Genomic DNA, 144179 nt, shown 5'->3' on the forward strand with positions numbered 1-144179 from the left:
TGTTTATAAAGAGCTGGGATCAGACTTTATCTCAGGTCTGTCTGACCCCGAATCTCATGCCGAAGAGTCCATATTGCTTCTCAAAATATACTCTTCTGCAAAATACCTGTATGCAAATGTACATTAGTAATTTAATCTCCACACTGTTGTAAAGTAGGACTGCTGTCATTCTAAAAACAGTCCTAATAAGTTGTAATACTGGCATTCTAACAAGAGTTCCTTGCTTGAAACTATCTACATTTTAATCTCAAAGGGTAGGGACAAGACGCAAGAAGCTACAGCTTAAGCTCTCTGGCAGGGGAAATTTGTGTTCTTGGAATTAGGGAGCCACTGATATCATATCCATCTGTCATGTGTCCAGTTCCCAATACTAGTTTAAAATATAATATTATCTAATCTTTTTTTAATATATCCTTCAATCTTTACAACAGCCCTATCTAGTAGTTACAATTATTATTCTTGTTTTACAAGGTTTAACATAACTCAGTAACTTGTTAAAGGTTTTCCAACAGCTGTAAGCACTGAGGTCAAACTTGAATCCTTGTCGTCAGCATGAAGGCCCAGTGCTTCTACGCTTTGACTACCCTCCAATCCTGGCCACCTGCCAGTTCAAAGATATTGCTCCTCATGGTTCTTCAACATGAAAGAATTTGCTGTTCAAATGGAACAATTCACAAATATACTCTATTTTGAAATCCAATTAGTGCGTGTATTTCAGTGGTCACACTGTATTCTTTGACGATTTGCCCTTAGTTTTTCTTGTGCATGTCTGTGACTAGCACAGAAAACTCAGATTTCTGTTACTGCAAGCAATGTGGAATAACAAAGATGTCTTGCCAGTGCCATCATTCAGCAGACCAGAATGTGAATTTAACTGACCAGCCTCTGGAGAATTAGGGCAGTCCATCTATTCATCCATTCAACAATTATTATTCATGCTTACTCTGGCAGATACTGTTTCAAGCACTGGCATCAAGCAGTGAACAAAACAAGTCATAGAACATGCCCTTCTTGTGTTCACATGCTAGTGGGAGAAGACAGAAAATAAAATAATAGATCATATGGTAACCCAGGTTGTAAGTTCTCTGGAGAATAAAGCAAGGTAGGGGATAGAAAGTGCTATGGTAGTGAATAGGGTTCAATTTTGAAGAGGGTGATCAGGTAAGACCTTTCTGAGAAGGTGATATATTTTGAACAACTAGAGGAGATAAAAGAATATTCTAAGCAGAATGAGTAACAAGGGCTAATACCTCACAAGTAAACACTCTTTGGGCTATAAATGAAGTGAGTGTGTGTATGTGTGTGTGCAGATTTCATGTGGGGACATGTAGGCATCCCTAGCCAAAAGGTGCCCTGCAGGAAAAATATCCCACTGCACTGTAAAGCTCTCCCTTTTCCACCTATGATGCCTCTGCTTGGGTACCAACCATCTTTACGGGTGGGTGGACTAGGTATGACAGGGAATGAGGTTCAGGAAGTCAAGAGTCTTTTGCCCCTTCTTTACAAGATATGACTAACAGCAAAAATGCCTAAAAAGATGGAGGAGTTTTGTCACGGAGGGAGAATGATTAGAACAAACTTGTCATGGCAGAAAGAACACAGAATATAGAGCCAGAGGCACTAACTTTAGACTTAATCATGCCCACTGTTTTGTTTTTTAAGCCCCATTCATGACTTCCATCTTTAGATGGCTTGCCCTCTCATTTTTCTGAGTTTCAATTATAAGTGAAGTGTCTAGGTATTCATTATTTAGACATGGGGCACATATTAATTAAGGCAGTGCTAATCACCTCCCTAACACCTCCAGAATTTTTGCCATAGTCCCTGACATTTCAACCATTTTCTTAAATTATTTGTTTATTTTAGAATAAATAAATTCTACACACACACACACACACACACACACACACACACACACACACACACGAGAGTAGTGGGAGGGGCAAGGGGAGAAAAAGAGAATCTAAGCAGACTCCACAGGGAGCACAGAGCTGACTTTGGGCTCAATCTCGTTACCTTGAGATAATGACTAAACTGAAACCAAGAGTCAGGCACTTAACCAACTATGCCACCCAGGCACCCTTCCAGCACTTTAATATTGGTCTAGGTTAAGCCATTAACTTTGAAAATATTCCAACTCTGGCTTCAAATGTCCTGCATGATCTCATGTACCATCATTCCAATGAAGACACACTATATTCCACACAGATCTGACAGACTTCAGATGGATTTTCTACCACCCATTTCTTCTCTTGCCTCTATGCCTTGTTTGTTATAGTTTTGTTGTTGTTGTTGTATTTTTCTTTGCCAGAAATTACTTCCTCACATGTAGTAACTCTCTGTGCCTCTTCATGCAGGATATCTATTTCTCCCTTCTGTGTAAAACCTCCCAAAACACACACACAACCCTTCCCTCATTGCCCCTAGCAAGCTCTCCACTCGCCTTCCCCCCACCATTAGGGATGGCAGATAATTCTTTTACAACCTGTGGTGCTCATTTGTTTATAAATATTTGGTTTCTCCCAATAAACTATACCTTTTTTGGATTCAGGTCCCATGCCTTAGTTCTCTTTCTTGTCCATAGTGCCTGGAAGAGCCTTAAGAACATAGTAAACGCTAAGAGATGTGTAGGTGTGGGGACAGATGATACACAATGGGAGAACTGGTTTTGAATTCTGGCTCTATAAACCTCAAATTCAGTGACTTCTCACAATTTACAAATGTACAGTTATTTCTCTATCTCAAATTGCTCATCTGTAAAATGAGAGTAATAATCACTTTTACTTTACAAAATTGTCTTGAAGGCTAAAATGAAATTATTCTTTTAAGGCACTCAGCAAAGTACCTGAGAAATATCTAGTATAAGTACTCATTATTCCGTATATATTATTATGATAATAATGGAGAAACTACACAGGTTACTTTTTTAAAATTTTTTTTAGTTATGTTCAGTTAGCCTACATATAGTACATCCTTAATTTTTGATGTAGTGTTCAATGATTCATTAGTTGCTTATAAACCTCTCTGGTCAACTAATCTTTAACAAATCGGGAAAAAATATCCAGTGGAAAAAAGACAGTCTCTTCCTAAAATGGTGCTGGTAAAACTTGACAGCCACATGCAGAAGAATGAAACTGGACCAGCTTCTACAACATACACAAGGATAAACTCAAAATAGATGAAATACCTCCATGTGAGACAGGAATTCATCAAAACCCTAGAGGAGAACATAAGCAGTAACCTCTTCGACATCAGCCTCAATAACTTCTTTCAAGGCAAGTCTCCTAAGTCAAGGGAAACAAAAGCAAAAATGAACTTTTGAAAGGTAAAAAGTTTCTATACATTAAAGGGAACAGTCTACAAAACAAAGAGGCAACCCACAGAATGGGAGAAGATACTTGCAAATGACACTACAGATAAATGGCTGGTGTCCAAGATCTATAAAGAACTTCTCAAACTCAACACCCAAAATAAACAAATAATCCAGTTACTAAAATGGGTAGAAGACATGAACAGACAATTCTTCAAAGAAGACACAAAATGGCTAATGGAAGCTTGAAAAAAATGTTCAACATCACTAGCTATCAGGGAAATACAAATCAAAACAATGATGAAATACAATCGTACAGCAGTTAGAATGGCAAAAATTAACAAGGCAGGTAACAAGAAATGTTGGTGAGGATGAGGAGGAGGGCGAAACCTCTTACACTGTTGGTAGACAGGTCACTTTTAGAGACAGTAGCCAAGATGACACCTTTCTTATCATTTAAAAAATGGGTGATAAGATGATGAAATAAGGGGACGCCTGGGTGGCTCAGTTGGTTGGACGACTGCCTTCGGCTCAGGTCATGATCCTGGAGTCCCGGGATCGAGTCCCGCATCGGACTCCCAGCTCCATGGGGAGTCTGCTTCTCTCTCTGACCTTCGCCTCGTTCATGCTCTCTCTCACTGTCTCTCTCTCAAGTAAATAAATAAAATCTTTAAAAAAAAAAAAAGATGATGAAATAGGAGACAAAATAAATTTGTTGCAAAATCTACTGTATTGACACTCAGGAGCAGGAAGTCCTCTTCTAAAAATTTATGGTCACAGCTGAATAGATACTCAAAGATTATGTCTCTCTGACGTATGCATGGTATAGGGGAAAGACTGAATTTTATAATCAGGCTGCCTTGAGTTTAAATCCTGACTGCATTTACTTCTGAGTTTGCCTTGGGAAGGAAAGTTAATTAAATGCTTTGGATCTGTTTTCTCGTCTGTGATTGAAATTAAAATACCTACTCCATAGAGTACTTTTACAATCAAATACAGTTTCCAGGAAGCTGTTTTGCAAAGAGTAGTTTCTCAAAATATCACAATAATTATGAGTACTTTAAAAATCATCCTCTTCTTCTTCTTCTTTTTTTTTTTTTTTCCATTTAACCAGTAGAACCTTCTAAATAAAGTTAATGTGCTTTTTAGTTAATTGCTGTTCAGGCACTTGCAAAACTATGAACCTCTGGGGTGCTTAAGGAATCAAATACACTGGGGATCCTGAGCAAGTATAAGATATTTGGATTTTCAGTGTGGTCTTTGTTGGCTGAGTCTGTGAGTTTCAGGCACGTGTCTCAGTCCTGGGAGAGGTGAGTAAAGAGTTCCTGTCTTCATAATCGGGGTTGGCTATCCTGAGAGACACAGGACCCTGCCAGATGATTTTGGTACTTGGAAGCATTTATCTGACTCCACATGTACAAGGTCCTTACCTGTGACAGTGTCTGAATCTGTCTATATTATCCTATTGGTTTTGAGTTAAGGTGTTAGAACCAAAAAGGGAGACATTCATGTATGGAGCCTATAAGCAACTGTTAAGCCAGGATTGAATATGAAAGGACAGGACTGTCATTAAAACCCAGGCCTCTGGAGTTAGACAACACCACATACTAACTGTATACTTAAGCTACTTATTAACACTGAATTTGGTCATCTGTAAATTATTGCTATTAATCTTCCAACATACCTATGATGGATATTGTGACAAAGAATAAAATAATGCATGTGCAACACTAACAGCAATGTTTAACTCAGAGGAAAGTATTCAAAATTGTTCACTACTATTTTTATAAATAATCAAATTCTGGGATAATTATGACAATCAGAGGATAATCAAGTTAGAAGATATTAAATTAAAGATTGATGGGTGGCTGGGTGGCTCAGTGGGTTAAAGCCTCTGCCTTCAGCTCAGGTCATGATCTCAGGGACCTGGGATCCAGGCCCGCATTGGGCTCTCTGCTCGGCAGGGAGTCTGCTTCCCACTCTCTCTGTCTGCCTGCCTCTCTGCCTACTTGTGATCTCTCTCTCTGTGTCAAATAAATAAATAAAATCTTTTTAAAAATTAACTAATAATATTTTAAGAGTGAGGAGTACCTTAGCAAAAATATTATACTAACGGCAGAGCTGCTTCTCCCTCTCTGTCTTCCTGCCTCTCTGCCTACTTGTGATCTGTCTGTCAAATAAATAAACAAAATCTTTTTAAAAATAAAAAATTAATTAAAAAATAAAAATAAAAAATATTTAAATAAATAAATAAATTAAAGTTTGAGTCCAGGAGTTTTCAGTGTTTCCTATAGGAAAGCACTCGTAGTTCTCAGGATCTGTGTTTTCAACGATTTCACCCAGTTGCACAGTTCTTGTAACTTTGTGTTAATTGACTCCGTTAAAACAAATAGCCCACAAAATCTCATAATAACCTACACAGAAAGATAAAGTAGACATTGAACTGGTCTATTTTTTCCATCAAAAGCAAATGGGAGGGGCGCCTGGGTGGCTCAGTGGGTTAAGCTGCTGCCTTCGGCTCAGGTCATGATCTCAGGATCCTGAGATTGAGTCCTGCATGGGGCTCTCTGCTCCGCAGGGAGCCTGCTTCCCTCTCTCTCTCTCTCTGCCTGCCTCTCTGCCCACTTGTTAATTCTCTGTGTCATATAAATAAATAAAATCTTTAAAAAACAAAAAAAGCAGATGGGAAAAGGTACAGTGTTGAGAAACAAAATTTAATCCAGTAAAGTTGAAGATCTAATTGGCTTTCTAGGGTGATTCTTGAAGCAAGCATCAGCCCATCTGGCAAGTAGAGAGATTGGGAGCTGTATGGAATGGAACATTTGGTTAGGAAAAGAGTGAAGCAAGGAAATTAGCAAAAAAAAAAAAAAAATTCATTACATCTTTTTGGGGAAAACAGGATTTTTATCATACAGAAGACCTCCTTAGTGTTGACCAGGACATTATACATTGACTATTAAGAGCTCACATTCCTGGGACAGGTTGAGACTATAATTAAATTATTGTTAGTTGTCCCAGAGATCAAAGGACTCTTTTGGAGACATGTTTTTGTCTTTTCATTTCTATAAGAACATTTAGTGAAATGAAAAGAGAAGAAAAGAAAAGAAAAGAGAAAAGAAGAAAAGAAAAGCAGTAACATTAATGGGATGTATATAATATTAGATAATGAGCAGTGCTAGGGAGAATGATAAAGCAGAAAAAGGATATAAGAAATGCTAGGGAAAGAAATTCCAATATTGTGATCAGGAACACTTGAAAAGGCAATTGAGACTTGAAAATATAAGAGAGTTGGCTATAAAGATACTCAAGGAAGAGCATCCTAGCCTTAGAGAGAAGCAACTCCAAAGGCACAGAGCATCCCCTGTCTATTCTAAGAGTTGAAAGGAGGGTGGCATGGCTGGAATGGATAGTAGGAATCAGAAGCAGAGAGGCAATAAGCTTGTCCATCTTTGTAACAACTTTGGTTTTACTCTGAATAAGTTGAGAAGTCACTGGAGTGTTTGAAGCAAAAGAATAACATGATCTAACTGGTCTTTTAGCAGGATCACTCTGCCCAACTTGTTCAGAGACCCAACTGGGCTTGGGATATGAGGGAGGAAGCTGGGAGAGCCTTTGAAACTCTGTGATAGCACCCATGCGATATCACAGTGCTTTTAGTCTAGGGCAGAACCACTGGAGTTGGGAAACACTGGTCAGGTTCTGGATATATTGTGAAGGTATAATCAAGTTGTTGTTGATTAGTCAGTTACAATGTCAAAGTCAGAGAGGAGTCAAGAGAGTCAGCAATTTCCCCTAAACTGGAAAATTCCATTTACTGCAGTGAAGAAGCCTGAGGGAAAAGCAGGCTGAGGAAGAATGGTTGGAACTCAGTTTTTCTTGAAATGCCCAGTAGATCTCCTATAAGAGATGTTAAGTAGGGATTTGAATTTTGAGTCTGGAATCCAAGGAAGAAAAATTGTCAGGAGTTAAAAAATAAAAAATGAAATTCCAGTTCATATAATTGTTTTTATTTAGCATATTTTCTACTTATTCAGCATAATGATACAAGCCGAAATCTCATTTTCTCTCCTCTTAGGTGAGCCATGGAGAGAAGCAACCATACAGTGACTGAGTTCATCCTGGTGGGCTTCACGACAGACCCGGTGATGCAGCTGGTCCTGTTTGTGGTATTCCTTAGCGTGTACTTTTTGACCCTGGTAGCAAATGCCACCCTCATGGTGTTGATCTGTAATGACTCCCGGCTTCACACACCCATGTATTTCTTCATTGGGAATCTGTCCTTTCTGGATCTTTGGTATTCCTCTGTCTACACCCCAAAGATTTTGGTGACCTGTATCTCTGAAGACAAAAGCATCTCCTTTGCTGGCTGTGTATGTCAGTTCTTCTTCTCTGCTGGGTTGGCATATAGTGAGTGTTACCTGTTGGCCGCCATGGCCTATGACCGCTATAGGGCCATCTCAAAACCACTGCTTTATTCTCAGGCTATGTCTTTAAAGCTATGTGCGTTTTTGGTAGCATCCTCATACCTTGGTGGCTTTATTAACTCTTCCATCATCACCAAAAGAACTTTTGCCTTGAACTTCTGTAGTGGCAATGTCATTGATGACTTTTTCTGTGATTTGCTTCCCCTGGTGAAGTTGGCGTGTGGCAGGAAAGATGGCTATCAGACTATACTATACTTCCTCCTGGCTTCCAATGTCATCACCCCAACAGTGCTCATCCTCTCTTCCTGCCTGTTCATCATTGCCACCATCATGAAAATCCGCTCCACCCAAGGCCGCCTCAAGGCCTTCTCCACATGTTCCTCCCACCTGGTCTCTGTCACCCTGTACTATGGCTCCATCCTCTACATCTACTCTCGTCCCAGATCTAGCTATTCTTTGGACAGGGACAAAATAGTTTCTACATTTTACACTGTGGTGTTCTCCATGTTGAATCCCATGATCTATAGTCTGAGGAATAAGGATGTGAAAGAGGCCCTGAATAAACTCATTAAATAAATCAAGATTCTCTCCTTCTAATCAAATGCAATGACAATTTTTGGTCAGGTTATTCTGTTTCAAAAAGAGCTGCCATTGTGTCCCATCATGATTAACAATTCTTTCAATGTCAGTTAAGGAAAATGCACTCTTGATACATGACAATTTAAGAGACCTAAGAAAGATTAGAGCAATTGAGCAGATAAAATTTAAATATAAAATTTAAGAATTTGTATTGAATTTCATGTTACTCTAGATTAAAAACAAATAAAAAGCCTAAAATCAAAAACTCTCCTGTACCTTCATAATGTGACAGATCAGTCCACTCCTCTAGCATGAGAATATTTATGGCTGATTGATATATACAGAATAGTATCTATATGGTTATTTCCTAAAAACTAGGAACAAATAGGCTGAATAAAGTTTTGGTATTTTCTTATGAAAAATAATTGGTTGAAATGACTTCTATTCTCTTAAAATGATTTCTTAAGCATTTGTATATGAAGTTTGCCCCTGGAAGCATTAGCATGAAGACCCAGCAGCACCCATAAAATAACTTGATACAATGTGGATCAGCAAGCATGATCTCTCTAGTCAATTTTTGTAGCATATCTCCTTCAATTAAGGAAAAATCAGTCAAGTTTACATAGATGTGATTTTTATAAATCTCTGTGTAACTACGAGAGTTCCTCTTTTATTTTATAAGGGTGAAGTTGCAGGGTCTTCTACAACCAAATTGGACAATCTGAGCATTAAAAACATGATTATTATGGTAATGAATAATAACCAAAATGAAATGAAACAATTTGAGAAAAAAAGTCTATGATTAACTACCCATTACTCAAAAGAAAATAATTTATAGAGGTGATACAACACACCGGTGGTGATAAAACAAAAGTATCAATATGATGAGTTGCATTTAATTTTGATTTTTAAAAGTGAGGCAATATAAATATAATCTATATCAATAAAACATAAATATGTTTTACTGATAAAAGCAATGGTAAACAAACAAGAAAGTGAAATTTAAGCAAGTAGTCCTCCAAAACATAGGAACTCCCTGCAGACCAGGAAAGACCCATCAGCACCAGCAAAAACATGATTAAATAAATCCAAGATAAAATAAATCCATAATAAAATAAATCCAAGATATAAAATCAGTACTCACTATAACACATAGTACACCAATAGAAACAGTGCACAACAGTGTAATTCCAAAATGTTTTATTTAGACAGTGTTCTAAAACGGTTCTATTTATGCCAACTCAGACTCTCATTTTCTAAAAGCTCTCTATTTCCCACTAATAATAGTAAAATTCTTATAAAATATATTCTTTGTAAGTAGTGTGAACAGATCTAATTGGTGTACCATAGCAGCAGAAAATCAGGTGTTTAATGTTCCTTAAGGAAAATACATTATTCCAGAGGGACACATCAGTTACAAAAAGTAGAACTGATATAATAACCCTTCTTGAAACATCCTAATGTCATAAAATCTGATTTTTACTCTAATAAAGATGTTCAAGCTTCTTATTGAGAACTCCTATTTTAATCCGTTTAGAAGAAACAATCAAGTCCTGTTTTCCAAATAAGTATTAACATCTACCCAGAGACTATAACTTTCACTGGCAAAAGTGGAGAGGCATACTATTTTAGGTATGGAAACGTGATCTCAACTCCAGAATCAAGTCGAAATAACTTACCAAGACCCTAGTGAGAAGACAAATTACAGCTAAGAATAATTTTAGAAGATGTAACATAACACAAATTTAATTAAATTTGTGGCACTGATGTTTTAGAAAATGTTTTAGCATATGTTTAAGTGTAAGCTTGGCAGTAAGTTTTTAAATTACAGTTGGTAATACTTCACCTGCAGCTGATGGTTGTGAAGCATGCAAAAGAATCTCCCATATTAACTTATAATTAATTACATTATAAATTTCTAAAGGAATTTACTCAAATCCCAAAAGAAGTTTGAAGTTTGAAAGTTTTTGCTAAATTACACTGTTTTGATGTACAAGTTTTACTAAATTAAACATTTTTTAAATGTCCCTGTCTACCTTCCGCTTGTATTACTCCAGTTTATTGACTCTTTCATAACACCTCAGATCAGAATTACCTGGAAAAATGTCCATATTTCCTTATTATTAGGTGTGAGTCTTAGATCATCATGTTTTATTTGGTTGCAATACTCTTCAAACAGAAAGCCAAAGAGATACTATGAAATACAGTGTTCAATCCCCTGGGTTCAAAACATAATTCTTGATATCATTTTGTAGCACTTAGTAATTCCTCGCTGGTGATTGAGGTCAATCACCCTGCCACTGGAGTGACCACTGTCAATTCATGATCAATTCATGAGAAGCCCAACATGGCCAATGTAGAGTCTCAGATTCCAATTAATCAGAGCATTGAGGGCATTTACTTGGGGAATTCCACCTTTGTGCACATAGATTCTAAATAAACGGAGTATAAGGTTATGGGTAAGGAAATTAAATTCTTATGGGCTATTTGATGTAATAGAACACTCTAAGATAAAATTAAAAGTTCAAGAATTTTATTAGGGGAAACTATTGTGTCTGTATAAGATAAAGTGGAGAGGGAGACAGAAGAAGCAAAAAGTGGCACTCAGTCATGAGGAAAGTCTGAGCATGAGTGAAGGGGAGAGGGAAGGAAGGATGGGCAAAAACATCCTAGGCCATTGTTCAGTTTATGGTAAGTTCAGCAAAGATAAGTACTTGAGCCAAAATTAGCCATCAATCCAGTGCCTAAGAGGGATAGTCCTGCCTTGGTATCCCTGTTGTTCTCAGTAATTAGCTGGGAGCAGTCTGTGGGAAGCATGACCTTGATACAAATGGGGAAATGTATTTCAGAGATCAGCAGTTAGGACCTTTGCACAATTATATTCCCTGTTCTTGAAAGGCTCATTTTCCTGGCCACCACAAGGGCCATGGCAACTCATCCCCTTGGTTCATAGACATGTATATTCTTGATAAAGCATGATGGAACCATATATTGGCTGCTGTTTTAAAGCATGCAGCAGACTCAGAGGACACCTCAACAACCATGAATGAGTTTTCATATAGCTCTTCCACGATTTGATCAGGCCAATCACACTTCAAATGTGTGTACAGACTACTATAGAATCACTTTAGAATGATAGAGCAAAAAGTAAAACTAATTATTTCTGTGAATTGGAGAAGATAGTTACTATTCCCTTGCCATCTAATATATTTCTTCTTAGAGGTAATGCTTGGTGGATACCATTTTCATGAAGAAGGCATTAGGTAAGTCTACATCTGCAAGAGCTGGCAAGATAAACTGGTAGGAAAATGAGCATGTAAACCAAACAAATCTCCCAAAATGTGATTATTCCTGGAAAGAAAGTCATTAGCTCTGTAATTTTAGATTAGGAAGAAGTAGTAAATTCTGGGTGCCTGAGTGGCTCGGTGAAGAAGTAGTGTAATCTAATCACCCTGCTATCCTACTGGTTCACCAATCTTCCCAGAAAATCATGGTATAGCAGAGGCACAGCTGTGATCGTTGTTGTTGGCATTTGAGATACCTAACAGTAGAAGTAGTGAAATTAGTCTTGGTGAAGAAAATCATGTTGTCAGGCCCATTCCAGTTACTCTAGCCATTTGTACAAGGGCCCGTTGAGCATGAACAAAAGAGGAGAAAGAGACTGTGTGTATACAGAGAAAGAGGCTGACTGACATTCACAGAGCATGTCCATCTATAAAAATGTGTTCTTTCATGATTTCCACCTTGTAGATCCTCAATCCCTTTCCCTCCAAAGAAATGAGTTAAATGATATGAATTGGGATTCCCACTCTTGTATCTTCAAGTCTTTGTTGGAAATACTAATCTCTGAATTTCCTCCAGGTGGAGATTTTGTTTACTGACTCAACAGAGCAATATCACCTTCTGCTTGAACCTAATAACCCTCATTCCATGGGTCATAGGTAGAATTAAAATGAGGATATTTTTTTTTTAATGAGGATATTGTTCCAGTCTGTGTATCTCTCAGTATATGTGTATCTACAGTATTATTTCTGGGTCTGGGTAATAATGATTGGCTATATAGCTGGTCCCACTGGACCTGCTGAAAGATGCATTCAGGCCAAAATAATCTTTTACATTGTTCCCATTCCTCACTGGCAATTATATACCTCTAGTGTTTTCCATCTCTGTGGATTAGTGTCAGTTCAGAACCAGTATCTAATAACCCACAGATGATCTGGGTACTTCCACTTTCCTAACATGGGTCACCCTCATGAATGGCAGCAAGCCATCCACAAGAAGGCTTGGAGGAAGATGTACAGTATATACTTTAGCTAAGTTTCAAGGTCCCTCCTCAAAGGGTATTGCCTCACCATAAGTCTATGTTTTCAATGGCTGTAACACTAGCTTTGTTCACATTATATAGAAAGCAGTAATATAATTATATAAGTAGGCAGAAAGCCCTACCAGGATATCCTGACCTAGTTTTTATCCAAGTAAAAATAAAATGTTTCTCTTTTCAAGAAAAATATCACCTTGGTTGGTTTCCCATCTACATCACTCCTTGAGAACCCCCTAATCCATGACACAGTGCCATTAACATCTGCACATAATATTTCGTTACCACCCAGTTATGGCATACTAGGTAATTCCTTCCATCTTCTCTTGACGAGTATCCACTGAAATATGGCTTTCTGACTGCCTGTTTGATTAAGTCAGATAGTCCGGGTTTAAATTTAGCAGAACCCAAATCACTACATGATATTTATTGCATACCTCTGTGTCAAGAAAAAAAAAGTGCTTTCCTGCCCACCTGTCCTTCATTCCATAAAGCCACTGGTGATCATTTAAGTAAGTTTAAGGCTAGTGGCTGCAATAACTTGTCATTGTCCCATTTCTCACCATGATGGATTTATATATCTAGCCTTTAAATATACGAACAGTCCAATCCCAGTTGGATTATCTCCTCATACTACTTCTGAGATCAGTCACTGGCATTTTCACCAGGGAATTGTAGTCTCAAAAAAAAGAATTCTCCATTATTAAACAATACCCCATTTGTCAACAAATGATTTTCTTTAATTGTCTGGTTAACTATTGCTCAAGTTTATGAAATCCTGAGGGGTAACAGGAATGTCCAACTCTAGGGATACAGAAGCTGTTATAAAAGTTTCCGAGGCAAGCAGATTTGAATTCTGTTGAGGTGATGGCATTGCTGAGAATTTTAGGTAAGTTGTCTGATCCAGATGTTAGTCATAGATGGAATTTTTTACTTGTTCCTCACAATCAGGACAAAGGTCATGTACATACTAAGCTATCATAAGTGTTAAAGAAAGGGCTCCTTTGAAACATCTTCACTATCTTCCTATTATAGTTTCTGGAAATGCCAAGTTCACAAGAAGAAAGAGCATATTTTACTATTAGAGATCAAAAAGGCAATTAATATTTTTTTAAAAAAAGACAAAGGAGAAAGAAACACCTCAGTGCACAAACAAACAGTTAATGTCAGGAACCAATTTAAAAAGCATTGTTAATATCTACAAAACAGCTGGGGCAACAAGATGAAGTAGCTGAGATTACTAGAGACTGTTTAGGGCTAAAGCCATCCCAGAAAGTTCACATTTCTTTCAGTTTGATATGCTTTAATTCAAAAGCATCACATCATATGATATTTCTGAGAAGAATACAAGACAAAAGGAACTATTGCTCACCACAAACCTTGATGCTCTGGTATTTAGGGATGGAAATGCTTTATTTAGTTTATCATACAAAAGTATAACTTCAGTTAGAAGAATCATATGTTCAGTGGTTAGCAAGCAAAGCTGGATTACTGCAGTTGGATTAACAAAACAGAACACAATTCTTCAAGCCGTCTCTTCCCAAGAAAATGTTTTTGTCCTAGCACTGGCAGTCAGAGTAGATCTGTTCATAGCTCATCTCTTTATGTATAACATTACGCAACACATCTTTAATTCCTCAATTCTTCACATTCTGCCATTATGATGGCAGACAGACTTCATGATAAAGAATAAGAATAATGTAACTGAGGGACATCTTATCTTGGTGTTTCAGTCGGTTAAGTGCCTGGATCCTGAACTCAGCCCAGGTTCTGATCTCAGGATCATGAGTTCAATCCCCTTGTTATATCCTAGTGAGATCTTATCTCTTCTTGGCTCCAGTGACCCAGTATGCCTATGAAAAATAGAAATTTACTACTCAGAGATATTCTTCAGATAGTTTCTATTTTTTTCACATAATTCCCAGAAGACCCTATAATAAGTCACAGAGTAAAATACAAAGCTGTGGAGTGTGGTTTCTTCACAGAGTGATAGCATCCTTTAAGGAACATTTCTGAAATGTCCAGTTGGATTTTTGACTGCCACAAAGATCAAAGGCCCATTTAATAAGCAATAGACAATGACGAACATGGTTTGCACCTAGGGGGCAATCCCATCGGGAGAAAAAAATGTCTATACCCTCTACGGTGTCTTGATGGACATTTGTGCATTAAAAAAGAGCTTTGTAATTTTGTGAGTTTGAAATCTACTCCATTTTACAAATAAACACTGTATTTGCAAGGTTATACTATCAATCTACTCAACTAGGAATTCAAAATTGAGGGACGAGTGTCATTTATTTTGTTGGAACTTTATCAAGAATGATTCACCTTGTCAGAAAAATCTTATCACTGATGGAAATGCCAGTTCTGATATTTGGATCACTAATACTTTTGTGATGATTCTAAATATATGTATAACCACTTCACCAAATGTTGCAGGATTTACATATTAAAATTCACACTATTTCAGAAAAAATCCTATAATTATTACCATGCAATAGTTGTATTATGAGCTACTTTTCTTTTATGTCACTTTTACCATTATAATTAGCTGTTTTATATACATATGTGCACATATGCACACAGGTAGGTTTATTAACCACAAATTTCATTATAGGACTATAAGGGAAGCATTTTAAATGTTTGTTATAGAGTGGAAGTTTTTCCATGTGATAAATTCAATTTTAATTTTAAAATTCAAATAGTTCAATTGAGAACTATTACTACAAATAATATCAAGGTGGGATAATTGTCTTTTTAAGCATTGTACGTGGCTAGTTATAAAACTATTCTCCATGGAGAATAATGTCAAGTCCCAGGCTTTTAGACCCAAAAGATTTACAATGACATCACTTATTTTGTTACCTGACATAACCAGATGGATTGATTTGCTGGTCTCCACTCTGAAATTTCTCTCTGATTCTCGATTTGTTTCTCTCCAAGTTACATATGATAAATGTGCCAAGGACTTCACAGTAAGCGAGGAGAGAGGTTGCTCCATGATCATGGAGGGAAACTGTGTAGGAGACACAAAATTTTACCTTAGGGTTTGGGGCTGGGCTTGAGAATTTAATTGGCAGGAGTGATAGGAGAAACACATACAAATGTATTTAACATAAATGTTACATGACATGGGAGCCCTCACAAGGAAATGAAGACCCTGAGAAGCAACAAAAACTAAATGTTTTTATACAAAGTTGAACCAAAAAAAGACAACTGTAGAAGAATAACTAAAATATATGGGTAAGGTTAAAGGAAGATAAGTATTTTAGCATTCGGGTGCACTTGCCCCCTCGGATCACTACATTTTTATCTTTAGGGTAAATACCCAGTAGTGCAATTGCTGGGTCATAGGGTAGCTCTATTTCCAAATTGAGGAAACCTCCACAGTGTTTTCCAGAGTGGTTGCACCAGCTCTCATTCCCACCAACAGTGTAGGAGGGTTCCCCTTTTTCCGCATCCTCTCCAACATCTGTCGTTTCCCGACTTGTTAATTTTAGCCATTCTACTGGTGTGAGGTGGTATCTCATTATGGTTTTCATTTGAATTTCCCTGATGCTGAGTGATATGGAGCACGTTTTCATGTGTCTGTTGACCATCTGGATGTCTTCTTTGCAGAAATGTCTGTTCACAAATGAATGGATAAAGATGTGATACACACACACACACACAGACACACACACACACACTGAAATACTATGCAGCCGTCATTGAAATGAAATCTTGCCATATGCAATGATGTGGATGGAACCAGAGGGTATTATGCTGAGCAAAACAAGTCAATCAGAGAAAGAAGCCAATTATCATATGATCTCCCTGATATGAGAAATTTTAGAGGCAGAGTAGGGGGGGCTGCTTAGGTGGTAGGGAAGGAAAAAATGAAACAAGATGGGATTGGGAGGGAGACAAACCATGAGTGACTCTTAATCTTACAAAACAAACTGAGGGTTGCTGGGGGGAGGGGGGTTGGGAGAAGGGGGTGGGATTATGGACATTGGGGAGGGTATGTGATTTGGTGAGTGCTGTGAAGTGTGTAAACCTGGCGATTCACAGACCTGTACCCCTGGGGATAAAAATACATGTTTATGAAAAATAAAAAATTTAAAAAAAAAGGACTCTTGGAGACATGTTGTTTCTTTTCTTTTCTTTTTTTATAAGCACATTTAGTGAAAAGAAAAGAAAATATGATAAACTAATAGGATATATATAATATTAGATAATGAGCAGTGCTAAAGAGAATGATAAAGCAGAAAAGGGATATAAGAAATGCCAGCGAGGAGTCAAGATGGCGGAGAAGTAGCAAGCTGAGACTGCTTCAGCTAGCCGGAGATCAGCTAGATAGCTTATCTAAAGATTGCAAACACCTGAAAATCCATCGGCAGATCGAAGAGAAGAAGAACAGCAATTCTGGAAACAGAAAAACAACCACTTTCTGAAAGGTAGGACCGGCGGAGAAGTGAATCCAAAGCGACGGGAAGATAGACCCCGGGGGGAGGGGCCGGCTCCCGGCAAGCGGCGGAGCAACCGCGCACAAAATCAGGACTTTTAAAAGTCTGTTCCGCTGAGGGACATCGCTCCAGAGGCTAAACCGGGGCGAAGCCCACGCGGGGTCAGCGTGGCCTCAGGTCCCGCAGGGTCACAGAAGGATCGGGGGTGTCTGAGTGTCGCAGAGCTTGCGGGTATTGGAACGGGAAAGCCGGCTACAGAGACAGAGCCGACAGTAAGCTCGCAGCTCGGTGTTACCTTGAACCGGTCGCAGGCTTGGTGAGCTCGGAGCGCGGCCGGAGGTCAGGCAGACGGGAGTAACTGGGCGCTGTTCTCTGAGGGCGCACTGAGGAGTGGGGCCCTGGGCTCTCGGCTCCTCCGGGCCGGAGACCAGGAGGCCGCCATTTGTATTCCCGTCCTCTGGAACTCTACGGAAAGCGCTCAGGGAACAAAAGCTCCTGAAAGCAAACCCGAGCGGATTACTCACCCCGGCCCCGGGTAAGGGCGGTGTAATTCCGCCTGGGGCAAAGACACTTGAGAATCACTACACCAGGCCCCTCCCCCAGAAGATCAACAAGAAATCCAGCCGAGACCAAGTTCACCTACCAAGGAGTGCGGTTTCAATACCAAGGAGAGCAGCAGAATTCCAGAGGAGGAGAAAGCCAAGCACGGAACTCATGGCTTTTTTCCTGTGATTTTTTTTAGTCTTGCAGTTAATTTAATTTTTTCTTTTTCATTTTTTTTTTTTCTCGCCTTCAGGTAAAATTTTTTTTTTTTTAACTGTTACCTTTTTCTTTTTTAACGATTTTTTAATAGTTTATCTAATATATATATATTTTTTTTTACATTTTTCTTAGGTGTTTTCTTTTTTAAAAAAAATTCTTTTCTTTTCTTTTCTTTTTTTTTTTTTTTTTCTTTTTTCTTTCTTCCTTTTTGAACCTCTTTTTATCCCCTTTCTCCCCACTCACGATTTTGGATCTCTTCTAATTTGGCTAAAGCATATTTTCCTGGGGTTGTTGCCACCCTTTTAGTATTTTACTTGCCCCTTCATTTACTCTTATCTGGACAAAATGACAAGACGTAAAAATTCACCACAAAAAAAAGAACAAGAGGCAGTACCGAAGGCTAGGGACCTAATCAATACAGACATCGGTAATATGTCAGATCTAGAGTTCAGAATGACAATTCTCAAGGTTCTAGCCGGGCTCGAAAAAGGCATGGAAGATATTAGAGAAACCCTCTCGAGAGATATAAAAGCCCTTTCTGGAGAAATAAAAGAACTAAAATCTAACCAAGTTGAAATCAAAAAAGCTATTAATGAGGTGCAATCAAAAATGGAGGCTCTCACTGCTAGGATAAATGAGGCAGAAGAAAGAATTAGTGATATAGAAGACCAAATGACAGAGAATAAAGAAGCTGATCAAAAGAGGGACAAACAGCTACTGGACCACGAGGGGAGAATTCGAGAAATAAGTGACACCATAAGACGAAACAACATTAGAATAATTGGGATTCCAGAAGAAGAAGAAAGTGAGAGGGGAGCAGAAGGTATACTGGAGAGAATTATTGGGGAGAATTTCCCCAATATGGCAAAGGGAACGAGCATCAAAATTCAGGAGGTTCAGAGAATGCCCCTCAAAATCAATAAGAATAGGCCCACACCCCGTCACCTAATAGTAAAATTTACAAGTCTCAATGACAAAGAGAAAATCCTGAAAGCAGCCCGGGAAAAGAAGTCTGTAACATACAATGGTAAAAATATTAGATTGGCAGCTGACTTATCCACAGAGACCTGGCAGGCCAGAAAGAGCTGGCATGATATTTTCAGAGCACTAAACGAGAAAAACATGCAGCCAAGAATACTATATCCAGCTAGGCTATCATTGAAAATAGAAGGAGAGATTAAAAGCTTCCAGGACAAACAACAACTGAAAGAATTTGCAAATACCAAACCAGCTCTACAGGAAATATTGAAAGGGGTCCTCTAAGCAAAGAGAGAGCCTACAAGTGGTAGATCAGAAAGGAACAGAGACCATATACAGTAACAGTCACCTTACAGGCAATACAATGGCACTAAATTCATATCTCTCAATAGTTACCCTGAATGTGAATGGGCTAAATGCCCCTGTCAAAAGACACAGGGTATCAGAATGGATAAAAAAACAAAACCCATCTATATGTTGCCTCCAAGAAACACATTTTAAGCCCGAAGACACCTCCAGATTTAAAGTGAGGGGGTGGAAAAGAATTTACCATGCTAATGGACATCAGAAGAAAGCAGGAGTGGCAATCCTTATATCAGATCAATTAGATTTTAAGCCAAAGACTGTAATAAGAGATGAGGAAGGACACTATATCATACTCAAAGGGTCTGTCCAACAAGAAGATTTAACAATTTTAAATATCTATGCCCCCAACGTGGGAGCAGCCAACTATATAAACCAATTAATAACAAAATCAAAGAAACACATCAACAACAATACAATAATAGTAGGGGACTTTAACACTCCCCTCACTGAAATGGACAGGTCATCCAAGCAAAAGATCAGCAAGGAAATAAAGGCCTTAAATGACACATTGGACCAGATGGACATCACAGATATATTCAGAATATTTCATCCCAAAGCAACAGAATACACATTCTTCTCTAGTGCACATGGAACATTCTCCAGAATAGATCACATCCTCGGTCCTAAATCAGGACTCAACCGGTATCAAAAGATTGGGATCATTCCCTGCATATTTTCAGACCACAATGCTCTAAAGCTAGAACTCAACCACAAAAGGAAGTTTGGAAAGAACCCAAATACATGGAGACTAAACAGTATCCTTCTAAAGAATGAATGGGTCAACCGGGAAATTAAAGAAGAATTGAAAAAAATCATGGAAACAAATGATAATGAAAATACAACGGTTCAAAATCTGTGGGACACAACAAAGGCAGTCCTGAGAGGAAAATATATAGCGGTACAAGCCTTTCTCAAGAAACAAGAAAGGTCTCAGGTACACAACCTAACCCTACACCTAAAGGAGCTGGAGAAAGAACAAGAAAGAAACCCTAAGCCCAGCAGGAGAAGAGAAATCATAAAGATCAGAGCAGAAATCAATGAAATAGAAACCAAAAAAACAATAGAACAAATCAACGAATCTAGGAGCTGGTTCTTTGAAAGAATTAATAAAATTGATAAACCCCTGGCCCGACTTATCAAAAAGAAAAGAGAAAGGACCCAAATAAATAAAATCATGAATGAAAGAGGAGAGATCACAACTAACACCAAGGAAATACAAACTATTATAAGAACATACTATGAGCAACTCTACGGCAATAAAATTGACAATCTGGAAGAAATGGATGCATTCCTAGAAACATATAAACTACCACAACTGAACCATGAAGAAATAGAAAGCCTGAACAGACCCATAACCAATAAGGAGATTGAAACAGTCATTAAAAATCTCCAAACAAACAAAAGCCCAGGGCCAGACGGCTTCCCGGGGGAATTCTACCAAACATTTAAAGAAGAACTAATTCCTATTCTCCTGAAACTGTTCCAAAAAATAGAAATGGAAGGAAAACTTCCAAACTCATTTTATGAGGCCAGCATCACCTTGATCCCAAAACCAGACAAGGATCCCACCAAAAAAGAGAGCTATAGACCGATATCCTTGATGAACACAGATGCGAAAATACTCAACAAAATACTAGCCAATCGGATTCAACAGTACATTAAAAAGATTATTCACCACGACCAAGTGGGATTTATTCCAGGGCTGCAAGGTTGGTTCAACATCCGCAAATCAGTCAATGTGATACAACACATCAATAAAAGTAAGAACAAGAACCATATGATACTCTCAATAGATGCTGAAAAAGCATTTGACAAAGTACAACATCCCTTCCTGATCAAAACTCTTCAAAGTGTAGGGATAGAGGGCACATACCTCAATATCATCAAAGCCATCTATGAAAAACCCACCGCAAATATCATTCTCAATGGAGAAAAACTGAAAGCTTTTCCGCTAAGGTCAGGAACACGGCAGGGATGTCCATTATCACCACTGCTATTCAACATCGTACTAGAGGTCCTAGCCTCAGCAATCAGACAACAAAAGGAAATTAAAGGCATCCAAATCGGCAAAGAAGAAGTCAAATTATCACTCTTCGCAGATGATATGATACTATATGTGGAAAACCCAAAAGACTCCACTCCAAAACTGCTAGAACTTATACAGGAATTCAGTAAAGTGTCAGGATATAAAATCAATGCACAGAAATCAGTTGCATTTCTCTACACCAACAGCAAGACAGAAGAAAGAGATATTAAGGAGTCAATCCCATTTACAATTGCATCCAAAACCATAAGATACCTAGGAATAAACCTAACCAAAGAGACACAGAATCTATACTCGGAAAACTATAAAGTACTCATGAAAGAAATTGAGGAAGACACAAAGAAATGGAAAAATGTTCCATGCTCCTGGATTGGAAGAATAAATATTGTGAAAATGTCTATGCTACCTAAAGCAATCTACACATTTAATGCAATTCCTATCAAAGTACCATCCATCTTTTTCAAAGAAATGGAACAAATAATTCTAAAATTTATATGGAACCAGAAAAGACCTCGAATAGCCAAAGGGATATTGAAAAAGAAAGCCAACGTTGGTGGCATCACAATTCCGGACTTCAAGCTCTATTACAAAGCTGTCATCATCAAGACAGCATGGTACTGGCACAAAAACAGACACATAGATCAATGGAACAGAATAGAGAGCCCAGAAATAGACCCTCAACTCTATGGTCAACTAATCTTCGACAAAGCAGGAAAGAATGTCCAATGGAAAAAAGACAGCCTTTTCAATAAATGGTGCTGGGAAAATTGGACAGCCACATGCAGAAAAATGAAATTGGACCATTTCCTTACACCACACACAAAAATAGACTCAAAATGGATGAAGGACCTCAATGTACGAAAGGAATCCATCAAAATCCTTGAGGAGAACACGGGCAGCAACCTCTTCGACCTCTGCCGCAGCAACATCTTCCTAGGAACAACGCAAAAGGCAAGGGAAGCAAGGGAAAAAATGAACTACTGGGATTTCATCAAGATCAAAAGCTTTTGCACAGCAAAGGAAACAGTTAACAAAATCAAAAGACAACTGACAGAATGGGAGAAGATATTTGCAAACGACATATCAGATAAAGGACTAGTGTCCAGAATCTATAAAGAACTTAGCAAACTCAACACCCAAAGAACAAATAATCCAATCAAGAAATGGGCAGAAGACATGAACAGACATTTCTGCAAAGAAGACATCCAGATGGCGAACAGACACATGAAAAAGTGCTCCATATCACTCGGCATCAGGGAAATACAAATCAAAACCACAATGAGATATCACCTCACACCAGTCAGAATGGCTAAAATCAACAAGTCAGGAAATGACAGATGCTGGCGAGGATGCGGAGAAAGGGGAACCCTCCTACACTGTTGGTGGGAATGCAAGCTAGTGCAGCCACTCTGGAAAACAGCATGGAGGTTCCTCAAAATGTTGAAAATAGAACTGCCCTATGACCCAGCAATTGCACTATTGGGTATTTACCCTAAAGATACAAATGTAGTGATCCAAAGGGACACATGCACCCGAATGTTTATAGCAGCAATGTCCACAATAGCCAAACTATGGAAAGAACCTAGATGTCCATCAACAGATGAATGGATCAAGAAGATGTGGTATATATACACAATGGAATACTATGCAGCCATCAAAAGAAATGAAATCTTGCCATTTGCAACAACGTGGATGGAACTAGAGCGTATCATGCTTAGCGAAATAAGTCAAGCAGAGAAAGACAACTATCATATGATCTCCCTGATATGAGGAAGTGGTGATGCAACATGGAGGCTTAAGTGGGTAGAAGAATAAATGAAACAAGATGGGATTGGGAGGGAGACAAACCATAAGTGACTCTTAATCTCACAAAACAAACTGAGGGTTGCCGGGGGGAAGGGGTTGAGGAGAAGGGGGTGGGATTATGGACATTGGGGAGGGTATGTGATTTGGTGAGTGCTGTGAAGTGTGTAAACCCGGTGATTCACAGACCTGGGGATAAAAATATATGTATATAAAAAATATATGTTTATAAAAAATAAAAAAAATAAAAAAAAAAAAAAAAGAAATGCCAGCGAAGCAGTTTTCAATATTGTGATCAGGAACACCTGAAAAGGCAATTGAGACTTGAAAATATAAGAGAATTTGCTATAAAGATACTCAGGAAGAGCATCCTGGCCTTAGAGAGAAGCAACTCCAAAGGCACAAAGCATCCCCTACTATTCTAAGAATTGAAAGGAGGGTGGCATGGCTGGAATGGATAGTAGGAATCAGAAGCAGAGAGGCAATAAGCTTGTCCATCTTTGTAACAACTTTGGTTTTACTCTGAATAAGTTGAGAAGTCACTGGAGTGTTTGAAGCAAAAGAATAACATGATCTAACTGGTCTTTTAGCAGGATCACTCTGCCCAACTTGTTCAGAGACCCAACTGGGCTTGGGATATGAGGGAGGAAGCTGGGAGAGCCTTTGAAACTCTGTGATAGCACCCATGCGATATCACAGTGCTTTTAGTCTAGGGCAGAACCACTGGAGCTGGGAAACACTGGTCAGGTTCTGGATATATTGTGAAGGTATAATCAAGTTGTTGTTGATTAGTCAGTTACAATGTCAAAGTCAGAGAGGAGTCAAGAGAGTCAGCAATTTCCCCTAAACTGGAAAACTCCATTTACTGCAGTGGAGAAACCTGAAAGAAAAGCAGGCTGAGGAAGAATGGTTGGAACTCAGTTTTTCTTGAAATGCCCAGTAGATCTCCTATAAGAGATGTTAAGTAGGGATTTGAATTTTGAGTCTGGAATCCAAGGAAGAAAAATTATCAGAGTTAACAAATAAAAAATGATGGGTTTATGGACATTGGGGAGGGTATGTGCTATGGTGAGTGCTATGAAATGTGTAAACCTGACGATTCACAGACCTGTAACCCTGGGGATAAAAATATATTATTTGTTTATAAAAATTTTAAAAAATTGATAAAAAAATGAAAAATGAAAAATGAAATTGGAATTCATATAATTCTTTTTATTTAGCATATTTTCTGTTTATTCAGCAAAATGATACAAGCGGAAATCTCACTGTTTCTCCTCTTAGGTGAGCTATGGAGAGAAGCAACCATACGGTGACTGAGTTCATCCTGGTGGGCTTCACGACAGACCCGGTGATGCAGCTGGTCCTGTTTGTGGTATTCCTTAGCGTGTACTCTTTGACCCTGGTAGCAAATGCCACCCTCATGGTGTTGATCTGTAATGACTCCCGGCTTCACACACCCATGTATTTCTTCATTGGGAATCTGTCCTTTCTGGATCTTTGGTATTCCTCTGTCTACACCCCAAAGATTCTGGTGACCTGTATCTCTGAAGACAAAAGCATCTCCTTTGCTGGCTGTGTATGTCAGTTCTTCTTCTCTGCTGGGTTGGCATATAGTGAGTGTTACCTGTTGGCCGCCATGGCCTATGACCGCTATATGGCCATCTCAAAACCACTGCTTTATTCTCAGGCTATGTCTTTAAAGCTATGTGCGTTTTTGGTAGCATCCTCATACCTTGGTGGCTTTATTAACTCTTCCATTATCACCCAAAGAACTTTTGCCTTGAACTTCTGTAGTGGCAATGTCATTGATGACTTTTTCTGTGATTTGCCTCCCTTGGTGAAGTTGGCGTGTGGCAGGAAAGATGGCTATCAGACTATCCTATATTTCATCCTGGCCTCCAATGTCATCATCCCCACAGTGCTCATCCTCTCTTCCTACCTGTTTATCATTGCCACCATCATGAAAATCCGCTCCACCCAAGGCCGCCTCAAGGCCTTCTCCACATGTTCCTCCCACCTGGTCTCTGTCACCCTGTACTATGGCTCCATCCTCTACATCTACTCTCGTCCCAGATCTAGCTATTCTTTGGACAGGGACAAAATAGTTTCTACATTTTACACTGTGGTGTTCCCCATGTTGAATCCCATGATCTATAGTCTGAGGAATAAGGATGTGAAAGAGGCCCTGAATAAACTCATTAAATAAATCAAGATTCTCTCCTTCTAATCAAATGCAATGACAATTTTTGGTCAGGTTATTCTGTTTCAAAAAGAGCTGCCATTGTGTCCCATCATGATTAACAATTCTTTCAATGTCAGTTAAAGAATCTGCACTCTTGATACATGACAATTTAAAAGACCTAAGAGAAGATTAGAACAATTGAGATAGAAATTAAATATAAATATAAAATTTAAGAATTTGTATTGAATTTCACGTTACTCTAGACTATAAACAAATAAAAAACTTAAAACCAAAAACTCTCCTGTACCTTCATAATGTGATAGATCAGTCCACTCCTCTAGCATGAGAATATTTATGGCTGATTGATATATACAGAATAGTATCTATCTATACTAGGCTGAATGAATAAAGTTTTGGTATTTTCTTATGAAAAATAATTGGTTGAAATGACTTCTATTCTCTTAAAAAGATTCTTAAACATTTGTATATGCAGTTTCCCCCAGAAGCATTAGCCTGAAGACCCAGCAGCACTCCTAAGACAACTTGATACAACTATGATCAGTAATCATGAACTCTCCAGTCTATTTTTCTAACATATGTCCTTCAGTTAAGAAAAAATCAGTCACGTTTACATAGATGTGATTTTTATAAATCCCTGTATAACTATGAGAGTTCCTCTTTTATTTTATAAGAGCAAAGTTGCAGGTCTTCTACAACCAAATTGGACAAACTGAGAATTAAAACATGATTATTATGGTAATGAATAATAACCAAAATGAAATGAAGCAATTTGAGAAAAAAAGTCTATGACTAACTACCCATTACTCAAAAGAGAAAAATTTATATAGGTGATACACACAGGTGGTGATAAAACAAAAGAATAAATATGATGAATTGCATTTAATTTTGATTTTTTAAAGTGAGGCAATATAAATATAATTTATATCAATAAAACATAAATATGTTTTACTGATGAAAACAATGATAAACAAACAAGAAAGTGAAATTCAAGCAAGTAGTCCTCCAAAATATAGGAACTCCGTGCAGACCAGGAAAGACCCATCAGCACCAGCAAAAACACATATTATCCCATAAAATAAATGCAAGGTATGAAATCAGTACTAGTTGTAACACATAGTACCCCAATAGAGACGGAGCACAACAGTGTAATTCCAAAATGTTTTATTTAGACTGTGTTCTAAAACGGTTCTATTTATGCCAACTCTGACTCTCATTTTCTAAAAGCTCTCTATTTCCCACTAATAATAGTAAAATTCCTATAAAATATATTCTTCATAAGTAGTGTGAACAGATCTAATTGGTGTACTATAGCAGCAGAAAATCAGGTGTTTAATGTTCCTTAAGGAAAATACATTATTCCAGAGGGACACATCAGTTACAAAAAGTAGAACTGATATAATAACCCTTCTTGAAACATCCTAATGTCATAAAATCTGATTTTTACTCTAATAAAGATGTTCAAGCTACTTATTAAGAACTCCTATTTTAATCCATTTAGAAGAAACAATCAAGTCCTGTTTTCCAAATAAGTATTAACATCTACCAGAGACTGTAACTTTCACTGGCCAAAGTGGAGAGGCACACTATTTTAGGTATGTAAAAGTGGTCTCAACTCCAGAATCAAGTCGAAATAACTTACCAAGACCCTAGTGAGAAGATAAAGTACAGTTAAGAATAATTTTAGAAGATGTAACATAACACAAATTTAACTAAATTTGTGGCACTGATGTTTTAGAAAATGTTTTAGCATATGTTTAAGTGTAAGCTTGGCAGTAAGTTTTCAAATTACAGTTGGTAATACTACACCTGCAGTTGATGGTTGTGAAGCATGCAAAAGAATCTCCCATATTAACTTATAATTAATTACACTATAAATTTCTAAGGGAATTTACTCAAATCCCAAGTGAAGTTTGAAGTTTGAAAGAAAGTGGTTTCTAAGTTGTACTGTTTTGATATACAAGTTTAACTAAATTAAAAATGTTTTAAAAGTCCCTATATACCTTCTTCTTGTATTACTCTGGCTTATTGACTTTTTCTCAACACCTCAGATCAGAATTACCTGGTAAACTGTCCATATTTCCTTATTATTAGGTGTGAGTCTTAGATCATCTTGTTTTATTTGGTTGCAATACTTTTCAAACAGAAAGCCAAGGAGATACTATGAAATACACTGTTTAGTCCCCTGGGTTCCAAACATAATTCTTGATATCATTTTGTAGCACTTAGTAATTCCTCATATGTTCAGTGGTTAGCAAGCACAGCTGGATTACTGCAGTTGGATTAACAAAACAGAACACAATTCTTCAAGCCGTCTCTTCCCAAGAAAATGTTTTTGTCCTAGCACTGGCAGTCAGAGTAGATCTGTTCATAGCTCATCTCTTTATGTATAACATTACGCAACACATCTTTAATTCCTCAATTCTTCACATTCTGCCATTATGATGGCAGACAGACTTCATGATAAAGAATAAGAATAATGTAACTGAGGGACATCTTATCTTGGTGTTTCAGTCGGTTAAGTGCCTGGATCCTGAACTCAGCCCAGGTTCTGATCTCAGGATCATGAGTTCAATCCCCTTGTTATATCCTAGTGAGATCTTATCTCTTCTTGGCTCCAGTGACCCAGTATGCCTATGAAAAATAGAAATTTACTACTCAGAGATATTCTTCAGATAGTTTCTATTTTTTTCACATAATTCCCAGAAGACCCTATAATAAGTCACAGAGTAAAATACAAAGCTGTGGAGTGTGGTTTCTTCACAGAGTGATAGCATCCTTTAAGGAACATTTCTGAAATGTCCAGTTGGATTTTTGACTGCCACAAAGATCAAAGGCCCATTTAATAAGCAATAGACAATGACGAACATGGTTTGCACCTAGGGGGCAATCCCATCGGGAGAAAAAAATGTCTATACCCTCTACAGTGTCTTGATGGACACTTGTGCATTGAAAAAAGAGCTTTGTAATTTTGTGAGTTTGAAATCTACTCCATTTTACAAATAAACACTGTATTTGCAAGGTTATACTATCAATCTACTCAACTAGGAATTCAAAATTGAGGGACGAGTGTCATTTATTTTGTTGGAACTTTATCAAGAATGATTCACCTTGTCAGAAAAATCTTATCACTGATGGAAATGCCAGTTCTGATATTTGGATCACTAATACTTTTGTGATGATTCTACATACATGTATAACCACTTCACCAAATGTTGCAGGATTTACATATTAAAATTCACACTATTTCAGAAAAAATCCTATAATTATTACCATGCAATAGTTGTATTATAAGCTACTTTTCTTTTATGTCACTTTTACCATTATAATTAGCTGTTTTATATACATATGTGCACATATGCACACAGGTAGGCTTATTAACCACAAATTTCATTATAGGACTATAAGGGAAGCATTTTAAATGTTTGTTATAGAGTGGAAGTTTTTCCATGTGATAAATTCAATTTTAATTTTAAAATTCAAATAGTTCAATTGAGAACTATTACTACAAATAATATCAAGGTGGGATAATTGTCTTTTTAAGCATTGTACGTGGCTAGTTATAAAACTATTCTCCATGGAGAATAATGTCAAGTCCCAGGCTTTTAGACCCAAAAGATTTACAATGACATCACTTATTTTGTTACCTGACATAACCAGATGGATTGATTTGCTGGTCTCCACTCTGAAATTTCTCTCTGATTCTCGATTTGTTTCTCTCCAAGTTACATATGATAAATGTGCCAAAGACTTCACAGTAAGCGAGGAGAGAGGTTGCTCCATGATCATGGAGGGAAACTGTGTAGGAGACACAAAATTTTACCTTAGGGTTTGGGGCTGGGCTTGAGAATTTAATTGGCAGGAGACAGAGTGATAGGAGAAACACATACAAATGTATTTAACATAAATGTTACATGACATGGGAGCCCTCACAAGGAAATGAAGACCCTGAGAAGCAACGAAAACTAAATGTTTTTATACAAAGTTGAACCAAAAAAAGACAACTGTAGAAGAATAACTAAAATATATGGGTGAGGTTAAAGGAAGATAAGTATTTTAGCATTCGGGTGCACTTGCCCCCTCGGATCACTACATTTTTATCTTTAGGGTAAATACCCAGTAGTGCAATTGCTGGGTCATAGGGTAGCTCTATTTCCAACTTGAGGAAACCTCCACAGTGTTTTCCAGAGTGGTTGCACCAGCTCTCATTCCCACCAACAGTGTAGGAGGGTTCCCCTTTTTCCGCATCCTCTCCAACATCTGTCGTTTCCTGACTTGTTAATTTTAGCCATTCTACTGGTGTGAGGTGGTATCTCATTATGGTTTTCATTTGAATTTCCCTGATGCTGAGTGATATGGAGCACGTTTTCATGTGTCTGTTGACCATCTGGATGTCTTCTTTGCAGAAATGTCTGTTCACAAATGAATGGATAAAGATGTGATACACACACACACACACACAGACACACACACACACACTGAAATACTATGCAGCCGTCATTGAAATGAAATCTTGCCATATGCAATGATGTGGATGGAACCAGAGGGTATTATGCTGAGCAAAACAAGTCAATCAGAGAAAGAAGCCAATTATCATATGATCTCCCTGATATGAGAAATTTTAGAGGCAGAGTAGGAGGGGCTGCTTAGGTGGTAGGGAAGGAAAAAATGAAACAAGATGGGATTGGGAGGGAGACAAACCATGAGTGACTCTTAATCTTACAAAACAAACTGAGGGTTGCTGGGGGGAGGGGGGTTGGGAGAAGGGGGGGTGGTGTTAAGGACATTGGGGAGGGTATGTGCTATGGTGAGTGCTGTGAAGTGTGTAAACCTGGCGATTCACAGACCTGTACCCCTGGGGATAAAAATACATGTTTATGAAAAATAAAAAAATTTTAAAAAAAAAGGACTCTTGGAGACATGTCAGGATCATGAGTTCAAGCCCCTTGTTGGGCTCCATCTGGGTGTGGAGCCTACTTAAAAAGAAAAGAAGAATATAAATGATATTTATTTCAGCATTTGTCAGACTTGATCTATGGACAATGTACAATATAAACCCTTGGGCTCCTTTACTGAAAGCAAGTTTCTGGGTCCCACCCACAGGTTGCTAAATTAGAAATTCTGGAGCTAGGCCAGGTGATTTTTACAGGCTCAGAATTTGAGAACCACTGGCTGCCTGAGTGGTTATGCTGTGCTAGGTAGTGTGCCTAGTCCTTACTTGAGTTACCTTCTTTACAACAACCCAAAGGAGAGATAAGTTATTCTCTATATATGAAGAAATGGAGGCTTTACAACATTGGCTAGTGGTGGAGAAATTGAACCTTTGTTAATCTCCTGAAAGTCACATGCTTTTTCCATGATATCCTGGGTATCTCTGGTTTAGACCACTCAACTCTCATTGTAAAATCAGGCTTCATGTTCATCACAATGGATAATCTGTTGATTATGTGAAAAAAAAAAAATCTGCACAGACTTACTCAATTGAGGCAAAGAAATATTTGGCAAAGCTGTTTGCAGGCAGATTCCTTTGTGTTTTCCTGTTTTTGTTTGCAAAGATGAAGGCAGGGATTACTCATGCTAGAAAATGCACATGGGATATCAAACAATTCTGCTGATGGTTTAAGAGGAAAATGACATAATTAGAAGCCACCCAGAAATTCATTTCTATTGGTTTGTTTCTTTTCCAACTCAGGGCTGCCCATTCATTCATTCATTCATTCAATATCTATTGTAGGTCTATTACATACCAGTTATTATTCTAGGCACAAGGCATATAATAATGAATGAAAGAGACAAAATTTCCTGCTCTCATGAAACTTACATCCTAGTGAGATCTTATCTCTGCTTGGCTCCAGTGACCCAGTATGCCTATGAAAAATAGAAATTTACTACTCAGAGATATTCTTCAGATAGTTTCTATTTTTTTCACATAATTCCCAGAAGACCCTATAATAAGTCACAGAGTAAAATACAAAGCTGTGGAGTGTGGTTTCTTCACAGAGTGATAGCATCCTTTAAGGAACATTTCTGAAATGTCCAGTTGGATTTTTGACTGCCACAAAGATCAAAGGCCCATTTAATAAGCAATAGACAATGACGAACATGGTTTGCACCTAGGGGGCAATCCCATCGGGAGAAAAAAATGTCTATACCCTCTACAGTGTCTTGATGGACACTTGTGCATTGAAAAAAGAGCTTTGTAATTTTGTGAGTTTGAAATCTACTCCATTTTACAAATAAACACTGTATTTGCAAGGTTATACTATCAATCTACTCAACTAGGAATCCAAAATTGAGGGACGAGTGTCATTTGTTTTGCTGGAACTTTATCAAGAATGATTCACCTTGTCAGAAAAATCTTATCACTGATGGAAATGCCAGTTCTGATATTTGGATCACTAATACTTTTGTGATGATTCTACATACATGTATAACCACTTCAAATGTTGCAGGATTTACATATTAAAATTCACACTATTTCAAAAAAAATCCTATAATTATTACCATGCAATAGTTGTATTATGAGCTACTTTTCTTTTATGTCACTTTTACCATTATAATTAGCTGTTTTATATACATATGTGCACATATGCACACAGGTAGGTTTATTAACCACAAATTTCATTATAGGACTATAAGGGAAGCATTTTAAATGTTTGTTAGAGAGTGGATGTTTTTCAATGTGATAAATTCAATTTTAATTTTAAAATTCAAATAGTTCAACTGAGAACTATTACTACAAATAATATCAAGGTGGGATAATTGTCTTTTTAAGCATTGTACGTGGCTAGTTATAAAACTATTCTCCATGGAGAATAATGTCAAGTCCCAGGCTTTTAGACCCAAAAGATTTACAATGACATCACTTATTTTGTTTCCTGAGATAACCAGATGGATTGATTTGCTGGTCTCCAAACTGAAATTTCTCTCTGATTCTCAATTTGTTTCTCTCCGAGGGATATATGATAAATGTGCCAAAGACTTCTTCACAGTAAGTAAGGAGAGAGGTTGCTCCATGATCATGGAGGGAAACTGTGTAGGAGACACAAAATTTTACCTTATGGTTTGGGACTGGGCTTGATAATTTAATTGGCAGGAGACAGAGTGATAGGGGAAACACATACAAATGTATTTAACATAAATATTACATGACATGGGAGCCTCACAAGGGAATGAAGACCCCGAGAAGCAACAAAATCTAAATGTTTTTATACAAAGTTGAACCAAAAAAAAGACAACTGTAGAAGAATAACTAAAATATATGGGTGAGGTTAAAGGAAGATAAGTATTTTAGCATTCAGGTGAACTTGCCCCCTCGGATCACTACATTTTTATCTTTAGGGTAAATACCCAGTAGTGCAATTGCTGGGTCATAGGATAGCTCTATTTTCAACTTGAGGAAACCTCCACAGTGTTTTCCAGAGTGGTTGCACCAGCTCTCATTCCCACCAACAGTGTAGGAGGGTTCCCCTTTTTCCGCATCCTCTCCAACATCTGTCGTTTCCTGACTTGTTAATTTTAGCCATTCTACTGGTGTGAGGTGGTATCTCATTGTGGTTTTCATTTGAATTTCCCTGATGCTGAGTGATATGGAGCACTTTTTCATGTGTCTGTTGACCATCTGGATGTCTTCTTTGCAGAAATGTCTGTTCACAAATGAATGGATAAAGATGTGATACACACACACACACACACTGAAATACTATGCAGCCGTCATTGAAATGAAATCTTGCCATATGCAATGATGTGGATGGAACCAGAGGGTATTATGCTGAGCAAAATAAGTCAATCAGAGAAAGAAGTCAATTATCATATGATCTCCCTGATATGAGAAATTTGAGAGGCAGAGTAGGGGGGCGCTTAGGTGGTGGGGAAGGAAAAAAATGAAACAAGATGGGATTGGGCGGGAGACAAACCATAAGAGACTCTTAAACTCACAAAACAAACTGAGAGTTGCTGGGGGCTTGGGGAGGTAGGGATAGGGTGGCTGGATTACAGACATTGGGGAGGGTATGAGCTATGGTGAGTGGTGTGAAGTGTGTAAGCCTAATGATTCACAGACCTATACTCTTTGAGCAAATAATACATTATATGTTCATAAAAATAATAATTTAATTTTTTAAAAAACAGATAAAAAACTTACTACAAGATTTACAGTAATTAAGAGAGTTAGCACACTGTTGTGCCTTGGGTTAGGCAGTGGTTTCTTAAATAAGATATCAAGAGCAAGCAAGAAGAAAAAAGATAAAGTGAACTTTATCAAATTTAAAAGTTCATGCATTCCAAAGGATATCATCACGAAAGTAAAAAAAAAAAATAACACAAAGAATGGGAAAATATATTTGCATATAATAAATTTTATAAAAGACTTGTATCCAGAATGTATAAGAAGTATTACGATTGAGCAATGAAAAGCCAAAATAAACTAAAAGATGAACAAAAGATTTTAATACATATTTCTCCAAAGAAGATACTTAATAAGTACATGAAAAGTCACTTAATATTATTAGTTATTAAGAAAATGTAAATCAAGGGGCGCCTGGTAGCTTGTCAATTAAACATCTGGCTTCTAATTTTGGTTTAGGTCATGATCTCAGACTTATAGGATCAAGCCCCCCACCCCAGCTCTGTGCGCAACAGGAAGTCTGCTTGAGATTCTCTCTCTCACTCTCCCTCTGCCCCTCCCTGCCCCCTCAAATAAATACATAAACCATTTATAAAAAAGAAAGTGTAAATCAAAACTACAATATCATACCACTACACACCCAATGGGGCTGCTAAAATCAAAAAGATACTAACTTGTATTGGGATGAGGAATTACTGGATCCCATATGCTTTACTGATATGATTGAAAAATGGCAGGATTCATTTGGAAGACAGTTGGGTAATGTCCCAGAATGTTAAATATAGATGACTAAACAATTCTACTCCAAGATATCTACTCAAGATAAATGAAAGCATATGTCGTTACAAAACTTGTATAAGGATTCCCATAACAGCATTGTTCATAACTGCCAAAAAATAGAAACAATAAAACATGTATCTATTGATGAATAGGTAAATGAAATATGGTGTATCCATACAAAGGGATATTATTCAGCAATAAAAACAAAGGAATGATACATGCTACAACATTAATGAAAAATAAAAATGTGCTAAAAAGGCATATTTGCAGGTGGTATACTCTGCCATCTCTCAAATGTCACCACTTCTAAACTACAGGGACATTCCCATCTCTCATGGGCTTTGAGAAACTTGTCCACATATAGCTGGGAAATAAGAAAAGACTGTTTCCTCTCGGGGTCTAAGTTTAATTAGTTCCTCTCCCAGTTCATTTTCACCACACCATCTGGTTTGCTTTTCCTAATATCTCTAACATTAACTGAAAATATTTCCACATTTATTTGTTTATTCATCATGTAGGACTCTAAACTAAGCCCTCCTAGAATAGGAGTCAGCCCTTTTGTCCTCACTGCTGTATCCCAACGCCAAGAAGGCACCTGGACCTCAAGAAATATTTTTCTTGAAAAATAAGTAAGCAACCAAGAGCACTCAAGCTTTCCTATTGTTAAATGCATTTCATTGAAATGAATATGTTAATGCTCCCATCACCTGCCCTCGTCAGGCAAAATTCCTGCTCTGATCTCACTTGCCCTAACAGCTTATAATCTTGACTGTATCTCACAGGCTTATCACAGAGATTGCATTCCTGTAGTATGGGTTGAGGGAATTAAACTTTTCACTCTTTAATTTGCAGGTGAGGTCTCCTTAAACCATGGAGAGAAGCAATCATACAGTAACTGAGTTCATCCTAGTGGGTTTCACAACGGACCCAGTGATGCAGTTGGTCCTGTTCGTGGTATTCCTTGGCGTGTACTCTCTGACCGTGGTAGGAAATGCCACCCTCATGGTATTGATCTGTAATGACTCCCAGCTGCACACAGCAATGTATTTCTTCATTGGGAATCTGTCCTTTCTGGATCTCTGGTATTCCTCTGTCTACACCCCAAAGATCCTGGTGACCTGTATCTCTGAAGACAAAAGCATCTCCTTTGCTGGCTGCCTTGCTCAGTTCTTCTTCTCTGCTGGCTTGGCATATAGTGAGTATTACCTTTTGGCCGCCATGGCTTATGACCGCTATGCAGCCATTTCCAACCCCCTGCTTTACGCTCAGGCCATGTCAAGGACATTGTGCATCTCTTTGGTTATATTTTCCTATACTGGAGGTTTTGTCAATGCAATAATTCTCACCAGCAACACATTCACCTTGGATTTTTGTGGTGATAATGTCATTGATGACTTTTTCTGTGATGTCCCACCCCTGGTGAAGTTGGCGTGTGATGTGAAAGAGAGCTACCAGGCCGTGCTGTACTTCCTCCTGACCTCCAACGTCATCGCCCCCACACTGCTCATCCTCGCCTCCTACCTGTTCATCATCGCTGCCATCTTGAGGATCCGCTCCACCCAGGGCCGCTACAAGGCCTTCTCCACCTGCTCCTCCCACCTGGTCTCCGTCACCTTGTACTACGGCTCCATTCTCTACATCTACTCTCGCCCAAGTTCCAGCTATTCCCTTGAGAGGGATAAAATGGTATCAACATTTTATACTGTCCTGTTCCCCATGTTGAACCCCATGATCTACAGTCTGAGGAATGAGGACGTGAAAGAAGCCCTGAGAAAACTGGTCTGGTTAACACAGTCGGAAATCTGAGTTGACCTGTATTTCTCAAATCAGTGCTCATGGAGAATGGGCTGCTTCAGAGGCAGCATGGGGAACTGGCTTTTTTAAAACAGCACAGCTTTTTTTTCCTAGTCAAAGAAATCCAGTGAAGAAAGTTTTATTTATATTAGTTTGACTTGCTTTAGTGATCAAACTATAATTTATATTATAAAATATTAGTTCAATTGAATATTAACATAGTTTTAAAAATCAGCCCCAGCGCTTAATAAAAAATAGAAGTATATATATTGCTTCTAAGAACCTAAAAGATTATATTTTCCTTCACTATCTCCTTAAGAGCAACCTATTTTTCCACCTACATACTGAGCTGTAAGGGAATGTGAGGAAATGCTGGAGATTTGTGTAATCCACCCCAAATCCTTCTCATCCAGTACTTACAGAACTTCTGTAATAGAAGAATTTTTTTAATTTTTATTTATTTATTTTTTAATGTTGGGGAGCCTAGGTGGCTCATTCAGTTAAGCATCTGACTCTTGGTTTCAATTCAGGTCATGATCTCAGGGTCATGGGATCCAGCACCAAGGTGGGTTCTGTTATCAGCAGGAAGTCTGCTTGAGATTCTCTCCTTCTCCCTCCGGCCCTTCCCCTGCTATTTCTCTCTCTCTCTTTCTTCATCTTGCTCTCTCACTCTCAAATAAAATAAATTAAAATCTTGATAAAAAATAATTTTAAAATGTTAAGAATATTGTGATGAAAGGAGAAGGCATTGAGGTGTTATTTGAAATCCTTATCAAAATACCAATGTCATTTTTCTCAGAAATATTAAAAAATGTTTTTTAATGCTTATGTAACCACCAAAGACCATGAATAACCAAAAAATATCTTGAGCAAGAAGAGCAAAGGTGGTGGCATCACATTTTCTGATTTTATAATATATTATAGAATATAGTAATTAAAGAGTACAGTACTGGAATAAAAACAGACATATACACTCATGGAGTAGAATACAGAGCCCAGAAATAAACCTACATATACATGGTCAACAGATCTCAACAAAGGCACAAAAAAACACAATGGGGAAAAGACAGTCTCTTTAATAGATGTTGAGAAAACAAGATGTCTTATGCAGAACGGTGAAACTGGACTTTTATCACACACCATATACAAATATCAACTCAGAATGGATTAAAAACTTAAATGTAAGACATGAAACTGTAAAGCTACTAGAAGAAAATATAGGGGAAGAGGCTCACCAACATTCTCAGTGCAAATTCTTTTCCGCCCTCAGTGCCCTCTGGTGGGCATTTGTGATGGAGTGCGAGTATCTTCACCTCCTTTTCAAGAGTTCCATCTGTATACCTCTCTCAGACTTCCTTGTCACTAACTTTCCAGTTTTATTCCCCCTGTTCAGAAAGTCAGTCCACTACTTACTGTTCATTAAACAGTATAGAGACAAAATTCATTCCACCACTCTTTCTATACTTTGAGAAGACACCTGATATTTTGCATGATTTTTGTACACTTTAGACCTAAATTTATATCCATAATACTACTGTCCACCTAAGAATCAGTATTTTTTTTGAGATTTTATTTATTGGAGAAAGAGAGAGAGAGAGCACAAGCTGGGGAGAGTGGGTGCACAGACATTGGGAGAGGGAGAAAACAGATTCCTTGCTGAGCAGGGAGCCCAATGCTAGGCTCTCTATCAGGATCCTGGGATCATGACCTGAGCCAAAGGCAGACACTTAACTGACTGAGCCATGGAGGCACCCAAGGAATCAGTGTTTCTAGAGGATAATTCAGTCACTATTTTACAGTGAGAAAATAAATAGCATATGCTTGAAATATTCTGTTATGTCTAGTAAACATGGAAGATTCTACAAATTGTAAGAATCAGAAGAGACCCCGAATCACTAAGGAAATGTTGAAAAACAAAAATAAAACTGGGGGCATCACGTTACCTGATTTCAAGCTTTACTACAAAGCTGTGATCAACAAGACAGCATGGTACTGCCATAAAAACCGACACATAGAGCAGTGGAACAAAGTAGAGAGCCCAGATATGGACCCTCAACTCTATGGTCAAATAATCTTCAACAAAACAGGAAAAAATATACAGTGGAAAAAAGACAGTCTCTTCAATAAATGGTGCTGGGAAAACTGGACAGCTATATGTAGAAGAATGAAACTCGACCATTCTCTTACACTGTACACAAAGATAAACTCAAAATGGATAAAAGACCTCAACGCGAGACAGGAATCCATCAGAATCCTAGAGGAGAACATAGGCAGTAATCTCTTCAATATCAGCCACAGCAACTTCTTTCAAGATATGTATCCAAAGGCAAAGGAAACAAAAGCGAAGATGAACTTTTGGGACTTCATCAAAATCAAAAGTTTCTGCACAGCAAAGGAAACAGTCAAGAAAACAAAGAGGCAACCCACGGAATGGGAGAAGATATTTGCAAATGACAGTACAGACAAAAGGTTGATATCCAGGATCTACAATGAGCTCCTCAAACTCAACACACACAAAACAGACAATCATATCAAAAAATGGGCAGAAGATATGGACAGACACTTCTCCAATAAAGACATACAAATGGCTATCAGACGCATGAAAAAATGTTCATCATCACTAGCCATCAGGGAGATTCAAATTAAAACTACATTGAGATGTCACCTTACACCAGTTAGAATGGCCAAAATTAGCAAGACAGGAAACAACAGGTGTTGGAGAGGATGTGAAGAAAGGGAACCCTCTTACACTGTTGGTGGGAATGCAATTTGGTGCAGCCTCTTTGGAGAACAGTGTGGAGATTCCTCAAGAAATTAAAAACAGAACTTCCCTATGACCCTGCCATTGCACTCCTGGATATTTACCCCAAAGATACAGATGTTGTGAAAAGAAGGGCCATCTGTACCCCAATGTTTAGAGCAGCAATGGCCACGGTCACCAAACTGTGGAAAGAACCAAGATGCCCTTCAATGGATGAATGGATAAGGAAGATGTGGTCCATATACACTATGGAATATTATGCCTCCATCAGAAAAGGTAACAATCTAAAGGGTCCTGTGAGGTTCCTGCTGTGGCATTCTGGGTATCAAAGAAAAATCATGATAATAACGAAAACAGTATGGTTTTTATTGCAATACGGTGAAACAATGAAAGCTAAGGAGTCCAAGAGTCTCAAAAAAAAAGAGAGGTGTGGGGCGCCTGGGTGGCTCAGTGGGTTAAGCCGCTGCCTTCGGCTCAGGTCATGATCTCAGGGTCCTGGGATCGAGTCCCGCATCGGGCTCTCTGCTCAGCGGAGAGCCTGCTTCCTCCTCTCTCTCTGCCTGCCTCTCTGCCTACTTATGATCTCTCTCTGTCAAATAAATAAATAAAATCTAAAAAAAAAAAAAAAAAAAAAAAAGAGAGGTGTATGTAGAGATTATAAGAAGGTAGTGATAAAAACAAAAGCAAGGGAAATATAGCAGGTTATTTCATTTTGACTGGATTTTCAAAGGTAGCAATATTAGTAAATAAGTAGCTCATATAGAAAAATAAAAATAAATTTAAATAAATATTGATACATGCATGTTTTACCAAAAGAAGCAGTAAAAAATAAATACAAAGAACTGTTTTTTCCAACTAGTGCCAGTTAAATTAGGAGCTGTAAAAAGATCAGAAAGAAATAATCAGTGCTGATGAATACTTGTAATAGTAATCAGTAACAGATATCACACAGAATAACCAAGTTGAGACAAGGTAGTTCTGAAATTCTGAATTAGATAACGGAGCTCAAATGAATGGTTAACCATGTGGACTGACTCTCTGATTTAACAAATGAAGATTGAGTACACTTATTAATTAAAATAATATTATTACAAGATTAAATTCTTCCTGAGTAATTCTAGTGTATTAAATTAATATCACAGTAATAATATGAAATGTGTTATTTAATGTTGGCTGAAAATTGAAAAAATAATTTTAGAAGAAGATACCACCTTGGGAAAAAAACAATATTTCTGCTTGGAAAGTCATACTGATATTAAAAGTTTAACCATAAAAAAGGAAACCTAACCATGAGACAGGTTGCTTCTGTTTTATTTACATTAGGAAAACTTCTATTTTTCCAAATAAGAAGGCACTTGCCAGCCTGAGAAGATATTTTTTGTTCATCTTTATCTTGCAAACTTACCTCAGTTTGAGGAAAGTTCCAAATAACATCATTAAAACATGAAAGATTATGAATAAGCATATAAGTAATATGAGGAATGTAACACACTAAATCAGACATCAGGAAGAAATTAACTATGCCTATAGTACTGGTGTTAACCACTTATTTTATCATCACTGTATTGGGAATGTTTTGTCTTCGGTGAGTAAGCAGTTCAAAAAAATCAATCCTAGTGAGGCCTTAATTATAGTATAAATTCCAAGTGTTCTTGAGGAAACACAGTGAGTTCCTGAGTCTTTCCTGGGTGTGCCTGTGATGGTAAATTTGGCTCAGTTAATCCTTACATTTCATTCTACTTGGTTTATCTTTTTAGAACCCAAACTCATACATGTTTCCTAGATTCACGCCAATACAGATCGGTAAAATTTTATACATTTCTTAGTGTATATTTCTTGTAGGAAAAGTCTTTGATTTCTTCATCTGCGCTAATGATATTTAACTTTCACTACAGAGACGGTATAGTGTGGTGAGGTTGGGTGGTGAGAATTACATGAGCTCATAAGGCAACTTCATAAGTGTGATCATTAGAAAACTTGTCAAGGAAAAAGCTATTTCCCTCAAGTAATGGAAGTTAGGGACTGACTCATCACACAAGGATTTCTATTTTCGGCTCTGTCCTTGTCTGCCAGTATCGCTATCCCACTGCCTTATGGTCCTGGTACTTTCCTCCATTATTATTTTAGATTGTCACAAAATCTCTGGCAATGTTTAGCATTTACAATTGACCCTCAAAAAATGTGGGGGTTAGGACAACTCACCCACACACAATTCGAAAATCAGCATTTGATATCTGACTCACCCAAACTTACCTATCAATAGCCTACTGTTGACCAGAGCCTTACTGATAACAGAAATAATAGACTGACACATATTTTGGATGTTCTATGTATTCCATATTGTATTTTTCCAGTAAAGCTAGAGAAAAAAAGTTATGGAGAAAGTCGCAGGGAACATACATTTCATTCATACCATTATTCTGTATCTATTGAAAAAAATCCAATGTACGTGGACCCCCACAGTTCAACCCTGTGTTGTTCAAGGGTCAATTTCAGGAAGTAGCACTTCTGTGCAATCCTCACAATCAAGTTCCAGCTTAGACCTCAATCTTGTCTTTCTTAAGGACTAACAGAGATGGGAAACTCCTTCAAATCTACATTCAAGGTTTTCCAAGTGCCCTTCATGTTACCAGTTGAATAACCTCATTTGCAGTTCAGAAGAACCCATGATTTTTCCAATCAATATTATTGTGGTCATGATGAATGCTATAACCAGTTAACTTTTCATTTCTTTGCTCTTCAAATACACTTCAAGCTGTGAAAATACTTGTGAGATTGAAATTTTCATGATGTCATTGCACCCGTGGCTTACTGGTATTCCACTTCTCTAGCACATCATGTATCTGTACATTCCTTAAATATGTGAGCAAACTAATCCCAGGGTTACATTCTAGGCTACTCCTAATATTAATTATTCCATCAGTCAGAATCCTGTCAAGAAACAGATGGCCCACTCACACTGAAAAGTATTTAATAAAGGGACTATTAGAAAGATGTAAACAGAGTATGGAAAAGCCATAAACGACAAACCAGTCCTTTGACAGAGGATCTCACTGTACATGTGGGTGTGAAGGGAGAAGAGGAAATAGCAGTTATCAGAACCCATAAAGAGAGAGGGAGAGAGATTTTGTAATGAGAGAAAGGGGTTAAAAGCTGTGACATTGGTCTAGGGATTAATGTGACCTTGGTTGGCTGTGAAGAAACAGAGTCTAGGAACACACATTCTAAATCACCGTTTTTTTCTCCTTTTAGCTCCTCCTCCAATGGCCAAAATAAACTGATGCAGTTCATACAAGATGGTGTCCTGGATCAGAAAGGATAATGGCAAAGGATGGGAGTCCACATGGAATGGCAGATGGTAGACATCCTTGTACCCTACAGAGATATCGTTACCCGAAACTGGATCAGCCTCTTGGTGAAGCCAAAGGCACAACCAAGCCAAAGAGTAGCAAAAGGAAAGGTTTTATTCTCAACAAGTAAAGGAGAGCACCAGGAATCTTTCCCAAAGCAGTGTCTTCATGAACAAAAAAGATGGAGAAGATTTAAGCCAAGGGTACATGCATCTTCGGGAAGGGGTTTGCCCGGTAGAGAATTTAACATGGAATTGGGGCAGCTGACAATCTTAAGGTGACAAGTCCAGGTCAAAGTCACAAGAGCCAGCAAAGGTCAGCATCATCAATTCTCTGTCCCAAGCAGCTCCAGTATCTGAGTGCTCAGAGGGTTTGAGATCCTGCAAAGATAACTCAATACAACAGGGCGATCTTCCCTCTTGAATCAGCACTGGGAGTTTTTCCACTGATTTATGGTCCCAGATATGATTAGATTATTTCCTGGCCTGATAATGACTGTTCTTACATTCTTTCACAAGATGGCCAGAGACCTAAAACGACTTTCCTCATGTCAAGAAAGCTAGGTCTGTCTTTCATTTTCTGGGGAATCTAACACTTGCTGCTTACAAAAACAGTATCTATGTGCTTATCAGTAGGCAATTGTATTTTATGTGGATGGAGAGGTGATAGATAGATAGATAATAGATTATATAGATAGATAAATGATAGAAATAGATGAATTCAACAAAACTCAATATAGAATGTGAAGGGAAATTATGGTTAAATACACCTATTATTGGGGAATCACAGTCTCTAAACAATACCTTTCCAAGTCTTTCTTAAATAAGGTTGATCTGATTTTGCCAATGCATAGCTTTGTCTAATTGCCTCGTTTGCTATTCCCCCAAGCTACAAAACCATGAGGAATTCTATGGATATAAAACACTTGGGATTGTTACAAAATCCTTGGGATTCTAGAACTAGCTGACTTAAAAACTTAAAACTAGCTGACAGGATCTATTATTATAGAAGATTCTGGAACTAGCGGACTTGAATATTAGAATGTTGGAATGTGGTCTTGCCATAAATATTGGTAGGTTGTGGGGTCTGGGTGTTACCAGTGGCATAGAAATTTCGTTTTATCCCAGGAAAACTCAATAGCCTTCTACATTCTGTTATGCAGCAGGAGGCCCAAAGCCTCATTTTCAGGTCCTACCCATATCTTATAGCAGTTTCTGAGACAGCTGGGAGGAAAAAAAAAAAAAAAAAAAAACACTACGTAGCTTTTTCTCCTATTAGTGGTAAGGGCAATTTGCAGTAAGGGAAGGAACAGAAAATAAAACTATAAAACTGACACACACAAAAATAAGTCTTTGTGATGACCTCAAGAGCTCTGAGGCAGACTTTGAAAGCTCTCTAGACTCAGGTTCAAATTAAATCATGAGAAGTGTAATTTCTTTTAAATGTATGTTTGTCTCAGGAGTTGGGGAGACAGAAGACACATTTATTCTTTTGTATTTATTAAGAAGCTTCATTTTGTTATTCAAATTCAATGAAATAACTTCTAGTGTATTCTAGTTTCAGAGGTAAAGTTCCGTGATTCCTCTGTTGCATTTACTACCCAGGGCTCATTACATCACTTGCCTTCCTTAACACCCATCACCGAGTTACCCCATCTACCTACCCACCTCCCCTCCAGCTACCCTCAATTTTTTTCTGATGATAAAGAGTCTCTTATGGTCTGTCTCAGAAGACACATTTAAAAAGAATGTTAAGACAACAGCCTATTATCACTGGCAGGTTGCCATAGGCTCTGGATAACATTGGTTAGCAGAGAATTCCTTTCTTAAAATAACCCTTGAACCTGTGACCTAGCGTCCATGTTTCAGTCTGCAAGGAAACACAATGGAAATATGTGCACTATTTTGTTGTGCATGTTTGTTGTAGATTTGAGTATTTTCAAGATCCGCAGAGCTCAGGTTCTCAAAGACACCAATGACCCAAAAGCATCCATATGTATTCTTAAAGAATACATCCATGTGTATTCTTAAAGCGCATGATAACACACATGAGGAAATTGATTCTTAGAAAGAGTAACCAAATAATTAAACGTGACCAGTTTATAAAGAGTGTGTGTATGTGAGTGTGCAGAGTTCATGAGGAGAAATGTAGCCAAAAGGTCCCCTGCAGGACCTTCATCTCAGGTCCATCTGACCCCATATCTCATGCTAGAGAGACCATATTGCTTCTCAAAATATACTCTCCTGCAAAATACCTGTATGTAAATGTACACTAGTCATTTCATCTCCACACCACCATAAAGTAAAACTGCTGTCATTCTAAAAACAGTCCTAATAAGTTGTGATACTGGCATTCTAACAAGGGTTCCTTCCAACTGACTTCCTAAATTTGAATCTCTAAGGGACAAGACACAAAAAGCTACAGCCTAAGTTCTCTGGCAGGGGAAATTTGTGTTCTCTGAATTAGAGAGCCACTGATGTCAGGACCATCTGTCATGTGTCCAGTCCCCAATACTAGTTTAAAAATATAATATTCTCCAATATTTTTTTAATATATCCTTCAATCTTTACAACAGCCCTATCTAATAGTTTCAATTATTATTCTTGTTTTACAAGGTTTAACATATTCAGTAAGTTGTGTACGGTTTTCCAACAGCTGTAAGCACAGGGGTCAAACTTGAATCCTTGTCCTCAGCGTGAAGGCCCAGTGCTGTCTATGCTTGGACTACCCTCCAATCCTGGCCACTTGCCAGTTCAAAGATGGATCCTCATGGCTCTTCAACATGAAAGAATTTACTGTTCAAATGGAAACAATTCACAAATATACTCTATTTTGAAATCCAATTAGTGCGTGTATTTCAGTGGTCAGACCGTATTCTTTGACAATTTGTCCTTAGATTTTCTTGTGCATGCCTGTGACTAGCACAGTGGAGATAAAAGAATATTCTAAGCAGAATGAATAGCAAGGCTTAATACCTCAGAACTGAACATTCTATGGGCTATAAATGAAGTTAGTGTGTGTATGTGAGTGTGCAGAGTTCATGAGGAGAAATGTAGCCAAAAGGTCCCCTGCAGGAAAAATATCCCACTGGACTGTGAAGCTCTACCCTTTTTACCTATGACGCCTCTGCTTGGGTACCAACCATCTTTATGGGTGGACTAGGTATGATAGGGAATGAGGTTCAGGAAGTGAAGAGTCTTTTGCCCCTTCCTTTTAAGATATGACTAACAGCAAAAATGCTTAAAAGGTTGGAGGAATTTTGTCACAGAGGGAGAATGATTAGAAGAAACTTGACGTGGTAGAAAGAACACAGAACATAGAGTCAAAGCCACTGAGTTTAGACTTAACCATGCCCACTGTTTGTTTTTTAATCCTCATTCATGACTTCCATCTGTCCTCTCATTTTTCTGAGCTTTAATTATGAGTGGAGTGTCTATGTATTCATCATTTAGACATGGGGCACATACTAATTTAGGCAGTGTTAATCATCTCCCTAACACCACCAGAATTTTTGCCATAGTCCCTGACATTTCAACCATTTTCTTAAATTATTTATTTATTTTAGAAAGAAACACACACACACACACACACACACACACACACACACACACACGAGAGTAGTGGGAGGGGCAAAGGGAGAGAGAATCTAAGCAGATTCCTCAGGGAGCACAGAGCTGACTTTAGCCTCAATCTCGTTACCTTGAGATAATGACTAAGCTGAAACCAAGAGTCAGGCACTTAACCAACTATGCCACCCAGGCACCCTTCCAGCACTTTAATATTGGTCTAGGTTAAGCCATTAACTTTGAAAAGATTCCAACTCTGGCTTCAAATGCTCTGCATGATCTCATGTACCATCATTCCAATGAAGACACACTATATTCCACACAGATCTGACAGACTTCAGATGGATTTTCCCCCACCCATTCCTTGTCTTGACTCTATGCATTGTTGGTTATATTTGTTGTTGTTGTTGTTGTTGTTGTTGTTGTTGTATTTCTCTTTACCAGAAATTACTTCCTCACATGTGGTAACTCTCTGTGCCTCTTCATGCAGGATAACTATTTCTCCCTTCTGTGTAAAACCTCTCATAACACACACACAACCCTTCCCTCATTGCCCCTAGCAAGCTCTCCACTCACCTTCCCCCCACCATTAGGGATGGCAGATCATTCTTTTACAACCTGTGGTACTTATTTGTTTATAAATATTTGGTTTCTCCCAATAAACTATACCCTTTTTTGGATTCAGGTCCCATGCCTTAGTTCTCTCTCTTGTCCATAGTGCCTGGAAGAGCCTTAAGGACATAGTAAATGCTAGGAGATATGTAGGTGTGGGGACAGATGATACACAATGGTTTTGAATCCTGGCTCTATAAACCTCAAATTCAGTGACCTTTCACAATTTACAAATGTACAGTTATTTCTTTATCTCAAATTGCTCATCTGTAAAATGAGAGTAATAATCACTTTTACTTTACAAGATTGTCTTGAAGGCTAAAATGAAATGATTCTTTGAAAGCACTCAGCATTGGGACACCTGGGTTGCTCAGTTGGTTAAGTGGCTGCCTTCGGCTCAGGTCATGATCCCAGCATCCTGGGATCAAGTCCCACATTGGGCTCCTTGCTTCGCAGGGAACCTGCTTCTCCCTCTGCCTCTGCCTGCCACTCTGTCTGCCTGTGCTCGCTCTCGCTTCTCTCTCTATGACAAATAAATAAAATCTTCTTAAAAAAATAAAAAAAATAAAGCACTCAGCAGATTGCTTGGGAAATATTCAGTATAAGTATTCATTATTCAGTATATATTATTGAGATAATAATGGAGAAACTATGCAGGTCACTCTTTAAAAAAATTTTTTAATCATGTTCAGTTAGCCAACATATTATTAGTACATCATTATTTTTTGATGTAATGTTCAATGATTCATTAGCTGCTTATAACCCTCTTTGGTCAACTAATCTTTGACAAATCAGGAAAAAATATCCAGCGGAAAAAAGACAGTCTCTTCAAAAAATGGTGCTGGTAAAATTGGACAGGCACATGCAGAAGAATGAAACTGGACCAGCTTCTACGACATACACAAGGATAAACTCAAAATAGATGAAATACCTCCATGTGAGACAGGAATTCATCAAAATCCTAGAGGAGAACATAAGCAGTAACCTATTCAACATCAGCTTAAGTAATTCTTTCAAAACAGGTCTGCACAGTCAAGGGAAACAAAAGCAAAAATGAACTTTTGGAACTTCATCAAGGTAAAAACTTTCTATACATTAAAGGAAACACTCTACAAAACAAAAAGGCAACTCACAGAATGGGAAAAGATATTTGCAAATGACACTACAGATAAAGGGCTGGTGTCTAAGATCTATAAAGAACTTGTCAAACTCAACACCCAAAAAAACAAACAATCCAGTTACAAAAATGGGTAGAAGACATGAACAGACACTTCTTCAAAGAAGACACAAAATGGCTAACAGACACTTGAAAAAATGTTCAACATCACTAGCTATCAGGAAAATACGAATCAAAACTATGATGAAATACCACAGTATGCCAGTTAGAATGGCAAAAATTAACAAGGCAGGTAACAAGAAATGTTGGTGAGAATGAGGAGGAGGGCGAAACCTCTTACACTGTTGGTAGACAGGTCACTTTTAGAGACAGTAGCCAAGATGACACCTTTCTTGTCATTTAAAAATTGGGTGATAACTCAGCATCAGGGAAATACAAATCAAAACCACAATGAGATATCACCTCACACCAGTCAGAATGGCTAAAATTAACAAGTCAGGAAATGACAGATGCTGGTGAGGATGCAGAGAAAGGGGAACCCTCCTACACTGTTGGTGGGAATGCAAGCTGGTACAACCACTCTGGAAAACAGCATGGAGGTTCCTCAAAATGTTGAAAATAGAACTGCCCTATGACCCAGCAATTGCACTACTGGGTATTTACCCTAAAGATACAAACACAGTGATCCGAAAGGGCACGTGCACTCGAATGTTTATAGCAGCAATGTCCACAATAGCCAAACTATGGAAAGAACCTAGATGTCCATCAACAGATGAATGGATCAAGAAGATGTGGTATATATACACAATGGAATACTATGCAGCCATCAAAAGAAATGAAATCTTGCCATTTGCGATGACATGGATGGAACTAGAGCGTATCATGCTTAGCAAAATAAGTCAAGTGGAGAAAGACAACTATCATATGATCTCCCTGATATGAGGAAGTGGTGATGCAACATGGAGGCATAAGGGGGTAGGAAAAGAATAGATGAAGCAAAATGGGATTGGGAGGGAGACAAACCATAAGTGACTCTTAATCTCGCAAAACAAACTGAGGGTTGCTGGGGGGAGGGGTATTGGGGGTATAGGGTTGTGGACATTGGGGAGGGTATGTGCTTTGATGAATGCTGTGAAGTGTGTAAACCTGGCGATTCACAGACCTGTACCCCAGGGGATAAAAATACATTATATGTTTATAAAAAAATTAAAAATTTAAAAAAAAAAGAGAGAGAGAAAAGATTCTCTCTCTCCCTCTCCCTCCCCCACCCGTGGTTCATGCATATGTGAGCTCATTCTCTCTCTCTCCCTAAATAAAAATAATAATAATAAAAATAAAAATAAATTGGGTGATAAGATGATGAAATAGGAGACAAAATAAATTTGTTGCAAAATCTACTGTATTGACACTCAGGAGCAGGAAGTCCTCTTCTAAAAATTTATGGTCACAGCTGAATAGATACTCAAAGATTATGTCTCTCTGACGTATGCATGGTATAGGGGAAAGACTGAATTTTATAATCAGGCTGCCTTGAGTTTAAATCCTGACTGCATTTACTTCTGAGTTTGCCTTGGGAAGGAAAGTTAATTAAATGCTTTGGATCTGTTTTCTCGTCTGTGATTGAAATTAAAATACCTACTCCATAGAGTACTTTTACAATCAAATACAGTTTCCAGGAAGCTGTTTTGCAAAGAGTAGTTTCTCAAAATATCACAATAATTATGAGTACTTTAAAAATCATCATCATCATCTTCTTCTTCTTCTTCTTTTTTTCCATTTAACCAGTAGAACCTTTTAAATAAAGTTAATACGCTTTTTAGTTAATTGCTGTTCAGACACTTGCAAAACTATGAACCTCTGCGGTGCTTAAGGAATCAAATACATTGGGGATCCTGAGCAAGTATAAGATATTTGGATTTTCATGGGCGCCTGGGTGGCTCAGTGGGTTAAGCCACTGCCTTCGGCTCAGGTCATGATCTCAGGGTCCTGGGATCGAGTCCCGCATCGGGCTCTCTGCTCAGTGGGGAGCCTGCTTCCTCCTCTCTCTCTCTCTGCCTGCCTCTTTGCCTACTTGTGATCTCCCTCTGTCAAATAAATAAATAAAATCTTTAAAAAAAAAAAAAAAAAAAAAAAAAAAAAAAAAAAAAAAAAAAAAAGATATTTGGATTTTCAGTGTGGTCTTTGTTGGCTGAGTCTGTGAGTTTCAGGCACCTGTCTCAGTCCTGGGAGAGGTGAGTAGACAGTTCCTGTCCTCATAATTGGGGTTGGCTATCCTGAGAGACACAGGACCCTGCCAGATGATTTGGGTATTACTCAGAAGCATTTATCTGACTCCACATGTACAAGGTCCTTACCTGTGACAGCGTCTGAGTCTGTCTGTATTATCTTATTGGTTTTGAGTTAAGGTGTTAGAACCAAAAAGGGAAACATTCATGTATGGAGCCTATAAGCAACTGTTAAGCCAGTATTGAAAGTGAAAGGACAGGACTTAGTCATTAAAACCCAGGTTTCTGGAGTTAGACAACACCACATACTAACTGTATACTTAAGCTACTAATTAACACTGAATTTGGTCATCTGTAAAGTTATTGCTATTAATCTTCCAACATACCTATGATGGATATTGTGACAAAGAATAAAATAATGCATGTGCAACACTAACAACAATGTTTAACTCAGAGGAAAGTATTCAAAATTGTTCACTACTATTTGTATAAATAACCAAATTCTGGGATAATTATGACAATCGGAGAATAATGAAGTTAGACGATACTAAATTGAAGGTTGAGTCCAGGAGTTTTCTGTGTTTCCTATATGAAAGCACTCATAGTTCTTAGGATCATGTTTTCAAAGATTTCACCAAGTTGCACAGTTCTTGTTACTTTGTAGTAACTGACTCCGTTAAAACAAATAGCCCACAAAATTTCATAATAAACTACAATTAAGATAAAATAGACATTGAACTGGTCTATGTTTTCCATCAAAAGCGGAAGGGAAAACGGACAGTGTTGAGAAACAAAATTTAATATACTAAAGTTCAAGACCTAATTGGCTTTTTCAGGTGATTCATGAATCAAGAAGCAGAAGGATTGGTAGCTCTATGGAATGGAACATATGTGTAAGGAGAGTTGAGCAAGGAAATTAGCAGCAGAAAAAAACAATCCTTTACATCTTGTTGGGGAAAACTGAGTTTTTATCATGCAGAGGACCTCATTCCTGTTGATCAGGACATTTCATGCTGACTATTAAAAGGTCACATTCCTGGGTTAGGTTGAGACTATAAATCTTTGTTTTCCCAGAGATCAAAGGACTCTTGGAGACATGTTGTTTATTTTCTTTTCTTTTTTTACAAACACATTTAGTGAAAAGAAAAGAAAATATGTTAAACTAATAGGATATATATAATATTAGATAATGAGCACTGCTAAGGAGAATGATAAAGCAGAAAAGGGATATAAGAAATGCCAGGGAAGCAGTTTTCAATATTGTGATCAGGAACACCTGAAAAGGCAATTGAGACTTGAAAATATAAGAGAGTTTGCTATAAAGATACTCAAGGAAGAGCATCCTGGCCTTAGAGAGAAGCAACTCCAAAGGCACAAAGCATCCCCTACTATTCTAAGAATTGAAAGGAGGGTTGCATGGCTGGAATGGATAGTAGGAATCAGAAACAGAGAGGCAATAAGCTTGTCCATCTTTGTAACAACTTTGGTTTTACTCTGAATAAGTTGAGAAGTCACTGGAGAGTTTGAAGCAAAAGAATAACATGATCTAACTGGTCTTTTAGCAGGATCACTCTGCCCAACTTGTTCAGAGACCCAACTGGGCTTGGGATATGAGGGAGGAAGCTGGGAGACCCTTAGAAACTCTGTGATAGTACCCATGGGATATCACAGCAGTTTTAGTCTAGGGCAGAACCACTGGAGTTGGGAAACACTGGTCAGGTTCTGGATATATTGTGAAGGTATAATCAAGATGTTGTTGATTAGTCAGTTACAATGTCAAAGTCAGAGAGGAGTCAAGAAGAGTCAGCAATTTCCCCTAAAATGGAAAATTCCATTTACTGCAGTGAAGAAGCCTGAGGGAAAAGCAGGCTAAGGAAGAATGGTTGGAACTCAGTTTTTCTTGAAATGCCCAGTAGATCTCCTGTAAGAGATGTTAAGTAGGAATTTGAACTTGTCAGTCAGGAATCCAGGAAAGAAAAATTATCAGAGTTAACAAATAAAAAATGATGGGTTTATGGACATTGGGAAGGGTATGTGCTATGGTGAGTGCTATGAAATGTGTAAACCTGACGATTCACAGACCTGTAACCCTGGGGATAAAAATACATTATTTGTTTATAAAAATTTTAAAAAATTGATAAAAAATAAAAATTAAATTGGAATTCATATAATTGTTTTTATTTAGCATATTTTCTGTTTATACAGCAAAATGATAAAAGCGGAAATCTCACTGTTTCTCCTCTTAGGTGAACTATGGAGAGAGGCAACCATACGGTGACTGAGTTCATCCTGGTGGGCTTCACAACAGACCCGGTGATGCAGCTGGTCCTGTTTGTGGTATTCCTTAGCGTGTACTCTTTGACCCTGGTAGCAAATGCCACCCTCATGGTGTTGATCTGTAATGACTCCCGGCTGCACACACCCATGTATTTCTTCATTGGGAATCTGTCCTTTCTGGATCTTTGGTATTCCTCTGTCTACACCCCAAAGATTCTGGTGACCTGTATCTCTGAAGACAAAAGCATCTCCTTTGCTGGCTGTGTATGTCAGTTCTTCTTCTCTGCTGGGTTGGCATATAGTGAGTGTTACCTGTTGGCCGCCATGGCTTACGACCGCTATATGGCCATCTCAAAACCACTGCTTTATTCTCAGGCTATGTCTTTAAAGCTATGTGCGTTTTTGGTAGCATCCTCATACCTTAGTGGCTTTATTAACTCTTCCATCATCACCAAAAGAACTTTTGCCTTGAATTTCTGTAGTGGCAATGTCATTGATGACTTTTTCTGTGATTTGCTTCCCCTGGTGAAGTTGGCTTGTGGCAGGAAAGATGGCTATCAGACTATACTATACTTCCTCCTGGCTTCCAATGTCATCACTCCAACATTGCTCATCCTCTCTTCCTACCTGTTCATCATTGCCACCATCATGAAAATCCGCTCCACCCAAGGCCGTCTCAAGGCCTTCTCCACATGTTCCTCCCACCTGGTCTCTGTCACCTTGTACTATGGCTCCATTCTCTACATATACTCTCGTCCCAGATCAAGCTATTCTTTGGACAGGGACAAAATAGTTTCTACATTTTACACTGTGGTGTTCCCCATGTTGAATCCCATGATCTATAGTCTGAGGAATAAGGATGTGAAAGAGGCCCTGAATAAACTCATTAAATAAATCAAGATTCTCTCCTTCTAATCAAATGCAATGACAATTTTTGGTCAGGTTATTCTGTTTCAAAAAGAGCTGCCATTGTGTCCCATCATGATTAACAATTCTTTCAATGTCAGTTAAGGAAAATGCACTCTTGATACATGACAATTTAAGAGACCTAAGAAAGATTAGAGCAATTGAGGAGATAGAATTTAAATATAAAATTTAAGAATTTGTATTGAATTTCATGTTACTCTAGATTAAAAACAAATAAAAAGCCTAAAACCAAAAACTCTCCTCTACCTTCATAATGTGACAGATCAGTCCACTCCTCTAGCATGAGAATATTTATGGCTGATTGATATATACAGAATAGTATCTATATGGTTATTTCCTAAAAACTATGAACAAGTAGGCTGAATAAAGTTTTGGTATTTTCTTATGAAAAATAATTGGTTGAAATGACTTCTATTCTCTTAAAATGATTTCTTAAGCATTTGTATATGCAGTTTGCCCCCGGAAGCATTAGCATGAAGACCCAGCAGCACCCATAAAATAACTTGATACAACTTGGATCAGCAAGCATGATCTCTCTAGTGGATTTTTGTAGCATATCTCCTTCAATTAAGGAAAAATCAGTCAAGTTTACATAGATGTGATTTTTATAAATCTCTGTGTAACTACAAGAGTTCCTCTTTTATTTTATAAGGGCAAAGTTGCAGGGTCTTCTACAACCAAATTGGACAATCTGAGCATTAAAACATGATTATTATGGTAATGAATAATAAACAAAATGAAATGAAACAATTTGAGAAAAAATCTCTATGATTAACTACCCATTACTCAAAAGAAAATAATTTATAGAGGTGATACAACACACAGGTGGTGAAAAAACAAAAGAATAAATATGATGAGTTGCAATTAATTTTGATTTTTAAAAGTGAGGCAATATAAATATAATCTATATCAATAAAAAATAAATATGTTTTACTGATAAAAGCAATAGTAAACAAACAAGAAAGTGAAATTTAAGCAAGTAGTCCTCCAAAATATAGGAACTCCCTGCAGACCAGGAAAGACCCATCAGCACCAGCAAAAACATGATTAAATAAATCCAAGATAAAATAAATCCATAATAAAACAAATCCAAGATATAAAATCAGTACTCGCTGTAACACATAGTACACCAATAGAAACAGTGCACAACAGTGTATTCCAAAATGTTTTATTTAGACAGTGTCCTAAAAAGGTTCTATTTATGCCAACTCAGACTCTCAATTTCTAAAAGCTCTCTATTTCCCACTAATAATAGTAAAATTCCTATAAAATATATTCTTCATAAGTAGTGTGAACAGATCTAATTGGTGTACCATAGCAGCAGAAAATCAGGTGTTTAATATTCCTTAAGAGAAACTAGAAAATACATTATTCCAGAGGGACACATCAGTTACAAAAAGTAGAACTGATGTAATAACCCTTCTTGAAACATCCTAATGTCATAAAATCCGATTTTTACTCTAATAAAGATGTTCAAGCTTCTTATTGAGAACTCCTATTTTAATGCATTTAGAAGAAACAATCAAGTCCTGTTTTCCAAATAAGTATTAACATCTACAAGAGACTGTAACTTTCACTGGACAAAGTGGAGAGGCATACTATTTTAGGTATGATCTCAACTTTAGAATCAAGTCGAAATAACTTACCAAGACCCTAGTGAGAAGACAAATTACAGCTAAGAATAATTTTAGAAGATGTAACATAACACAAATTTAACTAAATTTGTGGCACTGATGTTTTAGAAAATGTTTTAGCATATGTTTAAGTGTAAGCTTGGCAGTAAGTTTTTAAATTACAGTTGGTAATATTTCACCTGCAGCTTATGGTTGTGAAGCATGAAGAATCTCTCATATTAACTTATAATTAATTACATTATAAATTTCTAAAGGAATTTACTCAAATCCCAAAAGAAGTTTGAAGTTTGAAAGTTTTTTCTAAATTGTACTGTTTTGATGTACAAGTTTTACTAAATTAAACATTTTTTAAATGTCCCTGTCTACCTTCCGCTTGTATTACTCCAGTTTATTGACTCTCAACACCTCAGATCAGAATTACCTGGAAAAATGTCCATATTTCCTTATTATTGGGTGTGAGTCTTAGATCATCTTGTTTTATTTGGTTGCAATACTTTTCAAACAGAAAGCCAAGGAGATACTATGAAATACAGTGTTCAATCCCCTGGGTTCAAAACATAATTCTTGATATCATTTTGTAGCACTTAGTAATTCCTCGCTGGTGATTGAGGTCAATCACTCTGCCCACTGGAGTGACCACTGTCAATTCATGATCAATTCATGAGAAGCCCGACATGGCCAGTGTAGAGTCTCAGATTCCAATTAATCAGAGCATTGAGGACATTTACTTGGGGAATTCCACATTTGTGCACATAGATTCCAAATAAATGGAGTATAAGGTTATGGGTAAGGAAATTAAATTCTTATGGGCTATTTGATGTAATAGAACACTCTAAGGTAGAATTAAAAGTTCAAGAATTTTATTAGGGGAAACTATTGTGTCTGTATAAGATAAAGTGGAGAGGGAGCCAGAAGAAGCAAAAAGTGGCACTCAGTCATGAGGAAAGTCTGAGCATGAGTGAAGGGGAGAGGGAAGGAAGGATGGGCAAAAGCATCCTAGGCCATTGTTCAGTTTATGGTAAGTTCAGCAAAGGTAGGTACTTGAGCCAAAATTAGCCATCAATCCAGTGCCTATGAGGGATAGTCCTGCCTTGGTATCCCTGTTGTTCTCAGTAATTAGCTGGGAGCAGTCTGTGGGAAGCATGACCTTGATACAAATGGGGAAATGTATTTCAGAGATCAGCAGTTAGGACCTTTGCACAATTACAGTCCCTGTTCTTGAAAGGCTCATTTTCCTGGCCACCACAAGGGCCATGGCAACTCATCCCCTTGGTTCATAGACATGTATATTCTTGATAAAGCATGATGGAACCATATATTGGCTGCTGTTTTAAAGCATGCAGCAGACTCAGAGGACACCTCAACAACCATGAATGAGTTTTCATATAGCTCTTCCACGATTTGATCAGGCCAATCACACTTCAAATGTGTGTACAGACTACTATAGAATCACTTTAGAATGATAGAGCAAAAAGTAAAACTAATTATTTCTGTGAATTGGAGAAGATAGTTACTATTCCCTTGCCATCTAATATATTTCTTCTTAGAGGTAATGCTTGGTGGATACCATTTTCATGAAGAAGGCATTAGGTAAGTCTACATCTGCAAGAGCTGGCAAGATAAACTGGTAGGAAAATGAGCATGTAAACCAAACAAATCTCCCAAAATGTGATTATTCCTGGAAAGAAAGTCATTAGCTCTGTAATTTTAGATTAGGAAGAAGTAGTAAATTCTGGGTGCCTGAGTGGCTCGGTGAAGAAGTAGTGTAATCTAATCACCCTGCTATCCTACTGGTTCACCAATCTTCCCAGAAAATCATGGTATAGCAGAGGCACAGCTGTGATCGTTGTTGTTGGCATTTGAGATACCTAACAGTAGAAGTAGTGAAATTAGTCTTGGTGAAGAAAATCATGTTGTCAGGCCCATTCCAGTTACTCTAGCCATTTGTACAAGGGCCCGTTGAGCATGAACAAAAGAGGAGAAAGAGACTGTGTGTATACAGAGAAAGAGGCTGACTGACATTCACAGAGCATGTCCATCTATAAAAATGTGTTCTTTCATGATTTCCACCTTGTAGATCCTCAATCCCTTTCCCTCCAAAGAAATGAGTTAAATGATATGAATTGGGATTCCCACTCTTGTATCTTCAAGTCTTTGTTGGAAATACTAATCTCTGAATTTCCTCCAGGTGGAGATTTTGTTTACTGACTCAACAGAGCAATATCACCTTCTGCTTGAACCTAATAACCCTCATTCCATGGGTCATAGGTAGAATTAAAATGAGGATATTTTTTTTTTAATGAGGATATTGTTCCAGTCTGTGTATCTCTCAGTATATGTGTATCTACAGTATTATTTCTGGGTCTGGGTAATAATGATTGGCTATATAGCTGGTCCCACTGGACCTGCTGAAAGATGCATTCAGGCCAAAATAATCTTTTACATTGTTCCCATTCCTCACTGGCAATTATATACCTCTAGTGTTTTCCATCTCTGTGGATTAGTGTCAGTTCAGAACCAGTATCTAATAACCCACAGATGATCTGGGTACTTCCACTTTCCTAACATGGGTCTCCCTCATGAATGGCAGCAAGCCATCCACAAGAAGGCTTGGAGGAAGATGTACAGTATATACTTTGGCTAAGTTTCAAGGTCCCTCCTCAAAGGGTATTGCCTCACCATAAGTCTATGTTTTCAATGGCTGTAACACTAGCTTTGTTCACATTATATAGAAAGCAGTAATATAATTATATAAGTAGGCAGAAAGCCCTACCAGGATATCCTGACCTAGTTTTTATCCAAGTAAAAATAAAATGTTTCTCTTTTCAAGAAAAATATCACCTTGGTTGGTTTCCCATCTAGATCACTCCTTGAGAACCCCCTAATTCATGACACAGTGCCATTAACATCTGCACATAATATTTCGTTACCACCCAGTTATGGCATACTAGGTAATTCCTTCCATCTTCTCTTGACGAGTATCCACTGAAATATGGCTTTCTGACTGCCTGTTTGATTAAGTCAGATAGTCCAGATTTAAATTTAGCAGAACCCAAATCACTACATGATATTTATTGCATACCTCTGTGTCAAGAAAAAAAAAGTGCTTTCCTGCCCACCTGTCCTTCATTCCATAAAGCCACTGGTGATCATTTAAGTAAGTTTAAGGCTAGTGGCTGCAATAACTTGTCATTGTCCCATTTCTCACCATGATGGATTTATATATCTAGCCTTTAAATATACGAACAGTCCAATCCCAGTTGGATTATCTCCTCATACTACTTCTGAGATCAGTCACTGGCATTTTCACCAGGGAATTGTAGTCTCAAAAAAAGAATTCTCCATTATTAAACAATACCCCATTTGTCAACAAATGATTTTCTTTAATTGTCTGGTTAACTATTGCTCAAGTTTATGAAATCCTGAGGGGTAACAGGAATGTCCAACTCTAGGGATACAGAAGCTGTTATAAAAGTTTCCGAGGCAAGCAGATTTGAATTCTGTTGAGGTGATGGCATTGCTGAGAATTTTAGGTAAGTTGTCTGATCCAGATGTTAGTCATAGATGGAATTTTTTACTTGTTCCTCACAATCAGGACAAAGGTCATGTACATACTAAGCTATCATAAGTGTTAAAGAAAGGGCTCCTTTGAAACATCTTCACTATCTTCCTATTATAGTTTCTGGAAATGCCAAGTTCACAAGAAGAAAGAGCATATTTTACTATTAGAGATCAAAAAGGCAATTAATATTTTTTTAAAAAAAGACAAAGGAGAAAGAAACACCTCAGTGCACAAACAAACAGTTAATGTCAGGAACCAATTTAAAAAGCATTGTTAATATCTACAAAACAGCTGGGGCAACAAGATGAAGTAGCTGAGATTACTAGAGACTGTTTAGGGCTAAAGCCATCCCAGAAAGTTCACATTTCTTTCAGTTTGATATGCTTTAATTCAAAAGCATCACATCATATGATATTTCTGAGAAGAATACAAGACAAAAGGAACTATTGCTCACCACAAACCTTGATGCTCTGGTATTTAGGGATGGAAATGCTTTATTTAGTTTATCATACAAAAGTATAACTTCAGTTAGAAGAATCATATGTTCAGTGGTTAGCAAGCAAAGCTGGATTACTGCAGTTGGATTAACAAAACAGAACACAATTCTTCAAGCCGTCTCTTCCCAAGAAAATGTTTTTGTCCTAGCACTGGCAGTCAGAGTAGATCTGTTCATAGCTCATCTCTTTATGTATAACATTATGCAACACATCTTTAATTCCTCAATTCTTCACATTCTGCCATTATAATGGCAGACAGACTTCATGGTAAAGAATAAAAATAATGTAACTGAGGGGAATCTTATCTTGGTGTTTCAGTCGGTTAAGTGCCTGGATCCTGATCTCAGCCCAGGTTCTGATCTCAGGATCATGAGTTCAAGCCCCTTGTTGGGCTCCATCTGGGTGTGGAGCCTACTTAAAAAGAAAAGAAGAATATAAATGATATTTATTTCAGCATTTGTCAGACTTGATCTATGGACAATGTACAATATAAGCCCTTGGGCTCCTTTACTGAAAGCAAGTTTCTGGGTCCCACCCACAGGTTGCTAAATTAGAAATTCTGGAGCTGGGCCAGGTGATTTTTACAGGCTCAGAATTTGAGAACCACTGGCTGTCTGAGTGGTTATGATGTGCTAGGTAGTGTGCCTAGTCCTTACTTGAGTTACCTTCTTTACAACAACCCAAAGGAGAGATAAGTTATTCTCTAAATATGAAGAAATGGAGGCTTTACAACATTGGCTAGTGGTGGAGAAATTGAACCTTTGTTAATCTCCTGAAAGTCACACGCTTTTTCCATGATATCCTGGGTATCTCTGGTTTAGACCACTCAACTCTCATTGTAAAATCAGGCTTCCTGTCCATCACAATGGATAATCTGTTGATTATGTGAAAAAAAAAATCTGCACAGACTTACTCAATTGAGGCAAAGAAATATTTGGCAAAGCTGTTTGCAGGCAGATTCCTTTGTCTTTTCCTATTTTTGTTTGCAAAGATCAAGGCAGGGATTGCTCATGCCAGAAAATGCACATGGGATCTCAAACAATTCTGCTGATGGTTTAAGAAGAAAATGACATAATTAGAAGCCACCCAGAAATTCATTTCTATTGGTTTGTTTCTTTTCCAACTCAGGGCTGCCCATTCATTCATTCATTCATTCAATATTTATTGTAGGTCTATTACATACCAGTTATTATTCTAGGCACAAGGCATATAATAATGAATGAAAGAGACAAAACTTCCTGCTCTCATGAAACTTACATCCTAGTGAGATCTTATCTCTGCTTGGCTCCAGTGACCCAGTATGCCTATGAAAAATAGAAATTTACTACTCAGAGATATTCTTCAGATAGTTTCTATTTTTTCACATAATTCCCAGAAGACCCTATAGTAAGTCACAGAGTAAAATACAAAGCTGTGGAGTGTGGTTTCTTCACAGAGTGATAGCATCCTTTAAGGAACATTTCTGAAATGTCCAGTTGGATTTTTGACTGCCACAAAGATCAAAGGCCCATTTAATAAGCAATAGACAATGACGAACATGGTTTGCACCTAGGGGGCAATCCCATCGGGAGAAAAAAATGTCTATACCCTCTGCAGTGTCTTGATGGACATTTGTGCATTGAAAAAAGAGCTTTGTAATTTTGTGAGCTTGAAATCTACTCCATTTTACAAATAAACACTGTATTTGCAAGGTTATACTATCAATCTACTCAACTAGGAATCCAAAATTGAGGGACGAGTGTCATTTGTTTTGCTGGAACTTTATCAAGAATGATTCACCTTGTCAGAAAAATCTTATCACTGATGGAAATGCCAGTTCTGATATTTGGATCACTAATACTTTTGTGATGATTCTACATACATGTATAACCACTTCACCAAATGTTGCAGGATTTACATATTAAAATTCACACTATTTCAGAAAAAATCCTATAATTATTACCATGTAATAGTTGTATTATGAGCTACTTTTCTTTTATGTCACTTTTACAATTATAATTAGATGTTTTATATTTAACCACAAATTTGATTATAGGACTATAAGGGAAGCATTTTAAATGTTTGTTATAGAGTGGATGTTTTTCAATGTGATAAATTCAATTTTAATTTTAAAATTCAAATAGTTCAACTGAGAACTATTACTACAAATAATATCAAGGTGGGATAATTGTCTTTTTAAGCATTGTACGTGGCTAGTTATAAAACTATTCTCCATGGAGAATAATGTCAAGTCCCAGGCTTTTAGACCCAAAAGATTTACAATGACATCACTTATTTTGTTACCTGACATAACCAGATGGATTGTTTTGCTGGTCTCCACACTGAAATTTCTCTCTGATTCTCAATTTGTTTCTCTCCGAGGATATATGATAAATGTGCCAAAGACTTCTTCACAGTAAGTGAGGAGAGAGGTTGCTCCATGATCATGGAGGGAAACTGTGTAGGAGACGCAAAATTTTACCTTAGGGTTTGGGGCTGGGCTTGAGAATTTAATTGGCAGGAGACGGAGTGATAGGAGAAACACATACAAATGTATTTAACATAAATGTTACATGACATGGGAGCCTCACAAGGGAATGAAGACCCCGAGAAGCAACAAAATCTAAATGTTTTTATACAAAGTTGAACCAAAAAAAAGACAACTGTAGAAGAATAACTAAAATCTATGGGGGAGGCTAAAGGAAGATAAGTATTTTAGCATTCAGGAGAACTTGCCCCCTCGGATCACTACATTTTTATCTTTAGGGTAAATACCCAGTAGTGCAATTGCTGGGTCATAGGGTAGCTCTATTTTCAACTTGAGGAAACCTCCACAGTGTTTTCCAGAGTGGTTGCACCAGCTCTCATTCCCACCAACAGTGTAGGAGGGTTCCCCTTTTTCCGCATCCTCTCCAACATCTGTCGTTTCCTGACTTGTTAATTTTAGCCATTTTACTGGTGTGAGGTGGTATCTCATTGTGGTTTTCATTTGAATTTCCCTGATGCTGAGTGATATGAAGCACGTTTTCATGTGTCTATTGACCATCTGGATGTCTTCTTTGCAGAAATGTCTGCTCACAAATAATGGATAAAGATGTGATACACACACACACACACACACACACACTGAAATACTATGCAGCCGTCATTGAAATGAAATCTTGCCATATGCAATGATGTGGATGGAACCAGAGGGTATTATGCTGAGCAAAATAAGTCAATCAGAGAAAGAAGTCAATTATCATATGATCTCCCTGATATGAGGAATTTGAGAGGCAGAGAAGGGGGGGTGCTTAGGTGGTAGGGAAGGAAAAAAATGAAACAAGATGGGATTGGGAGGGAGACAAACCATAAGAGACTCTTAAACTCACAAAACAAACTGAGAGTTGCTGGGGGGTTGGGGAGGTAGGGATAGGGTGGCTGGATTACAGACATTGGGGAGGGTATGAGATATGGTGAGTGGTGTGAAGTGTGTAAGCCTAATGATTCACAGACCTATACCCTTCGAGCAAATAATACATTATATGTTAATAAAAATAATAATTTAATTTTTTAAAAAACAGATAAAAAACTTACTACAAGATTTACAGTAATTAAGAGAGTGAGCAAACTGTTGTGCCTTGGGTTAGGCAATGGTTTCTTAAATAAGATATCAAGAGCAAGCAAGAAGAAAAAAGATAAAGTGAACTTTATCAAATTTAAAAGTTCATGCATGCCAAAGGATATCATCAAGAAAGTAAAAAAAAGGGGCGCCTGGGTGGCTCAGTGGGTTAAGCCGCTGCCTTCGGCTCGGGTCGTGATCCCGGGGTCCTGGGATCGAGCCCCGCATCGGGCTCTCTGCTCAGCAGGGAGCCTGCTTCCTCCTCTCTCTCTGCCTGCCTCTCTGCCTGCTTGTGATCTCTCTCTGTCAAATAAATAAATAAAATCTTTTAAAAAAAAAAATAAAAAAAAAAAAAAAAAAAAAAAAAAGAAAGTAAAAAAAAAAAAAAATAATAACACAAATAATGGGAAAATATATTTGCATATAATAAATTTTATAAAAGACTTGTATCCAGAATGTATAAGAAGTATTACGATTGAGCAATGAAAAGCCAAAATAAACTAAAAGATGAACAAAAGATTTTAATACATATTTCTCCAAAGAAGATACTTAATAAGTACATGAAAAGTCACTTAATATTATTAGTTATTAAGAAAATGTAAATCAAGGGGCGCCTGGTAGCTTGTCAATTAAACATCTGGCTTCTAATTTTGGTTTAGGTCATGATCTCAGACTTATAGGATCAAGCCCCCCACCCCAGCTCTGAGCGCAACAGGAAGTCTGCTTGAGATTCTCTCTCTCACTCTCCCTCTGCCCCTCCCTGCCCCCCAAATAAATAAATAAACCATTTAAAAAAAAAAGAAAGTGTAAATCAAAACTACAATATCATACCACGTCACACCCAATGGGACTGCTAAAATCAAAAAGATAATAACTTGTATTGGGATGAGGAATTATTGGATCCCATATGCTTTACTGATATGATTGAAAAATGGCAGGATTCATTTGGAAGACAGTTGGGTAATGTCCCAGAATGTTAAATATAGATGCACCATATGACTCAACAATTCTACTCCTGGATATCTACTCAAGATAAATGAAAGCATATGTCGTTACAAAACTTGTATAAGGATTCCCATAACAGCATTGTTCATAACTGCCAAAAAATAGAAACAATAAAACATGTATCCATTGACGAATAGGTAAATGAAATATGGTGTATCCATACAAAGGGATATTATTTGGCAATTAAAACAAAGGAATGATACATGCTACAACATTAATGAAAAATAAAAATGTTCTAAAAAGGCATATTTGCAGGTGGTATACTCTGCCATCTCTCAAATGTCACCACTTCTAAACTACAGGGACTTTCCCATCTCTCATGGGCTTTGAGAAACTTGTCCATATATAGCTGGGAAATAAGAAAAGACTGTTTCCTCTCAGGGTCTAAGTTTAATTAGTTCCTCTCCCAGTTCATTTTCACCACACCATCTGGTTTGCTTTTCCTAATATCTCTAACATTAACTGAAAATATTTCCACATTTATTTGTTTATTCATCATGTAGGACTCTAAATTAAGTCCTCCTAGAATAGGAGTCAACCCTATTGTCCTCACTGCTGTATCCCAACGCCAAGAAGGCACCTGGACCTCAAGAAATATTTTTCTTGAAAAATAAGTAAGCAACCAAGAGCACTCAAGCTTTCCTATTGTTAAATGCATTTCATTGAAATGAATATGTTAATGCTCCCATCACCTGCCCTCGTCAGGCAAAATTCCTGCTCTGATCTCACTTGCCCTAACAGCTTATAATCTTGACTGTATCTCACAGGCTTATCACAGAGATTGCATTCCTGTAGTATGGGTTGAGGGAATTAAACTTTTCACTCTTTAATTTGCAGGTGAGGTCTCCTTAAACCATGGAGAGAAGCAATCATACAGTAACTGAGTTCATCCTAGTGGGTTTCACAACGGACCCAGTGATGCAGTTGGTCCTGTTCGTGGTATTCCTTGGCGTGTACTCTCTGACCGTGGTAGGAAATGCCACCCTCATGGTATTGATCTGTAATGACTCCCGGCTACACACAGCAATGTATTTCTTCATTGGGAATCTGTCCTTTCTGGATCTCTGGTATTCCTCTGTCTACACCCCAAAGATCCTGGTGACCTGTATCTCTGAAGACAAAAGCATCTCCTTTGCTGGCTGCCTAGCTCAGTTCTTCTTCTCTGCTGGCTTGGCATATAGTGAGTGTTACCTATTGGCCGCCATGGCTTATGACCGCTATGCAGCCATTTCCAACCCCCTGCTTTACGCTCAGGCCATGTCAAGGACATTGTGCATCTCTTTGGTTATATTTTCCTATACTGGAGGTTTTGTCAATGCAATAATTCTCACCAGCAACACATTCACCTTGGATTTTTGTGGTGATAATGTCGTTGATGACTTTTTCTGTGATGTCCCACCCCTGGTGAAGTTGGCATGTGATGTGAAAGAGAGCTACCAGGCCGTGCTGTACTTCCTCTTGGCCTCCAACGTCATCGCCCCCACACTGCTCATCCTCGCCTCCTACCTGTTCATCATCGCTGCCATCTTGAGGATCCGCTCCACCCAGGGCCGCTACAAGGCCTTCTCCACCTGCTCCTCCCACCTGGTCTCCGTCACCTTGTACTACGGCTCCATTCTCTACATCTACTCTCGCCCAAGTTCCAGCTATTCCCTTGAGAGGGATAAAATGGTATCAACATTTTATACTGTCCTGTTCCCCATGTTGAACCCCATGATCTACAGTCTGAGGAATAAGGACGTGAAAGAAGCCCTGAGAAAACTGGTCTGGTTAACACAGTCGGAAATCTGAGTTGACCTGTTATTTCTCAAATCAGTGCTCAGGGAGAATGGGCTGCTTCAGGAGCAGCATGGGGAACTGGCTTTTTTTAAACAGCACAGCTTTTTTTCTGGTCAAAAACAGCGAAGAAAGTTTTATTTATATTAGTTTGACTTGCTTTAGTGATCAAACTATAATCTATATTATAAAATATCGGTTCAATTGAATATTAACATAGTTTTAAAAATCAGCCTCAGGGCTTAATGCAAAATGGAAGTATATATATTGTTCTTAAGATCCTAAAAGATTAAATTTTCCTTCACTGTCTCCTTAAGATCTACCTATTTTTTCCCCCTACATACTGAGCTTTAAGGGAATGTGAGTAAATTCTGGAGATTTGTATAATACACCCCAAATCCTTCTCATTCAGTACTTACAGAACTTTTGTAATAGAAGAATTTTTTTTTTTTTTTAATGTAGGGGAGCCTAGGTGGCTCATTCAGTTAAGCATCTGACTCTTAGTTTCAACTCAGGTCATGATCTCAGTGTCATGGGATCCAACGCCAAGGTGGGTTCTGTTCTCAGCAGGAAGTCTGCTTGAGATTCTCTCCTTCTCCCTCCGGTCCTCCCCCTGCTATTTCTCTCTCTCTTTCTTCATCTCTCTCTCTCTCTACCTCAAAGAAAATAAATAAAAATCTTTATAAAAAATAATTTTAAAATATTAAGAATATTGTGATGAAAAGAGAAGGCATTAAGGTGTTATTTGATGAATGCAGAGGAAAAGAAAGATCAGAAGTGTCAGAGCAAACAGAAATGTTGAAGTGACTCCACCTACTTGTGTAAAATTTCAATTTACATGCATTTTATAGGGTGCCTGAATGGCTCATTTGGTTCAAGTTCTGCCTTCAGCTCAGGTCATGATCTCAGGGTCCTGAGATTGAGTCCTAATCAGGATCCTTTCTCCACAGAAATTCTGCTTCTCCTTCTGCCCCTCCTCCCACTTGTTCTTTCAATATCTCTCTCTCTCTCTCTCTCTCAAAAATAAATAAAATCTTGAAAAATAAATAAATAAATATGTTTATTTATTTATTTAATGACCATGCCCGTTAGAGTAATAGCTATAGTCTTTCAATAATAAAGTACTGACTGGTAAGGCACAAGCTACTCATTTGTCACATGTAACTAATAATCCTGAATTTTCACTGTGGTTTTAAGGAGTATTAAAAAAAAATCAATTAAGTTTGTTATGTACTGAATATTGAGCTGTAATTTTCTTTATGCTTAAAATCCTCTGGTGAGAAAAAAAAAAAGAAGTAGTGAGTCTAGAACAGAGTGGAATTTTGTTAGTCAACTTATTGGTTATGGCTTGTTCCACTTGGTCTTGACCTTTTCCTTCACAGAGAACATGTGGTGTTATGAAGTGAAAGAGTGTAAAGCAGATTACTTGTTCTATTCTCTGTGGAGATTTCACTCTTCTGAGGTGATATACAGTTTCAGAGACACATATCTCTTCATGGATGTAGAAAGATATTTTGGCTGTTTTTATTTCCTCATTCTAAAGAACTCTTAAACATATTGCTAATAGTCAATTGATGTAGAAGACTCAAGGTTTACAAAGATATTTTCTGTATACTCAGAGCTTTATGATGAAGCATGGAGAGAATGCGTTACTAAAAATAAATATTTATAAAATCTTGAGTAAATTTCCAGCAGTTTAACCATTCAGATCCTCTCCCCACACAATAAAATTTGCTTCCCAAGGTTCAAAGACAAACTGCATACACAAAAACTATCCAATTCCTATTCTCTTTCCAAAATACCCCAAAGATAATCAAGAGAATAAGTTTTATGTAAATCTATCACTACAAAAGAGCAAAATACAATATTGTAAAGCATCAAACAATCCAAAATTAATTAGTTTAAAATAGTTTAATCACCAAATAGTGATAAACGAAGAGTGGTTTCTTCAATGTGTCATTGCTTTAAGTATGACTTGTATTTACTTGAAAATTGCAATGATTACCAGCATACATATACGCTAATAATTTGGAAAACTATGCAATAAGAACATTCCACAAAATATAACCTTCATCTCTGCAGTCTTATGGTTTGCGTTGCTTTCCAGAAGGCCTCTTTGACGTCTTTATTTCTCAGGCTATAGATGAGTGGGTTGAGCAGTGGATTGACCACAGTGTAAAACAGAGCAGCCACTTTGTCTTTCTCCAGGGAGTAGGTGGAACTTGGCCTTGAATACATGAAGAGCAGGGATCCATAGAAGAGCATGACTGAAATGAGGTGTGAAGCACAGGTGGAGAAGGCCTTGCGCCTTCCTGAGGCTGAGCGGATCCTCAGGATAGCCAGAAGTATGTTGCTATAGGAAATCAGGATGGCAAGAATGCTGGAGAGGACCGTGAAGCCCACCACACCCAGGAGGACTTTTTCATAGATGTGGGTATCTGTACAAGACATTTTTACCAATGGTGGTGCATCACAGAAGAAGTGGTCAATAATATTTTTACCACAGAAACTCAAGCGGAAAGTGTTGGCAGTATGAGCTATGGCATTCAAAAACCCTCCTATGTAGGAGCCAGCGACCAGCCCAGTACAGAGAGACCTGGACATAGAACTCGAATAAAGTAATGGGTTACAGATCGCTGCATACCGGTCATAGGACATGGCTGCAAGGAGGTAGCACTCAGTGTAGGCTACAACACAAGAGAAGAACAGCTGGGCCCCACATCCAGCCAAGGAGATTCGTTTATCTTCTGAGACACAGTTAGCCAAGATTTTGGGAGTATACACAGAAGTGTACCAAAAATCCAAAAAGGACAGATTGCCAATGAAAAAGTACATAGGCGTGTGTAGGCGGGAATCAATTCGGATTAGAATAACCAGGGTCATGTTCCCTGACAAAGTCATCAAATAGAGCACCAGAAATATTCCAAATAGAATCAGCTGCCACTGTGGGTTTGCTGAGAAACCCACCAAGATGAATTCAGTCAGAATGGTACGATTTCCTACCTCCATGTCCACAGAGGAGAAAGCCTGATAAAGACTTTGAGGGGGGAAAAAATCATTTTGCAGTTGTTCTATTGAAATAAATAAACAAAGGCCTAAGTTAAGTCAGTACTTATTAGGACATTTATGGACTTTTATCCATGATTACCTAGAATGATAGAATTTCAGTCTGTGGCTTGGGTAGACCACAGGTATTAGTGTTAGAATCTGATTGTGAACTTAGGGCTTTCCTACAGGGCAAGGCCCTTATTCCAATGAGAGAAGAAAAACAAAGCCCCCAACTGGTTGTTTGATTGAGTGAAGGAGACATGCATGAAAATACCCAACCCAATGTTAAGTACATAGTAAGTGCTCAAAAAATTTTAGTATCCTTCAAGTATTATTGAGAATTTATGTGTCTGGCATTGTGCTGATAATTACACAAATATCAACGTACTGTACCACTCTTGTAACTATCTATACAACATTTACATTAGATATGGTATATAATATAATTAATATAATATAATAATGTAATAATCACTGTGCTCCAATTAATATTCTAAATTCTAATCTTGAAATACTTAATCCTTTCTATAATTTCGTAAAGTAGGCACTATTATGATTCTCATGGTGTTTAAGAAACAAGTCCAAAGTCACCGAACAGATCAATAGCAGAGCTGGTATTTAAAAACAGAGTTTTCTTTATCAAGAGTATGTGCTCTCAACTGTTAAGCCATTTATGTGTTTTATAACTAAATGGTTTTTCTTTTGCTCTCCTGGTTAAGGCAATATATAATCCTCTGACAACTTGAATTACTTTACTTAATAAAAAGATCATTAAAAAAGCCTTTTTTAAGAACATTCTTTCCCCACTTTCTCTTGTTGGTCAACGAGATTCATATACATAGCTGAGCTATTTTTGGATATTGTAAATGCTGAATATTAGGCAAAGCACAATCTTTGGTGTCAATGACAGACTGAGAAGCCATGAATCCTTTCAAATTATCCCAAAGCCCTAAAACTCTGAGGGAGAAGCTAAAAGGAGGAATCTAATTCAAAACATATGGAATTGGGCCAGTAGCCGGTAGACTATCCCTTAGTTAAAAAGATAGTGGGAGAAAGTTAAAACCAAGAGAAGATTGTGATTTACTTCCATGTTCAGAACATTCTCCTTTGAGCTAAGCCAGAATCCATTTGTAACTGGACTGTCAATTGTAATGTTCTACCCCAAAGTCCACTGTTCCTCTTTAATAAGGAAAGGAAGTATCTTAATCTTTAAATATTAAGTCTTGCTATCTTTCAGATGTAGCTTACAATGTTCAGAGAGGACATGATTTGACTGATAAACTTTAGTAGATAAAGCCTGGAATCCTGAAGATCACTCATTCCTCCAACTATTTCCATATAATGGATCTCATCTCATTAGCACACAAAACACAGATGCTTTAGTCCTACACCTCCTTCCCTAAGTGGGCTTTAACTTAACCTTTACAACTCTCTCTTGCTACTTGTCTTCACCTATTTAGGACTTCAACCAAACTAAATTACTCACAAAATCTCCCCTTAAAAATCTCACATCCTAGGAGCTTCACATGTATTGTGCTACACTGGTGTTCATTCCTACACTATAATTTTTTTTTTCTGAAATTGCTCAAGCTTGAGTAATAGTTATCTTGGCAGGGATTTATGGTCATTATATTGATAATGTACAACCCGGTGGATGATAGCCATCATCTCAGTAGTTCCTATGAACCTCCTCTGCAGTGTTATTATTTACCTACACAATGAGAAATACCTGTGCCTTATGAAGTTCACCTTCAATGCAATAAACCTTGGGGGGAAAATGAAAATATCTGACAATGTCTATTATTACCCTTCTACTCCTGCCCTCCAGAGAGGCAAATAACTGAAAAGAATTAATGATTTTTTTGGTCTATTAGTCAGTCTTCACGGAAGAAGAGCTATTGAAAAGAGACCAGAGAAATGAGTCCAGTGCTAGCCCGTTGTAAGGATAAGGAGGAGAGGAAAGAAGTTCCATGAGGATAAAAAAAAAAAAAAAACGTATATCAGAGCCCTCACATGAGAGAGAGTCTGGTGAACTCCAAGAGTTGAGAGGGGTTAAGTAAAGATGGGATGTATAGAAGAACCATTAGGTGAGCCACAAGAGCGATCAGCTTACAAAGCCTATTGGAAGACATATTAAGGATTTTGGCATTACAGGAACACAAATAGTTTTGGGGAAAATAGAGCAGAGTTAGAGAAAAACAAGAAGATGGGTATTGCTGGTGACAAGAGGGCATGGGATTTGAAATAGAGTGACAAGAAAGGGTCTTCATAAGAAAATGACATTTGAATGGGATTTGCAGGAGATGAGGTGTGAGGCCCATTCTGGTCTATTTTCCCCAAGACATACCGTCATCTTCTAGCTCTGGGATATAGTTTGTTGTCCATTTTCCCTATCAGCATACTGCATACAACATACAGCACACAGGTCAGTATGATTTCTCTGTTTTGTTTACTGCTGTACCTAGCACATAGAACCCAACACATAGAACTGTTCCCAGCAACTAATTGGCACTTTATAAATATTTCTAGAATGAATGAGTGGGTAATTACCTCTATATCTTGAAGCTCTTTTCCCCCAAAGTATTGTCTACTTCTAACCTCATACAAACTACTTAAGACAAATTTACCCTCAGCTAGACTTTTATTACTCAGTGTACTGTATTGCTTCAGCAGGAAGATGATTAAAGGACTCTTAATCATTACCCTCATAACCATCAGGATGTCCTAAAATCCATCTTGAATTTAAAACAAATTGCAATGAAGGGCACTTGGGTGGCTCTGTGGGTTAAGCCTCTACCTTCCACTCAGTTCATGATCTCAGGGTCCTGGGATCGAGACCCACATCAGACTCTCTGCTCAGCAGGGAGCCTGCTTCCCACTCTCTCTCTGCCTCCCTCTCTGTCTACTTGTAATCTCTCTCTCTCCCTCTCTGTGTCAAATAAATAAATAAAATCTTTAAAAATATAAAAAAATTAAAATAAATTGCAATGAAAATGTGGATGTGGAATAAAAGACACAGAAAAAGTCTGAGCCAACCATGCTAAAGCACCCATGTAGAATGATTTCTCAAGATGTGTATTCTCCTGTTTCCTGCTCTTCCACTGGAGGACTAAACATTTGGGGGAAGAATGTGTCCCTCTAATACCTGAAAACTAGTAGCAAGAAGTGAAAATATCACACAGTGTAGCTTGGACACTATAATCCAAAAGTAGGTCAACCATATTCTCTTTTTGTTTACCCCACTGTGTTAGTAAATACATGATGACCCAACATAACTACCAGACTGAAGTGCAAATTCTAGATGAACATGAGGCATCTCATTAGTGGACTCTTATTTAGAAGACTGTGTCTTTCTGTATGTGTGTGTGGCATAACAATGATCCTTTGAGAGCCATGCCTGACTCTGTATCTCCCTTCTAATTTAGCTGAGTCCAAAGAGAGACCAAACACTTATCTACCCCTGGTTCTAGTTGCTTACCCTTGGCAAGGAAGGACCGATGCTGGAAGTGACAGGCTTTTCTCTTTCCTCTGACATTTTGGCATGCTTTGTTGGACTTGATATGTACATTTTCTCATAGACCTTTGAGACCTCTTCCACAGAGCAGAAATATACACTTCAGTCTCTAAAGAATCAATTAGAGTTCATTTACAGTATTGGGATAGTATGTTAATTAGGACATGATGAAATGAAAAATATTTTACTAAAATCTCACTGTCTTACCATTAAATCACAATATAATCACAAACGTGTCTGATAATAGAAACTCCCCAAATTGTTCTAAATAAGCTTTTTTAGAGTGTATCATTTGTGGTTTATAATTTTTTCTACCGCCAGATCTCCTATTCTTCCTTGTCTGTACTGTGCTTCCAGGCTACCTTTCCTTGTCTCATTCATCAGAAAACTCTTATTAAAACCTGTTATTATGGATTGAATGGAAACCTTCTAAAATTTGTATGTTGACTAATAGTGACTCAGAATGTGTGTTTGGAGATAGGGCCTCTATAGAAGTGATTAAGTTAAGGGGTGCTTGGGTAGTTCAGTAGGCTAAGAGTACAACTCTTGGTTTCAGCTCAGGTCCTGATCTTGGGGTCATGGCATCAAGCCCCTTGTTGGGTTCCATGATCAACATGGTGTCTGCTTGAGATTCTCTCTCCCTCACTCTTTTCTCCCCTTTTCTCATGCTATCTCTCTCCCTAAAACAAATAAATAAATCTCTTTTTTTTAAGTGATTAAGTTAAAATGAGATGGTTAGGGTGAGCCCTAATCCAATCCAAGTCTTCATAAAAGAAGAATGGAAATTTGGACTCACGAAGAAGTACAAGAGCTACTTGTGCACAGAAAAGACCAAGTGAGGAGAAAGCAGGAGGGTGCCCACCTACAAGCAGAGGAGAGACCTCAGAACAAATCAACCTGAGTGGACCCTTGATCTTGGCCTTTTCTGCTCCAGAGCTGTGAGAAAATAAATTTCTGTTGTTTCAGTCACCCAGTCTGTGGTATTTTGTTAAGGCAACCCTAGCAAATGAATATACTTGGCTAATAACACTAGGGCTTTTGTTGTGTGAGCACAGCTTCATGTTTTATATGTAAAAAGACTGAAAATTAGGAAGTGAGAGACACCATAATGAAATATTCTCTAAGTTGTAATGAATTCATACATAAAGGTGAACAAGCAAAGAAACACAAACATTCATAGAACCTTAAAGACTATTCATTCTTCACTTAGCAGAGATTTTCACAATGAATCTTCTCATGGATGTAAAAGCTTTTTGAAATCTTTCTCTCTATCTCTCTCCCTACCTATTTCTATTTATATCTCCATTTCTTGGTCTTTATACAACTGCTCTTCTTTTACCCTTGATTTTTCTAATTGTTGAGGAAATACTCTTTCACTGAAAGCACACTCTGACTCTGAGATATTTGCTCTGCCCTGTATCTGTTGCCAAAAAAAACTTTTTATCATGACAAGCAAAATAAAACAAAACAAAACAAAAACTCTTATTCACCCTTTTCAGAATCTCAGGAATTTTAGACTAGTCCCAGGTAGCAGGCATAAGAGTTATTCCAAATATACCAACCGTGTTTATTTTACACACCTACTCAAAGACATTAGTGCCAACTTAAAAAGACAATTGCAGTCAAGCGTTTCCATATTATCTAGTAATTTATTTATTTATTTTTGTTATTTCTGAGAGTCTAGGCTAATAACAATGATGTGGAGATTACTGAGAAAAAAGATACAGTCATATTTCCCAAGTATTTTCATTTAAAAATTGGTGCCTTATCTAACATTTTCTTCAGAGCATCTTTAACATCTTTATTTCTTAAGCTATAGATCAAGGGATTCAACAATGGTATCACCACAGTATAGAACACCGATACCACTTTATCCCTTTCCAGGGCATAGCTCGTACTTGGACGGGAGTAAATGAAGAGAATTGAGCCGTAGTACAAGGTGACAGCTGTCAAATGAGAGCCACAGGTAGAGACAGCCTTGAGGCGGCCTTGGGTGGAGCGGATCTTCAAGATGGCAGCAATGATAAAGAGGTAGGAGGCAAGGATGAGCACAGCAGGAGCAATGACATTGGAGGCCAGTATGAAATAGAGCACAGCCTGGTAGCTCTCCTTTACATCACAGGCCAACTTGACAAGGGGGGGTAGATCACAGAAGTAATCATCAATAACATTGCTCCCACAGAAGCTGAGGGTAAATGTCTCACTGGTAATGATGATTGAGTTAAGAAAGCCACTAAGGTATGAAGCTGCAATAAGACTTGCACATAACCTTGAGGACATCACCTGTGAATAAAGCAGAGGGTTGGTGATGGCCACATAACGGTCATAAGCCATGGCAGCCAACAGGTAACACTCACTATATGCCAACCCAGCAGAGAAGAAGAACTGAGCTAGGCAGCCAGCAAAGGAGATGCTTTTGTTTTCCGAGATGCAGGTCACCAGGATTTTTGGGGTGTAGACAGAAGAATACCAGAGATCCAGAAAAGACAGGTTCCCAATGAAGAAATACATGGCTGTGTGGAGCCGAGAATCAGCACAGATCAGAGAAATCAGGGTGATGTTCCCTGAAAGACTAGCGACATAGATGATGAAGAAAATGACAAAGAGTACTTTCTGTAACCACAGGTCTGATGTAAACCCTAAAAGTATAAACTCTTTCACTTTGGTGAAATTTTTCTCATCCATTGATTTTGGGTTTCTATGGTCCTTTTCTGTGAAAAGATTAATAAATATGTCAATACATCCATATATCAACTTCCCTTATCATTTGCCATTTTAAATCCCTGAAATACCCAAGAGATGCATGTATGTTGTTCAACGCGAGACATGTTCATGCCATAGTGGATATCACTTTTTTCAGACTACTGAGAAATCAGTTCAATGCTGTGGGGGAGAGATTAGTTATCAGGCACATAACATAGCATGCACCACCATATTTTTTTTTTTTTTGAGTATAGCTGACACACAATGTTACATTTGTTTCAGGTGTGCAACATCGTGATTCAGCAAGTTTATACATTATGCTATGCTCACCACAAGTGTAGCTACCAACCGTCACCATACAAAGCTATTAAAATACCATTTAAAGTACTCACTATGCTGTTCCCTTTATTCCCTGTCACCATATATTTCTCAATTAATTTTTCCTCCTTACCAGAGAGGGTGATTGAGTTATCTTTTCTCTTTGCACCTAATAGAGTGCCTTGTGATAGATGTTAAAAAAGGAAGCATGAAGTAACGCTCTGGTTTCTCTGCTGGTCATTAACTCCTTTTGTCTTTACTAGAGAATTACACCCAGAAGGATACTTTTTATTATTCTAATCATATTTTGGAATATCCTTGAAAGCAATAACTTTATTTTATTCAACTTTTTATCCACAAAACCAGGAACACAGCTATGCATCAAGTAAAAAGTGTATAATTTGAATAACAGTTTTCCTTTAATAATAGGAATGTGAGCCATAGCTACCACCATGGATGGTAAAGGAAGCAAAATGTTAATCCGTGGCTAACTGTGTTCATGATGTGGTTGAATATCCTAGAAAATGTTAAAACAAAACAAAGTGCATGGTTTGGAGCAAAACAGTAAGCTGCATATGGCCCAGAAAGACAGGCAGGTTCTAGTTCCAGGAACCTGGGAATATTACTTTATATGGGGAAAGACTCATTGGGTTCAAAATTAAGAATCTTGAGTTGGGGAGATTATCAGGGTGGGCCCTTAGTGCCATCACAAATATCCTTATAGGGAGGAGGCAGAGGGAGGTTTAACTACAGACACAGGAGGAGGAGGTAGTGTGGCCATAGAAGCAAAGACTGGAGAGATAGAGCCATGGGGACTGCCAGCACTACCAGGCCTATGAGGCCTGTGAGGATTCTCCAATGGAGCCTCTGGGTGGAGAGTAGCCCCACCAACACCTTGATTTTGGCCCAGTGATATTGAGTTTGGACAGCTGACCTCCAGAACTGTGAAATAAATTGTGTTGTTTTGTGCCACCAAGCTGATGATGATTTGCTAGTACAAGAGGTTGTGGAATTCGACCCCTGACAGTCTTCTTTCCTTCTGAGGCAGACGCAGGAGGCAGGTGTGTTGCCAGCAAAGTGGGAAGCAACATCTCCATTTGTCTGTGTTAAGCCCCTAGGATGCTAACTTCTCCAGCACAGCACAATGAAAAAAAGGCTGAATTATCACTGTCAGGGTTCTGAGCTAATATTTCTGCTTTAGATCCAAGGTTTTAAAATTCTCTTATGTTTGAGGGACACCTGGGTGGCTCAGTTGGTTAACCATGGGCCTTCAGCTCAGGTCATGATCCCAGGGTCCTGGGATAAAGCTCTGCATTGGGTTCCCTGCTCAGCTGGGAGACTGCTCACTCTCCCACTCCCTCTGCTTGTGTTCTCTCTCTCTCTATCTCTATCTCAAATAAATAAACAAAATCTTTTCTAAAAAGTCAAAATTAAAACCTCTTATGATTGAGAAAAAAACTTAATTTTGCTTTTTTTAAATTTATTTTCAGCATAACAGTATTCATTATTTTTGCACCACACCCAGTGCTCTATGCAATCCGTGCCCTCTATAATACCCAGCACCTGGTACCCCAACCTCCACTTCAAACCCCTCAGATTGTTTTTCAGAGTCCATAGTCTCTCATGATTCACCTCCCCTTCCAATTTCCCCCAACTCCCTTCTCCTCTCTAACTCCCCTTGTCCTCCATGCTATTTGTTATGCTCCACAAATAAGTGAAACCATATGATAATTGACTCTCTCTGCCTGACTTATTTCACTCAGCATAATCTCTTCCAGTCCCGTCCATGTTGCTACAAAAGTTGGGTATTTAATTTTGCTTTTGTGTTACGTGGTATACTTAAAACTATTGTCTCACCTACTTTTCTTAGTTCAGTGGGCCTTCAAGAAGCCACAAATGTGATTAAGCCCTATGAAAACTGGAAGTTGAAACTATGACTTGCATTCTCTCTGACTTTACAGTTTCTTCACCTCAATAGTCTCTCCTTCAGATATATTTGCTTTACCTCCCAAGGACTTGTACCTATACTGACTCCTCAGAGTTTCACATGTTACTATACAGAAACCTTCCCTTCTTCAGTATGTGTCTGTCACACAAGCTGGGAAGTTGATGGGCTAGACTGCAGAACTAAATTGGGAATGAGAATTGTAAAAGATGTTTCTTCCCCAATCGCTCCTGTTTGCCTCTCCAGTTATCAAAATATAAAATAAACAGGCATGTCAATATATACATATGTGACTATGTATGTGAATACTTTTACAAATTAACAAAAGGTTGAGGGTGTCTAGCATGAGACACAAACACAGGTAAACAACATAAATAAGAAAACATGAAAAGGAAAAGCAAGACCAACACAAAATAGAGCCAAGAATAAAAACTGTTGCCCATGAGCAAGTCCAACCCACTGTTCTGTACAGACCACAAATTTCCCTCAAACTTTTCACCAGCTCATTTACACAATTAGTAGCATCCAAAAGACAAGTAAATCAACCTAGAATTTGGGCAAAACATTACCGTTCTTGTTACCAACTTTGAAATCATTTCTTCCAAGAATCCTTGTGAAAAGAATGCATGAAATATAATGCAAAATATATTGAACAGTATTCTTATATATGGAGACAAACAAACAAACAAACAAAAAACCTTTTAGAGCTACCTTTGTTGGTCATTCATTCATAGACTTAAATCTGGCTGCATGCCTTGCTAGAGTCACAGGGTGCTCAGAAACCTTCTCCCCATAAAACATCTCTGCTCCCCATCTTTCAAATACCTCCTCATAGGGATAACTTTCTAAGAAATAGATGCTTCTGAGAGTGGTCATCCACAAGGAACGGAGCTCTGAGTTCTCAATCCTCTCCAGGCCACATGCATCTGCCATCAAATCTATATCTTTATTTCCATAAAAAGATCTCAGATATTAAAGAAGGTGAAAAATAGAGACACATAGATATAGTTATAGGTACAGACAGACATACAGAGAGAAATATATATAAATATATTACATATACATAGAGGTAGAGATAGAGTAGCGATATAGATGATAGATGATGATTGAGAAGATAGGTGATAGATAATAGATAGATGATAGATGATAAATAGATGATAGAAAGATGATAGATAGAAGATGGATAGATAAATGATGATAAATGTTAGATAGATAATAGATAGATAGATGATAGATAGAGATAATAGATGATAGATACAATTGTACTCCTCCTCTTAAGGAGTTCCTGTTCCTTGCACTGCCTAACATAGAAAAAGAATTTTTTTAAGGTCATGAAAATGTTTACTCAAGTTAACATTTCTACTCTGATCTACTTTAAAGGCTAATAAGTTTTCTGCAAAATGCAAGGAGGGACCAAACACAAGTACATAGAGCTATAGAAGGTTCACAAGAAGGAAAACCTCCATCGCATACATATCTAATTGCCTGTTTCACTGAAAAAGAAAGGAATTGAACACAAGATATTTGGAGACATTTCAGCTTTTTTCTTCACATATGTTAAAAAGGAAGAAAACCTTACTGTATTTCAGAAAACCAAACTATGTTATGGCTTGACTGCATTAAGAATTGTAGGGGGGGGTGTTGTCCATATAGTGATATACAGATGGAATTCCTCTGGTTAAACACAGTACTTACATCATGAACGTAAATAGTAACTTCATTTGAATTTCAACTCAAGTCCACAACTTTTCATTTTACCTTAGGAAAAAAAAAGTGCCTTCTGTTTACTCCATGGGAATCCTCCTTCCAATGGTAACAATGCTGGGAGAAAATATAAGCCTGAGCTTCCCTTTGGGATGTGCCACTAAAAGCAAATCATATCTTCATGTGCTATTCTGGTGCCAAGTGAACAATTATAATACTCAGTTATCTTTCTGGAATGAAGGAGGGAGAGATCATTTATCATGAATATAATTGGTCCAATTAACCAGTAAAGTCAATTTCCTTTGTGAATTTCACTTTTATATTTGATATAGAATAGAATTCATCAGAAAGAATAACCAATAGAATTGTCTGCACATAATAGATGCTCAGGAATTATTTGTAGTCCATAATAACAACAGTAATAACAAAGATAATGAAGACCAGAATTTTCGCTCTGAACCATATGGAGTACCACTTAATAAAATGTGCCCTTTTGCAAACAATGAAATTGAGAGATGGAATTTGAGAAATGAAACTGAGAGACAGAAGCAAGTCACATAGTTAGGGAAAACTGTTTCTCTACATCGGACTGTGATTATCTTTATGCATTTGAAATATATTTATCAAGCAACTCATGTGTATCCAGCACTGTTAGATGTTGGGGGAGACATAACCATGAGTCAAGATAAGGTCTTAGGTGAGCCTATAATGGCTAAGAAGCAAGCCCAGAACAGAGATTGCCTAAGTATGGACCTCAAGTCTACAATGCACTATTTGTGCGATCAGGAACAGTGCACTTAAACTCATTTAGCCTCAGATTTCCTATCTATAAAATGAAATAGCCTGTCTTCCCCATATAATTTTTGTGAGGATGAAATAAGATAACATATATAAAGGTTTTAATAAATATCACTTAAAATCAAAAAACAAGTAAAAATTAAAACAAAATAGAGATAGAGTGCCTTTTCTTTTGGAACTTACTGCCACATGAGGGAAGAAATCAAATAATTATATGACAGTATATTAATCCAACAAAATTAATCACTCCCTGCACTTTGTACTAGGTGATCACCAACCAATGCACTCTGTATAAACTACAATGTGTAACATCAGGAATTCAGGGGCACTCCACACCTGTCTGCCATTCTCAAATCTTAGTAAGAGGAATAAGTTGCAATTCTAAGTGTGAAATGCCAGGCACAGGATGGAGCATTTTATGGATGCTAACTCCTTCAAACCTTGAACGGTTCAAAGAGAGAAAAACCTGTGTAGAGCAGTGGAGAACTTTCCTAAGCAACATATAACAGAAATTGACAGAATTAGCAGAAACTCACAGAAAAAAAATTAACAAAATTGGAAGGGGAGGTGAATCATGAGAGACTATGGACTCTAAAAAACAATCTGAGGGTTTTGAAGGGGCGGGGGGTGGGAGGTTGGGGTACCAGGTGGTGGGTATTATAGAGGGCACGGATTGCATGGAGCACTGGATGTGGTGAAAAAATAATGACACTGTTATGCTGAAAATAAATAAATGAAAAAAAAAAAACAGAAAATATTATAACAGTTCTTTAATAAATAAAATTGTTTTTAAAAATCAAAAAATGTCAGCAACTGCATTTAAATCTGTAAATCATTTGATCAGTTAATACATGTAAAGTGCTTAGAGCCTTGCTTAGAACACACAATAATCAATACATAAATTTAGAACTAATATTCATATTGCTCCTGATGTTTCATTTCTCTACTTTGAGCATTGCAGTGCATTTTACATCTTTCTCAAGGAGGTGAGGCACTAAAATTTAAGAAATTGAAGTTTTTCTGGTGATGTGAAATTGCTGACTAATATTTTTGTAAAATCTCACCCTGTAGCACCCTAAGGAGAGTATAATAACGGGAAAGTGGGGGAGACAAATTGACAATACAATCAGCCACCCACCAGAAGAAGAAAACTCTATTACCATATTCCCAAATGCAAGAGACCCCGAGCCAGGATAATAGAGAAATGGAATATACACAGAGGTTCTGTGGTCTGTATTTATGATCCAAATCCCAAACATTATGTAGTTATGTTAAGAAACAGAAGGCCTAACACACACATACCAAATATATATATATTTTTTCAAAGACATAACCCCTTAAGAAATTCTGAACCCTGAAATAAACCTCTCTACTTCATAATAGTTAACATGCCTAAACAAAAAGTCAACATATTTGAAGACCTAAGTTTTGTTTTCTTTGTTATATTATCCTCCGAGTATACAACACAAACACAATGAAAGCTGATGACAGAGGGGATTGTCATGCTAGATACATATTCCCCTTGCAAGTATATCTGCTTAGCTCTGAGGCTCTGACGTATAGCCATCTAGCAATTAAAAGAAGGAAAACCAATAATTGATGATGACTAGGAGAGCTTCAAAGAGAACTGAGATACACAAATTAAGAGAAACCTTTGAGGAAATTGATGAAGATCTCCAATGGGTTTTGTGAAACTAACACCCTTCATGAGTGAGCTGTAAAATCTGTAATGGAATGTCGAAAATTTTATGTCCCTTTCAGTATTTAATTTTATTTGTTTTATGTATGAGTTTATACATAGTTGAAATTCGTATATAGCATTTCATAGTTTTTGTTCTGTTTTTCAAGAGCCCAATGAGGTGCTCAATCCCATGACCTTGAGATCATGACCTGAGCCAAAATCAAGAGTTGGATGCTTAGCAAAACTAGCCACTCAGGTGCCCCAATTTGTCTTTTCTGATATCTCTCCTCCTGGAGACAAAACCCCTTCACTGCCATAACTTCCAGCCCACGCATAATCCTTTCTATTCAGGGAGATTCAGACATGTTGTCTACCTTGGATTCAGCTGCCTTTACGTTTTGCAACTCCTATATATAAATTCCCCCATCTGACCAATGTTGACCTGTAGGTAGGGACATCTCTGCCCCCCCATTCAGCAGGAAGAAGCTACCAAAGATGAGACTCCCCCCCTACACACACACAAATGCCAAAGATTTGTCATTGTCCACCTGTCAGCAGGGAATGTAGAGGCTACATTTAGGCAACAGGCTTAAACAATGGAAACTTGAGCAAGGCACAAGGGCAGACAGTGACCACCAAGGTGAATGCAGTGAATAAGCAACCCACCCCAAAATAGCCACAAGACCCAACTAACCAATGAACTACTTACACCCAGGCACATTTACAAAAAAAAAAAAAAAGGGGGGGGGGATTCCATTCATTCCCAAACTTCCCCACTCCACCATACAACTGTGGCCCCTCACCACAACCCCTCCAGGTCTCTCCTGTTCACTGCTCCCTTGCAGTGTTTTCAATAAAATTTATCTCTTAGAAAGAAAGAGCGGGAAAAAAGACATGAGAGTGCAAATATCTCTTCAAGGTCCTGATTTCGTTTTCTATGAATATATACCCAGAAGTGGAATTGTTGGATCATATGGTAGTTTTGTTCTTAGAGGAAATTCCATACTGTTTTCCATAACGCTTGTAACCATTTATATTCCTCCCAAAAGTGCACAAGGATCCTCTTTTCTGTATGTCCTTGACAACACTTGCTAGCATCTGTCTTTTTTTTTTTTTTTTTTTTTTTTTTTTTTTTAAGAGAGCCCGTTGTGGAACATGAACTCTTGATCCTGAGATCAAACCTGAGCTGAGATCAAGAGTCACCCATTTAACCAACTGAGCAACCCAGGTGCACCTCTTTTGTGTTTTTGATAATAGTCATCACAACAGGTATGAGGTGATACCTCGCTGTCCTTTTGATTTGCATTTCCTTGATGAGTAGTGGTCTTGAGTATCTTTTTATACACTGATTGGCCATTTATATGTCTTCTTTGGAAAAATGTCTGTGAATGTTCTTTGCCCATTTACTAATCAGTTTGTTTGTTTGTTTTTTTGTTTGTTTGTTTGTTTGTTTGTTTGTTTTTTTGTGGTTTGGTTTGGTTTGCCACTGAGATTTAGGGTTCCTTATATATTTTGGATGTTAACCTCTGATCAGATCTATGGTTTGCAAATGTTTTTTTCCCAGTAAATGGTTTGCCTTTTCAGTGTGTTTATTATTTGTTTTGCTGTGCAGGAGCTTTTCACTTTGATGTAGTCTCACTTACTTGTTTTTTTGTTGTTTTGTTTCTTACACTTTTGATATCAAATCCAAAAAAAAAAAAAAATTATTCCTGAGACCAATGTCAAGGAGCTTTTCCTCTACTTTTTCTTCTAGGAGTTCTTAGACTTTCAGGTTTTACATCTCTAATCCATTGGATTAGATTTCTAATCCATTTTGAGTTGATGAGTGCGTATGCTATAAAACCAGGGTCCCTTACTACTGTTTTGCATAATCCCACATGGCTTTTTATTGTAGCTTTCTCACTTTTATCTTAAACCTTAAACCTTTATCTTTTATCTTAAACCTTAGCACTATAATATTTATTTAAAGTTTTCATTCCAGGACCTCCCCCCACACCCACACCAACCTAGTATAATGTTTGCTGTGTCATATATTTGCTGTATCATACATATGTGCAAAGTCTACATATATAAGAAAACACAAAATATATTTGCACAGTCACATATTTCTCAGAGAAAAAAATCTAATTTTTAAAAAATGGGTAAAAAGAGAATCGAATAGAAGTCACGTCTTAAGGTAGACTCATTATTTCCCTGAGTGCTGAAAACTATTGCCTTCTCTTTATTGGCTTCATCAGAAAGTACCAGAAAGCATTAACTGTCTTTTTAAAAAGTTCTCCTTTACTGTTGTATCACAACTTTCTAAAATTCCATAAGAACATAATTATCTTGGGGGGGGTAGTTCTTTGGAAATAGTCATGAGTAACTTATAAAATGTCTAATACCCCCTTCCATTGTGAGAGTTACGGGAGCTTTCTCTTCTCCATCGACTTCTTTCCTTCCCTCCTTCCTCCTCTCCTGTCTTCCTTCTTTCTTTCCTTTCTTTTTCAGGAGCAGGTGTCAAGGTACCTGACAAGGAGTAATTGCTCTAAATATCAGGGGGACCAGGTTTATTGAGTGAGTTGTGCCTCTAACTCCATGACCTTGAGCAGATCAGTTCCCTCACTCAACAAAGAAAGGGCTCAGCCCAGGGCAGGTGTAAGGCAGTTTTCCCTCCTAACATCTCTGTGACTCAAAAAAACCATATGTGAGTTGGAGGCCGGAGCCATCAGTGGTTAACTCTTCAGAGAAACCATTACAGCAGAATGCTAACTCCCACTCTTCTTGCCTGTGTGAGACCAACGCTTCGAGGCCCAACATTCTTACTGATCCCTCTCTAACAAGATGCCTTGGGTATCATTAGGATTGATTGGGTGCTCAGAGATCGGCAATTACCGAACTTAAAAGAATTTATTTCACTCCTAAACAAGTTTCAGAGGAGCTAATTAATCAAGGCAATTTTAAATACGAAAACTTCCTGCGCGATAATGGCTGTTCAACTCTGAAAGTCGGTTCCCAGGGCCTGGCACAGGAGAGGCAGCAAAAAAGGACTGAGCCTGGGGAGGGGTCCTTTTGTACATTGATCAGAGCGGGGGGGGGGGGGGGGGCACTTTCCAGCATGATCATTCCCTTGATTGCAATCTCATCTTCTTGCAATTTTAGCCCCCTGCCTTACAAAACAAAATAAAATTTGCTCCCAATTCAGCAATATCTGGCAAACCCAGGAGATTAATTATAAGAATCCAAAGCTATAGTAGGAAAGGCTGTAATTCACATCCTAGCTATGTCAAAGAACACGTGTCTTGTACACGGACACTTCTGGTTGGAACACGGTCTCTTGATCTTGAACAAGTTAAATTTAAAACTCCTGTTTCAGTTCCTTTCTATATAACAGCAGGCTAAATAGCATTGCCTGCAGTGGAAAAGAAGCAAGGCATATAATGTGCCTGGGATGGAGTAAGAACCCAAGCGTAATATGAAGTGCTCATTGTGTGGCCATCACTCCTCCCACCCTGGCCATTGTCCTAGCTCCTACCTGGTCTCTAACCTCCAGTTCCTCATTCCTGCCACCTTGCACAAAGCTGCCTCTCCACTTGGTTGCCCTGCCTGTTATAAATGTCGGTCACTTACTATAGAAAGAATAATGCCCCAACCCCCACACTGATTAGGGGATCTGACTCCATCTCATCTTCTTTCCTTCCCCCCCACCCTTTCCTTCACAGTTCCTACGATCTCAGCTAAATCAGATCCCCTCTCTGCCACATCACTCAGCTTTTCTTTGTGCTGTTCTCACCACCTGGTATCCTCACCATGGCTAGACATCCCACCCCTACCTTCACGCTCAATCCCAAGAATCACTTCCTCCATGAAATCATCCACTTCTCTAATCCAATATGGTTTCTTTCTTTCTTTTCTTCCTCTGTCGCTTCCCGCCTTCTTTCCTTTGAGCTTCCATGAAGCCATGTGCTTGCTTCTGATGACTAACTCTATTGCTATCAATTTTAGCCATTTATACATTAGCTATGCTTTATTCGGTTGGAAATTTCCTGAGGGCGTAGGCCTTATCTTTCTGGTTATTTTGATCAACAGTAATGATAAACACCAACAAATCTCTATACGATTTAACGTCCATAAATAACTCCTATTTCATCATTCGTGAATGCTTTTAATTCTGTTTTATAGACGAGGAATATGAAGCGCTCCTGGAAGCAAGTTAGCTTCTGGAGATCTCAACGAAGGTTAGTGACAGAGCCCGAAACTCCACTCCTTTGACTTCATATCCAGGGATCTTTTGAACCCAACATTTTCTTGATCTTATGTGGACGAGACTGATGGTCCTTTATCAATGCTGTCAATGATCCTTATGCTTTCAGGCTTCCCACACAGTTACTTACATATGCTCCAGAATATTAATTGGATCTCAATTATACAAAAAAAAAAAAAAAATTGCATGAAACTGTAAACATGTCACTTCCCAGCCCCCACCCCACTTCCACTTTCTGCTCCTTCCCCTGCTCCTTGACACAGTCTTTCCCACCATTGGGTCCAGAAGCCCAGAACCTCCTAAGAACCTCTCATCAGGTAGAAAACCTGTGGCACAGGGGCCTCAGGTATAAAATCAGGTAAACTGAGATAAGGGGCAGGAATGATGATATATCTTTTACACCAGCAAATAGCAGATTAACTACCTGAAGTCTATACATTGGCAAGACCGTGCTTAAAACGTTGCTATTGACTGAAAATGAAGAATCATTGGTAAAACAGGGTTCTTCTCAAATCTCAGCCTCAATTAAAAATAAATTGTGGAGAACTGAGTGGACTTTTGAAGAGATTTCCAGGGGTTTTTAAATAGATTTTTTTTTAATTTTATCTTATTATAGAAACATAAAGAGAAATTTTTTTTAAGAAGTCATGTTTGGCAAGTCTCACCACACAAATATAACTGCTACTAAGTTAGATGACTTATTTCTTTTCTTTCTTTTTTTGTCTTTCGTCCCTATGTAGTGCTTTTAACACATGCCCAGATCATTTTATTTTTATTTCACTTAACATAATGTCTTTAAGTTTCACCCATGTTGTAACATGTAAAAAATTCTTGTTCCTTTTCAAAGCTAGATAATATTCCACTGTACGGGTAGACCACATTTCAAAATCCAAACAGTTTTGAGTGGACATTTGTTTTGTTTCCAGCGTTAGGCTATGGTGAAGAGTGTTGCTGTGAATGTCAGTCAGCTTTTTAGACATGCAAAGACAAAGCAAAGATTTTCTTCTGAGATAAGGATGAATATGGTAAAATTAAATATCAGACAGCTTATAACCATCCATTCTATGATATTACTTAGTACCTACATTGTAGAAGGCACCCCACTGGGGAGACATTGGTGAACAAAAAGAGTTTTTCAATCAGCTTGCGAAGTATAACAGTGCCAAGACACATGGGGACAAAGATGGGGCAATGGGTCCCCCCCCGGCCCGTTGGGAGACTCCAACTGTGGGTGGCCTCTGTAGGCATTTTTCAGAAAGTTCATACAGAGAGGGTCGGAAGGCATGCCCCATGGGCCCCACAGGGACTAACCCTTACGTTCACTGTTCTTCTCTCTGCTTCACTGCAACACACTCCTATGGCCTAAGTCAGGCACCCGACCAACCACTTCTACAGCCCCACTGAGGAGAAGGGACCATGGTGCTGGGTGACATCATTGAATATCCATGGAAATATGGTCAAGTAAGACTTGGTGAATAGGTGGGCGTGGTGGGGTCTCTGGTAAATGTCACTCCCATGTTCCCAAGTCTGTCTCCACATTTACCAGATAAATCTGTCGTTTTCTTCTGATTGTCATTTTACTGACTTCTGTCTAGTCTTCCACATGCCTGTCTAACCCATGAATGTTCACATTAGAGATGCATCAGAGTTTGAAATACATAATAAGTTAGCATTAGAGTAGATCTGAATTCCATTTTCATTACACTAAGAAACCTCAGCATTGCATTTGTCAAAAGGACAAAGGGAAAAACAGCTTTAATATCATTTCTCTAACCTTAATTAGAGCTCTTTTAAATATATGACTGTTGTAAAATTTTTTTTCAAAATTATGACTGAAAATTGTTCATCAGGAATTGTTCACAGTAATTTCAACTAAAATCCTAGAATAAAACTGTTGTGTTCATGGAAGGAAACTTGAGTTTCCCATTCAAAAACTTGGAGAGAAATTATTTGTGATTTTTATGCAAATTCAAAACATCTTCTCTATAATTTTGTATTTAATTTTATTAGTAGTATATTATATTCTAAAATAATAAATTGTCTAAACAAACCCCAGTGAAATACCCCAGTCCTTTTCCAATTGCTTGACTGTTCTGAACAATTATTACTTTTCTTTATTTTACTGTGACATGATGGTAACCACTGTGGCTGTTAATTTTACTTGCCAACTTGGCTGGGGCACAGTTCCCAGACATGTGGTCACACATTAATCTGGATGCTTTTGTGAGGGTGTCTCTGGATGAGATCAACATTTAAATCAGTGAACTTTGAGGAGATTGCCCTCTGTAATGGGCAATGCATTCACCCACTCCACTGAAGCCTTGAAGAGAGTAAAAGACTTACCTTCTCTGAGCAAGAGAGAATTCGGCAGCAGACTCCCTTCAGACTGGAACCACAGCATCAACTCCTTCTAGGTCTTCCACTCGCCAGTACACCCTGCAGATTTTGGAACTCCAGCTTCCATAAACTGATCAGTCGATTCCTTTAAATAAATCTCATTCTATCTTTCCCCACACACTCTATTGGTTCTGTTTCTCTGGAAGACCCTGACCAAGACAAACACCAATGACAGTAGCAAATGACCAGTGCTCAGGATGTACCATGGCCCCATCCTAGTCTTAACAAACATTAACTGTATATCTATTATTATTACCATCCCCACTTCGTGTATGTGGTTATAGGAGCTTAGAGAGGTTCAGTAACTTGACCAGGTTCACTATTAAGCAACACAGTCAAAATCTGAACCCAAGCTTGGTTGTAAGGCATATGTTCTTGTCCAATACTCAGTAGACTGTCTTTCCAGAGCTGCTTAGGAATAGTTTCTCAAAGCATAGGTTGAGTCTTATTGGTGGGAAATGAAATTAGTTAAGTAGGTCATGACCAGCATTGTTTAAAGAAATAGAATGAAAAAGGTTGGAATGGAGGGAATGGAACAGAATAGGATGGAAAGAATAGAATAGAATAATGGAAGTAAAGCAAGAGTCACCAAACTTTTCCCATAAAAAGATGTATAATATGAAATATTTTAGGCTTTGCTGGAAGACTGTCTTTGGGACAACTACTCAACCCCAAAGCAGCCACAGGCAAGCCGCAAACCAGGGCTTTGTGACCTACATGTTTTCAACACACAGAGCTCATCTGGATTCATTTTTGAGCAACACCCAAATGGGTACCAGGCTGGATTTGGCCCCCAGACTACAGGTGGCCAGTCCCTGAAATTGAGCAATCAAGGTGTACTGCAGGTGGTAAAACTAAGTATATTTTATGGCACTCTTCTTTCAGTTAAACACTTCATGTCTCCACTGGTTATGTTATCTCTGTGTAAAATACATGTATGTATGTATATGTGTATATGTATTTTTACTGTGGGGCATGTTTGAAGGACAGGATTCTTTGGTGATAAATTATTCTTTTCTAAGTGTGATCATGTGGTACCCCTGTGAATTGTGGTTAATTCAGTATTCAGTATGTTCTCCTTAAATTAGAAATTCTGGGTTGAAACTCCATAGAAAGCCACCTTTACATGATGAAGTGAATTCAGGTTGGATAAACTCAGCCAGGACCCAGCTGTGAGGGTTTACATGTGGCGTTGTGCCAGGAGTTGCCAAACCTTAAACAAAAGGTCTGTGGATGGACTCCTTTGTCCTGTGGTATTGCCCCTTTGGAGTCTCCAAGCAAGCCACCTGCGACTCAAGGCAGCCATGTTGTAGCACCACATTATCCCTCAGAATCACACTACTCTTCATTACCTCCATTCTCTACTAAAGTCTCATCAGAAGTGGCAGACTGGCCTCAACTATGCTGTGGGTGGCTTAGAATTAAGTGAGTGTATTTGCAGGTGCAGGAGGAAATGGTGGGGTCTGGGAAGAGTGGCCATCCCTGGGAAGCAGAAGAGAAGGTTTGCACAATGGGAATCAGGACCCGTGGGTGGAGCAGAAGCCGTGTGAGGCAGCCTTGAAGGCAGGAGAGCAACAGTACCTGTGTGCTCCTCCCCTGGGGATACTCTGAACTGCAGGGATAAGAGACTCTGGTATCACCTACATTTCTCTAAACCACTAAAGATGAGCCCAATCATAATTAGGCTTTAAATGAAAAAGAAGGCCATTTTTAGCTACTAGCTAATGAGACCAGGGTGTACTTAGACTATGAACACATACAACCACACCTCTGAATAAAAGCTGCTACCACAACCCAACCCTGCATTTTGGATTATCTACTTAGGACAGATTATCTGAACTGGGATTACTGGATTATTCTGAGGAACCCACAAAAGAATGCCCCAAGAGAAGGAGCCAGTAATCCTGCATCTGGCATTAGAAGTCCTATTACAAGAACATTTGACTCACTTGTTAAATATTTTGAAATTTCTTTCAACATTTATTTAAAAAAAAAAAACTTTTAATTCAATAGTTGACAAAAAAACACATTTTTTTCTAATGTCCCTTTTATACTCATCATGTTGAGACAGTTTCCCACCTCCATTAAGATTTCCCCTTCTCCTAATAGTCTGTTCAGAATCTTTTTTCCACATACCTACAAGCTCTTTCCAAAAATACTTAATAAGAAAAGTATCAAGTATGTATTTCCTACAAATATTCTTCCCTTTTTAAAATGAACTTTTATGGGCTTCTGGGTTGGCTCAGTTCGTTAAGCAACTGCCTTTGGCTCTGGTCATAATCCAAGGATTCTGGGATGGAGCCCCACACTGGGCTCTCCCTGCTCTGTGGGGAGGCTGCTTCTCCCTATCCTTCTGTCTGCCACTCCTTCTGCTTGGGTTCTTTCTTTCTGTGCAATGAGCAAATAAAATCTTAAAAAATAAAATAAAATATAGACTTTTAATTCTTTGACCCATGGAAGTTTTACAATAATAGTCAAATCTTTCATTTTTTGCACCCCTTTGCAGCCAGAAAATGCACCATTACCGCTACATATTTTTTTGGCATTAGCCTTACCTTTGCTCATCCTGCTCTGAGTCATTTTTCAAAGTAAAGATTGACCCCCCCAAAAAAAAATATATTCCTTCTTCACACACTGCTCGTTCTTTTTTCCTGAGCGAGGAGCCTGAGACAGGGCTCAATCCCAGGACCCTGAGATCATGACCTGAGCTGAAATCAAGAGCCACCCGCTTAACAGATTGAGCCACCCAGGGGCCCCAACATACTACATGACACACTTCCAATAACACTTTGGTTCCAGACTTTTACTGTTTTCATTGAATGGTTTTTATTGGGAAACAACAAAACATGTTTATAGTTTAAGAAGTGACTCCACATCCATCCTTTAATTTAATCTTCATGATAATCTATGATAAGGCTGGTAGTATCATTACTTCTGCGTATGTCATCATGGACTTGACTGACCCATCAAAAGGGTAATGAACAGAATAATATCTTAGATCTGTTGTTCTACAAACTGTACAGATGCAGGAATGATGTTTGTTTTCTTCGCTGTTATATGCGACAAGAAGTCCCATGCCCGGCACATGGAAGAAGTTCAATAATTATTTGTTGAATCAATGAATGCATGACATTTTCCAATTCTAAATTTTCTATGTTGCTTCTCTACCAATGAATGGTCTTGATAAGACCTTATCCCATTTGGGAAATTCACTGTAAAACAACGTTCTAAATTTTTAAGTGAGTGAGTCTATCATAAATACATCAGATAGCAAGTCATATTTGGGGCTTTTATAAAACATAAGTTAATTTTATAAAAAATAAAAAATTAATTAAAAAAAAAAAACTTTTTTCCCTGAGCCAGTAATCTGGTTAGGCTAAATTATCTCTAAAGGCCCATAGCTACAAAGCACGCCATGATTTTGTGGAAACTCTTTGATCGATTTTCGATTTTCAGAGACTGTGCACTGCACAATAATCAACAGAAAATAACCCATAATACTTTGTACATAGAAAGTACTCAGAAGTTTAGAATATGCATTCACTTATTTATTTAAAGCTTCTTAATGGATAAATCATCTTAATGGATATGGAAGTTCCTTAAAATCCTGAGGACATTTCTATAATGATTAAGCCATGATATTATAATGTCATGTAGGAATGCTGATCCATTTCCTCCATGAAACTCTCTGCTTTTTCTGTCTTCATCATAAAATCAAGAGGTAAAGCTATATCAAGAAAGATAAGGTAGAATCAGGTTATTTTGTTGGGTCTCTGAGAGGACACAGAGACCCTGATATGGAAGCCCAGTCTCCATACACAGTGACGGCATTCAGACCCAAAGGCTGCCCATCACTCACGTGACCCTGGAGTCATAACAAGAAATTGAGCTGTGTGTATGAACTCCCTTGTGATGATACAAAACTACTGACCTTACTAGAAACAGGTAGTTCTAGACTAAGAGTCTACTTTCAACTCTGGCATTTCTCTGTATGTTCTTGGCTGGGTAATAAGCTTTATTACCAGGGTTTTAAAAGGTACCATCACGGGCACAACCAAGTCCCAACCTGCAGAACATTAGGTAAGAAACCTCTCAACATCCTCCAGAAAATTGAATTCTGAGAAAATATAGGCTTAACACCTTCTATTGCAAGCTCTGTCAGTGTTGAATGCATTAGAGATGAACACAAATCTCTATGACTGTAAACAATCCCTATGAACCATCTACCTGCTGGAGGTGGACACAGATCCATTTCCAGTGCCTGAGATATACATAGTTCTTTGTGTCAAGGTCACCCAAAAAAACTAGTGTATACAGCCAAGGATTTCATTCCACTCATGAGGTTAAGCTTAAAATCCCACATCTTTTTTTTTTTTTTTAATAGATTCCTATTGATGGGAGCTAGATGTAAGTGCAAAATCCAGAGCACTGCAATTTTTTTTAGATTTTTAAATTTATTTTAGAGAAAGAAAATGCAGTGGGGGAGTGGCAGAGGGAGAAGGAGTCTTTAGCAGACTCCACACTCAGTGAAGAGCCCGAGGTGGGGCTTGATCTCACCACCCTGAGTACCAGACCCAAAACCGAGGATGAGACACTTAACCAACTGTGCCACACAGGCACCCCTAGAGCACTGCATTTTAAAAATTCCAATGTCAGTGAGTCAACAGGAAAAGAAAGTATATTAGCAGAATGGCAAAAAGTTAATAACTGAAATTAAGTAATAAAACTTTTAAAATTATTTTTTGAAAGATTTTTATTTATTTATTTGATGAGATAGAGAGAGAGAGAGAGAGCACAAGCAGGAGAGCAGCAGAGGGAGAGGGAGAAGCAGGCTCTCCACTGAGCAGGGAACCCAATATGGGACTCAATCCCAGGACCCTGGGATCATGACCTGAGCCAAAGGCAGACGTTTAACCAACTAAGCCACCCAGGTGCCCCAATAAAGCTTCTTTTAAAATATTTGAGTAGTGAGATGTCTGAGAGAAGCAAAATTAAGCAGACAATAGATGTGAACTCTAATATTGGTATATCACAGATGAAAGATCATATACAAGGCTGAATGAATCCATTAATTGACTAGATAAAGGAGTAAGTGGAAAGATGAATTAAGACTGCAAACCAACCCCCAACACTTGCAAATGGCATGGAATCCCAGGAATCCACACAGTTAGTCTGTCTTTTTAGATTTCTTCCCCAATTTCCTTTCCACATAGGTATTTAGACCCTACACATCTTCCTCCTAGTAACTGTCCTGTGGATGGCATCTTTGACTTCCTTGTTTCTCAAGCTGTAGATAAGTGGGTTCAACATGGGGATCACAGCTGTGTAAAACACCGACACCACTTTATTGATGTCCAACGAGAAACTTGCACTAGGCCGTACATAAATAAAGAAAAGAGTACCATACAGGATGGAGACAGCCGTCAGGTGAGAAGAACAGGTAGAAAAGGCTTTGCGCCTGCCCTCAGCAGAGTGGATCTTCATGATGGCAATGAGGATGTACATGTAGGAGACCACGATAGTCAGACCACTGAAGACGCCCACAGCTCCAGCCACAACAAAAACTACCAACTTAGTAAGCCTGCTGTCAGCACATACGAGGGAAAGCAGGGGGGACATATCACAGAAGAAATGATTAATGACATTGGGGCCGCAAAAAGAAAGACGAAATGCATTCGTTGTATGGGTCATGGTGTTCACGAACCCGATGACATAGGGACCAACGACCAGCTGGATACACAGTCTCTGGGACATGGAAATGGAATACAATAATGGGTTGCAGATGGCCACATAGCGATCATAGGCCATGGACGCCAGCAGAAAACACTCTGCTGCCACAAAGAACCCAAAAAACCACTGTTGCAAAGCACAGCCCAAGAAAGAGATGACCTTCCTCTTCATGAAGAAGTCAGTGAGCATCTTGGGGCTCACAACAGAGGAGAAGCAGATGTCCACAAAGGACAAGTGGCTGAGGAAAAAGTACATGGGCGTGTGAAGGCGGGAATCAACCCGAATCAGAATAATCATACCCAAGTTTCCAGTGAGATTGATAAGGTAGAAACTCAGGAAGAGCAGGAAGAGGAAGATCTGAAACTGGGGGTTGTAACTCAAACCTGTGAAAATGAATTCAGTGACCCTCGTGTTGTTTTCAATGGCCATTGGCTGGTTCTGGTTTCCACTAGAAGAACAGAGGAGTCACAACAGATTTGGTGAACACATCTTCAAAAATGGGACATGGAAAAAAATATACCGGTAACTGGGCGAGCCTTAGAGGTGATATGACTTCATTGCATCCTGTGGCCAAGGAAATGCAAGTGAGATAGGGACCCAGACAGAAGATCAGATCTGAAGCTGTCATATTTTAAGACTCTGCAGAAATCCATCAATGCCGAAAGGAGAAGACAAAAATCCAGGAAAAGAAAAGCAGGTTGCTAAAGGTCCCATGGCCAGCTGATCACAGAGATGGCTCCAGAGCAGATGTCCAGTAGCGCTCACTTCAGTGAACTTTGCTTGCGTTCACCAGGGGAACACACACCGCAGAGTGGAAGTGAGGCAAGCTGCGGAAGAAATGAGCAGCCACTCAGTTTTAGAAGGTACACCGTGCACTTAGCGATTATAACCCAAGACTAAATGCATGGTCTTCAACTCTGGAGCCCGCCGCCTCTGACCCTGGGAAAGTCTTCACTGTGAAACAGGAATGATCATAATAACACCCATCTTGTAAATTTGGTGTGAGGGTACAACAAAATAACACATGCAAAGCACTTAGTAGAGTCTCACTGAGCACCTTACTAAGTGCACAATAATTGCTAGTATTTTTGCCTTGCATGCTTCATTGAATAAGTGTGCAAGGTAAGTATCATTATCTCCTTTAACTTGGAGGAAAATTGAAGGTCGATGCACATTCATGCTGGTGACTGGCAGAGATGGGCTTTGCACATGTTTATGTCCAAACGGACTGTGCTCTTTCCTTTATTGCTGCAGAAATTGTGTGTTCACAATTCCACTCCTCACAAAGAGATGCAAAATCCGCTCCACTATGAGTATGGAATAATGTGTGTTTGGCTGCCTACTCCTGATGTTGAGGTTACCGCCAATGGCCACTAGTGGGAAGCCCGTAGGATAAGAGACTGGTACCCTTGAATATCACCTTTATGGAAACACACAGGGAAGAACTCTAGAAAAGAGCCTAAATTCTCCCACCTGTATACCCTCCATCTATTCCTTGACACCCTCTTAGGGTGCCCTTGGTTAGGTCAGCTGGTCTTTGAACATGAGTTGCTTCACATGTTCAGTGTAACTAAAACTCTTACTCTCTTAGAACTCTCTCATCGGTTTAGCATGAGAGGAAGATGTTTAAGTACTCTTGAACCCTACTTAACTTATTTTTTAAAGATTTATTTACTTATTTATTTAAGAGAGAGAGAAAGAGAGTAGGGGGAGAGGCAGAGGGTGAGAGAGAGAGAATCTCAAGCAGACATCCCGCTGAGTGGGGAACCTGATGCAGGGCTTGATCTCACGACCCTGAGACCATGACCTGAGCTGAAATCAAGAGTCAGACACTTAACCAGCTGAGCCACCCAGGCACCCCTATACTTTACTTTTAAAAAGTTTTATTAGCCCAGGACTATTGGAGTGCAACATCATACTTAGGCTAGACACTTTTCCTCCAGTTTTCTAATCTGAAATGTATTACTTGACTTTAGCAATGTCTTCTCTGAGACCAGTAATGCAGCTTACCTTAGATTCTTTGCTTTAGGCCATTAAAGAGAAAGATCCGATGGCCGGGCAGACAGTCCACTCATCACACTCAGCTCTTGCTTAGGTCTCTTCAAGAGTCTAGGAACTCCTCCAGGGTCCGTCCAACACTACCTCTCGGTCTTCCACTCGGCAGTCACCCAAAGCTCCCAGACAGTACCTTGTCAACCTTGGTTTCTAAAGCTACCCAAACCTTCCACGCACATTTTAATTTCTCAAGTTCTCTGCTGCATTTGGTGCTTACTCCATAAAAATCAAACCACACAGAGTGGGGAAGCACAACCAGCTCTCGTATTCAGAGCACTAGCATAATAACAACATAGCCTGTAATAATCTTTCCTTAGCAAAGAAGTTACCCAGGTGGTATAGACAGGGATGCGAGTTGAATTCAGTGCAATCTCTTTTCCCTTCTTCTTCTGCTAAAGCATCGGTCCCATTTTATACTTATGTGAGAGACTGCGATCCAGTTGCCAAACCTAGATTTATCTCTACATAAATTACCTCTTCTTAAATTTTTCTCAGTCATCCAACAAACAGGAGGATCATGCCCATCCTGGCCGTCACTCAAATATATAATTTATTTTAATGCCACTTAAAACAAGTTGTGCTCTCTTGAACTTGTTGAAAATCAGGTAGAAAGAACAGAAAATGATTTAGAAGTTCTCAACTTACATTCTAATATGCTCTCTCCTCTTTAAAGATGGCATGAAAACTAAAGTAGGAATGAGCCCAGGGTGTCAGCGTTCTTCTCTCCCCCTAACACGGCTGCCTTCTCATGCACAATAAATCAGACTTCTCAGTGCTCATTTGGTTTTACTTTTTTTACTCTCTTTCCTTTCAAGAAGAAAATGTGGAGTACTTGCTGCAAAACATACTCAGAATCTTCATCAATTAGATAAAAGTTCCCTGAACTAGTTGCATCACTTTTTCTTTGTGGTTGTTATGGAAACTCCTCTGTCCCCAAAGTCTACCATAGCCTGGGAATGAAGCCCTCAGGGAAAGTTCAGTCAAAGTTTTGCTTCATACACTAAGTCTGATGTGATCTGTTTTCTGATTGTCTTATATTTGTTTTTAACTGGATGTACTCCCTCCATTCTATTTCCAGGCTAAGCCAGGAACCTCTAAGGACTCCCAGGTAAATTGACGTAGTGTGGAGAGGGTGGGCCACAGGAGAAACTTAGCTCCCCCAGATTCTCCCTCTATTGCCTTCATATCTTGGGAACAAGGGCAGAGAATATGGAAAATTAACTTTTCTCAATGATAGCATTTATGACATGTAGCCAAATAAACTAATCTTCCCAGGACTTTGCCCAAAACATACAAAGCGTTTAACCACTGTAAGCAAGGGCTGGAAAGAGAATTTCTGAGAATATATTAATGATCGTTAAGCTGAATGACAAGACATTATATTATATTTGAACTGTTAACGTATGGCAAGGGAAATACATTTCTTATTACCAAGAAAGAAATAAAAACCCATGAAACAAAGTGCTTCAGGGCTCTGTTTCCTCTGCAACACAAACATCGCCAACCAAAACAGAGTCGAAACGGATTCCAGCCTAATAGTAAAAACCGTAAGCCCTTCAGCCAGCAACACAACTTCCCACTCTAGGAGACTTTGTTTGTTGACTTTTTATTAATTTCTCAGCATGCTGCTATAAAATTTTCCATGAGACCTTAGTCTTTGATAACAACTTTCTGTTCACTCTACATATGAAAGACATATGTTGAAAACTGAAAACTGTTTAGATATCGCCCTTTTATTTCTGTTTGTTGTTTTTTTTATTTCAAGTTTTTATTTAAATTCCAGTTCGTTAATATGCAGTGTAATATTGATTTCTGGTATAGAATTTAGTGATTTAACACTTACCTAAACACCCAGGGCCTATCACAAATGCCCTCCTTAATGCCCATCACCCATCTAGACCATTCCCCCCACCTCCCTCCATCAACCCTCAGGGTCATTAAGAGTCCGTTCTATGGTTTTATGGTTCGCCTCTCTCCCTTCTCTTCCCCCATGTTCATCTGCTTTGTTTCTTAAATTACACATATGAATGAAATCACGGGGTGTTTGTCTTTCTCTGACTGAGTTATTTCATATAGCATGATACCCTCTAGCTCCATCCAAGTTCTTGCAAATGGCCAGATTCCGTTCTTTTTGACAGCTGAGTAATAGTCCATCTTCTTGACCTTTCATCGGTCGACAGACCTTTGGGCTCTTACCATAATTTGGATAATGTTGATAATGAGTTGTCTGGATAATAATCCTTTTTTATTATATGACGGTGTGAGTCTATAGGTTCAATATCAATAAAGGTTTATATATGTGTGCGTATATGTGTGTTTTCTTAGGTAAAGTGTCTACAACAAGTGTTTGTCATTAGTCAGGATTTGGGGAGTCACTTTGGTCCTGTTGACTGTCTTCCTGATGATTGGTTAATGTTCTTTGAAGAACTGGTTAATGCTTGTTCTGGAAGCATATTTATATTTTCTCTTTGGGGGTGAATTTGTAAGTGGAAATAAACATTTTAATTCTTCCTATGTTGTTTATCTCATAGTTATTTTTATTTCCTTTATGTATCTCTGTTTTGAATCTTAAGAATATATATTTCTAAGATTTCTTTTAAAATTTACTTCCTGAATGGGGTGCCTGGGTGGCTCAGTTAGCTAAGCATCTGACTCTTGATTTCGACTCAGGTCATGATCTCAGGGCTGTAAGATCAAGCCCTGAGTCGGGCTGTGTGATGCATATGGAGACTGCTTAAGATTCTCTCCCTTCTCCCTCTGCCTCTCCTTCCATCTCTACCCCCCTCTCTAAAAAGATAAAATAAAAATAAAAAATAAAGGAAAAACCCATAATAAACGTTAAAAATCTTTAAAATTTACTTCCTGAGTAAACAAAAGAAAGACAAATACTGTGTGATTTCATTAATATATAGAATCTAGAAAACAAAACAAAACAAAAACTCAAAGATACAGAGAAATGATTGGTGGTTTGGTAGTTGCCAGAGACAGGGGCTGGAAAGGTGAGCAAAATGAGGTATAAGATAAATTAATCCTGAGGATATAGTGTACCCAATTGTGATTATCGTCACTAATATTGTATGCATATTTGAAAGTTGCTAAGAGAAAAGTTCTTAAAAGTTCTCATTACAAAAACAAATTGTAACTCTGTGGTGATAGATGTTAACAAAACTTGTGGTAACCATTCTGCAATACATATATCAAATCATTACACTGTACACCTAAAACTAGTGCAATGTTATATGTCAATTAAATTATTTCTGAGGTCATAAAGACCTAAATTGCAGATAGTTTATTTTTAGCTCTATTGATATAATCACTGCTGATTAAGTTGAAATTTCAAATTCATAAGGCAAATCCATTTGTCAAATAAAAGGCAAATAATTAAGATTATTTTTAATGTATATTTGTGTGTCCTTAAAAGTTATTTTCTTCTTAACCTAAGTGACTAATATTACACAGGGAAAAATGAACAAAGGAAAAAAGGTACAAATATACTATTTTTAGCTTCACCACAGAGCATTCAACCTCTGCTGCAAAAGATTTGCACACTTTTGGTTGACAATACGATAAGTTAATTTTAAAAATTTTATGCATTTTTGTTATAATGATGTCAGATGAATCTTGAAAAATGTTTCAAACTGATGCAATTTTTAGCTGGAATGTAAGCCTTCTTTCTGACAGCTACAGTCTAAAGCGATCTCTCCCTGTAAATTTCAAAACTTGTAATGACCTTCTATATAGAATTTATTGGTGCTATCTTTTCCTATGGAGATTTTGTGTTACATTTACTATATGAGCACAAAGGAGAGAGACCACAACACAGTCAATGCCATAGACATTTCAGGGTTCCTATAGCTCAATTGACAATAGCATTTTACAGTTACCACTATTATTTATATGTAACTATTATCCCATGAAGAGGAAAGGGATTATTCTTTAAATATTCTTAAGTTCCTGAATAATTAAAATACAAATATGAAAAAACATAAAAACTCAAAAGTAAATGTTTGCCAAATATTCTAATCTATGTTCAATATTTATAGATGGACGTCATAATAAACATGAAACAAACCCATCCATAAAATTTTATTTATTTTCAAGGTTGCAAAGGACAAACCAGGAAACGTATTTTGCAGCTAATGTTACAAAGGCTTTTTGTTTATTGTTATGATGATGTACGGAGTTACAAGAATGTTGGATGATTGAGTACAATCTCTGAGCTATGTCTTCTAGAACAAGTGTGTCATAACTTTGTTACTCATCGTAGAACATCGTTCCTCCTTTGTACCTTACTCTCAAAATTTGAAAGATAAGAATATGAGAATAGATCACACATGTTAAATTTTTATGTGCAATGAACGTTAAAGTATGTGATGAGAGGCAGAAAAAAATGTAAAAAAAAAAAAATAATGTGATGAGAGATTCCATGTAAAGTACCCATTCCTGTAGTCCCGCTTTATGCACAGAGGATGCATTCCAAAACCCCCAGTAGATGCCCGAAACTGTGAATAGTACTGAACCCTCTATAAACCTCATTTTTTCCTATGCGTACATACCTAGCATTGAGTTTAATTTATAAATTAGGCACAGTAAGAGATTATTAACAATAAATAATAATAAAATAAAACAAATCAATATACCATAAAAAAAAAAAAAGTTAGGTGACTGCAGTCTCACAAAATATCTTACTGCACTGTACTCATTCTTCTTGAGATGATGTGAGATAAAATGTCTACAGGATGAGATGAAATGTCTACAGGCATTGCAACATGCCCTTAGGTTATTACTGACCTTCTGACAATATATTGGAAGAAAGATCATCTCCTTCCAGACTGCAACTAACTGCAAGTAACACAAACCCCAGGAAGCAAAACCAAAGGTAATGGAGGGACTAGTGTATATAGGCCCAAACACACAAAATGTATCTATGATTTCACAACCCTTTAAAATTAATTTTTAGGGCTTTTTTGAAACTTTTTCCCAAGCCTTCTATCTTAATAATGCTTTCAAATATTAAAGGAAATGTTTGTGGACAAAATTATTGTGATTTATAAGCTGATGCTGCCATCTAGTGGCCAAGTTTAGCTACACCTTAAGGAGGAATTCTTAAAATGCGACTTCAGTATGGAAACCTGTCTTCCTTCTGTTTGAATCCTATATTCACTGAGACCATGTTAATAGATGACTTTTAAAAACAAGAAGGATAATAAAATATATTTCATGACTAATGTGAAATTGTGCCTTTCATGGTACTGAAAACACATATTTAAAGCAAAACTTGTTCTAAAATAAAACTAAATATGTAAAACTAGGATTTTCAGAATCGAGGATATAAGGTCATTTTGAGGGAATCTTTGTTAACATGAAATGGAAGAGAGACTAATATCAGCCTCAGAAGTTAGTGATCATCACATTCCTTTCCAAATGACCTCAGATGGATTTAACAAAGTTCTGTTGAATCATTTCTGGGTCAGATATTGTGCTAGACTCTGATGATAAAGGAGTATCTCCCCAGGACACATGATAAGGAAGAATTTCTTTTTGTTTAGGTTACAAAAATTTTATGAAATTTGATTGGGAACAGACGGTGTCTTATGCCTTCCTAACATCCATAAAGACGATCATATAAAATTTTTATTAGACAAGCAATAATAATAAATTAGAAATGCCAGTCACAACCTTCTGAGAACTTATCTGTAATAGTTTTCTGAATTTTATAATAATAAAGGGCCCTACATAATGTTATCTCCACTTCATAGATGGGTATAGTAAGAAATTGTTTGTTTAAATTTTCTGTATTATTGGATATAGCTCCTTATTTTGAATTTCACACCATGCAGTTTTACTTGGGAAGAATGAATATAACTAGGCCATTCCTATCTAAATTCTCTCTCTCTTCTCTCCCTTTTTCTCCCTCTCCCTCTATCTTTCACACACCCGAGTCTAAGCATATTTAAAAACAGGGTTTTGTTTTGTTTTTTTTTTTCTTGATTGTCTTTCACCTTGGTAGGGGATAAGATGTGAAAACGGCATCTCTTCCTCTCTCCAGACATCTTCCTTAAACCTCTCTCTCTCTCTTTCCTCAAAATTCCATTTCAAATGCGTCCATCTGGAATAGACCAGATGTCCCTTTTCCCTTTTTTGGCAAGAGAATGACTCTTTCAGTGTAAGTGACGTGTCCATCCCACACCCGGTGGGGGCTGTAAATCACGAGATTCTGACTCTCCAAAACCTCAGAGAGAACACTTGCACCAGGAGAGGAAGTCAGTCAGAGAATCCCAACACCCTGGACAGAGCTGCCAGATCGGGGATGAGGAGGAGGCGGATACAAGAGGAATCGGGCAGGGACATAGTGCAAGCACACCCTCGAGATATTGTGGGTTCCCTTCCAGAGCCGTGCAAAAAAATGAGTATTACATTAAGCAAATCAAATACATTTTTGTTTTGTTTTTCCAATGTATGTAAAAGTTCTAGTTACATTATACTGTAGTTTATTATGTACAATAGCATTATGTCTAAAAGAACAATGTACATACCTTAATTTAAAATACATTACTATATTTGTATACAATACATACAAAGGCTCTGCCTTCGGCTCAGGTCATGATCTCAGGGTCCTGGGATCGGGTCCCGCATCAGGCTCTCTGCTCAGCAGGAAGTCTGCTTCCTCCTCTCTCTCTCTCTGCCTGCCTCTCTGCCTACTTGTGATCTCTCTGTCAAATAAATAAATAAAATCTTTTTAAAAAATAAAAAATAAAGACACATGACTGCTAAAAAACGCTAGCCATCATCTGGGCTTTCAGCAACCTGTAATCTTTTGGCTGGTGGAGGGTCTTGACTCCACATTGACGGCTGCTCACTGGTCAGGGTGACTGTGGCCATTTCGTAAAGTTAAGACAACATGAAGTTGGCCACATCCGTTGACTCCTCACTTAACCACTCAGAGGTCATTGCAGGCTTATTAATTGGTCTATTTCAGTACGACGTCTCAGAGAATAGGGAAGCCTAAGGAGAGGGAGAGAGATGGGACCAGCAGCCAGTTGCTGGAGCTGTCAGAACACCCCCGTCTACGACAAGGTTCCCCATCTTACATGTACATGGTTTGTGGTGCCTCCAACAGTCACCATAGTAACACCAAGATCGCTGACCACCGATCATTAGAGCAAAAACAATAATAGTGAAAAGGTTTAAAATATTGCAAGAACGACCAAAGCGTGAGAGGGAGACTCAAAGTGAGAAAATGCTGTTGGGAAAATAATTGCCGATAGAATCGCTCACAGCCAGATTGCCCCAGACCTTCAACTCCTGACAAGCACGGTTATCTGCGAGGGACGGTAAAGTGAAGCACGATAAAATGAGATATGCCCGCATTTGTTTCTCTGGAAGGGTGTCAAATGGGGAGAGAGAACATGAACAGAAACTCCTCCTCAACTCCATGCCTTTTTAAAGTGTGTTCTCCTGATTTTACTCTCCTTGAATGCATGAAAGCATAAAAGTCAAGCCAAGAGTCAACCCAAGTGCGGCGTGGGTGTTTAACTCCCACGGTCTGCCTTCGAAAGAGGGATTTCCATCCGTTTGAATTAGACGTGGTTATATAAGACAGGAAACTCAAAATAACAGTAACTGTAACAAGCTATTCAAAGAAATTTATTTTCTCTGTCATTAAACATATCTGGAGGTAGTCAATAGAGGACTAGTAAGGGCAGAAATACAGTATCAAGAACGTACATGCTTCCCCAAGGTAGCCGATGAGTGCTCAAGGTCCAGCCGTTAAGTCTGCATTCCAGGGAATAGGAAGGATACAGGGGCGAGGAAAGGCACTTTCTGAAGTTCTAAGGAGACTTGGTAGAAGCATCTTACGAAGTTTCCACTCCTCCAGCCAGGACCTGATCGCGTGTCAGCACTCGCCTCCAAAGGAGACTGAAAACTGCAGTCTTTTATTGTGCTTTCCGTGTGCTCAGCTAAAAACAGGACACCTGTTAAAGAAGAGGAGAAAGAAAGACGGGATGCTTCTCCAGCAGTTTTGTCTGTAGAGACAAAGGGAACCTCTTGGTTTCTTTTCTTAGCTATTCTTTTTCCTAGATGATCTTATCAAGATGATGGTATTAGCATAATAGCTAAAAGCTTAAGTTTTGCTCTCTGGGATCTAAGTTAAAACCCCATCCCCACTGCTCATTAGCTGTACGGTGCATCCTGACATCTACTGTCCCATTATATTATTTTCGTAGAACTAGTACTGATGTTTAGCTGATTTACCTTTATTTACAAGCTTTTCTCCCTTAAATACATGCTCCATGGAGGAAGGGTCTTTGCCTGTCTTACTCACTGCTGTATCCTCAGAACCAGATAATGCCTACTAATTAGAAATCATCACTCACCATCATTATTAATTTTATAATTTTTTGGCAATTAAAAATATTTTTGAGAAGGATATTTAATAGAAAATAGTTTATTTAAAATTTTTGATCTGTGATTTAGCTTAGAACTGGCTAAAATAATAGTTCATATAAAATTTTGTAAAATTACACACACACACACACAGAAAACTACTGGAATAATATAACCCAAATATTTAACATAGAGTATCTGTATAGACAAAATCATATTACAAAAACATGTGTTTTTTAAGATTTCACTCTTTAAAATAGACTGTACATTTATGCATATCTGAAAGCTATACACAAGCATACAGAAATAGAAAATGCCTGAAATAAGTGTATTAAAATAGACACATTTTTATATGCAATTGCGCAATGACACGATTTTTTTCTTCTTTCTTTTCACTTTCCAAACACTCTAAAATAATTAAAGCCCCCCCCCCAAAATGTGTTTTCATTTTTTCTCCTAGGCAATAACAGCAAAAAAATTTCAAACTTAGGCTCATATTTTATACTTATTAGTTCAAAGTCTTTTTGATTCGATTTATACATGAAATGATAGGATAACCTAAGTAAATTGAAACATCTCAATTAAAAAACTGTTGTGCCTCACCGTTGAAAAGCAGTGAGGCAAACCATGGTGAGAATGGTTTGTGGATCTCTTGGAGGGCACAAAGCCTCTCGTCACCTTCAGTGAGAACTCTGGCTAGGTCACAGACGCGTGCGCTCTCCATTAGCCCCATGGGACTTGCCCTTCAGCCCCACTATATTTGGCACTGGAATTGCTCAAGTGAGATTCTAGATCACAGTTACTGACCCACCACTCTGAGTTCAGATGGCTCACATCCATCTAATTGAGCTCCATTGGTTCATTCCTTAAATGAGCCCCCCATAAAATATCAAGAACCTTGGCAAAAGTAGTGTCTACACAGATGATCCCAGTAGATTTCAGGGAATTTTTAAGCACCTGAAGAACAGCTGATGTCACCCGCTCCATTCCAAAGATCGAGTTTTTATCAAGAGATGTTTTAGAGGCACCGGGGCTCATAATCAATTTTGCATCCCTTTTCTTAACTGGAAACTTTTTCTTAGGACATTTATTAAAGTTTCATTATTTGAGTGAAACATAAAATGTGGTATAGCTTGTCTGGTGTTGTCACCCAACATCATGCGATGAACAAAATCTTAAGACTCGGGGGGCGCCTGGGTGGTGGCTCAGTGGGTTAGGCCACTGCCTTCGGCTGGGGTCGTGATCTCAGGGTCCTGGGATAGAGTCCCGCGTCGGGCTCTCTGCTCAGCGGGGAGCCTGCTTCCTCCTCTCTCTCTGCCTACTTGTGATCTCTTTCTGTCAAATAAATAAATAAAATCTTTAAAAAAAAAAAAAAAAGACTCGGGGACCCACATTATTTGTCCATCAGCAAACCCCCCAAGGCTGTAAGAGTCAAGTATTACAGAAGAGAGGAGCTGGGTTGTGATTTGGATCAACTCGTGCTGAGACTCAGAGTGGCCACTGAAATGACTGGGAATGCATTTCCTGCCATCACCTCATGTAGCTTTCCTTCTTCCAGATGGCTTCAGGCGTATTACGTGTCATACGCCGTAGGGTACTTCGGGCTCACAAAACTCCCCGTAGACCCCAGGCTGAACCAAATCTACCTGGATCCCAGTAACTCAGGTGAAAAATGTTTGGGATGTTTTGTTGTAGTTATTTTTTTTAATGTTGCATAATTTTCCTAGTCCAAAAATCATAGAGAACACAGATCAGATTCATATTTGTACCCTGAAGCATTAAACTTAGAAATTAAAGACTCTACTGCCAAAAAACTCAGTAAGAAGGGGGAAAAAAGAGAATGCCCAAGAACCTTCCTTCAGTACAGGATCTGTGCTGTAAAGGCACAGCCTAAAACACTGATAATTTTCCTTTCACCAAGAGAAAATGAAATCACTTATTTCGCCGTTGGAGCAAACACACACACCTGAGAATGTTGATCCCAGCCTTTATCTAATCAATTATTTCAAAAATAAATAAGGGATGTAAATTAAATGGAAGGAATTTCTGAGGTAAAATCTGAATCCTTTTCAGAGCATTCCATCGGCACTAATTCTGTCTCTCCTGTTTCCTAGCCCGTGACTCATTTCTGCTGTCTGAGGCAGTCGCCTCATTGAAACCAGGATTATCCCTAGCCTATATGCCACTTCATTGTCTTGGTGGTCAGATCCTTCCACAACCCGCTCACTCCCTCGGAACTCAAGCCACTCTGTGCCAGTCCTTGCAAAGTTCTATGCCTGTAATAACTGCATTAGTCAAAACAGGCTCATGATCCCAAGAAGGAATGGCTGGGACACCATCATTCCACCAATACTGGTAAAGAAATTATTTATTTATCCACTAACGCCATCATGAAATTTATTAGGGCACAGACTTGAGATACATTTTTGCTTTAGTTCTCCCCACATTATTCCTGAGGCATGTCTCACTCTGCTTTTTCCCCTTATATCTTTCTATAAACTGGAGATAAGTTCTCTATTTTTAGATCACATTCAGCGATCAGGGCTCAAACCACTCGGGCTTGCAGCAAAAAAACACTTTTCAAAAAATCACGTTCTCTTCTCTGATGTAATTATAATACCTCTTGAATTGTTCCACTGTTGTGTGAGGGACAGACAGGTGTTAAAATATATTTTAAATTTCATTTTATTGTATTTCTTTTTCTTTCTAATTTCGAACAACAAAAAGAGACTAATATGAGAATAGGATATACATTTTCTTCATTTTAGTTTACCTCTGGCTCCTCAACACCTATTGCCTCTGATTTTTTTAGAATTTCCTTGTTCTCTCCTTCACCCGTTTGCATTTTATTTCTAATTTCTATAATAAACGATGCCAATTTATTTTTGTCTGAAAGAAATAGAAAAACCAAATATAGATATTAAAGTAATAGTGGGAACAGCTTCAGAGTCAAATATGTAAAGAGACATCTCTCTTGTCACTTGTCACTTGGTGGAAGATTAAGAATAAAATTTTGTATCGTCAATATTGTTCACCTTCTGCTTGTATTTGCTTTTTTCTGCAGTCATTGTGACATAGTATTCTCAGAAGCAAGGACAAAGAAAATACACATAAGAGATATTTGAAGGAATATGATATGAGGAGTTCCTTTTGTTAAAAAATAATAATTTGTAGTAGAGGCATCTGGGTGGCTCAGTGGTTTAAAGCCTCTGCCTTGGGCTCAGGTCATGATCTAAGGGTCCTGGGATCCAGCCTCGCATCCAGCTCTCTGCTCAGCAGGGAGCCTGCTTCCTCCTCTCTCTCTCTCTCTCTGCCTTCCTCTCTGCCTATTTGTGATCTTTGTCTGTCAAATAAATTTAAAAATAATAATAATAATTTGTAGCTAAGTGACCTGCTCTGTTTTCTATTTTAAATTCTGGATTTAGGAATGGAGGTCATATATGTCATTCCAATGAGTCTCTGCTGGTCTGAACACATATATTGGTCCAACTAGTGCCATAGCATTAGTAGCTAGATGATCCAGCACTTATTAGATTTTTATCTTATGCTCAATAATGAAATTATTTGAGGAAACAGAATTGCTCTGATTTTTTGATGACTGGGGATTTTTATTATCCACGTGCACATGATTGAAAGGGAGCTTTAAAGAAATAGTTGGCAAGGATTCCATACTCTAAACTCTGCACATTGCTAGTCTCTTTGGATGATGACCAGATAGACTAACCATGTCTGGAAGCTTTTCCTTCTATCTATTTTGTATTCCAGATTGGAATTTAACTTCTGATACAAAACTTGCTCCTGACGATCGTTCTGCGCATGGCAGCTTTCACTTCTTTATTTCTCAAGCTGTAGATGAGAGGGTTCAACATGGGGATCACTGCGGTGTAGAACACCGACACCACTTTGTTGACGTCTAGGGAAGAAATTGCACCTGGCCGCACATAGATAAAGAAGAGAGTCCCGTATAAGATGGACACCGCCGTGAGATGGGAGGAGCAGGTGGAAAAGGCTTTGCGCCTCCCATCAGCAGAGCGGATCCTCAGGATGGCAGTAAGGATGTAGAAATAGGAGATTATAATGGTCAGGCTACTGACAACCAGGACAGCTCCAGCCACAATGAAAACCAACAATTTATTGATCCGGGTGTCGGCACATACCAGAGAAAGAAGAGGGGACATGTCACAGAAGAAATGATTAATAATGTTGGAGCGACAAAAGGGAAGCCGAAAAGCAGCTGTTGTATGAGTCATGGTGCTCAGGAAACCAACAGTATAGGGTCCAACCACCAGCTGTATGCAAAGTCTCTGTGACATGGTTACAGAATACAGTAATGGGTTACAGATGGCCACATAGCGGTCATAGGCCATGGATGCCAGCAGAAGGCACTCAATGGCCACGAAGAACCCAAAGAACCATTGCTGCAAAGCACAGCCCAGGAAGGAGATGGCCTTCCTGTCAGCGAAGAAGTCCGTGAGCATCTTGGGACCCACTACAGATGAAAAGCAGACATCCACAAATGACAGGTGACTGAGAAAAAAGTACATGGGCGTGTGAAGGTGGGAATCCATCTGAATGAGAATAATCATACCCAAGTTTCCTGTCATGGTAACGAGGTAAAAAAATAGAAAGAGCAAGAAAAGGAAGACTTGCATCTGAGGATGATACTTTAAGCCTATGAAAATAAACTCTGTGATTCTTGTATGGTTCCCATCAGCCATTGATCGCGTTGGTCTTCTAAAGTGAGAAAAGCAGAAAACAGATGATGCGCACAACTTTAAATAATTTGAAAACATAACATGATACACAAGAAAAGAAACTACAGGTCCAATTTGGGAACATCAATATAAAAAGAGGCTAAATTAAATGCTAGCAAATCAATTATAGTAAAGTTCTTAAGAGCAATATGGCTTAAATGTTTTAAAGAGATTAGAACTAGGAATTGGGTCACCATTTGAAAACCTATAAAATTTCTCATCACATTTACATATTGAAAGGAAATGCATTAAATTACTTTAATAAAATTCTTTAAATAATTTGATAAAATGTGACTCAAAAAAAAAAAAAAAAAAAAGAAAAGAATAAAAGGAAGTAAGGAAAAGAAAAACTTCCCAAATTGGAAACAAAAAGGAACTACTTAACTCAGTAAGAAGAATCTTCTTGAAACTCCCAGAGAATATATGTGCACAGGGTAAGCACTGGAAACATTCACACTATCACCAAAAACTAGATATTCTCACATTTTGTACTGTTTAACATTATACTGGAGAACACGTCTGAAGTACTAAACCATAAATTTAAAAAAGATGTAAGAATTCTAGAAAACAGGGATAATATTTGCAGACAAAAGTGTACAATAGTCAACCAATAAAATAGCTTTCTTAGAAAAAAAAATGAAGGAGTTCATCCAAATAGTGAAGATCAGTGTAAAAAAGTCAGTAATTTCCTATGAATTATAATGAAATGGAATCATTGACTCAAAATGATAATATAGCTATAAATAAGCCTGATAAGGAATGTTCAAGATTCATATGAAGAAAAATATAAATTATAGGACTTTAGTGTGCCAGGGAAGAAATGCCCAAATGCCTATGTATTTATTAAGATTCATTTCTTCCTGAGAAAACAAAACTTAGCTCTAACAGGGAGAGGAGAATCTTCATGGTCATTTCTCATGTTGAAATAACAGACACAGATACATCAATTGTGAAGTGAATAGGAAACAATATTTCCCTCACAGATAGACTACAGATATAAAGTACCCTCACAACATTGGGCGGGGGGTGGGTGACAAATATTTTATTACTCAATGAGAAATTTTATTTTCTAAAATTATAGACTATCTGAAATTTTTGTTTGGAATTATATCAGCAAGGTGAAATATTCCACTCTGGTCTGGACTATCTAAGACCATCTGACGGAGTAAAACAGTCTCAGTTCCCAGCACAGGTACAAAACTCCGTGTGAGGGCTGTCTGATACAACTCTCTACATGGGTCTTACCTTTATAGTTTTCAAGGAAACAGGACACTGTGCTACCTGTTTGGTTTAGGCCTATTCTGATGTTGTAATGTTGGCCCCTTTACACAGCCCTGCTTTGTTTTGAGCTCATCAGAACTGTTCTTGATTTAAATTCCACCTAACAGCCCCACTTCTCAAAATCCTGTAATAACATCTTCTTTTAATTTATGGTTTAGTACTTCAGATGTGTTCCCCAATATAATGTTAAATAGTACAAAATGTGATAATATCTAGTTTTTGGTTATAGTGTGAATGTTTGCAGTGCTTACCCTGTGCACATATATTCTCTGGGAGTTTCAAGAAGATTCTTCTTACTGAGTTAAGTAGTTCCTTTGTTCAAGGAAACATCCATAGTTCCTAGCTATGCTGTATGGTCTCCCACATTGCACTGGGTCAAAAGCTGATTGGGTCAGGCTACAAACTTGCTCCTGGCTGTCTAAAACTGATTTAAGACTAGAACAACCAACACATTATGTGGCAAATTTAATGCAATTTCAACCAACTGGAAAAATTAAATGAAAATATAATTTTTGAAGAGACAATCTGATTTTTCAATTTGTGGAAGAGAAAAATGTTCAAAAATAGCAAAGACAATTTCAAAAAAGGAAAGCAAAGAAAAGGGATATACTATTCCAGATATCAACACATCAATAAAGCCATTGCACTTAAACCCATAAGATGCTGTTACTAGAGGGATGCCTGGGTGGCTCCATGGGTTAAAGCCTCTGCCTTTGGCACAGGCCATGATCTCAGGGTCCTGGGATAGAGCCCTGCATCAGGCTCTCTACTCAGCGGGGAGCCTGCTTCCCTTCCTCTCTCTGCCTGCCTCTCTACCTACTTGTGATCTCTGTCTGTCAAATAAATAAATAAAATCTTTAAAAAAAAAAAAAAAGATGTTGTTACTAGAATAGATGAATAGGAGACAGAAAAACTGAAAAACCATAGGCAGATCTAGGCATAGATGTCAATTTAGAATAAATAAGTCATCTTTCAATCAGCAAAGTAAGGATTGATTACTGCTAAAAAAGTGCTACAATATTTGTATAAAAATTTGAAAAAATAGATAATATTAAAATTCTACCCCACACCACTAAACTAAAAAGGAAACTTCTAACTATAAACATGTCCTATGAAAACACTGAGGAATAACGCTATGATGTGTTGTAGGGTTGGTCTTCTAAAACGGAACATAAAAATCACCTGAAGAAAATGGTGAACATTTTTACTACATCCTAGTTTTAAGTAGATGGATACACTCCAAGTAAAAATAAGACAAACAGATGGAAAAAATACTGGAGCATATGTCACAAAGGATTATAATCGGATCACTTCAAGAACTGCCACACATTAGATACTAAAATACTCATTGTGACACAAGGCAGATAGATGCAGACTGGCCTGCCGCAGACGGGATGCTTGAAGTCCCAACGAATACGAAAGGATGTTCAATATCCCAGATCATCACAGAAACCAAACTGAAACAACAATTATATGCTATTTTCACCCATCAAAGTGACAAGATATTCAGAAATGAGAAAATGTAAAATACTGACAAAGCCGGGAGACAATAAGCGGTCACAGGAAATCAGGGGTTGCAGCAAGGCCACAGCCTCTGGATGGCAGTGTTTTACTGTCTCTTGAAAAAAAATTTTTTTTTAAGTGCATACTGAGTCCTAAGAAATTCTTAATTAAAATTACTTAGCATCCACCCTGAGGAAACACAGAATGGAAAAACAATGATATTCTCTTCACCGTTGCCCCAAGTGATTAAAAAATAAACTGAAATCCATACGAATAGTCTCTGAAAGGCATTAACAGCAAATAAATCTTGGTATAGCCATTCTGTGGACTATTTTACAGACAGTTGAAAATTAAGTAGTAGATTACTTGAGGGGAGGTTGAAGGAGGGGCACGGGTGAAATGTGTAAATGGAATGAAGAGAACATGTACACTGAGGAGAACTGAGTAATGTACAGAACTGTTGAATCACTCTACTGTACACCTGAAACTAACACTATATGGGAATTGTGCTGGAATTAAAAATTAAAATTAAGTGGTAGAAACGTGGCTATTATTCCAAAATATGTGAAGGAGAAGCAAGTCACAGAATGATGTGTACAGTATGATAGTAGGAACATTTTCAATGTTTTCTTTAACTTTAATTATTTAAGTGTGTTTCTGTGTGTGTGTGAGAGAGAGAGAGAGAGTAAATAAGTCTGGACAGATGAGGCACCAAAGGAGTACTCATTACCTCTGAAAACAGAGGGTCAGTGAACTGGGGTGTAGGTAGGTAATCAAAGGGACTCTAGATTTAACCACAACTTTAAGATTTAATACAAAGAGAAAATACACATGCATTACCCTTGCAATTAAAAATAATCTAAGGGTGCCTGGGTTGCTCAGTTGGCTAAGCTTCTGACTCTTGGTTTCAGCTCAGGTCATGGTCTCAGAGTCCTTGGATCAAGCCCCACATTGGATGCCTCACTCAGTGTGGAGTCTGCTTGTCCCTCTGTCCCTCCTGCTGCTTGCTTTCTCTCTCTCTCTCTCCCTCGCAAATAAATAAATAAAATCTTTGGGAAAAAATTTTAAAACAAGACCAAAAAAAGGAAAAAAAAGCAATCTAAAGCAATTACTTAATTGCCTTTCTTTATTATTTATTTATTATTAATTGTATTTATTTTTATATTAAATTTATTTCAACATTTAAAAAGAAAAAGTGAGAAGACAAACTAGCTACAATCCAAGTGGGAGAAGAAAAACAGACAAGGAAGAAATCTAGGAAGCCTCAGAGTTAGAAAGTGAGAAACAATTGCAAGCTATGCATTTGGAGTTCAAGATTTCTAAAATTATAGGAAACAGAACTCTGGCCCCAATCTCACTGTTTGTAAATAAGAAAACTGAGGCTCCAAGATGTCTGACTCAGGACCACAGAGCTGGTGGCAAATACACAATCACTTTCCACCTGCAATTCAAAGCAATGATTGGCTACATGATTCAGTATTTTTAAGGTTACAATGAATACAAAGGGGCAATAAGCTTTTGTGAGTATTCAAGACTTTGCAAAGCACCTGTGTCCCAGGTGCTTTGCAACATCAGCCCATTTGCTTTCCACCAAAACCTAGGTAAGAAACATGCTGCTACCTATTTTTTACAGAAGAGGCTATGAAGTGTGGAAAAGGGTGCCTGAAGTGCCAGAGTTAGTATTTCCTAAGAGTCATTGGAGATTAAGACACGGCCCCATCTAGATGCAGAGTCTCCATCCTTTTAAAGATGCCACTCTCCCAAGCGGGAGCCTCAGAGTCTCAACCTGGTTCTGCAGGCTGTTTGAGGAATAGAGAATCAAGCAGTACCTGTATGAGAATTTATCAGTGGAGGGGCTGTTGATGACAAGGAGAGCAACGAAGCTCCAGAGAAAACCTGTGCAGAGTCCAAGTTTGTTCTAGGACAAGGGCTCTCAAACATCTGCAGCTGGGCTCTCAGTTACAGTTGCCTCCTTTGCACCCACGCTTTGAGTGTGAGGCTCATAATACAGGGCAACATTCCATGAAGATGACTCCCCACCTGGAGAAGGTGGCCAGACTTCTGCTCTGGACAGTCACTGAACTTGAAGAGGCATTTTTGACTATAACCTCTTTGTGTCTGTTACAGAATTTCACATTACTTCATATTAAGTTTGCTGCATTGGTTACATTCTAACCAATTATGGTCTGACAGTGGATATCTCTCTATGTACCACAAAAAAAAAAAAAAAACCCACACACACCCCACATTCAAGATGTCAGTCATTTTCATTTTCCCATAAGCCCATTTATACTAAAATTCTTGAAGAGTAAATGCAGGGACCAAAGTGGATTTTTAAAAGTGCTTTAAACTTACATTCCAATGAGTTCCTTTCCTCTTCCAAGAATTAAAATTAAAGTGGAGTATAAATTGTACTCTTTTCAGCATGTGCTCCTTCTGCCCACTATCATCTGTGCCTCTGCACAGAGAAGAGGTCAGACTTTCTTAGAATTACTTGTTTTATTCTTAGTGTTCATGAGAATATGGTAAGCTTCCACTCCAAAACACATTGTCTTTTCCCTTGGATCAAAGTTTCCAGAAGTAGTGACATCATTCCTTTGTTCTGGGAGAACTTAGGTCTCAAAGCATGTCATACCTTGGGAATTTGATAATAGGGAATTAAATTAAAATTTTATTTTTTACTTTAAACTCCAAAAAAAATCCACTGGGATCATCTTACTTGTTTTCTGTACTTGACTGAGTAAACTCTTTTATTTCTTACCTCCTTCTTACACAAGAAAACATTTCAAGAGTAAACTTTAGTTCCGTGTTGTAGCAACTGTTGTTTTCCCCATGAGAAGCACAACAAAATTTTTGCAACTATTCGCCTAGAGATCACTACAGCAGAGGATCAGCTACCAGAATAACTCAATTAGCATTGTGATCATTCATCTTCCATTTCTAATACTCATAGAAAAATCACCGAAATCATAATGTATAAAGAATCTCCATCATATTCACGCAGGATTTTTTATGAGACATTGAGACAAATTGTTCACTGACAAATTCAAGCCTGATCCAACAGTTTTTCAGCTGTTGAATAACACACCGAAAAGTGAAAAATCTTAAACGTACCCTTGAATTATTGTACGGTGAGCACATGCACGTACGCTGCCACCCAAGTCAGGAACTAGAACATCTCCACCATCTATATCATGTTTGTGAAATTCCTCTTTGGTTGAATAAATCTCTAGGTCATGTATTTTATTGATGCTAGCACTCTATTATATTAAAATCCTACAAATGACTTATCGATTACTTTTTTCTTGGGCATTTGCTAGGTTTTAACTTTTGTGATTTTTTTTTCTCGACTGAGCATCCCATGACCACCTTGTGTTTTGGTGTTCATGATCATGCATTTCTCTTGAGAATATACCTGAGAGTAAAATTTCTTTGTTATGGGGTACAGATATGTTCATATTGACTAAGAATTTAGGAAGTCGTCCCAAACCCATTGCTTATACTTCTGTAAGTACTGTATGAGAGTCAGTGTTTGTCGTTTTAGCCATTTTGGTGAGTGTCTAGTGGGGTCTCAATGTGCCTTTAGCTGCCACGTCTAAGGAATTTGAGAAATTTTGCAGTATTAAAGGTCATTTCCATAACCACTTGCATGGATTGGCTGTTAGAAGTCTTGCCCACATTTTGTCACTGGATTGCCTTTCTTTAAAAATTACAATAGTTATTCATATACTTCAATTATCTCATTTTTCTGCCTTATAAATACACTTTCTTTTCCTGTGGCTTCCATGTTTACACTCCTAAGCATAAACCTAAGTTTTTATTTTAGTGTAGTTCAGGGAATCAATATTTTTCTTGATATTTAGTATTTTTGTACCTACTTTTTAAAAATTTCCTATCATATGTCATAAAGGTATTCTCCAATATTATCTTCTGGATGCCTGAATTCCTTGCCTTTTACATTGCAACCTCCAAATGATCTGGAATTAATGTTAATGTGTATTGTGAGATAAGAATATAATTACTTTTTTCCCATTCAGACATCCAATGGAGCCAACACTATTTTTTTTTTTTTCAGTCCTTTCTTTCCCCACTACCCTGCTGTGTCACCCTTGCCATAAATGAAGTGTTCATGTATTGGGTCTGTATATCCTTTAATAATAAAGGTATTAGCATGCATTCATTAATATACCTGGACACTCTGCTCTGTCCCACTGGACTATTAGTCTATTCTTGATCCTGTCTTTTTTTTTTTTTTTTTTTGAAGAAAAAGGAGAGGGGAGGAGCCAAAAGGGAAGGAGAAGAGAGGAAATCCTTTAGCAGGCTCCACTCTTGGCATGGAACCCTAGCAGAGCTCTGTCTCATGACCCTAAGATCATGACCTGATCTGAAATCAAGAGTCAGGTGCTTAACTGACTGAGCCATTCAGATGCCCCCAATCCTATCTTAATTACTATAGTTTTGTAAGTCTGTCTTCAGTAGAGGAAGACATCCCACCTGACTTGTCTTCTTCAAGATCGTCAAGATCCTTCTTCAAGGATATTTTGGATCCTTTGCATTCCATATAAACTTCAGAATCATGGCAATATCTTGGGAAGGTTTAAGTCTGGATTCACTATAACATTGCTTCTTCTGTCCTGCAGGACCTACGTTGACAGTTTCCTTTCACACCATGGGAACATTATAAGACTCAAGCACACTTGCTGATTTGCTGTTCCCACACAGACCCATATGTCCCTCTTTCCTTACAACCCTTCTGACTATCCCTTCTCACTTACTGAAATATTAGGACTCAAAATTCCATCTGTTCTGCAAGGTGTGTTGAATCATCACTTCATCCAGGAAGCTTTCCCTGATACCTTATAGACAAAAATAATCATTCTTTTTGAACTTTAACAGCATCTTTTTCTCTCTTCTGTCACTTAAAAATGCTACCACATATCATTCTTTGTTTATGTCTTGAGTCCCTCACTAATAACTCTTTAGTAGATGAAGGGTCATATCTTACTGGATTGAACTGGCATTATCAAAAGTCCTAGTAAACATATGTTTCTATTTTCTGAGTTGTTGACAAAATGAGAATGCTGGTTACAAGGAAGAACCTTATAGTCAAACCAATTTACTCAAAGAGTAATTTGAAATCCTGATTCCAAAATGAAAATGTACTAAAATGAAAAGAAACTGTTCATCATAATCTAAGCAAATTCTGTATTTTCCAAAGGGCACTCCATGATCACAGAGGAGTGATTACCTTTGGAGACTTTACATCAAATTCTTTTCAGTTACATCTTTTTACAAATATTACCAGAATTACAATCTTAAAGGATAACTGTCTATATCAAAATGTCCTCATTTTTGCCTGGAATAAGCAAATGTGAACTCAGAGAAATACAAGTGGAAAGAGAGAGTAATAAGTCCCGTCCCAGCACTGGAGCTTGGAGGGGTCAAGAGGCACCTCCTTCATTTAAAAGATGCCTGATGTGATCCATGTGGCTCAGGATCTCCAAAGCCTCAGATTCTCCAGCTATAAAGTGGATCAAATAATACCTATCACCAACGGCAAGTAAAATATTCAATAAGATATTTGCAAAATGTTTAGTACAGTGTTATGATATAGCAGATCCTCACCAAATATATAAAATAACATTACTATTAAAAATTAAAATTCTACATTAATAACTGTTTTAAAAATTATGTTAACATAGAAACTAACAACAACAACAAAAAAAAAAAGTCAGAACTGCAAATCCGGTAAAGAAAACACACACACAAACACAAATTAACAAAGACAACCTCGGATGTCAATTCTTCCCCTTCATAGACTACTGTTCTTTAGGATAGATGTTTATTTTGTGAGCATTAGTGTGGGTGGAAGATTTCCTATAATGTTCCTGTAAAGTTCCCTAATCTTTGCCCTAATTCCAGGAATCTCTGAATATGATGAAATACCATGCATATGATTATGTTACATTATATGACACAGCTAAACTTCTTGAAAGACATGACCCTGGATGAACCCGTGGCTCCCAAGATTTCTCCAGCTCAGAGCAGAAGAGTCAGAGAGGTTGGAAATATATGGAGAGATAGACAAGTCACTGCTGGTCTGAAGCCAAAGGGGCCATGACAAAAGGCAGGTGAGCAACCCTAAGATGCTGAGAGAGGCTCCACCTGACCGCCACTGGGGAGCAGGCACCGCAGTCCTACAACCATAAGGAACTGAGTTTTCTCAAACACACCAGTGAGCTTGGAAATGAGCCTTCCCCGGAGCCTCTAGGAGGGAGTTGAGCCCTGGCAACAAGTTCATATCAGCCTTGTAAGAATCTGAGCAGAGAATCAGGCCATGATGGACCTGGACTAGAGACTCAGGGAAACTGTGAGGCAGCGAATTTAGGTGGTTATAATTTTCCAGCTTTGTGGCAACTTCTTATGCAACAGTAGAAAGGGATGTAGGAGCATGTTCAAAAAATAATAATCAAAAAAAAGGAAATAGTTGATATACAGGACAAGCAGAGAATTATTTTAGGTAAAGAGGTCCACAGGACATCTGAGATGGCATCACATTTGAGCAGAGACTCAGACATGGTAAGGGCTGGCCTGCAGCATTGTCCCAGGATGAGGAAACAGGAAATGGAAAGGCCACTTAAACCCCAAGAATAACTGAAGAAATCCCACAAAGGATGTCTCACTGAAGGGGAGTGTGGCCTAAGCAGTCTGCTGCCCTCTCCCCTAAAAAGCATTCAGACTGCACTGCTCAAGGCTACCAAGACAATCAGCTCAGCTCTTTGCATGGTCCTGTTTCCATGGCACATGGAGGCCTGGAGTGAGTATGAAAGAGACCACAGTTAATCCATCATAAAATGCCTGGAAGATCTTACAGATTTATGCAGCAAGGAGTCGCCTGGTGAAAGTTAACAAGTATTTTAATCTATTCTCGAAAGTGATGATTTTCATCAGTGCTTTCATGGCATATAATAAATCCCTTCTCCCAATAAAACATTTAATGTGTCCTCCAACTTTCAACCGTGCCCATTCCCAAAATGTACACCATATAAAGGAATGAACAAAAGTATTCTGAGAATTAAAGTGAATTAGTTTGTAAACTCTAGCCCCACCCCACCCAACAAGGTGCTAGAGTACTCAGAAGCCTTGTTACTATATGGGGGAGGGGATACTTTCTCCTTTGATGACCAAATAGTAACCTCTAGATTCCATGGAAAGCCATACTATAAGAAGAAATTTTTCAACTTTGCCGTTCCCAACCTTTTTTAAAAGAAACTCTTCTTTTTTTTTTTTTTTTTATTCTTTCAAACCATGAACATGGTATATCTTTAACTTTATTTAGTTCTTTTTTTTTTAATTTTTTTAATTTATTTTCAGCTCAGGTGAACCATGAGACACTATGGACTCTGAAGAAACTCTTTTTTTTTAATTACCCTTCCTAAAATATACTACCTCTTCTTTTCTTGATAACATGTGTAAATACTTTTCAGTCTTGTTTGTTTGTCCTTCCACTACACTATCCTGTAACCTCCAGGGGGATTTTTCCTATAAATATGAATAATACCCAGTACAGGGTCAGGCAAAGAGGACTACGTAAAAAAAAAAAAATAGTTAAATGAGTGATTGATGCTGGAATTCTTTGACTCCCGTATCTTCTTAATTAAATAGCATTGTGACCCACATCATTACCCAGCCCAGTCACAAAAACTGAAAGAAAGCTTGATGAAAAACAAGCAAAACAAGCAAACATATTCTAGGGACTTAGAGATTATTTACATCCTTTAAAGAAAGACTTCAAGAGAAGACAGAGGTTTACAGTCACACAAAAACATGGTCAACCCCCTCATTTCTTAGACTTGTTACTACATTCTAGGAAATAAAACCCAAAAGTATGGTTGAAAGAATATAGTACCTGGAGAAAATAAAAGCGTGACCAAAGTTATGTGGTCATGAGTAATACATTGATTTTTCATGTGTGCCAGACTGAACATCTACAAAAATAAAATCACATTCTGCTTATGAAACAAAATTCAATAAATCACAGTAGCAATAAAGAACTTATTAAAGAACTGAAATGCATTCTGCCTTTCACATGCACGACTCGTGTAACTACAGCAGCAAAATCTCAACAGTCATTGCTATGAGAGGAGTATTGGGGATGTACAAGGCCTTCATAAAATGCCTACTCCAAACACGAAGGTAGCATAGCAGAGTACTATGGTTATATGTTTTCTGAATAATTCACTTTTTTTCCATTTTCCTGAAATATAATGCACATATCACATTGTGTTAGTCCAAGGTGTATAACATGCTAGTTCAATACCTGTGTATGTTAAAAATGATCAGCACAGTAAGTTTGGTTAACATAAATCACCTTATGTACTTATACGTTTTTTTCAAGTGAAGAGAGCATTTAAGATCTGCTTTCTTAGCAACGTATAAATGTACAGGACAGAATTATTACCTAGAGTCACCATGTTCCCATTACACTCCCAAGACATATTTATCTTATAAGTTGAAGTTTTTAACTTTTCACCATAATACATTTGTTAATGGTTTATGTTTAAAGAATCAAGGCCAACCTTGCAGACAACTGAGAGATCTCAAAACCTTGTGAGCTAAACAGAAGTACTGTCCAGTCACTGATGATGATCAGACTTATTCAGGACTTAACAAAGAACCTCTCATATCCTACTCATAATCCTTAGAAGTATTTTCAAAGCACTAAAGCTCAATAATCCTCTCATGTCAGCTGAATGATTTAAAACACCTTCCTCACCAATGACAAAGGAGAAAATTGCAACCTAGAGGGGCGCCTAGGTGGCTCAGTGGATTAAAGCCTCTGCCTTCCTCTCAGGTCATGATCCCAGGGTGCTGGGATCGAGCCCCACATGGGGCTCTCTGCTCTGCAGGGAGCCTGCTTCCTCCTGCTCCTCTCTCTTTCTCTCTGCCTGCCTCTCTGCCTACTTGTGATCTCTGTCTGCCAAATAAATAAATAAAATCTTTAAAAAAAAAAAAAAAAGAAAGAAAGAAAATTGCAACCTAGAGATGTTGAGTGACTTTTCAGGGTCCTAGGATGGAGTCCCACATCAGGCTCTCTGCTCAGCAGGGGGCCTGCTTCCCTTCCCCTCTCTCTGTCTGCCTCTCTGCCTACTTGTGATCTCTCTCTGTCAAATAAATAACTAAAATTTTAAAAAAAAAGATATAAAGTAATAAATAGTGAGACTCAACATAAAATATGCACTCCCATCACTCAGTCCATGCTCATGCATCTTGTGTAAATATCACCTCTCAATCTGTAGTACAAACAGAATCTAGTTTACTTACACATGAGACATTGCTTCTTCTCAAAACTCCTTCTGAATGACTCCTTGACCTCCCTGTTTCTCAGGCTGTAGATAAGTGGGTTCAACATGGGAATCACAGCTGCATAGAACACAGAAACCACTTTATTGATGTCCAGGGAGAAAACAGAACTGGGACGTACATAGATAAATAAAAGTGTCCCATACAGGATGGAGACAGCTGTCAGGTGTGAAGAGCAGGTGGAGAAGGCTTTGCGCCTCCCCTCAGCAGAGCAGATCCTCAGGATAGCAATGACGATGTAAATGTAGGAAACCAGGATGATCACACCACTGACCACTGCTATACTTCCACCCAGGATGAAAAGAACGAACTGATTAACCTGGGTGTCTGCACATGCCAGGGACAGAACAGGAAGAAGGTCACAGAAGAAGTGATTGATGATTTAGGGGCCACAATAAGGCAGGTGAAAGGCAAGGGTTGTGTGGGTCATGGAAATCAAAAGACCAATGGTATAAGGCCCTACCACCAGCTGCACACAGACATGCTGGGACATAATGAGAGTATACAACAAGGGCTTACAGATGGCCATATACTGGTCATATGCCATGGAGGCCAGGAGGAAACATTCAGTCACTACAAACTGACAAAAAAACCAGAACTGGGCAGCACAACCCAAGAAAGAAATTACTTTTTTCTCCACAAAAATATCAGTCAACATCTTAGGACCAATGACTGAAGAGGAGCAGATATCCACAAAAGACAAGTGGCTGAGAAAAAAGTACATGGGAGTGTGGAGTCGGGGATCCATCCAAATGAGGGTGATCATCCCCACGTTTCCCAGAAGAGTGACAAGATAAACCAAGAGAAATATCAAAAAGAGAACAACCTGGTGCTGGAAGTGATTTGTTAAGCCCACAAAAAAAAATTCAGTCACCAAAGTCTGATTTCCATAATCCATTCTCTGACTTAATCTGCAATGAAAAAGAGAAAATCTTTTCTTTACAATCAACTTGTATGGAAATTATTTTTAAAATGAATTTAACTTCTTTTTTTGTCAGTTAAAAAAGGATATCATTACTTTCAACTCTCTTGAATTCTACATCTTTAAGTCATGCTATTTATTTGCAAATGATTTATGCAATACAGATTAAGTCACTAAACTTCACGGGGACTTTAATTTCTTCCACAGAAGGAGAATTTTTTAATAGAATCATAGATTTTTAAACTACAAATGAATATTGGAGGTTATCTAAAGCAACTCTTCTAATTACACTAGGTTATATTTATACAAGTATTTAGCTTTGAACCAAGGATTTTTTTTTTTTAACATTTCGAAGAAAAAGGAAAAAATGAAACAAGATGGGATTGGGAAGAAGACAAACCATAAGAGACTCTTAATCTCACAAAACAAATTGAGCGTTGCTGGGGGGATGGAGTTTTGGAGAGGGTACGTGGGTTATGGACATTGGGGAGGGTATGTGCTATGGTGAGTGCTGTGAAGTGTGCAAGCCTGGCGATTCATAGACCTGTACCCCTGGGGCTAATAATACATTATATGTTAATGAAAACTTTTTAAACAGGCGGTGTGAATTCAATGAATTCTGCATGATACCAATTCTCACTGCCAAATAAGGGTAAACTAGTTTGGGCAATGCAGCTTGTTCCTCAATCCCCTTAGACGATAGCATTTATAATTACTTGAGCGGTCTAAAGTATATGTTTTTATGTCCAAGGAGGAGGGTAAGCTGAGAAGAAAAAAAGTTAGCTTTACAACATGATCACAACCTCAACGCTATCCTTACTATGACTCTTTCTCCAAAACACCTGTGAGCCACCATATTGATGCTGTATCTTCTCACTAATTGAGTGACTCCATTGAAATTTTAAGCCAGGAAAGAAAAGACTGCTTTTTAAATATCAAGTAGCTGTTGTGTCCCAACTAGTGTTATTAAGTGCTCAAGAGAAAAATATAAAAATTTTAAGAATTAGAGGGTATGTCTGGACAATTATCCCAGGGGAATGAGTATCTATATTCACAAAAACAAAACAAAACATATACAATCTTATTTATACAAGTTTAAAAATTGGAAAGAATCAAAATTTCCTGTAATATGTATATGATTAAACACACTGTGGCATATCCATACCATGGAAAACTATTTAGTAGGAAAAGGATCAAAATATGATACACACAACACCTTGGTGAATTACTGAGTTGAAAAATTTCAACCTCAAAAGTTCAAAACTTTTAGGATTCCATTTATATGACATTCTCCAAATGATAAAATCATACAGATGGAGAACAGATTAGTGCTTGCCTGGAATTCAGAAAGCTGGGAAGGGGGGTGGAGGTGAGGCTCTAAGAGGTTAGCACAGGGAGACCCTTGTAGAAGTGGAAGAGTTCAGCACCCTGGTTCTCACATGGGTTAAACATCTACAGGCATGGTAAAATGGCATAGAACAGTACACACACACATCACACCAATGTCAATTTCCTGGATTTGATGTTGTGCTGTCATTGGTAAGATGTACCATTGGGGGATCCTGGGTGAAGGGTATGTGAGCCAGTCTATACATCTTTACATCTTTGAAGTTTCCTGTGGATCATTATTTCAGAAAAAAATTTAAAAAAATGCATGAATGAATGAGAAGTGAGAGGAATGGGAAACTGAGGAAAAGGGGTATATGTTTTGGACCTAGAAATAATCACAATGATTCAACAGCACAATCATACAAAAAGATCAATGGGCTGTGCAACAGGGAAAGTTCTGACAGAAATCTAAAATCACTTTCCCCTGGTAAGAATGCTTGGAAAGGGTTTTGCTTAACAGGAAAGGAATGAAGTGAAAATCTGCTGATGTCCTGTGGTCTCAGAGGAAATGGAGCTTAGAAGGAAAAAGCCTAGGTGGGTGGTATCCAAGGTCAGTTAGAAGAAAATAATACTTTAGTAGTGAGATGTTCAAGAATTTAATATTTTCTAGACATACAAACTCATCCCAGGCGCTGATATTTGCATTTGATATTTACTCATGGAAGATGGAGAGTTGCAAGCTCAGGACATAAAATTTTGTAAAACTCGAGCTAGAATACACACATCTATTTTCTCAAATAATTGCCTTTATGAACAAAGGTAAGTATGTATATCACCAATAATTATTATGTTTTTAAAACTTTTGGGTTCAAGTTGAAATCTTGTGTAAAGACCATAGTTCCTAAATGTAGAAATGCCTATCACATTATTTTGCCCTGGGCATCCCCAGTGCTAAGATTCTAAAGCAGAGGAACCATAATATAATCTTCACATGGGACTTTGGGCATGAGAAGTTGGAATTCAACTCAGCAAATTCAGAGGTTGGTTTCTACTTGTAAGATCCAATATAGGGAAAGGGAAGAAATTAAGAGCCAGAGAAGCCAAGGCCTCTTAAGTCTAACATCCTATGAGCCATAAATCCCACAGAGCATTTCACTATCTATGCCAGACACAAAATTCAACCAACATAGACATTCAAGTTGGGTCCTTAAGTCAAAAGACACAGATTAAATATTTGACTTATACCAAATTATGCTTCACAGTAAGCTTAGATACAATGCTTTTTCAGGTGTCTAAACCAATTTTTTAAATATCTAGACATCTAAAGGCAATTTAGGAAATCACTTAACACACCTACCTGAAGAAATATGCCCTAGATCTATTGCGTGTCTATTTAATAGTGAATTATGAAAGTTGCATTCCCTGATATAAAAGTGAATTACCCTACAAATGGAGACCATTCATTCTTCTCAGCTTCTCCATTTGTCTAGGAAGATACACTATACAGTGATACCATCTTGAAACCTGGGCATTCCGATAGCACTTTTAAAAAGACTTAACTCAATCTGCACAACACACAAGAGAGGTTTTTCTAAAGGGTTATTCAGTTCATTGGAGCTAACTCCCTCAAGGAATCAAAACCCAGGAGATCAGACCTAGAGGGAATATAATATCTTTTGAGAAAATAATTTGGGGACTTTGAGTCAAGGGTAGTTACACAAAATAAAACTCTCTCTCCCTTTGGTACTGTCCCCTCCCTTTGAAATTCCTAGAAGAAAACATAGGAAAGAAGCATCCTGCCATGAAAAACAAAGAAGGAAGTTCCGCCATTGGCAATGATATGGATGAAAAGGGAAGGCATTACATTTAATGACATAAGCCATCCAGAGAAAGACAAATATTTTATGATGTCACTTAGATGTAGAATCTAAAAAAGTGGAACTGACAGCAGTGATTAAGACAGTGGTTGTCAGGGGTCAGGGTGGGTGAAATGAAGAGATGTTGGTCAAAGGGTACAAGATCAATAAGTTCTGGAAATCTACTGTACAGCACGATGACTATAATTAATAACTAGTATTATATACCTGAAATTTACTAAGATATTAGATCTTAAGTATTCTCAACATAGAACAAAAAAACAAACACAAAAAAAGGTAACTACGTGAGGTGATATGTTCATTGCCTTGACTGTGGTAAATACTTCACAGCGTACACATTTATTAACTCACCACATTGTATATCTTAAATATATACAATTAATATTTTTCAACTATACTTAATAAAATTGGAAGTAACAATAACATAAAAGAAAATAAAGCATTTTCACATCCACACTTTCTTGGTGAAATTGATCTTTTGCTGAAAAATATACTCTTATTGCTGTTAGCATTTCATGATATGGATATTCCATGAATGATTTATCCATTCTTTTGTTGTGGAGCATTTGAGTTCTTTCCAGTTTGTAACCTTTATACATTTTTCTCAATGGACGTTTTTGTGCATATCATTTAGTGTTCTTGAGCATGCATTTCTCGTAGGAATATATCAGGGAGTGAAAGTACCATCAAAGAAAAATTACATCAAGTGTAGCTCATACAAACGAGGAGGACCTTGTTCATGATTAGTGCAATAAGAGAGAGAAGCTGAACTCACCTCGTCATAAAAAAAAAAAAAAAAAAAAAAAAAAAAAAAAAAAAAAAAGAACTGTTTTAAGTGTTGGGATGAGGTAGGATGGGAAAGAAGTGTTGGAGGACTGTAGGTGATGGGTTGGTCAATGTGATTGGACCATCTATATTTTCCACTTGCGTTTTTCATAGTTTGTCTCCTACCTTCTGACAGAGGTAGAGAAATCAAGAGATGTCTCCAGTCCTTAAGAAGGATCTGTCTGGGTTGAAATTGTAAGAGACTGGAAGAAGATTTATACCTCAAAGGGACAAATAAAGACTTTACGGTTGTACATTTTCTGAACTACATGCACTAAGACACAAAGAAGTCATGGGCCTACTGTCAGGAAGAAGCCTATCTCAAGGTTAGCCAAGCTCAGAGAGGAGCACTGAGGCAGTGTCGGTCAATAAGTAGATGGTTGTTCAAACTGAGTAATAATGCAAGTTTTCCAAAGCGGTAGCACCACACTTCCATATAATGTATGGGAGCCAATTTTGTAATTTAGCCATTTTGTTGAGTGCATAGTGGTATCTCATTGCACATCTAATTGTCATTTTCCTGAATTCTAGTGAGGTTCAAACACTGAAGTGCCCAAGTGTATTGACCTTTTTCAATCACTGGGCTGTCTCTTTCTTTATTATTCTTAATAGGTATTCATATACTTCAGAGATAAGTCAGGTTTGTACATTTCACATCCAATGGCTTGAATACTTATGGTCTTAATAGTGCCTTTTGATGGACCCAAATTCCTGGTTTTTAATGGAGTCAGAAGAATATTATTCTCCTTCATGTTTAGGGTTTGCTTTTAGGTTTTTGTCTTTAAGAGAGAAAGCAGATTAGTTAGGAAAGGGACAGAGTGGGAGGGAGAAAGATAATCCTACACAGGCTCCAAGGCCAGGGGCAAGCCTATCACTAGGCTCGATCTCACAACCCTGAGTTCATCACCTGAACCAAAACCAAGAGTCAGATGCTTAACTGACTGAGCCACCCAGGTGCCCCACGTTTACGATTTTCTGTAGTTAGTCGAACAAGGAAAATCTCCTTGCCAAAATGTCCTCTCACAAGCTCATAGAGATATTCTCTGTAATTGTCTTTTGTTTTATTTCTTTGCCTTTCACATCCTGATCTCCCAACAAGCAGGAGTTCATCTCAGTGTATGTTGTGTAATGTGGTAATATCCACTTATTGTCCACACGGTACTTAGAAATGTCACCATGTCATATCATTCTTTGTTTTTCCTTTCTTTCCTTTGCTTACAAAACTGTGCTAGGGCAACTATCATATTTTAAGATTCAACAGGCATTATCAAAGTCCTTATAGGTATACACCTCTATGTTTGGAGTCATCATGTACATGAGAATGGTATTCATACAGGAAGAAAACAGTTGTCAACAAAGCCACTCACAGTATATCTTTATTTCCAAACAAAAATACACTAAAATTTTCTGAAAGTGTTTATCAGAACCTATTTTCAAAAGGTATCATTGCAAGTACACTGCATGATTCCAAAGAAGTGATTCTTGTTGATACCTTTCAACGGCAACTTTTTTGACTGTATAGTTTTGCAAAATCTTATCAGAATAATATAACTTTTTAAATCTCCTTGTCTTCATCTTTTTCTGGAAGAATAAATTGTTATGGAAAAACTCTGAAGGAGAAAATCACAATATATCCCATCCTAGTGGATAATCTTACCATGGCTATATGAAAAGACCCAGGCTTTGGAGGACTCACGGTGGGACCAAACACCACCTCTTCTGTTCATTAAGACTCCTTACCTAAGACATGTGGCTCAACCTCTCAGGTCTTGTTTCTCCAGCTCTAATGTAGATCTAAGAAAGCAACCACAAATGGAATTAAAATATTCCATGAGATATTTATTGAACACTTGGCACAGTATCTATGTCATAGCAGACCCTCAGCAGATGTATGAAGCAACATTATTGTTAAAGGATAAATATTCTGAGACACCTGGGTGGCTTTAAGCATCTGCCTTTGGCTCAGGTCATGATCCGAAGATCCTGGGATCAAGCCCCGAGTCCAGATCCCTGGTCAGCAGGAAGCCTGCTTCTCCCTCCCCCTCTGCTGTTCCCACTGATTGTACTCTCTCCCTTTGTCTCTCTCTCTCTCTCAAACAAATAAATGAAATCTTTTTTTTTAAAGGATAAATATTCTGTACAAATGAGTACTTTAAAAATTGTTTTAATGAGAAACAAACAGAAAAAATAACAAAAGTGCAGGCCCACAAAAGAAAACACAGACACAGACACAGACACACACACACACACACATATAACATAAAGTAAGAAGGACAATCTCAAAGTCAATTCTTCCCCCTCACAGATGACTGTTTTTTTCTTTAGGGTAGACTTTTATTTTGTGAGCATCAATATGGGTGGCAAAATTCCTATAATCTTGCTATAAAGATCCCTAATCTTTGCCCTTATCCCAGGACTCTCTGAATACGAAGTGCCACTCGTATGTTTATGTTATATTACACGACACAGTTAAACGTCTGAAAGACATGACCCTGGGTGAACCAGTGGGTCCCAAGATTTCTCCAGCTCAGAGCAGAAGAGTCAGACAGGTTGGAAATATACGGAGAGCTAGATAAGTCACTCCTGGTCCGAAGCCGAAGGGGCCACGACAAAAGGCAGGTGAGCAACCCTAAGATGCTGAGAGAGGTTCCAGCTGACCGCCACTGGGGAGCAGGCACCACAGTTCTACAACCATAAGGAACTGAGTTTTCCCAAGCACACCAGTGAGCTTGGAATGAGCCTTCCCCGGAGCCTCTAGTTGGGAGCTGAGCCCTGGCAACAGGTTCATATCAGCCTTGTACGAGTCTGAGCAGAGAATCAGGCCATGATGGACCTGGACTAGAGACTCAGGGAAACTGTGAGGCAGTCAATTTAAGTGGTTATAACTTTCCATCTTTGTGGCAACTTCTTATGCAGCAGTGGAAAATGACTGCATGAGCCCATTCATCCTTATGAATGAAATAGCAGTATTTTACTTGCATGTATATCTATGATAATAGAAATTTAAGAGATGACAATTCTGGAAAGCACACAGTATGTTTCCTCAGACACTGTGGAAGTTCAATCATGGATAATTATTAACAGGATTATTCCACCAGTGGAATTGTGCTGATTAACAAAACAGGATCATTTAAGCATGACTGAAATCATCGACTCATGTTCACATAGAAATAACAATCCCAATTTAATCTATTCCCCTCTCCTGATACCTCCTAATTAATCAATGCTAATTTGATTGAAGGGATTATTACAGAAAAGGACAATAAATATTGAGTACTTTGTAGACAAAGAAAATTTAAACTATTTATCAATTGCAAGCAACAGACACAGGAAATTCACCAGGAGACTATTAGGTAGCTCAGAGGATAATTGGAAAGAATCAGGACAGTTCTATGTGCCATATAGCAGAGACTGTGTCTGCTGGGGGATCTTGGCTGGAATAAATGAGCTCCAATCACTGTGCTATCCTCCTTACAACTCAAGCTCCAGGGAAAATAATTCAAGGTTAGGTCATATGCCTATAACTTGCTGTGGGAAGTCTGCAGCTCCATTACAATCCTATCAAGATTCTTGTCTGCAGATAAGAGAAAGATCTCCATAAGGAAAACAGGTATTTACTGTTGTAGACATAAAAGAAGTACATGGATGTCTGTGAGAAACAACGTTGTATTATAGGAAAATGTTGCAAAATATAATGTTTCACCAAAATATCACACTGAAATCAAATCACTACAATAGCCATAGAGTGAAAAACGGAATAAAAGCATAGTTTTTAAAAATATGTTCTAAAAAGTTAGCATTCTTATTACTATTAGATGCCAAATTTCATGTTAAGTTACCCATATGTATCTGTATGCATATTTCCAATTATGAAACATTTTTCGTCTTGCAGACAAGCCCTTCTTCCAAGGAAACACAGCCAGAACAGACACTTGAATATATGTCTGCTGATCTATAACAGCATGAAATAAGGAATGGCATCTTAACTATAAATGTATTGTTCAATCTATAAATATACACTGAGCACCTACTATGTGCCAGGCTGTAGCGTCATGGACAAAGTAGTGAACATAAGCATCCTTCTAACATGAATCCCCCTTCTACAGGGAAGGACAAAAAAATAATGAAAAAATAAAAAATTATTTAAAAAAATAATAATAATTACATGGAGCATAATCTTCTAAGATTGATTTCTGTATACATTTTTATCTTTGTGGTTTTTGTAATAAACATGCAATATACACTGTCAAATAAATATTAACACTTTAAATATAAATAAATAAAATATATGTATATCTAAAAAAATAATGAAACATATAAATAGATCGTATTTGAGTATTTATAAGTATTTCCAAAAATAATAAAGAAAAAAGGGAAATTGTTGGAATATAATACGACCAGAGAATTATTTTAGGTAAAGAGGTCCAGAGGACCTCTCAGACAGCATCATATTTGAGCAGAGATTCAGACGTGATAAAGGCTGGCCTGCAGCACTGCCTCGGGAGGAGGAAAGAGGGAATGGAAAGGCCACTTAAAACCCCAAGAATAGCTGAAGAAATCCCACAAAGGATTTCTCACTGAAGGGGAGTGTGCCTAAGCAGTCTGCTGCTCCCTCCCCTAAAATGCATTTAGACTGCACTGCTCAAGGCTACCAAGACAATCAGCTCAGCTCTTTGCGTGGTCCTGTTTTCATGGCACACAGAGGCATGGAGTGAGTACAAAACAGAACACAATTAATCCGTCATAAAGTGCCTGGAAGATCTTACAGATTTATGCAGCAAGGAGTCACCTGGTGAAAAATAACAAGTATCTTTATCTGTTCTCCAACGTTATCATTTTTGTCAGCGTTCGTATGGCTCATAATAAATCCCTTCTCCCAATTAAGCATTAGGTAATGTCCTCCTTCTTTCAAACTTGCCCATTCCCAAAACCTGCATAACATACTGGAATGAAGAAAAATATCGTGAGAATCAGAACAAATCAGCGTTAAATCTTTGCCCTCTCCTTTGGAAAATTCAAATACTTATTTGAACAAGGTTCTTTTCCTTTAATGAGCCAAATCATAGCATCCCTACTCCGTGGAAAACATAACCTAAAACAGAATGTATACCTCTTTCCCAGATGCTACCCTTTGCCGAGGGTTTTCTCTATCACCTTTTCTAAAGATACCTTAATACTCTATCTTGGCTCCTGGATTTGTTTTATCATAGAAATCACCATGTTTATGTACTTGATTTTTAATCTTTATTTGTTCACTAGCCTATAACTTCCATGAGGACTTTTTTGCTTATGAACAGCTCCCAATAAAGAGGCAGGCACATAAGAGGCATATGTAACAACTTGTTAATTAACTATTGCATCATTCATTGACTCCCATTAATTCTTTTTTTTTTTTTAAGATTTTGTTTATTTATTTGACAGACAGATCACAAGTAGGCAGAGAGAGGAAGGGAAGCAGGCTCCCTGCTGAGCAGAGAGCCTGATGTGGGACTTGATCCCAGGACCTTGGGATCATGACCTGAGTCAAAGGCAGAGGCTTTAACCCACTGAGTCACCCAGGCGCCCCTCATTCTTAATTAAAGGGCATCTTCTGGATTTTGCTCTGAGTCAACAGTGAACACAGAGACTATCACTGGCATAAAGCATGAGGAATAAACATGGAAAAAAATTCTAGGCATTAGAAGCTATTATTTACATTCTTCAACATGAATGGATTAAAATTAAATGCCATTTAAAGAAGACCTTCAAGACAAGGCAGAGAAATTCTGTGTGAATCTTCAATTTGTACAAGGCAAATGTTCTATCCCCTCATTCTTGCATTTGTGTGCTGTATTTTAAAAAAATGGATAATTGAGAGAATATTGCATCTGGAGAAAAATGCAGGAGAACATTATGAGGTCATGGGCAATTCACTAAATATTCTAAACCAACAGTCTTGTCATCTATAAAGTAGAAATTAATTCCCTGCTGATGACATAAAAATCAATAACCAACAATGGTAATAACTACCTTATTTTTGAAAATACATTTAAAAATATATAAAACAATTGTAAGTACTTAAATAACAGTATGCTAAAGTAATAAAACTTATGTGAATGTGGGAAAAAAAAGAACTGCAAAGCAATCTGCATTTTATATGCATGAATCACATGATTATAGTGGCAAAATCTCAACAAGTAGTTACTTGAGTAGCAGAACAGCAGAACAGACATACAAGACCTTTGTCAAATGTCTACTCCAAACGTGCAGGTGTTATTAGAGAGTGCAATTGTTACATACGACCAGAAAAATACCCTTTGTAATATTTTTATTAAAAAGAATAAAAGGGGGGCGCTTGGGTGGCTCAGTCATTAGGGATCTGCCTTCAGCTCAGGTCATGATCCCTGAGTCCTGGGATTGAGCCCCTCATCGGGTTCCTTGCTCATCGGGGAGCCTGCTTCTCCCTCTCCCACTCCCCCTGCTTGTGTTCCCTCTCTCACTGTCAGGTAAATAAATAAAATATAAAAAATTTAAAAAAAAAGAATAAAAGGTAAACTTGCAAGTAATTGCAAGATCTCAACATCTTGTAAAGCAAAACAGAGGTACTGTTAAGCTCATTGGTTAAGATTTTTCCACTTTTCTCATATATAACAAAGCACTCCTCATTTCCCGTTACAAAATCTTAAGACTATTCTAAATCTTTGGGATTCTCTAAGCCACTCACTATATTTTAAAACTCTAAATCTCAATACTGTTAATCGAGAAGTGAGAAAACCCAATGAGAAGATTGTAACCTAAAGATGTTATAGGACTTCAGTGACACACATAATAAAGAGTGAAGCTCAACATAAAATATGCACTCCCATCACTCAGTCCATGCTCATGCATCTTGTGTAAATATCACCTCTCAATCTGTAGTACAAATGGAATCTAGTTTACCCACTCATAAGAAACTGCTTCTTCTCAAACCTCCTTTTGAATGAATCCTTGACTTCCCTGTTTCTCAGGCTGTAGATAAGTGGGTTCAACATGGGAATCACAGCTGTGTAGAACACAGAAACCACTTTATTAATATCCAGGGAGAAGCTAGAACTAGGACGTACATAGATGAAGAAGAGTGTCCCATACAGGATGGAGACAGCTGTCAGGTGTGAAGAACAGGTGGAAAATGCTTTGCGCCTCCCCTCAGCAGAGCGGATCCTCAGGATAGCAATGACAATGTAAATGTAAGAAACCAGGATGATCACACCACTGATCACTCCTAGAGCTCCAGCCAAGATGAAAAGTACAAATTGATTGACCTGGGTGTCTGCACATGCCAGGGACAGAACAGGAAGAAGGTCACAGAAGAAGTGATTGATGATATTTGGACCACAGTAAGGTAGGTGAAAGGTGAAAGTCGTGTGGGTCATAGTGCTCATAAGACCCATAGCATGAGGTCCTACCACCAGCTGCACACAGACATGCTGGGACATAATGAGAGTATACAACAAGGGCTTACAGATGGCCATATACCGGTCATATGCCATGGAGGCCAGGAGGAAGCACTCAGTCACTACAAACTGACCAAAAAACCAGAGCTGAGCAGCACAGCCCAAGAAAGAAATTACTTTTTTCTCCACAAAAATATCAGTCAACATCTTAGGACCAATGACTGAAGAGGAGCAGATATCCACAAAAGACAAGTGGCTGAGAAAAAAGTACATGGGAGTGTGGAGTCGGGGATCCATCCAAATGAGGGTGATCATCCCCACGTTTCCCAGAAGAGTGACAAGATAAACCAAGAGAAATATCAAAAAGAGAACAACCTGGTGCTGGAAGTGATTTGTTAAGCCCACAAAAAAAAATTCAGTCACCAAAGTCTGATTTCCATAATCCATTCTTTGAATTAATCTGGAATGAGAAAGAGAAAGATTTTTCTTTGCAATCAATTTGTAATTAAATTTAAAATTAATTTAACTTCTATTTTTTTTCATTTAAAAATGATAAACTGACACCCAACTCTCTTGAAGTCTACATCTGATGGTCATGCAATCTAGTTGCAAACTATTTGTGCAATACAGACTAAGTCACCAAATCTCACAGCACTCTTTAATTTCTTCCACAGAAACAGAAATTTTTAAGAGAATCATAGAATTTTAATCCAGAAGAGAACATTGGGGATTATCTGAGACATGTCCTCCAACAGTGCCAGCTTACATTTCTAAAAATCCCTACACTATACAAAGTATACTTAAAGAAATATTTTATAGAAAAAAAGTATTGTGGGAATTTGATAAAGTTAGGCAAAAACCTTCTCTCACTCTTGGCGAAGGGTATTTGGAATGTAACTTATCCACCAATTCCTTTAGATTTTAGATAAATATTTAGTCATGTCATCTAAAAGATAGACATGTGATGTTTAAGAAGAGCAAGCTCAAACAAGGGAAGATGGCCTTGACCAGCGTTCAAAATCTTCCGCTGAACATCCTTGTGACACCTTATCCCAAATATCTGTGATCCTCCTGTCATTAGTTTATATAACCACTAACCTCATCAAACTCCATCAATATTTTTAGTTTATCAAAAAGATACTAGTTCTTTTTTGTTGTTGTTGTTTTGTTTTGTTTTTTATTAAATTGATTTATTTATTTTCAGAAAAACAGTATTCATTATTTTTTCACCACAACCAGTTCTCCATGCAATCTGTGCCCTCTATAATACCCACCACCTGGTACCCTGATCCCACCACCCCCCCCACTTCAAACCCTTCAGATTGTTTTTCAGAGTCTATAGTCTCTCATGATTCACGTCTCCTTCCAATTTACCCCAACTCCCTTCTCCTCTCTAACACCCCTTGTCCTCCATGATATTTGTTATGCTCCCCAAATAAGTGAAACCATCAGAAAGGATGAATACCCAACTTTTGTAGCAACATGGATGGAACTGGAAGAGATTACGCTGAGCGAAATAAGTCAAGCAGAGAGAGTCAATTATCATATGGTTTCACTTATTTGTGGAGCATAAGATACTAGTTCTTAAATCTCAGTTAAGTGTTGTAACTAATTAAGTATTAATAGGCGCTGGGAAAGAAAAGCAATAATTTAAGGATGAAAAGGATACACCTTTACATTTATTCCAGAGAAATGAAAACTTTCTCCACATAAAAACCTGTATAATTTTGTTCACAGAAGCTTCAATCATAATGGCCAGACATATCAAATAACCAAAATACCCTACAATATGTAAATGGCTCAACAATCTTGATACATCATACCATGGAATACTCTTCAGTAAGAAAGAGGGGAAAGAAATATGATACACACACAGTTTGAAAGGGTCTCCAGGTCATTACATTGAGTCAAAAAGAGCCAATCTCAAAAATTCAGAATTCTGTCATTATGACATTTGTATAACATTCTCAAAATGGTGAAATGATAGAGATGGATAACAGGTCATTAGTTGCCTGGGATTAGGAAAGGGAGGGAGAGGGACAGTGTAACTATAAGAGCATAGCACGGGCACATCCATGTAGAGATGGATGTAGAGTTCTGTGGACTGATTGTTGCATGGATTAAACAAAGCTGTCGACACACGAAGTTAAATGTTATAGAACAAAACACACACATCACATCATTGCCAATTTTCCAGATTTGATGTGTTGTACTTGGTAAGATATACTGTTGGGGAACCCTGAGGGAAGGGATATGAAACTCTCTGTATATCTTTGCAACTTCTTGTGAATCTGTATTTCAAAATAAAACTCTTTTAACAAAGAAGAAGAGGAGAAGGGGGAGGAGGAGTAGGAAGAAGAAGAGGAAGAAGAAGGAGGAGGAAGAGGAGGAGGAGGGGGTAGGGGAAGAAGGGAAGGAGAAGGAGAAGGAGTTGGAGGAAGGAAAGAGGAAGGAGAAGGGGGAGAGGGTGAGGGAGGAGAGGAGGAGGAGGAGGAGGAAGAAATGAATGAATGAATGAATGAATGAATGAGAAGTGAGAAGGAAGAGAAATGAGGTTAGGATTCCAAAAATGGGAAATTCAGGAAGGGAGGAACATGTTTTGGATTTTGAAATAATCATAATGATTCCAACAGCACAATTACACAAATATACCATTGGGCTGTGCAATAGAAGTATGACAGAAATCTAAAAACACTTTCCCCTGGTAAGAAAGACTGAAAAGATTTTTGCTTAAGAATAAAGTCATGAAGCTAAAGTCTACTGACATTTGGGGTGCCTGGGTGGCTCAGTGGGTTAAAGAACTCTGCCTTTGGCTCAGGTCATGATCCTAGAGTCCTGGGATCGAGCCCCACATCGGGTCTCTGCTCAGCAGGGAGCCTGCTTCCCTCTCTCTCTGCCTGCCTGTCTACTTGTGATCTCTCTCTGTGTCAAATAAATAAATAAAATCTTAAAAAAAAAAAATCTACTGACATCCTATGGTCCCATAGGCAAAGGAGCTTGGAAGGAAAGGTCTGGAGGGGTGGAATCCAAGATTAGCCAAAAAAAAAAAAAAAAAAAAAAGTACCTAGTTGTAAGATATTCAAGGTTTTAGTATTTTCTAAATACACAAACTCATCATAGCTCATCAATATTTGTATTTACTTTTTACTCAAGGAAGATATATATGAAAACAATAGTTCATGACTGTCAAAGTGCATATTAATTTATTTTTCCCAATCCAAAAATTTATCTAATCCAAAAATTCTAAGATAGAAAAATCATGATCCTAGGTATGCATGTGATTTTCGGTGTGAGCAGCATGGAATTCAGGTCAGTGGATACAGAGGTTTGCTTTCGACTTATAAAACCCAATGTAAGGAAAAGGAATAAATTAAGAACCAGAGAGCCAAACCTCTTAATACTAACATCCTATGAACCACAAATCCTTCAATACATTTCACTATCCCTATGCCAAAAACAAAATTCAACAAACATGTACATTCAAGTTAGGTCAGTTAAACCAAAAGACACAGACTCAACATTTGACTCATACCAAATTATTCTTCATAGTAATCTTAGAGATGATGCTTTCCAGGCATCTGAATGCATTTTTTGTTATCTAAACTTCTAAAGGCAGCTTAGGAAATAACTTAATGCACCTATCAAAGAAACATGACCTAGACCCACTGCCTATGTCATAGTGAATTATGAAAGTAACATTCCTTGTTATAAAAACCAATTACCCTACAAAAATAGACTGGTCACTCTTCTCAGCTTCTCCAGGTGTCTAGGAAGATACACAATACAGTGATACCATCTTGAAACCTGGGCACTCCAAAAAGGCATTAATTGACTCAATCTACCCAACACAAAGCAGAGGTTTTTCTAAAGGATTCTTGTGTACATTGGAGTCAATTCCCTCAAGGAAAAAAAAGCTCAGGAGAACAGGCCTATAGAGAAAATATTATTTCAAGAGAAAAATACTGTGACTTGAATCCATTGTAATTACACAAAATAAACCCATCTCTCCCTTTGGGACCACCACACACACACATGCTTCAAAATCCAGGTATATTTTGAGGGTGTATTTTTGTGGTTTTTGTTGTGTTTTGTTTTGTTTTTTTATTTTCAGCATAACAGTATTCATTGTTTTTGCGCCTCACCTAGTGCTCCATGCAATACGTGCCCTCTCCAGTACCCACCACTTGGTTCCCCCAACCTCCCACACCTCGCCCCTTCAAAACCCTCAGATTGTTTTTCAGAGTCTATGGTCTCTCATGGTTCACCTCTCCTGCCAATTTCTCTCAACTCCCTTCTCCTCTCCATCTCCCCTTGTCCTCCAAGCTATTTGTTATGCTCCACAAATAAGTGAAACCATATGATAATTGACTCTCTCTGCTTGACTTATTTCACTCAGCATAATCTCTTCCAGTCCCGTCCATGTTGCTCCAAAAGTTGGGTATTCGTCCTTTCTGATGGAGGCATAATACTCCATAGTGTATATGGACCACATCTTCCTTATCCATTCGTCCACTGAAGGGCATCTTGGTTCTTTCCACAGTTTGGCGACCGTGGCCATTGCTGCCATGAACATTGGGGTACAGATGGCCCTTCTTTTTACTACATCTGTATCCTTGGCATAAATACCCAGGAGTGCAATGGCGGGGTCATAGGGAAGTTCTATTTGTAATTTCTTGAGGAATCTCCACACTGTTCTCCAAAGTGGCTGCACCAACTTGCATTCCCACCAACAGTGTAAGAGGGTTCCCCTTTCTTCACGTCCCCTCCAACACATGGTGTTTCCTGTTGCTAATTTTGGCCATTCTAACTGGTGTAAGATGGTATCGCAATGTGGTTTTAATTTGAATCTCCCTGATGGCTAGTGATGATGAACATTTTTTTATGTGTCTGATGGCCATTTGTATGTCTTCATTGGAGAAGTGTCTGTTCATACCTTCTGCCCATTTTTTTATATGGTTGCTTTTGTTGTTTTTAAGTTTATTTATTTATTAAAGAGAAAGAATGTGAGTGGGGGCAGGGTCAGAGGGAGAGGGAGAGAGAATCCTAAGCAGAGTCTATGCTGAATGTGGAGCCTAACACTGAGGCTCCATCTCAGACCCTGAAACCATGACCTGAACTAAAATCAAGAGTCAGACACTCAATCAACTGTGCCACCCAGGCACCCTTAAAATCCAGTTTTGAGCCATTTTGAGTCTTCAACTGCTACATGATATCACCAGCCTTTGACACTATACAGGTTTGAGAATATAAAATATGGCCTTGCTTCAGATATATTATAATCAGAAGGTGAGTCTGCGTACACAGCAGCATAAGGGACTCCATGATCAGTCCATGATTTCCAGGATGGTGGAATCATTGTAGCCATAGGGTTTGAAAAGAGTCTCTTATATGAGATTATTCTCAAAGGGAGGTAAATATAGGTAGATTTTAAAAATGTGGATTGGGTGTGTATGCAGTGAAAGGGCTATAAATTTGGACATCTTGGGGCACCTGGGTGGCTCAGTGGGTTAAAGCCTCTGCCTTCAGCTCAGGTCATGATCCCAGGATCCTGGGATAGAGCCCCACATTGGGCTTTCTGCTCAGCAGGGAGCCTGCTTCCTCCTCTCTCTCTGCCTGCCTCTCCACCTACTTGTGATCTCAGTCTGTCAAATAAATAAATAAAAATCTTTTAAAAAAATTGGACATCATTTTTGAGAGACAGAAGTAGTCCACATTGGCTGTATAAAATTTTCAAATATAGGGGTAGAAAAAAATGGGTTTGGGCTCAAACTTCATAAATCTGCTTAGAGAGTATTAACCCATTCAAACCTCATAAGAACTCAGTGAAGAGGATGAATAGAAAAATCTGGATTCTCCTACCTCTCATCAGGATACTCAGTCCACTTTCTATTTTTTAAGATTTTAGTCATTTATTTGAGATAGAAAGAGCATGCAAGAGAGCAAGAGCAGGGACAGGGAGAGGAGCAGAGGGAGAAGCAGACTCCCCACTGAGTAGGGAGCCATTGTCTGTTGCTGGGGTCAGTCCCAGGACCTTGGTATCATGACCTGAGCTGAAGGCAGATGCTTAAATAAATGAGCCACCCAGGCACCCCCGTTCTCTTCCTATTGGTCCAAGAAAAGCAGGATTCTAACTCAAAATCTTCCTCTCTCTTATTTTTGCTTCTAATGTATTTCTCTCCAGGTAGATCTGCACAATTTTCTTCTTCATTTCATTCAGACTTCTACTCATCTAGAGTCCATCTTCAATCATCCTTTGTAAAAGAGTAAAGCTAAACCCACCTTAACCCTCATCCACTTTCCCTCTTGCACAGTTTTTTCTTCAGAACAAACATTGAATTTTTATCAACATCATACCACCCTACAACAATTAGTATGGATTTTGTTTAGGTTTTCCTCACTAAACCTCCAGCTTCTGGAATAGTGTTTTAAAGAATAAATGTTCAATAAATATTTTTAAACAATGAGTAAATGAGTAAGTGGACTTATAATTTTAAGAATGTGGCTGCAGGAAGAAAAATCAGATTGATCTAACTTCTTGAAGGTGTTGGGTAAATGTGAAGTTTATGTGATAATGGAAAGGAATTACATTGTTTCTTTAAGAGATCATCCTAGGAAGATCTAACTTGAATGGCAGAAGTTTGTTCCTGGATGGGAGACAGAAGTGAGCCAAGATTGAATTCTAACTGCCAGCCTTGGGACAGTGTTTTATATCTTCGCTAGTCTCAACTGCCTGGCTGGCCTTTGACTTCTTCCCTTATACACCTCCTGGAATTCATTTTTTCCAATATCACGAATGATCAAAGAGATCAAAACTTGATCTCATCACACAGATAATTGGGCTTTAGAGATACAAGTCCACTTCTGCTACAGTTTCTACTATCTTTAGAAAAGACATGAGGGCACTATCACTAATATGATTGGAGGTATCCGTCCTCTCTAGATCAGACTGGCAGAAGGAGACAATGTTACAGGAATACAGAGCTAGCTGACTGCCACATTGATAATAGGATCCCCAGACAGTAGTGGCCAGTAGGCAGTAGTAAACAACCAGAAGGCAGAAATAGATGATCTAACTAAAAGAATGTGTCTTTTATTCTTCCAAATTCTCTTAGTATTTACTTGAAATATGACAACATTCTTTACTATTTTTCTGCTACCACAGTTATAATAAAATAAGGAATTTACTGCCACATTTCTAATTACTAAAATGTGAATGTTTTATTTGATATCTGATATGGTTAATCTCCATAATTATCTTTCCAATTATTCTTGCCTGGTGTGAATTTCCTATACAAGAAAGCTGAAAACTGAAATTTGAAATGCTAAATGTATCATGCACAAATTCCCAAACCATTCATCCATTTCTAGATATTTCTTTCTGTTACATCATTTTTTTTTCTATTCTACTAGCATGACAACTAGGTGTCAGGGTAAGGAATTCATTTGTATGGTATAGAATATCTTCTTTCATTCTCTACAGTTTTACATTTCTTGTTTTTGCTATGTAAGATCAACAGAACCTAATTAGTCTCACTTACAAGGCCTAACCATTCAAGAACGCAAAGGCAGCACAATACAACAACTGAATAGTATGAGAATACCAGAGAATTTCTGGGGCTAAATGACCATGTAAATGTTAGACATCAAAATACTGATTAAAAAAAAAAAAGAATAATCTTGGAAAGTTGACCCAAATAATTTTCCCATTTGTTCCCTTGTTGTCACAGCAATGAAGGGAACAGAAGTGGAAGGGATTGTGTAAGTATTTAAGAGGAAAATGGTGGATTATATTTTGACTCCATATGTACCCCTGTATTCATTTATTTAATGCATCAGTACTTTTATAAAGCAGTGTTTCAGATACATCAGTGAGCAAAACAGTAAAATTTTAAAAAAGGAAAAAGAAAATCTTTGATGTGATTAAAAGTCTCAGTGTCACTGCCATGAAAATATTTTGGGCTCCGTGTATATTCAATGTGTCAGCCCAAGTGTCAGGGTTTATAAATGATATGATCAGCCTCCTAAGAAAGAGAACAGCTAAACTCTTCAACAACATTCACATGAGCTTGTTTGGGGCTTAGTCAAATGGGTGGGTAGGTTAGATAAACTTTATAGCATGGGTTTTCCTGTTATGGAATTCATATTCCAGAATATGCCTCCTCCTCTTCCCTGAAAAACCATTATTTGACTCAACAAACTGAAGAGTCTGTAAGTAAATTTGGCATTCTACATTTATGATCACTTCAAGAACCACAAGAAAATACCAAGTCACAGGGATGACCCTGATGTGGAAGAAAGCAAGAAACTGAGTTAAAAACTATATTAAAGTATTAAACAATTCTTCTGAGACTTAGCCAGCCTACTAATCTGCAGGCGCTAATGCCAGCAGCCACACCACGCGAGTGACTTTTAGAAGGATGCTAGCTTCAGTGGAGAAGGATCCCATAATACAAATGAGAGAACTGGGGGCACCTGAGTGGCTCAGTCAGCCAGGTTTCTGCCTTCGACTCAGGTCATCATATCAGGGTCCTGGAATCAAGCCCAGCACCCGGCTCTCTGTTCAGCAGGGAGTCTGCTTCTCCCTCTCCCTCTCCCTCTCTGTGTTCTCTCTCTCTCTCTCTCTCTCTCTCTCTCGTTCTCACTCTCTCGCAAATAAATAAATAGTGTCTTTTTTTTAAATAGTGTCTTTTTTTAATGAGAGAATTGAAGTCCAATTGTGGACCATTTCCTAAGAAAATATGGGTTCTACCCAATATACATTAAATGGCCCCCCAAAAAAAAGTTTTCTCATAAGAAGATGGAAGACGGTGTAATATTAAGAATGAAAATAGAGCCAATGATTTTTGCTACTTGTGAGGACTCAGTTTAGATGTGATATATTCCCTCAAGAATCAAGGTCAATCTGTATCACTTCTCATACACTAATGCCGCGAGAAAGAAAGGAAAGGGAAAGGGAGGGAACAGAGGGAGAAGGGGAAGAGGAATGGGGAAGAGCATAAACGTTGCTTGAGAAGAGGAGCAGCCATGGCTGGCGTTTGAAGAGTGGGAAGAAAGGACAAACAACGTATGTTCAAAACCCATGTAATAGCAGAGTAGGTACCTAGTACCATAACAGGTAGAGCAGAAATAAAAACTGTCAGGAACATGTATAGCCCATAGATAAGAAGCACTTGCAGACAGAGAACATGCACATTAGTAATCCTGGGAAGTGATCCTTCCCATGAGGTGTGATGTGGGTCTTCCATCAGCTTGGGTTGAAAAGACATCAAGAGCACCAGAATTCTCTTGTAAGATGAATAAGGTCTGAGGATATAATGAAAAACATGCTGACTGTGGTTGACAGCACTGTACTGTATAACTGAAATCTGCAAAGAGAGTAGAATTTAAATGCTCTCACCAACTCCCAAAGAAGATAACTATATGAGGTGATGTACATGTGAATTAACTAGATGGGGAGAATCCAGTCACAGTGTATACATATATCAAATCATCCCATTGTGCAGTTTAAATATCTTACAATTATGTTTGTCAATCTTGCTCAATAAAGCTGGGGAAAAAAATAAAAATTAAATAAAGAAAAGACATCAATGAGCAGAAGAAGAGTAGAAGAAATAATAGTGAGGTTACCCACCCATAACATGAGACAGACTTTTTTCTCATACTTGAAAGCCACACAATCTGACTATTGAATAAATATCAAACATACACTATGTCCAAATAGTGGTTGACTTGTATCGGTTTAATAAAATAACATGCACACATGCATCTTTCATTGTAATGAGGGAAGATAATAAATAATAAATTTAAAAATCAATTAATTTTTCCTTTCCCCTATGTTCATCTGTTTTGTTTCTTAAGTTCCACATGTGAGTGAAATCATATGGAACTTGTGTATCTCTGACTTATTTTGCTTAGCCTAATACACTCTAGCTCCATCTACTTCATTGCAAATGGCAAGATTTCATTATTTTTGATGGCTGAGTGATATTCCATTGTGTGTGTGTGTGTGTAAGAAAGTGTGTGTGTACCACATTTTCTTTATCCATTCATTCATTGATCAATAAATATTTGGGCTCTCTGCATAGTTTGGCTATTGTTGATAATGCTGCTGTGAACATGAGCATGCATGTGTCACTTTGAATCAGTATTCTTGCATACTTTGGGTAAATACCAAGTAGTGAAATTGCTGGATAGTAAGTTGTATATGTAGGTTTATATATTGTAATATGACTGCCATCTGTATGTCTTCTTTGAAAAAATGTCTATTCATGTCATCTGCCCATTTCTTAACTGAATTATTTGTTTTTTGTGTGTTGAGTTTAAGAAGTTCTTTATAGATTTGGGATACTAACCCTTTATCAGATATGTTATTTGCAAACATCTTTTCCCATTCTGTAGGTTGTCTTTTATTTTTTTTATTTATATTCATCTATCCAACACATAGTACATCATTAGTTTCAGATGTAGGGTTCAATAACTCATCAGTTGCATGTAACACCCACTGTTCATCACATCACGTGCCCTCCTTAATGCTCATCACCCACTTATCCCATCCTCCACCCACCGACCCTCCAGGGACCCTCAGTTTGTTTTCTACAGTTATGTCTACCATGTTTATTCTCCCTCTCTGATGACTTCCCATTCAGTTATCTCTCCCTCCCACTACAGTCCTCTGCTCTGTTGCTTATGTTCCACGTATGAATGAAACGATATGGTAACTGTCTTTCTCTGATTGACTTATTTCACTCAGCATAACACCCTTCAGTTCCAGCCACATCAGTGTAAGTATCCATCCTTTCTGATGGCTGAGTAATATTCCACTTTATATATGAACCACATCTTTATCCATATATCTGTCAGTGGGCATCTTGGCTCTTTCCACAGTTTGTCTATTGTGGACAATGCTGCTATAAATTTTGGGATTCAGGTGCCCATTTAGATCACTATATTTTTATCTTTGGGGTAAAATCTAATAGTGCAATTGCTGGGTCATAGGGTAGCTCTATTTAACTTTTTGAGGCTCCTCCATGCTGTTTTCCAGAGTGACTCTGACAGCTTACATTCCCATCAACAGTGTAAAAGGGTTCCTCTTTCTTCACATCCTCACCAGCATTTGTTGTTTCCTGACTTGTTAATTTTAGCCATTCTGACTAGTGTGAGGTAATATCTCACTGAAGTTTTGATTTGTATTTTCCTGATGCCAAGGAATGTAGAGCATTTAAATCATGTGTCTGTTGGCTATTTGTATGTCTTTTTTGAAGAAGTTTCTGTTCATGTCTTCTGTCCATTTCTTGAATGGATTGTTCACGTTTTGTGTGTTTAGTTTGATAACTTATTTATAGATATTGGATATTAGCCCTTTCTCTAATATGTCATTGGCAAATATCTTGTCCCATTCCATAGGCTGACTTTTACTTTTGTTAACTCTTTTCTTTGCTCTCAGAAGCTCCCTTTGATGAAGTCTCTAGAGTTCATATTTGCTTTTGTTTCCTTTGCCCTTGGAGACATGTCTAGCAAGAAGTTGCTGCAGTCAAGGTCAAAGAACTTGCCGCATATGTCCTCCTCTAGG

The 144179-nt window shown here is 38.0% G+C and overlaps 11 protein-coding genes across 11 annotated transcripts; 5 read left to right on the top strand and 6 right to left on the bottom strand.

Moving 5' to 3' along the window:
* Nucleotides 1-7392: 7392 nt before the first annotated feature.
* Nucleotides 7393-8310, top strand: LOC131822660 (olfactory receptor 9G1-like). The gene has a single exon (XM_059158949.1). The coding sequence runs from the start codon at nucleotides 7393-7395 to the stop codon at nucleotides 8308-8310; it is 918 nt and encodes a 305-aa protein (XP_059014932.1).
* Nucleotides 8311-24320: 16010 nt separating this feature from the next.
* Nucleotides 24321-25238, top strand: LOC131822661 (olfactory receptor 9G19-like). Its single transcript, XM_059158950.1, has one exon. The coding sequence runs from the start codon at nucleotides 24321-24323 to the stop codon at nucleotides 25236-25238; it is 918 nt and encodes a 305-aa protein (XP_059014933.1).
* A 9769-nt stretch (nucleotides 25239-35007) lies between these two features.
* On the top strand, nucleotides 35008-35943 carry LOC131822662 (olfactory receptor 9G19-like). Its single transcript, XM_059158951.1, has one exon. The coding sequence runs from the start codon at nucleotides 35008-35010 to the stop codon at nucleotides 35941-35943; it is 936 nt and encodes a 311-aa protein (XP_059014934.1).
* Nucleotides 35944-51815: 15872 nt separating this feature from the next.
* LOC131822663 (olfactory receptor 9G1-like) lies at nucleotides 51816-52733 on the top strand. The gene has a single exon (XM_059158952.1). The coding sequence runs from the start codon at nucleotides 51816-51818 to the stop codon at nucleotides 52731-52733; it is 918 nt and encodes a 305-aa protein (XP_059014935.1).
* Nucleotides 52734-63899: 11166 nt separating this feature from the next.
* LOC131822664 (olfactory receptor 9G19-like) lies at nucleotides 63900-64835 on the top strand. The gene has a single exon (XM_059158953.1). It carries the CDS (start codon nucleotides 63900-63902, stop codon nucleotides 64833-64835), a length of 936 nt encoding a protein of 311 aa, XP_059014936.1.
* Nucleotides 64836-66890: 2055 nt separating this feature from the next.
* LOC131822665 (olfactory receptor 9G4) lies at nucleotides 66891-67844 on the bottom strand. The gene has a single exon (XM_059158955.1). The coding sequence runs from the start codon at nucleotides 67827-67829 to the stop codon at nucleotides 66891-66893; it is 939 nt and encodes a 312-aa protein (XP_059014938.1). The 5' UTR covers nucleotides 67830-67844.
* A 5284-nt stretch (nucleotides 67845-73128) lies between these two features.
* Nucleotides 73129-74067, bottom strand: LOC131811069 (olfactory receptor 9G19-like). Its single transcript, XM_059139193.1, has one exon. It carries the CDS (start codon nucleotides 74065-74067, stop codon nucleotides 73129-73131), a length of 939 nt encoding a protein of 312 aa, XP_058995176.1.
* An 18321-nt stretch (nucleotides 74068-92388) lies between these two features.
* On the bottom strand, nucleotides 92389-93330 carry LOC131822666 (olfactory receptor 5G9-like). Its single transcript, XM_059158956.1, has one exon. The coding sequence runs from the start codon at nucleotides 93328-93330 to the stop codon at nucleotides 92389-92391; it is 942 nt and encodes a 313-aa protein (XP_059014939.1).
* A 13787-nt stretch (nucleotides 93331-107117) lies between these two features.
* Nucleotides 107118-108062, bottom strand: LOC131822667 (olfactory receptor 5G9). The gene has a single exon (XM_059158957.1). The coding sequence runs from the start codon at nucleotides 108060-108062 to the stop codon at nucleotides 107118-107120; it is 945 nt and encodes a 314-aa protein (XP_059014940.1).
* Nucleotides 108063-120198: 12136 nt separating this feature from the next.
* LOC131822668 (olfactory receptor 5G25-like) lies at nucleotides 120199-121143 on the bottom strand. Its single transcript, XM_059158958.1, is given in 1 exon segment — nucleotides 120199-121143. A coding segment is annotated over 1 exon segment (945 nt).
* A 10969-nt stretch (nucleotides 121144-132112) lies between these two features.
* LOC131811111 (olfactory receptor 5G25-like) lies at nucleotides 132113-133057 on the bottom strand. The gene has a single exon (XM_059139320.1). The coding sequence runs from the start codon at nucleotides 133055-133057 to the stop codon at nucleotides 132113-132115; it is 945 nt and encodes a 314-aa protein (XP_058995303.1).
* Nucleotides 133058-144179: the final 11122 nt, after the last annotated feature.

The sequence above is a fragment of the Mustela lutreola genome, chromosome 1, assembly GCF_030435805.1.
Source record: "Mustela lutreola isolate mMusLut2 chromosome 1, mMusLut2.pri, whole genome shotgun sequence".
Classification (NCBI taxonomy): Eukaryota; Metazoa; Chordata; class Mammalia; order Carnivora; family Mustelidae; genus Mustela; species Mustela lutreola.

Coding starts and splice junctions, on each gene's coding strand:
- LOC131822660 (XM_059158949.1), top strand. CDS start 7,393: ATGGAGAGAAGCAACCATACAGTGACTGAGTTCATCCTGGTGGGCTTC.
- LOC131822662 (XM_059158951.1), top strand. CDS start 35,008: ATGGAGAGAAGCAATCATACAGTAACTGAGTTCATCCTAGTGGGTTTC.
- LOC131822664 (XM_059158953.1), top strand. CDS start 63,900: ATGGAGAGAAGCAATCATACAGTAACTGAGTTCATCCTAGTGGGTTTC.
- LOC131822667 (XM_059158957.1), bottom strand. CDS start 108,062: ATGGCTGATGGGAACCATACAAGAATCACAGAGTTTATTTTCATAGGC.
- LOC131822666 (XM_059158956.1), bottom strand. CDS start 93,330: ATGGCCATTGAAAACAACACGAGGGTCACTGAATTCATTTTCACAGGT.
- LOC131822665 (XM_059158955.1), bottom strand. CDS start 67,829: ATGGAGGTAGGAAATCGTACCATTCTGACTGAATTCATCTTGGTGGGT.
- LOC131811069 (XM_059139193.1), bottom strand. CDS start 74,067: ATGGATGAGAAAAATTTCACCAAAGTGAAAGAGTTTATACTTTTAGGG.
- LOC131822661 (XM_059158950.1), top strand. CDS start 24,321: ATGGAGAGAAGCAACCATACGGTGACTGAGTTCATCCTGGTGGGCTTC.
- LOC131811111 (XM_059139320.1), bottom strand. CDS start 133,057: ATGGATTATGGAAATCAGACTTTGGTGACTGAATTTTTTTTTGTGGGC.
- LOC131822663 (XM_059158952.1), top strand. CDS start 51,816: ATGGAGAGAGGCAACCATACGGTGACTGAGTTCATCCTGGTGGGCTTC.